The sequence below is a fragment of the Adiantum capillus-veneris genome, chromosome 19, assembly GCF_014529385.1.
Source record: "Adiantum capillus-veneris isolate H3 chromosome 19, ASM1452938v2, whole genome shotgun sequence".
Taxonomy (NCBI): Eukaryota; Viridiplantae; Streptophyta; class Polypodiopsida; order Polypodiales; family Pteridaceae; genus Adiantum; species Adiantum capillus-veneris.
Window position 1 is genome coordinate 55,208,120 of NC_140949.1, and position 144,179 is coordinate 55,352,298.

At 44.1% G+C, this 144,179-nt stretch overlaps 1 protein-coding gene across 3 annotated transcripts; it reads left to right on the forward strand.

Annotated features, from left to right (window-relative positions):
• The first annotated feature begins 15,868 nt into the window (after window positions 1-15,868).
• On the forward strand, window positions 15,869-113,843 carry LOC147434051 (protein ANTI-SILENCING 1-like). Of its 3 annotated transcripts, XM_086490665.1 has the most exons (12): window positions 15,870-16,099; window positions 16,397-16,779; window positions 26,457-26,628; window positions 26,725-26,870; window positions 26,954-27,394; window positions 28,036-28,128; window positions 83,979-84,057; window positions 84,193-84,286; window positions 84,541-84,655; window positions 84,814-84,930; window positions 113,040-113,115; window positions 113,245-113,843. In XM_086490665.1, exons 2-11 carry the CDS (start codon window positions 16,438-16,440, stop codon window positions 113,103-113,105), a joined length of 1,665 nt encoding a protein of 554 aa, XP_086346791.1. In that variant the 5' UTR covers window positions 15,870-16,099; window positions 16,397-16,437; the 3' UTR covers window positions 113,106-113,115; window positions 113,245-113,843. The 3 variants fall into 3 exon arrangements, with proteins under 3 accessions (XP_086346792.1, XP_086346793.1, XP_086346791.1); XM_086490666.1 differs by lacking the exons at window positions 113,040-113,115; window positions 113,245-113,843 and having other exon boundaries at window positions 15,869-16,099; window positions 84,814-84,978; XM_086490667.1 differs by lacking the exons at window positions 84,814-84,930; window positions 113,040-113,115; window positions 113,245-113,843 and having other exon boundaries at window positions 15,869-16,099; window positions 84,193-84,300; window positions 84,541-84,661.
• The last annotated feature ends 30,336 nt before the right edge of the window (window positions 113,844-144,179 follow it).

A 144,179-nucleotide genomic window follows, 5' to 3' on the forward strand; every position in this document is an offset into this window, starting at 1 on the left:
TGCTTCACCCATGTCTTTCATTTCAACGTTTGCATGTAACTTTGACTTCAAGGCTGAAATCTCATCTCTGTATTTCCCGGCAATTAACATATCATCCACATAAAGGACCAAAATTAGCAAACTACCATCGTTAGCTCGCTTAGATTAGAGGCAATGGTCCATATCGCTACCTTTGTAGCCTTAAGAGAGCATGAACGAGAAGAATTTACAATACCTTTCCCTTGATGACTGTTTTAGACCGTAAAGAGTCTTTTCTAATTGACACCCCAAGTCTTCATTGCCCTTCTCAACAAACCTTCTAGTTGCTGCATATAAACTTCTTCTTGAAGATCACCATGCAAGAATTCCGTCTTGACATCCATCTGGTCAAGTTCCATGTCGTCTTTAGCAACCAATGCAAGTACACACCGCAAAGTAGTCATCTTGAAAACCGGAGAAAAAAGATCACATCAAAGTCAATACCCTGATGCTGCTTAAATCCTTTAGCAACAAGTCGTGCCTTGTACTTGGGTTTATTATCGTGAGGTGTAATTTTCTACTTGTACACCCCTTTGCATAGTAATGCCTTTTTACCTTTAGGCAACCGAACCAACTTCCAAGTTGATTCTTATGCAACAAGTCCATTTCTGATTGCATAGCTTTCTCTCACTTTGCCTTGTCATCCATTGACATGACCTCCTTATAACAGGAAGGCTCTCCACAATCTGTCAACATAATGTAGTCCAATGAGGGAGCAAATCTATCAAGAGGCCTTGAAACTATTGTAGACCTTCATATAACTGCTTGAGCTGGTTGTCCCTCAGCAACATCTTGTACTACAGGAGGATTCTATCCTTTTTATCTGACATTAGGCACTTCAGCCCTATTGTGGATAACTCCATCTTCTTGGAAGATAACTCTCCTTACCTCCACTGTATGCACATGCTTCTTATGCATCTTTTCTTCATTGAAGTATACGTCATTGCTGCGAACTATCTTTTTAGCTTCAAGATCCCATATCCAAAATCCCATATCGCCAGGATTGCCATAGCCAACTTAGGAGCCAACTTGCTTCAAAACTCCTTTGGAACATGGCAATACGCTTCACAACCAAAGACAAGATGCTTGTAAGAAGGTGGCTCCCACACCACAGCTCTTCATGTACCTTCTCATCTAAAGCGTTGTTAGGAGATCTATTAATAAGATGGACAGCAGTTGCTAACGCTTCCGCCCAAAATCCATTAGGCAAATCTGCATTAGACAACATGCTACGTAAATTCTCTTGTATTGTACCGTTCATCCTCTCAGCAACACCATTTTGTGGAGGGTTATATGGAGCAGTCAACTCTCTTTGATGCCTTTGGAATCACAAAAATTTTGAAAGGCTTTAGTGACATACTCACCACCATTCTTTGACCTTAAGCACTTGACTTTCTTGCCAGACTGATTCTCCACTAATGCCACAAAATTCTAAAATTTTGAAAGAACTTCATCCTTCTTCCTGAGAGGATATACCCACACTGTCCTTGAAAAGTCATCAATGAATGTAACAAAGTACAATGAACCTCCCATGGATACATTAGGCATAGGTCCACACACATCACTATGCACTAACTCTATTGGCTCACTTTTCTGAGCGCTTTCCCTTTTGTGTGGTGATTGTGTTTGTTTACCATAAAGACAATGCTCACAAACTGAAAAGTCTGAAAAATTGAAGCCAGGAACATAGCCAATACGAGACAAGATTTTCATTCCCTTTTGAGATATATGTCCTAACCGGTGATGCCACAAAGAAACACTTGGCTGTTCGGTTACCATTGGATACATGTAGCATGTACAAAGTCCCAGACTTTGAACCATGTGCTACCACTAAAGAACCTTTGGTGATCTTCCACGAATCATCACCAAATGTGCAATAGAATCTTGCGTCATCCAATTGTCCTATACTAATCAAAATTTTGGTAAGCTTTGGCACATGTCTCACATTCTTGAGCATGAATGAAGAACCATTCTGAAAGTTCAGCTGTACATCACCAACACCAACTATGTTGTAAGCAAAACCATGCCAAGACGAACACGAACTTTACGGGCTGCATCATATGTACTGAACCACTCTCTGTGAGGAGTCACATGAAATGATACACCTGAGTCAATAACCCAATTCTGTAAAGCACAGTCATCACTGGAAAACCAAAAATGTTGAATCCACGACATATGTGAGATAAATGTCTCCATTAGAATCTTCAACAAAAACATTGTTGATCTCTTTAATCTTTATACTTCCTTCCTTAGTCTTGCCTTCTTCCTGCTTCTTGTCTGTACCTTTCTCTTGTTTCCACTTTCGACAGTCTTTCTTCATATGAACCTTTTTGTGACAATGATAGCACTCAATGTCTTTTCAACCACGTGATTTGCTACGAGATTTTCCTCTCTGATTCTGCTTGCCCTTTTCTTGTGATCGACCACGAACAATGAGAGCATTGCTCGTACCACAAGAAATATCGAGATTCTTTCTGCTAACCTCTTCAATAAGCAAACTGCCCTCAACATCAACACATGTTAAACCATTAGGAGGCGTTGAGTTACTTATGGTTGTGCAAAAAGTATTCCAACTTTCTGGCAACATAACTAACAAGAACACTGCTTTGATCGAACTGTCGAAATTGAGTCCCTGCACAAAAAGCTGACTGAAAATTGTGTTGAACTCGTTGAGATGGTTGCACATGGGTGTGCCCTCATCCATCTTCAAATCAACTAACTTTTTCAGCCAATAAACCTGTGATGATGCACTTTGCTTCTCATACAGGTCACATAACTTCTTCCACAGCTCATAGCTAGTATTTTCCAAGTTCACATTAAAGTACACATTCTTTGACAAAGTCAGCATGATGGTGGACCTGGCAAGCTCGTCCAACTCCTGCCAATCATACTCATCCATATCCTCAGGCTTTATCCCCTTCATCTTTATCGGCCGGATCTGCTTCTTCCGTACTAAGACATTGTAAATTTGTTCCTTCCAAAATGGGAAGTTAGTGCCATCTAACTTCTCAATGTTGAACAAAAAGTTCTTCAATGATGAAGCCATCACTCAACAAGGAACAAAAGTGATAGATCCGCTCCACTAAAGAAGATGATAGAAAACCTAAAAATTTTCGGCAGAGTCTCCCCTGCAATACTGACTTTTGAACCCAAAACAAATGTGTACAATGACTGAAATGCTCATCAAAGTGGCTAAATTGGCCAAATAGAATCTCAAAGAACTGTCACTTCAATGTCTCCAACTCTAGAAGAGTGTCTCTGACCAACTGAACACTCTCAAACGCATACGCATAAAGATGACAGCAATGCCAACAATGGCGGGCCAACAGATGCACACCAATACTGCACTAACCGCATAAACATACATCCTATGTCAATGCCAAAACTATGAGGATGTCTGGAGCTCGCTCCAAAACCTGTATCACCGAAAGGATCTCCACATTTGAGAATCCCTCAGCTCAATAAAACCTTACCACAACCCTCAACAATAGGCTTACATAAACCGCATAAGATTTTACATCAACCACAAAAACTCTTTTCTATAACCATTGTGGCGGTTGGTCTGATTTAACAGACCCTCAAGATCTTACATCAAATATGCATGTGACAGAGATTGCAGAAAGAGTTTGCAACGAAAACCTGTACGCAGAAGAACCGACAAAGGTAGACCACCCAGCCGTCTGAACTGAATATCTCTCAAACCGTGCAAAATCTACAGAAACTTCCTTCTGCAAAGTTGTAGACCACACAAAAACGGTAGGGTCGAGTGGGAATAGACATGAAATAAGCCGTTTTTATAGGTCAAAACAGATTTGTAAAAATCTGCAGCTTGTACTTCACGACCTACAAGCAGTCTGAGTGATGTATCTCAAACTTGGTGAAGATTTTGAGAAAAAATTATTCTACAAAGTTGAAGAGGACAAAAAAGCGGTCAAGAATCATGGAAATTGGTTTGAATGAAGACATTTTGATAGGCCAAAACAGATCTGTAAAAACATGTTGAAGTTTTTTTTGCTTCTCTGCCTGCCTCCCCGCTGAGCTCCAATGGTGCTCCCAATCCCTGAGCTCTGATACCAGTTGAAGTTCGCGTGCAAGAGTGCGTGCGTGTGTGTGTGCAGAAATGGAGAAGAAAAGAGGAGACACAGGTTTGGGTGGACTCCAAACACAGTAGTGTTAGGGTTATCAGTCCTTATTCTTTTATGTAGAATGAATTGTCAGCTTGTAACCACTTTCCTTTTTGGATTGTTGCTCAAGTTTTAAGGCTTGCTGAACTAGATCATTGAATTTCTTCATTGGGGCTAGAACCTCTCATTCCCTCAGGTTTTTACTTTTGAAGCCACTAAGGAACCAAGCCCTCATTCACTTTTCATATGGAGGTTCGTGCAAGTATCTGGTGAGTTCCTTAATTTTCGACCGACGGAGTTTCTCTGCTCTCTCTGAATGCCTCCTCCTAGACTGGTGAGAATGTTGAGATTCCTCCATCTCCTCAGCATTTTGTTGGTCCATATTGGTAGCCATTTTGTTGCCATCCTCGATGTCAATGTTAGAGCCTTGCTTCAACTTCTCTAGGATGCTGACACGATTTGAATCCTCCATAAATCTGGTTGTAGGCCTTCGACCACGTCCAACTCTCCCAGGCGGCATGAATGAAATGAGCTAACTCCAAAAACCCAACAAGGAGATAGATTCACTATCAAGAGCTATTCAGCTCACCACCGTGATCACCAAAATAGAATGAGCTGGTCACTTTAGATAGTTATTCTAGGTTGAGTTAGTAAAGTTAGTTAAACCAATTCAGGCAAGCAGACTTCAAATTACATATCAGATAAGATAGAGACTAAATTGGAATGGAAATGTGACACTGATACTGGAACTAAAACTGGAACATATATTCAGATTAGTACAAGTGATGATAAGTACAATAGCATGAGGCAAAGGACACTTTAAGCTTAATGAAAAAAAGAGTACAAGAGTATGACTAGTCTTAAGAGTAGCAATAGACAATAACAAATTGCATCAAATGAGTAATGGGCCCTATTTATAGCTGCCAGACTGGGCCTCTCACCATTGTGCAATTATGACAGTAAGGGCTCGGTATTTACTAGTTCCCGCTGCTAGTCTGACTTTTTGAATGGGGAGTGTTCCCACTTTCTACAACATTGAATGCCCATCAATGGAAGTAGTGGAGTCTACGATGGTCCGACAGTAGTTAAGGAGATAGAATTGGTAGATCCCAGTCGATGATGTTTAAACCATTTTTTATCGCTCAAGACCTTAGTGATATTGAAGAGGTCATACTTAAGGAGCTTCTCAAAGAATTCAAGGACATATTTGCTTGGACATGTCGTGAGATGAAGGGTGTTCCACCTTTTGTGGTGCCTTGAAAAGAGCATCTATCGTGTTTACAAAAGGTTTTTAAAAGGTGTAGATCATATCGCATCTCATTCAACCCTTTCAAATGCCAATTTTGGGTGAAACATGGAGTCATTTAGGGCAAATAGTGTCCAAGAATGGGATTTCTACAAAAGATGGCAAAATGAAAGCGGTCCTAGAATTGCCACCACCTAAAAGCTATAAGGGATTTCAAAGATTCATGGGCCACATTAATTATTATTGGCCGTTTATTTGACACTTTATTGTGTTAGCTCATCCATTGTACAAGATTCTTATCAAATTTAACTAGAATGAGGAATGTGACCATGCTTATGAGTTATTAAAGAAGGCCCCGAGATGTGCCCCAATTTTATGGGAGTAATGTAATTCTCCATGTGCATATTGATGCATGAGATTTTGCTATTGGGTGGGTTCTACCTCAGCCAAGAGAACATAAATGGACTATCCCATTAGCTTTGCTAGTCACCAATTAAATGACGTTGAGATAAACTACACCATACAGAGCGAGAAGGTTTAGCTATGATTTAGGCAATAAAGAAATTATGATATTATCTTCTTGCCATCAAGTTTGTGTTTTATCTTGATCATCAAGCGTTACTATATCTAGTAAATAAGCCATGCTCCACGAGAAGAATTACAAGATGGTTACTCATTCTCCTCAAATTTGATTTTACAATGGTTGTGAGGCTCAACAAAAAACATGTCATGGCTAATCATTTGTATCGCATACCCAATGGGGCTCTCCCCACATCTCTAGTAGCTACGGTTGCACATAGTTGCATATGCGGATATCACTCCTACTTACTTGCCAATGATTAGTCTCATGTCATGACTTATTCTTGGATTTATCATGGCACTAGCTCAGCATGCACTCTCGCACTCCAAGTTATCTAGTACCTTTCTCTTTTCCCTCATCTCTTCATAGCGTTTTTATTGCTATGGCGGCTATGTGGTCATTACTGTGCACGCCATGCATGTGACTTGCATCCTAGTCGCACATATGCTAGGTGGTGCCCCCCATTGTCATTGATAACTTCGTATATGCATCTGAGGTGATCGTAGACTCCAAACATGAAGGTGTAGATGCCACTATCCCTGCATGACTGTGATTTTCCCGCATCATTTCATTGGTGCCCCCTTGGAGGACAACTATAACAACCCTTCAATCTGCAATACTGATAATGTTTTCAATCCATAATGAGTGAGTGGTTATAGGAATTTTCCAACTAGAGCTAGGTCTCCACAATTAGGGAAAAAGAAATCAAATGCATAAGTGAAGGGTACATTTAGGAAATGAAAATCCTATAGGTCGCCACAATTTGGGGAAAAGATGGTGAAGGGTACATTCAGGAAATGAAAATCCTACTAGGGAAAGTGGAAAGTCAAAAGACTTTGCATGTCTATATATATAAAGAGTGTTCGATGCATTAGTCTTCCTTTTCTTCACCTCCCCCTTGAGCCTTTTCATCTCTTTAGAGTTCCTTGCACTATACTATGTATACTTAATTTATTATTTTTGAAGCCATTAGGAAGAAGAGGCACATGAAACGCTCAAGAATTTAATTGAAACCCTCTTACTTGGTTGCTATGTAGTAAGCATTCAAGAAGTAGTTAACCCTACATCCTCTTTCCATCCCATCTCAAGTCCTCATTGAGGCTCAAGGAATAAAAGTGCAAGAAGAACTATGAGCTACTTTGATGGCCATTGCCACCCACACTCCTCCCATGAGTGTACCCCAAAGTGACAAAGAGGGGCGTCCATATTTTCCTTTGCACAGGTACAATCATGTTAGTAGGTTTTTGCATTGCACTTGGTTTCTCCACACCTACACCACCACCTCTCACTCCAACGCCAAAGACCAACTTACGTAGTCTCAGGAGATTGCTACAAGCAGAGGGACCCACTCTCTCTCTTACTCCAGGGAGTGTGAGTGCATCCACACAAGAACCTTCATGATATGAAGGATGACATGAATGTGAGTAAAGAGGAGTCTTCTGATCCATCTGATCCATATGACTTTGTCAATGGTGTATGTATGTAGGGCCCAAAAAACACTTGGCCTCAGCTAATCCACCTCGCACATAAGGTCTGGAGACAATGGACTAAGATGGTTAACACTAAGCAACCCAAATCCAAGGTCATCGGATCTATTTTAGGGAGGAACTTAGAAGATATCTTATTGGTTATGGATATCCACATCAAGGGGCAACTCGTCTCCAATGCGTTATGAGTGAGAAAATGATGCATCTTCTTGGCCTAAGGATATATAGGCATGCTTCATGCAAAGTAAAGATGGCTAATAATCTTAAAAATGTGTGGGAATATTAAATGATGTTAGAGTGAAGGTCTTTGATATAGAGGTAGATTTGGATGTGTTTGTGATACCAACTAAGGGGGAGGGCTATTCAATCATCCTAGGGAGGCCAAGGTTTATGGCAATGAGGGCAAAGAAAGACTTGAACACAGGTTTTCTCAAGATACAGGAGACAAAAGGTAAGAAGATTCTCTACAATATGAAGACTGATAAGCAACAAGGCATGGATTTGGAGACCACGATGGATGAGTTTCCCACTGACTCTTCATCAGCCTCTGACTATGAGATATTAATCATCGAAGACAGTGACAACTCCATAGAGATCAGGGCATAACTCTCAGGGGCCCCAACAAAGTGGAGATATCATCATCAAAAGAAGGAAGATCCACCTAAAATACAACACCTAGTGGAAGAAAGTAAGTTGCAACAAATTTTGTCAATTGATTTGTCTCTAGATGAGTGCATACAACTCAAGATGCTGAAGGGATTCCCAATGCTCCTCATAGATGGCTATGGTAAGATTGTAGGTGTCTCCATGGTGGAACGCCATGGAGAAAAGGAAGGAAGCAAACCTTTAGCACAGATGGCTTCCCAATGCTCTTCATAGAAGGCTATGGTAAGATTGTGGGGGTCTCCATGGGAACACCATATTCGACTCAAAGAAGAAAGCAAGATTGTATCACAGAAACTACAAAAACTTGGGGTGATTCAACAAGAAGCTCTATTTAGTGAGGTAAGGAAACTACTTGAGGCAAGTTTCATTTATCTAGTAGAAGATTCAGAATAGGTATCTCCACTAGTAGTCACACACAAAAAAGTGGGAATTGCGTGAGTGTGTAGACTGCAAGCCTCTCAATGAGGAAACCAAGAGCTACCACTTCCTTCTATCCGTTTAGGAACAACTATTGAAATGAAGCTGTAAGGTATAAGTGCTACACTATTTTTGTGATGGCTACTTTGGCTACTTCCAAATTAGGATTTCAGTGGAAGACCAATGCAAGACCACCTTCATAACTCCTTAAGGATACTTTGCCTATCGAGGAATGACATTTAGCCTCAAAAATGCCCCAAAAACCTTTCAGGGATTTGTAACATTTGTCTTTCAACCTTTCTTTTGGAAAATCAATAAGGGTGTTCATTGATGATTCTTGCATTTATAGCTTGCACTTTTCATACTTAGAGAGGGTACAATAAGGTTTGGCAAGGCTAAAATCTCTAGGTGGACAACTAAATGTGGATAAGTGTCACATTACAAAAAGGAAAGTCACTCTTCTTGGCCATGTAGTTTCTATCAAGGGTATTGAAGTTGATCCCAACAAGCTTCAAGCTTTGGTATCTTTGCCCTCTCCTACCACAACAAAACAACTAGTCTCATTCATCCAGAAAGTGAGGTACTTGAGCAGGTTTATTTAATTGCTCTCACAAATGATTCTCCCTTTGCAACGACTTACACAGGAATGTTTTTGCTTGGAGTGGAGAATGAACAGCAATTTAATCAAGCGTAAAAAATTATATCGTCTCTCCCCACCATTGCTCCACCCAAGTGAGAGGAGATCTTTTATGTGAACCCTAGTGTAGGTAATGATACACTTGGCACATTTCAACAATCGTCTTTTATGCATCCCATCTACTTTGCAAGTAGAATGATGATTGGGCCTAAGAAAGCTATACTATTGAAAAAATGGTTTTAGCACTAATGTTTTCTGCAACAAAGTTCAAATTTGACCTGCTTCCTAGAAATTTTGTCATTTTGACTTTTGAATAAGTATTTTCGTTTGTATTACAATATATGGATGTCTCCCCAAATAGGTAAGTGGGTTCTTAGGCTACAAAAATTTGAGTATACAATGTAGGTAGAGAACTCCACTCGAGCTATCTTGGCAGGTATTCTTATCCATTTTCACTTTGAGAAGAAGGAAAAATAACCTCAACTAAGGATACTTCCCCTGTTGTTCGAGAGGAAATGAAGTTAGAGTCAACCCAAGAATTTGAGTACACAATGCAAGTAGAGAAATCCACTCAAGCTAGCTTGGTAGGAATTATTACCTAGAGAATGGAGGGAGAGTGTTTGGAGTAATTGAAGCCAGCCATGAATCAGCCAGAGAGAATTTTTGACATTGTGTGGGCAAACCCTGGTCGTCAGCAACTTCCGTGCACGTATGTGTGTGTATGTGAAGCTATGCATTTACCAGTGCTATTAATGTGGTGTATGCTTATGGCATAAAACAATGCAAGTGGGGCCAATTGATGGTGTATATGTGTGTGGGAGTGTTATTGACTGCCAAGCGCTAGTGGGTGTGGGGTCAGCAGCAACAGCAGGTAAGTCTATGTGCATGATGAGCAACACTGCCATAAGAAATGCGAGCATGGCAAAGTATTGTGGGCCTAGGAGTGCAAGTTTACAGAATCAAATTAGTGTGTGCATGATTGTATGGCTAGGAGGGATTAATTGGAGAGAGATTAGAGATCTAGAATTCACCTATACACCTCCATATGCACATAATCAATGCTAAGTGGATTAACAAGAAAGAAAGAGCATTTGATTAAGAAGAATCAAGAGTTCAAGGGCATGGAAAGCCCAAGAACCTCATGACCACCAACCCTAGAAAGAGAAAAGCTTACCCAAGAATGCTTTGTCTGTTAGCATAGGTTTCTTTTATAGGCATGGACTCCAAGCCTTTCTACAATAGAATTGAATTGAGCCCTTTAGCCTATAGATTTATACGAAGTGGAACTCAAACGAGCCTTAGACCTATACAAAATAAGTAGTAAATATTATGGTGCACATCCTTTGCTAGTGCATAATAGGTGACATGTTAGCCGATGCGCTAACATTCCCTCCCTCCTAATTTGGTGCACGTTCTCGTGTGTCGTCTTGTTGAAGCAGAGCACTAAAGCAAGTCATAAGTATCAAAGGTCAACAAATACGAATAGAACATGTAGTGTAATGATTGTTCATGCAAAGTGACATGGTGGAACGTATGTCCTTGGAGGAATGTTAAGGTGTGAAAAGGTAAAGCAAGTCATAAGTATCAAAGGCCAACAAATATGAATAGAACGCATAGTGCAATGATCGTTCATGCAAAGTGAATTCTGCTTCCAATCATAACAAAAAAAAACATGAGGTTCTTAGAATTAGATTGGACATGCAATCATGCTTGATCGAGACATTTTAGGCACTTAGCTTTGGACTTGGCATTCTTGTGCATTCTCTTAGTGCTTGATTTAAATGCAGTGATCCTTGCATATCACTAAAACATTGGGGTTTTTTTTTTGAATGACCATGAGAAAGCATTAAAATCTTGGGTCTGTGATTGATCATGGTTTCTTTTAACTCTTGTGAGGAATGAACGTATGATTACATAGCACTAATGGTTGAGTCACTTTTGGAAGTGTTGTGGGAAGATATGAGCTTCCATTGATCCAAAGGAGGTTGGCATTGCTTACCTCTTGTAATATTTGGCTATTTAGAGCCATCCCATTTCATTTGATTGAAGTTGTATAATCCCTAGCTCTTAGCTTGGTCTAAAATGCAAATTTTTCCATTTGAGTTAGTGTTAGCCAACTTTTTTGGAGCTTTACATTGCACTTTCAAGAGCCACTTCATTCAATTAAAAGTTGATGTACAATCCAGTCCATGGGTTGACTTAGATTTTAACTTTTCATTTGGGCTAGTAATTGATCAACTTTTAATCATGCCTGAGAGACTTTCAAATTGCAAAATTTGCTTATTTAGAAGCATTCTCACACTCTCTCTCTCTCTCTCTCTCTCTCTCTCTCTCTCTCTCTCTCTCTCTCTCATTTATTGATATCTATGCATACTTTTGTTATCCATAGAGCAAAATTTTCATGTGTGTAACCAAAGTCACTTTCGTTCCCCTAAGGTTGGATTTGATTAGGCTTTCTTTCTTTAGCCCATTTTCCATAAGCATCTCCCACTATGGAAGCCATACAAAATGCTAAAAAATAAACAAATGAATCAAAAAAGTATCCAAAAATAGTAGCACAAATGCTACTAGACACATAAAAAATGAGTTTTTTATGTTAAGTTGTGTCTATGCTAGGCCTAGCACCTTACTAGCACTTGACAAGCGAGGATAACCACCTTGGCTCGCTTGGTCAAGGCCCTAAACCGATGCCTTCGGTTGATAGGGATTAGCTGTCGCCATGGTAGGGTAGTGGACTTTTGGAACACCTCCCCGAGGGTTCAAGGAGCCAAGAGTCGTAGCTTGACCTACCCTGAGGTGGTCAACTTGTGATTTGCTTTTATTTTTTCTATGAAATGCTAAAAACAATCTTCCATGAGCTTTATTTAGAAGCTAAGTGACAATGTGCTAATGGATTTTTGAGCTTCTTTGTAACCCATAGACATGCATAGACTTGGATGTTGTATTGAGAATGATCATATGGTTTTTAAGCTAGTAGGTTTATGAACTTGTGCTAGTTTAGGGTCATACTCTATGGCTTATGTTACATTTATAAATCTAACATTTTTAGTGGTTTAATTTTCATAATGGTTTACATGTTTTTTTGCTTTATGTTGTTTAGTTTTTTGTTATGATTGGACCCATGTTTTGGAAGCAAAATTCAATTTCATGATTGATCATTGCACTTCATGTTCCATTTATATTTGTTGGCCTTTGATACTTATGACTTGCTTTACCTTTTCACAACTAAACATCCCTCCAAGGATGTAATTTTCACCATGTCACGGTGCTTTGCTTTAGTGGCACACGAGGACGTGAACCAAAACAAGGAGAGGGGGAATGTTAGCAGCGGCTAACACACCACTCATTATACACTAGCAAAGGATGTGCACCATAATATTTCCTACCTTTTTTGTATATTTCTTGGGGTCATTTTAGTTCCAATTTGTATTAATCTATAGGCTAAAGGGCTCAATTCAATTCTATTGTAAACAAGTTTGGAGTACATGCCTATAAAAGAAACCTATGTTAAAGGTCAAGGCATTCTTGGATGAGCTTTGCTTTTTGTAGGATTGATGGTTGCGAGGTTCTTGGGTTTTTCATACCCTAAAACTCTTTATTCTTCTCAATTAAATACTATTTCTTTCTTGTTAATCCACTTCACATTGATTATGTGCATGTGAAGTTGTATTAGTAAATTTCAGGTCTTTAGTTCCTCTCTAATTAGTCCCTCCTATCCAAGGTGCATGAGGGCTATGCCTTCCTTCTCTTTCTCTCTATATAAAGTGTGTATTTTGGGTTTGTGCGTGCAATTAGTGTTAAGGGATTGTACCCGAGTGTCCACACTAATGTGAAGTAGGCATGCTAATTACATTGCTTGTGTATATGTGTGATTAAGAGTTGTGAATATGATGATTAATGTAGAGGTTAATTTCAATGACATAATGTGTATAAAGTGATTAGTGAGTAGGTTTGCGTGTTTGATTAGAGGAAGCCTATTCATGGCTTCTCTCTATGAGAGTAGAGGGATCCCTTGAATCCTCTTATTTGATGCATCTGATGACGCTCATGCATCCAAGCCCAAGGCTGGTGATCACACCACGGATTGATGATTTTTTTGGTCTTGGGTTGCGATTAGGCATATGCTACGACTACCCCGAACATTTGGTGCCATCTTTGGGGATTGATAACCTAAGCTACTGAGTAGAGGATGTTAAAAATAAAATAATTTCATTACTAAATTCAATGGTTTTGAGCGTGTTGTAACTCAATTTTGGTTGAATTTGATTGTGTGTGTAAGTATTTGAAACTAGGTTTGAGTTATGATGCCCAAAATCCCCCTATTCCACCCCCAATTTCACGAATTTCACACTAACCATTACTAATTTCACTTTATTTCCATGCTAATTTTTAGTAATTTCATGCTAATTTCCACTAACCTTTGACTAATTTCACTAACCTAATCACTAATATTCTATGTGTAATGTATGCATGATAATCACTCTAATCAAGTTTTTTTGTGCTGATCCATGCATAATCTTATGATTTGAGTGATTGATTTTTGAATTACATTGGTGAATTTTGGAGTCGATTTGGTGCTTATACACACACTTGTGTGTGCGTCTTCACGTGGAGCAAGGAATGGCTTGGAATGCGCTACCAATGTAAGTGCACTAACTTGCTCATTTGATTTCTTGATTGGTTGATGTGGCTCCAATGTGTGCTAATCAATTGCTAAATTTAGGTGTGTAAATATCTACACTTTGTACCTAATTTGATTGAACCGGAGTGAAATTGATGGTCAATTTTGATTAATGAATCATGTGTATGAAGATCAATGTGTGTGTAGTGCAAGAAAAGGAAAAAAACTGTACCATAAATTCAAGTGTGTGTATACCTAAACTTGAGTGTGTGCATGCATAGAAATTGAGAGAATTGATGACATGTGAGTGTTCAATAATGTAATTGATGTGAATGATAGCAATCATTGGATATGCCTTATTGTCAAAGATTAGGGCAAAATTTGAGTGTGTGTGCCCATTCAAAACCACTTGATTTTCAATTATTGATGGTCAATTGGAACATCTAAATGCTTTTTTGACTGTTGTGCATCAAATGTGTGTGCAAGCATTAGGGATAGGCCTAATTGCACTACCAGTTGAGCCAAATTTGAATTTTTGTGCTTAATTTTGGAATGTGTACGTTGCTTGATTAAGTCGAATTAGGATAATTCTTTTGAGAAATTAATGCATGCATTCATATATGCTTGTTCAAGTATGCAATTGTAGTGATGCAATGTGAAATTGATTGATTGATTGCATAAAATTTTGGTCTAAATTTGGGTGTGTGTCTATTCAATGTCAATATCTATCCAATTAGAGGATGAATGGTTGGTGTCCATCACTAATGATAATGATTGCAAGACCTAAAGGATTGGTGAGTGTATGATTAATTGATTTGGAATGGCTCAATTGAGGATGATTTAATGCAATAACATTGTGTAGTAACCAAATTGATCGGATATGGTAAAAATGCATTGGATGTGTGCTTATGTGTTGTCATAATCGAGCATGTATGGCCATGCAAACCAAAATGGCAAACTTATAAGATTTGGATTTGTGAATGAGAGGATTTGTGCATTCATTAAGGATGTGCATCTTCCAACAACTGATTGTAAATTGATTTAATTTTTAATTCAAGGTTGGTAAAATTTTTGCATGAATAGATTGAGCTAATTTTTCATGTGTGCAATCTTGTTCCCTTTCAAAGGAAGATATGGTTTTATGATTAGTCAATCATGCTCAAAAAATGAGATCAATTTCACAGTGCATTGGAACCTAATTATTTGTACATGGAGCATGACATCGGGAAAATTTTGCACTCAACTTCTCATGTGTTAATTCATGCAAGCTCAATGCTTTTTATTGGCCTTAGGAATTGAAAATGAACAATCAGATGATCATGGTTGGAATTTCCAATAAAAAGATTGTGCATTGTGTATGCATACATGGAATAAATGCTTCGATTAATCAATGACAAATTATGATTTATGGGAGGAGCACGCCGCACTAGAGCCATTGTCGGGACTTATTCCCTCACACACCTTCATCGTGGGAATTAGCTCCACACACACACACACACACACACACAACACACACACACACACACACACACACACACTTCATTGTTGTGGAAACCTCCTCTTGATGTATTTTTTCTAGATCTAGGCCTTTCTTTGTATTAGCACACTCAAAAATAGAACTTCCTGTGTTGTATGCCCTTGAGCTTCTCCTTCATCTTCACCAATCTTTCGGGGCATTCATGCAACCTTATTTCCAATAGAGGAGACCACCATTGCCTGAGCCCATCACAAGTGGTCAACACTGTAGTGAACTTGCAACATGCTATGGGTGATTCCCTTCCCCTGCCTAGCTCCCACTCATCAACAACTCTGTCTTGAGGTCCGGTCACCATGTCCACATCAAATGTTATCTTCCTGGTTTGCTCTCTGTGATGTTCATCCACATGGTCTGGCAAGGCCTACAAACAATCAATTTTCTTTTTGAGATTTAGACGGTGCCCACCTGCTGCAATACCATTAAACTAGGGTAATAAGTATAATTAATTCCAGAATATTCTGGAATCATTTAACTAATACTAAGAGTGCCATTAGAACTAAATTTTTTGGAGTGACGTTGACTGGGGCAAAACATTTGAATACTCGCGCAGTGGCATTTGCTTCGTACTTGCGCTACGGAATGTTTAAGTGAGTCGAGCGAGAGGGAAGAAGAAGAAGAAGAAGAAGAAGAAGAGAAGGAGAAGGGGAGAGAGAGAGAGAGAGAGAGAGAGAGAGATTCTGGGTCAGCTGAGTGTCGTGTTAGAGAGAGAGAGAGAGAGAGAGAGAGAGAGAGAGAGTCATCGCATTGTTCTCCATCTCTTATGCCGGTAAGTTTTTCTTCCGTTTGCCTAATTTGTAGCATAACCTAAATCACGCAAATTTATATTAACAGAGGAAGCTATTAACGCACTGCTTCGTGCATTTGTTCCAAATGTTGTGAGATGATCTGAAATTAGTTCAACCACTAGCTTGAATTTAATACATAATTCTGGTTAGGTTTCTGCAGCTAGTTGTGCATTGTCTGTGCGCGCATGGGATAGGGTCGCTACTGTTTCCTAAGCTGTTCATGCATTCTAATATAATTGTGCACACTCTTATTCAACTAAAGCCATTTTCGTATGCAGGAATCCTTATGTGGCTATGATTAGTTGTTTTCCGATCTTCCATGGCCGATAATGATGCGTATGCTGAGTTCACATGGGGTAAGGCCAAAGCAAGCTCAAACAAGGAGAAAAAATTTTACACCTCCTTTTTCTACGACAATGAAGAGTACTCTCTCCATGACAACGTTATCGTTCACGATAAGCATCAACCGGGTGGTCATGTTGCAAAGATAATGAGACTATGGGAGGACATTGCTACTGGGACGATGATGGGCCTACTTAGGTGGTATCTAAGACCATTGGAACTTCCTCCTCATGTGCAAAGTCAAGTGGCGTGCAAAAATTCCAAAGAATTGTTTCTTGCTTTCGGGAAAGGCAAGGGAGTTAGCAATGAGAACAAACTGGTAAATGCTGTCCCTTATTGAGGCTATTTATGCTGAACTTTGTACTTACGAGTCTTTTACCGGTACCGGATTATTTAACACTAGTTGATGTACACTGGTTATGTGTTTCTTGAAAGGCTTGCACTACTATGAATTCATGCATATTAGATACATTTTAATTTTCTACATCGAGGCCTTATATCCTTTGCTTCTCCCTGATACAAAAAAGCCAAGCTAAAGTAGAAAAATGTGTCTTTTCTTGATTGTTAGATTTATGTATATATTCAATAAAAATGGTACTCATTAAGAGACTCGATGCATTTAAAAGTGCTTGTCCTTTGTTTAAGAAGCGCTTGTAGTTTTAAGCCCAAGTGGACTAGACAAAATGTGCTTTTCTTGGATTCGTGTAGCTAAATTGTTAGGAGCATTAAGTACATGGATTGATCTAATATCCCCTCGATTCATTGTATTGATCATTCCAATCAACAATTTATTACTAAATTTCAATTTTGGTCTACTTAAATGTTTCTCTCTCTAGAATTGGTCATTCCAGTGAAAGAATGGAAGGGCCGAGGTCATAAAGGTGGCAGAAGGTGATTCAAGGCTTATGATGGCTAGAAGGATGATGCAACTTTCAAAAGTCCTAAGGGAATCTGTTTAAGATCTTGACGAAATTTATGGGACCCAGATTGTCTTATACGGGTTCTGAATGCCTCCAAAAGTGTGCAAGAATGCCAGCCTAAAGAGAGATGTGAGCTAGCTTGAGTGTGGCTTGAGGACCCTTAATTATCCATGCACACACTTCTTAGAAAGGAGCAGAGGAGCCTCTGTTAAAGTTATAGTATCTCAAGCGAATAGCCTAATGTGATCCGGATATTTATTTTGGCTTTAGATATGTATTTTACTTATTTGTCAAAGTCTTGGGTAGGGCAATTTGTTGAGGGGAGTATATAAGCACACCTAGTCCCCCATTGTATAAATCATCTATTTCATTGTCTAGCCGGCTAGATCGGTACTCTCTCTCTCTCGTGTATTCTCCCCATTGCTCTATGCTTCCGCATCGTCGACTTTGACATGGTATCAGAGTACTCGGCTCATTGATCGTGTGGGAGAAAGCAACAACGTGGAGGAGAGGAAGATCCAAGGCAAAAAGACATTCTACAGATTGCGTTTTTGCTAGAGGGTTGGTGGCGTTTTTCAAAATTGGTGACTTTGTGGTGTTTTGATATGCTTCTGGAATATGCGTTTTGATATGTTGTCGGAATATGCCTTTTGAAATGCTGCCCTTAGAGCTGCTCCTTGAAGCTGCAATTTTTGGTTGCATCTTGAGATGTTGCAGAAATTGGAGACCATTTTTGGGCAGCCTATAGAGAGCTTTTTGAAACGCCCTTCATTTAAGTCTGTTTTAGGAGGTGTTTTTTGCAAGCATTTTGATATGCTGCAAGAATTGGAGAGCATTTTGGGGCACAAATTTTTGAGCGATTTGTAAGGTTGTACCGTACGTACGTACATATTGAATATGTACAGTATGGATCCGTACTGTACGGATTCATTCCATACACATTCCAAAAAAAAACCAGACTTTGCGTGGCTTTGTTCCTGGGTGGCAAGCCTAGCCTTGGGCTTTTTATTAGCTACATAGTCTATTGTGTGGCTCTGTAATAAACAATAGTAGAGAGTTCACTGTGCACAACGTTTTATAGAATAGGGTGAGACTTCACAGAGCCGCTTTAGGATGAATGTTAGGTGCAGCGGAATGAATGTTTGCGCTTTGCTCAAGATGAGTGCTCCGAATTGTGCTCAAGGTTCCTTTTGTTCTTATGGGAGGGAGAGCCTTCCGTCCCCACTCGTCGGCAAGAGTGGTCTACTTATGATTGCACAATTTGGTACAAACTGAATGCATGTGACTGATGCAAGTCTAGGCTATGTCGGCGATGACGACGGTGATGACGAGACCGACCTAAGGGCTGAAATTTGCAAGCTTTCTACTGCTGTCCAAAATACTATGGGCTGAAATCTGCTGCAGGTCCAAAAACGCTGATTTTGGGGGCTGTTTGTGTGGGTCTTTGTCGCTGAAAATCTGCAGGTTTAGGACTGAAAGCTGAGGTTTATTAAGGCTGGAAACTGAGGTTCTTACCGGGCTGAATCTGCTACCTCTTTTAGGGCTGAATCTGCAAGTTGTTCATTGTTGTGGCTGAAAAACGTTGCAAATCTGTATCTGCTGGGATCCAAAAACGCTAGGTCAAGGATCTGTCAAAAACGCTGGTTGCCTTCAAAAATGCTAGGTGTTGTTGATGCTCTGCTGGCGATGGTTTGTTGATGCAAGTGCTAGGGCAAGGATCTGATGAAAAACGCTAAGGCTGATGCACTCTTTGGCGAGGGTGCTTGATGGAGAAAACGCTAGGGGAGGTTCTTGCTTGGAGGAGAGACCACCAACTTCTTGTTGAGAAGTTGTCTGCTGAGCTTGGCTCCTGTTGCCTCTTTTGCCAAATAGTGCTAGCTCTAGTTTGCTTATATACAAACTTAGCAAAATTACCCTACCTACTTTCCAACAAAAGTCATTAAAAAATAATAAGTGAAAAATGTCAAAAATAGGTAAAATAGGCTAAATGCACTGGAAAATTCCCTTAACCGATTCTGATGGATTTTGATGGGAATGCTTATGATCATGCTGTGTGCAACCAGAGGATATGCATCTACGCTAAGTGTCTGGACATGCACGGTCTGCAAACAGACTCACATAAGTGCCAGATCACTTCTAAATCTAGACTGACTGGACTGATTGAACCCTGATCATGCTGTAGCTTGTCCACGGACACATAGGGTTGGATGTGTCACGTGACATCCCCTCCTTTCAAAGTGAGGTACTAGTACCGAACTGTATGGCGTCGAGGGAGATCGCCAATAGCATCAGGATCCTGGAGGGGACTCTTCGCCGGCCCACTCTGATGTGTGGGTCGTGCGGTACTTGAACTTCATAAAGGTCTGCAACGCTTGCTTCTTTGGGCCCCGCCGAAATCGACACAAAGTCTTCTGTGGCTCCTTCGATGCTTCAACTTCGTCGAGAGTCATGCTTCTTTCTTCTTCAAGAATCTCCATGGCTGAAAATTCTTGAAACCATTTCCAACACAAAACCATGAACATACCTATTCCATGTAAAGTGACTGGAAAAATTCTAGTCTTTCTAAAAGATTGTGCATGCAATGTAGATGAACAAAGAGACGGAGTGCCAAACCGTTCACCACAGACACGCAAACAATGAGATCGAATCTTTCTCTTATGATCTAAAGCAATCAACTGTGGCAATTCACAATGGAAATGCCCATGCTTCGTGCTCATACTTTCATGTGCTCTTTCTACAAATGCGTCGTACCAAGGAAGAGACATGGAATGTGACTTCCTTGAATGCCTACTTTTCAGCTTTTCATGAAAAATCTGCATAATTCGTGCTCATTCATGAGTGAAACGTGCTCACCGTACAATATGTCATGCCTAGGAAAAGGGATCACATAAAGACGCTGACTAAAATACAGGAAACGATTACGAATGAAACACTTGATCAATGCGTGCGTATTAATCATGTGAACACATATACTTCCTTTGAGTGTTCTTTGGACCTAGGCTCGAGAGCCAAGATTGCTTCTTCCTGAATGGTCGGATTGTCCTGCGGGGGTTCTTTGGACCTCGACTCGAAAGCCAAGATCGGTTCTTCGTGATTGATCGAATCTACAACGAGGTTAGCTTCGCTAGGAAAAACATCCACTAACACATCATCCTTGTGAACAATCACATCTTCTTCATGCAACTCATCATGCTTGTGAGAAATCACATCTTGATCATGCAAATCATCATGCTTGTCATTATCATCCAAATCATCATGCTTCTCATAATCATGCAAATCCTGTGTGTCATGCTTGGGATAAGAAGAGACTGAGAGAGTCTCCTTTTCCTGATTCTGTGCAAAGTGCGCCTGCACTTGAGAAAAGAGTCACAACATCTCTTTCATGTGTCGAGCGCTCTGTTCATCCGCCAAGCGCGCTTGCTCACGCTCACGCTCCAAGTCGGCCTTTCTTTCTGCTTCTCTTTCTACTTTTCTTACTTTGGCTTCCAAGTGGGCTTGCTCGCTTGCACGGGCTATGACTGCCATTCTTTCTTGGTACTTCCGCTCTATGGTTGCGATTCTTTCTTCGCTTTCTAACTTCTTGTCCATCATCCTCTTGTCGAAAGCCTCCATAGGAGTTAGTGCAATCCTTGTCGTAGATGGGGAAGGGGAAGGGGAAGGGTTGGAAAAACCTCCTGGCGGGGAAAATTCTTCTTCGTCTCTCTCATGCTCATCACCTCCAAGCGAAGTATCCATTCCGCTTCAGGTGACGACCATGCACTAAGGTCTTGGGTTCTTGGGTTCTTGAGGGTCTTGAGGTTCTTGAGGTTTTCTTTCGCTTGCAATCTATGTTTGAGAAGGATCTTCTCTTTACCCGGTTCTACTCCTTTCTATGGGCGCACCCCTTGGCGGCCTTGCGCTCACACCAAAGTTGCTTTTTCCCACCTCACGTCGATTTGCCGGCCGCTAAGTGCACGGTCTGCTCTCAATGAGTGAAAAGAGACACAAGGGGAGGTTGGGCAAGCCCTTCTTTCCTGGGATTCCTGTTACTCTTCAAAAACACGATTAGGAATCGACACGCCCAAGTGAACTTGGGTTCGTGCGAGCGCAACAAGCAAAAAAAAATAAATTCTTGTGATTCTTGTGGTTCTTTCCTTGAGTGATACATAACACTGCCAAAGCTCTGATACCAATGTTAGGTGCAACGGAATGAATGTTTGCGCTTTGCTCAAGATGAGTGCTCCGAACTGTGCTCAAGGTTCCTTTTGTTCTTATGGAAGGAGAGCCTTCCGTTCTTAATGAGAGAATGCTATGATCACAACAACACTGTGCGTGCAAGTGTATAAGACTGAGAGATAGAGAGAGAAGAGAATACGACACCAGAAACTGTTGTAAAACCCTCCTCCGAAGGCCCCACTCTCGCCGAAGAGTGATCTACTTATGATTGCACAATCTGGTACAAACTGAATGCATGTGACTGATGCAAGTCTAGGCTATGTCGGCGATGACGACGGTGATGACGAGACCGACCTAAGGGCTGAAATCTGCAATCTTTCTAATGCTGTCCAAAAATGCTATGGGTTGAAATCTGCTGCAGTCCCAAAAACGCTGATTTTGGGGGCTGTTTCTGTGGGTCTTTGTCACTGAAAATTTGCAGGTTTAGGGCTGAAAACTGAGGTTCATTAAGGCTGAAAACCGAGGTTCTTACCGGGCTGAATGTGCTACCTCTTTTAGGGCTGAATCTACAAGTTGTTTATTGCTGTGGTTGAAAAACGTTGCAAATCTGCATATGCTGGGATCCAAAAACGCTAGGTCAAGGATCTGTCAAAAACGCTGGCTACCTTCAAAAACGCTAGGTGTTGTTGATGCCCTGCTGGCGATGGTTTGTTGATGCAAGCGCTAGGGAAAGGATCTGATGAAAAACACTAAGGTTGATGCACTCTATGGCGAGGGTGCTTGATGGAGAAAACGCTAGGGGAGGTTCTTGCTTGGAGGAGAGACCACCAACTTCTTGTTGAGAAGTTGCCTGCTGAGCTTGGCTCCTGTTGCCTCTTCTGCCAAATAGTGCTAGCTCTAGTTTGCTTATATACAAACTTAGCAAAATTGCCCTACCTACTTTCCAACAAAAGTCACTTAAAAATAATAAGTGAAAAATGTCAAAAATAGGTAAAATAGGCTAAATGCACTGGAAAATTCCCTTAACTGATTCTGATGGGAATGCTTGTGATCATGCTGTGTGCAACCAGAGGATATGCATCTACACTAAGTGTCTGCACATGCACGGTCTGCAAACAGACTCACATAAGTGCCAGATCACTTCTAAATCTAGACTGACTGGATTGACTGAACCCTGATCATGCTGTAGCTTGTCCATGGACACATAGGGTTGGATGTGTCACGTGACAATGAAGATTCCACTATGTCTCGCGAGGCGAACCCCCTTTGGAACATTCACACCAATGTCCTCGAGAGTGTGACGATCTAGGGAAATTTGGAGCAGGTACACGACGTTGGCAATGCAAATACTGTGGGATGTACTAAGTCCATGTAGATGCTCCTGTGTAAGCAAGTGATCTGACGTGTCGAGGTCAAGTGGTGAGTGTATCCACCCAAGATGGTGGTGTCCTCTCTGGGAATGTCGGAATCCCATATGCCATGAGCATGGCCATATCTCGTGTGAACTCCTTTGATGAATGCATAGGTGTGTCCATAGCAAATCACAACTCAACACCCCCTCTGGAGTGTGCAACCGCCGAATGATGGCTGGAATGAATGGATCTCCTAAGGATCGTATGCCTGTAGATGATCAAGCCGATGTCGAAGATACCGTGTATTGCAGCAGTCACTGAGAAATCGCATGGATCACCATCGGATGGTGTCCTTGCAAAAGGTAACTTCATCCTCTGTGAAAAACACAAGCCATGTGGCTGCTGTCCACCCAAAAACGCAACCGTGAGGTGATGAAAACGCTGCTGTCCAGCGATTTTCAGCATGCTCTTACGCTCCTGGCATGGTCCGGAGCGGTGCAAAGGAGTATGGGAAGGGTGGTGAATCACTGTCACTGCCCCAAACGGGCTGAAAACAGAGAAAACATCAAGGGGTAATGGCTGAAATCTGATGAAGACGGAGAGGATACTTGCCGGCAATGCACCAGATGCAAAGCCGGGAAGGTGGTGGACCGTGGCGAGATCCGGTGTCCAGAAGCTGAGCGCTGCCCTCCTGCTACAAAAACGCAGGTCAATTTGCAGCCCACTTTTGCTGCACTTTTTGGCACCAAAAGCCTTTTGTTTGCTGAAAAAACAAAGGCTTGATGGGTACCCTAGGTGCCCAACCACTTGTGGAGGTGTCAACGACACAGAGTGACCAATAAAACCGCCAAAAATGGGTTGAAAATCCAAAAACGCAGATGAAGGTAAAAAATGCAAATGGATCTGGAGGGGTTTTCCGCGACAAAGATGTCCACAAATGGTAGCGCTAGCAGGGAAATTAGCAGATCTGATGTTTCTTGCAAAAACTCATGTGGCAAAGCATTCCTTTGCGATGGAAGCTGTCCAAATGTTGGCGCCACCCCCTCTTGCAGGCAGATTTGCAGAAATGCTGATGCTTTCCAAAAACGCTGGCTGTTGTAATCCCTTGGGAGGAGAACCTTTGTAGGTGATGGAGCGCTTGTCCCATGGAGAGCCTGAAGCTGCTGATACCATGTGAACTGGCGTCTGATACCATGTGAGAGTGCACGTGTGCAGAAGCATGAGAGAGAGAGAGAGAGAGAGAGAGAGAGAGAGAGAGAGAGAGAGAGAGAGAGAGAGAGAGAGAGAGAGAGACGCTGGATATGGTGAAGAGGGGGCGATCAGCCCCCCACTGACTACCAGAGCAGAAGACCCAATGCAATCAAATGTGTGATTTCTGTGAGATGTGAGATGTGGAAGTGGGTACCCCCTTGGCCCCATAATTAGGTGCCCAAGGGGAGGTAGGGCAAGGCTTGATGAAAATCCCCACGACCCAACAGAAAAATGATATATGGAAATATACGAGGGCGCCCGGACAAAGTGGGCGGTCGGCCCCAAACTCGGGCGACCCGACCAGGTACAACCTAGAGTATGGGTGGCCAGCCCGGAGACATACTAGCCGTACAAGTATGCCCTAGACCTGTGAAGTAGTAGAGTGGTGTAAATCTAACATTTGAAAGGTTCCATTGATTCTATGCACCAAGGACAAGATTTTTGAAGCAGATCATTACACATATGATCTGGAGACTGCTTTTGCTAAGGTCTCAAGCATAGCATAAGAAGCCAACAAACAAGCATTTACTAAGGTAATGGAGGCTTTGCAAAAGTCTCAAGCATAGCATACGAAGGCAACAGACAAGCATCGAGGCGACTTGCAGTTGAAGGAGAACGATTGGGTGCTACTCCGGTTTGAGAAAGCACGTCTGTTTCTTCTCTATCATCCTTGTCATCGACTGCCCTCTCTCTCTCTGTCTATCCCTAGTCCTATGGTTTTAGATGGTAGTAGGCACCATATAGCGGGCTTGGCCCGTCATTGAACAGCTGATTTCTCAGCCTGTTCCTTACCCTATATTACCTTTAGTGGGCTTCTGGTGGTCCTTGTCTTTGGCATGCAGTCGCGAAGCGAGTTTTTGGTGGGAGTGCCTATCTGCCAGAGGCAGCTGTCATCCACTCTCCTCTTTAGCTAGCCAGGGCACCTTTAACTCAATAAAGAAAAGGTTTTTCCCCTGGCTTTTCAGTTTTGCCCATGTGGCTAGTTGTATAGTCTCTCAGATGTAGCTTGCTCTGTACTTGCTCTTAGAATCGGCACCATTTGGGCGTTTTGAGGGGTTTTGAAGTAATAGAACAAAGCCACTTTTTCTGGGCTGGAATTTTTTTTTGTATGTTTTCCTGGACGACACATCCAGAATCTTCACTGCTCCTTACGGATCTAGTACTCCATTGTAACAGTTCTATATCCACATAGAAAACAGATAGATTCTCAGTAAGCTTAAACTATACAGAAATGTCTAATAAAGCGACAATATCCATGTGGCACATAGGGCAAGTGTTCACGTGACAGAATGTGAAGATGTCCTGCTTTAGTTACCAGGATGAAAAGTATTGTGGTGACTTGATACAGGATTTACAAAGTGTATGGTTGTGACTGAAGCAGAAATTACAGCTTGGTAATGTTCAAAATTTTGCACGATTTATAGAAGGAGAAGACTCTCATCGTCTTCATGAGATTTTGTCCTATGCTCTACTGTGACAAGTTGCTGTTTCTCAGTGACTGGGTTTCTATCTTTGAGCAGTCAATTTTCTCGTTCCTGATGTTTCTAAGTCCTCTTCGGTTACCAGAATCCCACGTAGTTTGTTCCCTGAAAACTTTTCTTCCTCCCTCTACTTTTGGTATTGAACAATATTTGGTTCCACCATTATGTATGGGAGGTGTATTTAAAAGAATATTTGTAAATCTGCTGTCAACCTGACCTGAATTCTTTAGAACTGATTGGAGGACCTTACCCAGATATGTATCCTAGAGCCTCTACCTATTCTTAAGTCTTTACTTGGTCATCATTACTGGTGACATACGCATTACTTACATACATATGTACCTATACACATACATATGCGCCTAATTGATTTTGCAGTTGTGCATTTAATGTTTACCCCGATTAAAAAATATTTCAGCTATCAGACTGGTTATTTATAAGGGTAGTGCTGAAGCAAACAAGAAGGGATGTGCATTGTTATCTCTGTGGTAGCATCTTCGACCATAAAATGCAGGCGCTTTTTCTTTCAGTAAGCAACTCCATAATCGGACGTTTTTTTCCCCCCTACCAAAGAGATGTAGCTTGGCAGCTTTTGGTTAAGATATTGTGAATGTTCAACTTGTTTGGGACTGGATGATGCGTCAATGTTTTCTTACGCGGGTGTCAAGAAGTGTGAGGGAGGTAATAAAATGGTCAAACAGGCCTGCTCTAAACTTGTTTCGTTTTGAAAGTGATGTCAAGCTGTAATACTCAGTCTGTTGGTTGAATGCTTATATGTGGATTCAATTTGCATTCTACATCGTCAATTGGCCTTCTGGTTGGGTTGTCGTTCAACAGGACTGCATCGAGAGGAAATGCAAAGTTTTGTGCACGTCAAAACATTCTCGAAACAAGCAACCATCTGAAGAGGATCTAAAAGTTGCTGATTATTTCTATAATCGAATGTATAATGTTGATCTTAAAAAGCTCTCAAATTTAGAGGTGATTGTGAAGATTCTTGGTCAAGATGGTAAGGTTCATTTAATTGTAATTATAGTTGTGATGCCATGAATGGCAGTGTAGGTCTCTGAAAGCTTATCCTGACCTTGAGGACACACTGTTGCAGTCCTCTTCAACAAACCAGATTGGATTTCAGATAAGCAGTTGGGTAACCAGGATACAGGTTCTTGTCCAGCCAGTACTTTCCCTTCAGCAACCACACATGCGACTCCAGCTGCTAGTCAACCGCCTGTGGAGGATGGTGAAGTAAATGTATGTGCATCTGATCCATAGCTGATGGTGCACTGTGCTTGATACATGCCTAATTTTTTTTAACTCTTGTTCCTTGCTTGCAGCCAGACACTGACTCAGTAATGCGAGAATCAAGAGAGAATCAGGGACAGTCCATACCCTTAAAGCGTGGCTCCAAACTTGATAGTTTCTCGATAAAAAGAGCCAATTTAGCTTCTGGAGATAAGACCGTAGGAAACCGAACCAGATTGCAGACAAGCATAACCAAAGAAACTATAAACTCATCTTTGGGTTTGTCCACGGCATCACCGGGTGCTTTGGAAAGGAGTCCTTCGACGGCACAGCAGCCCCTGACAAGATCAGCAAGTGCAAAGAAAAGCGAGCAGAGCTTACTCAAAGCAAAGATTGAAGCAAATAATGGAAGTGAGAAAACAAGCTCTGGAAGGGCTTTGTTTGCAGATTCTCTGCCACAATCAGGCTTTCTGATACCAACGCGTGCACGTAGTAAGCAAGTGCAACACCAAGATACTATCCTGCCCCGCAAGGTTTGCTTCTGGCTCCTGTTTTGTTGCAATAATTTTTTTTGCTCAACTGATCTTAAGATGTCAAGAAGATGTTTTCTGGTTACAAGTAAACTGGAAAGGGGAAGTAATTATTTAAATTTTTATGCTGCATTTGTTTCTTGTAATTTGGGCTTTTATCCCTAAGTTTCTTAATAGGTTCCTTTTCAAAGTCTGGTGTCTGTTGCAAATTTTTTTGGTGTTAGAAACTGGTCATTCATATTTAAGTCAATGGACATCTCAGAAAATAGCATAAAGCAGGTGTCTTTCTGTATGGAAGGTATGGACCTTAGAGAGATTTTGGCCTATCTATCAGTTACCCATTTTAAAGGGAACAAGTTAAACTTAGAATGAGTTATTCATGATAATCACGGAGAGCGCTTTGGTTTAGTACTGTAAAATTTCAAGTGTCTGTTTCTTTGTGAGCTAATTTAAGCATACAAGCTTTCGGCCAAAACTGGGGTAGGCTGGTTGTTTTTGGCCTTTTGAGCCGGAGCCGCAGGGGAGTAGGTTCAAACCCCTACTGCAACACCTAAAGACACACGTGAAAAGAAAACTACACAAGCTTCTTGCATATTCTAACCAATTCACTTTTTCTTGCTTTTTGTGCTTTTTTATATTTGTAGCCTCAGAATGCCAACCTTGGTGATAATTTGTGCCATGGACGGGTCTTGCTGATACAAAATGTAGATTCTTCTATCAGTCTCAAAGATATGAATGTATGTGCTTCTTTCTTCCTAAAAGTTGAGAGGATATGATTATTTTGACTTTTCTTGTAATTTGCACTTTCCTTTATTGGTGATTTAGGGATATGCATTTGATGTTTTGATTGAAGATAGGCAAGCAATTTAATTGAATACATCAAATTTCACTTTACCGTGCCATTTTTCTCATTGCCTAGCAAAACCATTGTTGTAGTTCTTTCTCTTGTTAGTTTCTGCCTTGAAACAGTGGTTGAAGGCAAAAGTTGGTATTAATTAGAAATCCAAGGCTTTGATCGTAGCCTCAAAAAGTGGTTGAAGGCAAAAGCCGTATTAATAAACACAAGGTCTTTACTTGTAGCCTCAGTGTAAGAATAAAAGTAGTGACATCCATCCATCATACCACCATACTCAGTGAACTAGATCGTCTCAGTCATGGGTGCCATAGTATTGGTGGAGGCCTTGGCCTGTGCTTTTACAATGTTCGTAGCAAGCTTACTAATCTGGTTCAAATGTGTCACATTTATCCTCTCTCTTGGCTTTGGCCTCTAAGCTAGCTTCTTCACAAGCTTCAAAACTTAGCATATTTTGTCTGCTAGCCTCTTTTTGCCACCTCATCATGTCCATCATCGTCGTCATCGTCTTCTTTGTGCCATTGAGAGGAGGAGTTTGATAAAGGCTGCTGGGGCTACAGTGGGTTCTTCTTCCCAATTGTCTCTATTTGATTAGGAGTAGTTTTTTCTTGTTGGAGCTCTCTACCTGATGAGATGAGTGTAAAGCTTGAGGTGGTAATAGCCTTCATTCCAAGGTTGTGTCTATCCCCCGTAACACCATTATTGCAATTCTGCAACCCTTCGTGTACAATGTTTGCTTGCTTCTTGGCTCAAGATGCACAATTCTACCCAATTTGGCAAGTCATGCACACATGCTCAAATGCGAGTTCTTTTTTTTTGGGTGGTTATGGTTAGTGCAATTAAAGAGAAGCTCTCATACCAATGTCAAGTGCAGTGGTTGATAAACGTGCCAAAGATTCATATATTATTATCCAATGTCCCCCTACCTAACTCTTTAGTTCTTTCTTGGTGAATGCTCCATGACCTTTAGAATGACAGAGACTAGAGAGAGGTGAAGGTTATCTTAGACAGAGATAGAAAGAAAAGAAATGGTTATGTACGATTGCAAAAGGTGTAAAAGACCTATGAGACCAGAAGATTATATCATCTTCATATGAAGATGACTTCATCGTCAAATGATCCTAGTGTCGAGTAGAAAATACAAAAGACTAAGGTAACAAATACTAAATGTGAACAATTAAGCGAACCAATAGAACAATCAAGTGAACCGATAGAGCCAGTTGGTAGCTTGTTTGTTATGTGCACATGGCTCTGTGTGCGTTGTGGATATGCTTCATCGACTTCGAAAGCCAATTTTCCCCTTCTTCCTAGATAGGGATGTCTAGAATCCTAGGAGGATTAATACCGGCAATTTTGTGAGGCTGTTTGCAAGACCTGCATGTCCAGACAAGTCCATTAGGTTAGGTTTTCCAGTTTTGGAACCCTCTTGCATAAATGGTTTATATACACGTTTTGACAGATGTTATTACACTAAGGTGGACATCTGACATGACGAGCATGTAGTTCTAGGTTAGAGGAATCCAATGAGCCATTCCCCGCGTTGATCGGATTCCCGGGTGGGAGATGTGGGATAGTTTCACACGAACTTACACACCCTGGTGGCTGGCCTAACTTTTTAATAAATCATTTATATGATTTATTTGTTGGGTGTGGTGGACAGTTTGCCCAGGCCTTAATAAGTTTATAACCTGAGTCCTATAATGCAACCCATCAGCTAGCGCTTCCATACATTGCAAGATCATCCAGATCAGCCTAGCGTTTTTCTAAGGGAGCGGAACCAGCCAGCGTTTTTTGCAATTTTAGCTAGCGCTTCCTGCAACCTACCCTCAGTCCTAGCGTTTTGCAATTTGCTGCCCTTTCCGTTGCGGGAAGTGCGAGATCTGCAAGCGTTTCAAATTGCAAAACGCGTTTCAATCTCGCTGCACCTGACATTATTTGCCAAAATGTGATCTCCTCAATTGGGTGCCATTTTGTAAGTACCATTACATGAACTCTCTTGTAAGCTTTTGCATCTCAGCACGAATCTCCTCTTCTGTAAAGAGTCTTGTAGGAGCTATTCTATGCCTTTCAACGACGACTTGGATGCGGTGATGACATGTCTTTGACATAATATGCGAGTGGTACGAGGATGTCGAGATCTGCTAATCTCTATAGCTCTATCTAGGAGAGTCAAGTGAGCTGAAAACTAACTTGTACTTGGGTCTTGTTGCAAGTTGCTGCTCTGGGAGGAACATATCACCTGCTTCTGAATGGGTACTATGCTAGAGCCTATAGAACTCCATAGTAAAGGATATCTATGCCTCTGTAGCTCCAACAAGAATAGCCCAAGGCATCTTTGATGAACATAATCCATCACCTTGAACAGAGGCCCCAATCTCCCTCTGGAGAGAACGAAATCGTCCCCGTATCTCATTACATATTGGGCGCAGCTATATGTAAAGCTCCTCTGTCTCTAGCTCCAAGTCACTTAGCTAACATACCTGCTTCTCTTGGCTACCGAAGTGTATCTACCCATCTCAATGCGTGGCTGATGGGAGGAGATCCGAAGCTATTCTACGATACATCAAAGCACGTGCAAGGAATGCAAATTATGTACCTTGGCCGTAAATAAATCCATCCTTAATAGTGCGAAGCAAATGCTTTTTGTAAAAAGCCATTTCTTTCGCTTGAGGAGTCATCCATCCTGTTTGAAAATTATGTTGATCTTTGAACGTGTGAATGCGTATGATGGTGAGTACTGGAAGAATGGCAACTTGCCCATAGTAAAGCTATGCAACTCAAAGAAGGTTGACATCTGCGCAGACGAGCATCTGGTCTTCCCCCTCATGGCTAGCTAATGAGATGGCTTGAGGGCCAATAACATAACGATGACCTGAAAACTCCCACAAGCCATGTTTCTAGTAAGTGCCTCAACCACAATTGATTGGCCCATAACCATGGACAATGATGAATATACATGTTTGTCATCTTGGCTGAATTTTTTGGAGGAGCTTGACGTGCTACATGGTGCCTAGAGGAGCTTGAGGTGCCTACCAGCCCAATATAGCAGTAGAAAGACACATTGGATGAAAGAGCCCCTCCATTGGGGTTCTACGCAAGAAATATACGATTTTTACACTTTTCATCAATGTATCAATTCATAGTACATTACAGTGCAGAAGCAAAAGCATAGGGAGGGAATGCTCATGCCCAATAGTTTAAGCCATGAGCCAGACTGCACCTAGAAGTATCTAGCGACTAATGCTACCTGTGACTGTGTATGAATGAAAGTGGGCTCAAAAATGATAAAGTAAAAGGTGAACATATGTGTACAGTGTTTTTGCGGGAAAGAAGAGAGAGAATAGTGGAGAGTGAAATAGATTGCACAGATGTCAGATGGACATAGGAGAATATCTGCGAGAACTTTCAATGCCCCAACTAGAATGAAACATGCATGGACTCTGAATTTATGCTATTAAATAATGAGTACATCATAACCTTGAACCAAAAATGATTTGTAAAAGTACCGAACTCTATGTGGGATCGATCGGTCGACCCATCCACCCGCTCCTACTACAGACAGAGAGAATCTCACTTTTATTTTTTTTGCGAGAAAAAGATACTTCTATTATATAAGACTGCCCAAAAGGCTACAACCAACCTCTGCTAGGGGGAGACTCTGAAACTGGCCCGTAGGGCGGTAGACTTTAGCTTTCACCCGATCATTACTTTAACTTTAAGCTTAAATACACAGGAAAACCTTGCGGAAGGAACCTGTAACGGGAATTAACACTTTAAAGCACAAACGGCTTGGAAGTTAGAATGCTCCGAACAAACGCCGACAACCTGTAGGTCCCAAAAACTGGCGCCCTTTCGGTATTTCTTTATTCCTTTAGAGGGTAAAGCTACAAAACGATTATAAAGAAAAAATTCATAGCGAGCGATACTTGTAAGAGAGATAGACAAAAAGGGAGGTGAAGGGTGGGGTAGTAAAAGGAGACACCAATTTCACACCAAACGCGTTTCGTTTATATTAGCTCCTCAGTGGTGTAAAAAAATTGAAGGGAGGGAGGGGATATATATAGGAGGGGATGATTCAAAAAACTGTACAGAGTACTGTACTCAAGGGAGGATAGGATTAGTTGTCAAGTTGAGTTACTCCACAAATTCCAAGGAGGTACAAAAAAGAGGGGGGGTTTTTAAGGCGTGTACAAAAATGGAGGCTAGTTGAAGGGTGTACAAAAATGGAGGCAAGTTTAGAGTTATTGAGTTTGTACAAGGAAGGAGGCTATGGAAAGAGGTAGTGTAAGGTACCATGGTTGGGAGAAAACACTAAGAGGAGAAGCGTATGAGGGGAAGGTTTTAGCAAAAAAAAGGGGAGGAGGGGGAGAGGGGGGGGGGGGGGGGGGAACAAACATTAGGTATGACAAGGGTTTTTTGAGAGAAGGGAGCCAAGGTTTGGTGCATTAAGCCAACACACAATAGATTTTGGAAGTTGAGCAAGCTCGGGATTAGCTTTAAAAATCTTGGAGAGAGGTTTGTTGATGGAGAGGGAGAGGTTGAGAGTGCGGGTGAGGGCCGTTTAGACTCGCAGATTTACCGGGGAACGCCTAAAGTCATGCTTGGAACTCCGGAATGGCGTTTCGGCCGGCTGGGTATGCTTGGAACGCCTTGGAACGGATTGCCGTTCCGACAGTCGGGCTCAAACCGGAACAGACGAGGGAGAACGCCACCTGAACGTCGGAACGGACTGAAACGGCAAGCTTCGGTAAACGGGCAGAATCGAAAATTGGAAAAACAGCCCCTCCCTATATATTGTGCCACCCCCTCACCCCTTTCCTTCACAAGCTACCAAGCTCTCTTGCTCTCTTGCTCTCAAGTTGAACCAACTTCTAAGTTCTCAAGACTCAAGGCTCTCTCTCTTGCTCTCGAGCTCTCAAGCCTCAAGCTCTCAAGGCTCAAGCGTCAATCTCTCAAGCTCTCAAGCTACCAAGCTCTCAAGCTCTCAACTTCTCACTTGCTCTCAAGCTCTAAAGCCTCAAGCTCTCAACTTCTCACTTGCTCTCAAGCTCTAAAGCCTCAAGCCTTCAAAGTTCAAGGCTCTCAACTTTCAAGCTCTCTCTTGCTCTCAAGGCTTCAAGCCTCAAGCTCTCTCATTCCATGGCCTCTTCCTCTCGTAAAACCCCCTCCGTTCATGCGGGCAACACTCAAAAGGCGAAGGAATGGTCGTGGTGGGATGAAGTGACATCGGAAGGCACCTTGTCGGCGGCGGGAGGTTCTTGTGCATGGGCATGCAAGTTATGCTCTTACACGCGGAAAGGGGGGCATGACAAAGTGAGGGCACACTTTCTTTGAGTGCCGGGACATGAGGTGAAATTTTGCACCAATATAACTATCTAGAAGAGGAAGGAGCTCGAGGAAAAGGATCGGCAATTCAACCATAAAGCCAAGCCCGCACGCAAAGGTATCGACCCAAAGACCCTCATTTTCCCTTCTTCCTCTCTACCCGGTTTAGGTGTCGGTGGATCTTCATCGGGTCCGATTTATCGCCAAAGGACCCTTGCCACCTCCTGGGACCCAAAGAAGAAGGAAGAGGTGGATGCGGCCGTGGCCCGATTCTTCTATCACGACCATATCCCATTTGTCGCGGCGAGGTATGTTTTATGATTTATCAATCTTCTCTCTCATTTCTCCCGTTATCGTCGTTTCCGCCTTTTTGATACTAACCTCTTCTATGTTTGATCGAAATAGGTTGGAGTATTGGAAAGTTATGGTGCAACGGATAGGAGAGTATGGCACCGGCTATGTGGCGCCATCTTCAGAGGCTCTCCGAACCACTTTGCTCGATCGAGAGAAGGCTATCGTAGAGCAAGCAACACTCAATATTCAGCGTGTTTGGGCAAAACATGGCGTTTCCCTTATTGCCGACGTGTGGAGCGATACAAGGAAGAGATCTATCCATGGTCTCGTCACATACTCGAGTGGAGAGATGTACTTTGTGCACTCTCATGATGCCACCGAGAGTGGCAAGTCCGCCGATGTCCTCTCTGCAGAGTGGACAGCGGCCATAGAATCGATCGGTGAGAAACACGTGGTGGCCTTTGTCACAGATGGGGAGGCATCTAACAGGGGAACAATAGCTATTATAGAGGGCCACTATCTGCATGTGATAGTGTGCTTTTGCATGGCACACTGCTTGAACAACCTTCTAAAAGACATTGGCAAGCTAAACTGGATCGCTCCAGTCATTGTTGATGCACTGAAGATTGTTACTTTCACCAACAATCACAACTTGGTTCGAAGTGAGTACCTCAAGAGGTCGGGCGGCAAAGTTCTTCTAAAGTATTCAGACACCCACTTGGCATTCAACTTTCTTCTTGTGCGCAGGCTGTTTGAATGTCAAAATGCGGTCCGACAGGTCTTCATCAGTGATGAGTTCACCACCTCCCCCTATGCAAAAACAGTTGCAGGGATTTTGTGCAAGGATAAGGCAGAGGATCTTGAGTTCTGGAAGGAGCTCAAGAGTCTAGACGCACAGGTAAAACCGGTGGTTCATTTGCTTCGAGTTCTGGATGGCATGGATGCTTGCATTGGCAAGATTTATGAGGCAATGAACCGCATGATCGAGCAGCTTGCACAGCTTGAGCCGAAAGTAGAGCGATATGAGGAGATCCATGCGCTTTGCACCTCGAGGTGGACTTCATATGCCTCTCCTTTACACGGGGCAGCGTACATGGTGGATCCAGAGTTCCAAGGTGCAGGGCAAGAGAAAGATAGAGAAGCCATGAACCAATTTACAGAGATCTTAAACAAGATGGTTCTAGAGAAAGATGGGCGACGCATTGTCAGAGATTAGTTGAGACAGTATAGAGAGATGCGGGGGTCAGTTGGCAGCCTGGATGCTCAGATTGATCGCAGGAAGAAAGGTTCAGTGCTATGGTGGGAGGACTATGGCTACGATGGCCCTGAGCTTCAAAGATCGGCGATCCGTATTCTTAGCCACTCAGTTAGTATCTCATGCTTGGAGCAATTGTGGAGTACCTTTAGCCACATTGCTTCCAAGAAGAGGAATCGGCTTGGAGTGGAGAACGCTAATGATCTTGTCTTTGTCAACGCAAATTTGAAAATGCTTTGTAAGAGTACAGACAAAAAGACAGATCCTTTTACACAGTGGGAGATGGAGCAAGAGGCTCCTCAGGCAGGTGGAGATGCACATCCACCAACACCAGGTATTTCATCCGTGGCTGAGATCGAGCCAGGACTAGAGATCGATGATGAGGAATGGGAGGATGTGCATGATTTACAGCCGGCTACTACGAATTGGGAGGCCTCTCAGGCTAGTGGCTCTTGAGTCTTGAGGCTCGAGAGTTGCGACTTTAGGACTTCCATTATCCTTACCTTTTTGTATGGCTGCTTGTCCTCTTTGACATTTGTAGCTACTAGCATCTTTATGGTATTTGTCACCTTCAGTCTTTTGGTGTTGTGGTCACTTGTTTGGCCCCCTTGTAGTCTCGACTCTCATAATGGTATGTTACCTTTGGTTTTTTCGTAGTGCCTTGGCGGGCCTTGTTAGCCATAATTAAGCGAAAAGTGTTATCTCTGACTTCTACTCTTGCAATTATTTGAGAGCTCTAATCTGTAATTACATATGTTATTAACAATTGTGTATGGGCATTGTGTTTGTTCAATGTTGTGTATGTGCTATGTACTCTCGGCACCGCACATTCCAATCAAGTCATAATAAGGTTGAATGATCTTCGAATGGTGTTTTTTTTTGGGTATTAGAGTCAAAGGACTCTAGTACTACTTGTATTCAAACACATAACGCTAAAAAAAAAACAATATTTGGGTGTTTTTTTAGCCTCCCGTCCCGCGCCGTTCCCATTCCCCCATTCCGCAAGGAGGCCCGTCGCCGTTCCCGTTCCACGTTCCGGGTAACTCTGGTGAGGGGTGAAAAGGGAATTTTTACAATGGTAGGTGGCGGTTTGTTTTTAGGGCTTCTTTGAAAGAGAGAAGATCTAGAGTTATAAGAAACGAAATGGAAGCATGCTTCCAACAGAGAGGGTGGGTAACCTTTTGCCCTAAGTCTAGCAAAGAAGAGGTTTTGGATAGAAATAAATCCCGAAAGGAAGCTTTCTCGAATGATGTATCTTTTAAGTTCTGAAAGGATGAAGGAAAATTTTTGATGTGTAGGATTCTAAGACTGCCAAGGAATATAATTGTAAGAGTTGAGACTCTTTTGATGACATCTAGTATCGAGAATACCATGGGTGGCAAACGGGGTTCCTTTGAAAAAATGGATGTCTAAAATAATCGCCTCTTGAAAGGAGACGAAGGAAGAGATCTTGATATGCTTTTGGAGAGGGTGTCCATAGCTTTGAAGAAGCTTGTTCAAACTCGAAGAGGGGCCATTCCAAATGCCAAAAGCGTCATCCACGAATCTTTTAAAATAGTGAGGGAGGGAGATGAGAGGAGATTCATGCCTTCTTCTAGGGAGCAAAGAAAGAGGCAAGTGTATACCACGGCAAAGTTGGAGCCCATGGCAGGTTTTTGATTTGGTACCAACACTCTCCATTAAAAGATAGGTAGGGATAAGAAAGGCTAGGGATAGGATAAAGTGGACCTTGGGAGAGAGGAAGAGGTCGTGGATGGTGTTTTTGAGGGCCAAAAGACCTTCTTGTATGGGAATGCTTGGATAGAGGGATTCCACGTCGAACGTAAACAAAATAATGTGGGGAGGAAAGGGGGTGGTGGTTAGGTCCAAGATAAGGGAGTGGAAGTCTTTGAGGTGGTGGGTTTTAGATAGAAGAACGGGGTAGAGTTGTGCATGGAGCCATTTAGAGGCATTTTCCAAAATGTATCCTTTGTAGGAGCAAATGGGCCGAGCTACAAGGGAAGGTTTATGGATTTTAGGAAGGAGAAAGAAAGGGCATGGTTTGGGTTTAGGTTTATTAAGAGAGGAGGAGAGGATAAAGATTCTTTCATTATAAGGAAGAAGAGGGTAATTGTCACAAAAATACGGAAGCGTAAACTGACGTTTAATTGCACTTCAAATACTCCAGAGAATTAGAGGGAGCGAGAAAACTTGACACTTCATTGGGGACCAGAAGATGGGCTGGTCCCCCCCCCATAAAGAGAATATCTTTATTACTAAGGGAGAATCTTTACAATTTAGGAACGGGGCATACGCCCGTCCTCTATTCTTTCTTCTGTTCTGTTCTGACTACTGACTGAGAAAGTGTTTCCACTTTCTTTCTGCTTAGGGGATTTCCCATCTTCTGCGAGACTGGTTGGAAGCTCTCGAAAAGAGAGTCTATCTTCCAAAACAGCTCATCGGAAGCTCTCACAGAGGAGAGTCCATCTTCCGTTATGTATTGCCTTCATGCTCATTCATTCATGCATCGAACACAAAAGAGAAAACAAGCAAAATGCACACGCACATGCTTGCTGTAATTTTCTGTACATAACCTGAAATTCTTACCTGTGCACACCCCTACGCCGAAACAGAGGTCTTCTTCGCGATGGAATCGCTCCAAACTTGATGTAGACTTAGGATAAGGAGAGAGAAGAGAATTTCTATGGCTGATCTGTTGAAAACAGCCCTAATCGAGGTGATTAGGGGCTGAAAACAGAGAATTTCAGCAGCCGCACTCTGCTAAGAGAGCGTCTACGGCAGCTTCTCGCGATGAAACTTCACCAGAAGGTGTCTATGACTGTGAGATCCCTTGTTCTTGACAATGGGAGCACAAGGCTACCACATATGTCGCAAGGGGCTGCTCTCAAGCTTCAATGGAGGGCTCCACCGCGTAGAGCACGCTCACATTAGGGGGGGTAGGTGCACTGCTAGCCCTGAAAATGGGGGAGGGGGGGCTCCTAAATAGCCATCAGGGAGAGGGGGCGCTAGGAAGAGAGAGAGGGTGAGAGTGAGAGAGAGTTAGTTTGCATTGGTAAGTGTGCCACTTGGCACACTTACTTTAAAAACTTAAAAACCATTCAACTTTTGACTTTAAAAACTTCTAGCTCATTAATTTAAAATGTGCAACTAACTAACAACTGCTATCAATGATTCTTTTATGAGAACACCAAAGGTCTGTCGGCGCAATGCCGCACCGGCACTGCACCGCCTTTACCTGTTCACACTTGTCCAGCCGCCCGCCCGGGCACGGACCGTTAAATTTAATTTAACGAAACTTACCCTAAGGCTTTATTAGCTTTATTAGCCTTAGGGTCACTGTTCTAAGGACCCCATCTCATTCATGTGCTTGTACTGACGCGCGTATTTTTCCTGAGCCTAAAATCTGAGGCTACTGCTTACCCCTTTCTGAAGACCCGATTTCCCAATCACTAGGGCTTCAGGGTAATTTCTGCTAAGGTCCCTCTGAGGTGTTCTAGCCCGCATTTAGGTTCACCTGAGGCCTTAGAACTGCTAGGTCTATTCTGGTGTGCACACAACTAATTAGATAACTCATTTCTCGTAAATAAATTAATTCTTTACAAAGTCTGACTTAGTTACATCCCTCTTGGTTCTAAACAGTTGACCTCAACTGTAGAGCGTCAACATAACTGTGCAAGATGTCAGGGTAGTCCTTGAGATCGGAGTCAGTCATCCACTTTGCATCTAAAGGAGTGTAATTCTTGAACTTGACTAAATACTTTCGATGTAGACTCCCCGACTTGAGTTGTCTCTCCGAGTGGTGTATTATCTGTTCAGGTTGAAGGATTTCCTCAGTCTCTTCGACTTCTGGAAGATCTTCTTGTACTGGCGCCACTGGAGGAGGTCCAACATATGGTCGGAGGAGACTGACATGAAAAGCATTGTGGATGCGCCAGTGAGAAGGCAAATCCAATCTGAAAGTCACATCATTGACTTTATCTGTAATTTTGAAAGGGCCGTAAAATCTATTGAAAGGGCCGTAAAATCTATGGGAAAGTTTGACAACTTTCCCTTTGCCGACCCGCTTTTTCAATCTAGCTTTCTCAAACCGAAGCAAGACATATTGTCCTTTTTCAAGATTGAGATTCCTTCTGTGCTTGTCTGCTTTTCTCTTCTGTTGCTCTTGAGTACGAAGAATTGCTTGCTTTACTTGTTGATGGGCGATATCAATATTGCGCACAAATTCATCTGCGGCGAAGATGTTTTCTTTGGTCACCATAATAGGAAGTAAGAGTGGCTTCCCGTAAATAATTTCGAAGGGGGCTTTACCAGTTGAGGAATGTATGGTATTATTATACGCAAACTCAACTATTGGTAAGTACTGTTCCCATTCGGATTGTCGTTCCGAAACATAGCACTTGAGGAGATCTAAAACAGTGGCATTAGCGATTTCGCTTTGACCATCTGTTTGAGGATGATAAGCTGATGAAAAATCAAGCTTAGTTCCCAAGTTTTCAAACAATGCCTGCCAAAATAGACTAGTCATGCGGGGATCTCTATCGCTGACAATAGTCTTTGGCAATCCATGGTGTTTAAAAATCTGAGCTAGAAATATTCTAGCCATGTGATCAGCTTTGATCGTCTTTTTTACTGGAAGAAAATGTGCTTGCTTACTGAACCTGTCTACTATAGTCCAGATTGCATCATTTCCATTCTTGGATCTAGGAAGATCCGTAATAAAATCCATGGCAATACTTTCCCATGGCGTGTTAGGCACAGGGAGCGGCTGAAGTTTGCCATAAACTTTATGTCTGTCATATTTCACTTTTTGGCATACTAAACACTCACGTACATGTTTTTCAATGTCCGCACGGAGTGTTGGCCAAAAGAAATACCTTTCGAGGGCACTAGTGGTGGAAGCAATTCCCCGATGCCCGGCATAAGGAGAATTATGTGCTTCATCCATCACCTTTTGTCGTAAAGGCTGAGCTATGCATATTGCTTGTTGACGATAGAGTGTATTATCCCTGATAGAATAAGGTGGCTTTGAGTGACCAGCTTGAAGATCTGCCCAAATTGTGGCGAAGTCTGGATCTTGAGGATACATCTCGCTGAGAGATTCTAGTTCCTCATGATAAATTGTTGTTAGTGCATTGATCTTTGGACGCCTGGAGAGAGCATCTGCAACTGCATTCTTTGTTCCAGAAGTGTGTAAAATCTGAAAATGAAACATTGAAAGAAAGTTGGCCCATCTCATCTGCTTTTCTGATAACTTTTTCTGTGTGAGAAAGTAGCGAAGACTTTGATGATCTGTCTTGATAATAAAATCAGCTCCTAATAGATAGTGTTTCCAAATGGAAAGAGCATGAATTACTGCCATTAGCTCTTTTTCGTATATGGAGGCATGCAACTCTGCATCTTTAAGGCACCGACTTTCATAGGCTATCGCGTTACCCTCTTGGTTCAAAACTGCTCCTACACAATCTCCATATGCATCGCAGTATACCTCGAAAGGTTTGCGAAGATCAGGGACGGTGAGAACAGGTCCGTGACTGAGTAGATACTTAAGCTTTTCGAAAGCTTGTTTTTGTCCAGACCCCCAATGGAATGGAATCCGCTTCTTTGTCAGGTCATGGAGGGGACCTGCTATCGCGGCAAAAGCTCGAATGAAACGGCGATAATAAGAACAGAGGCCAAGGAAACTTCGTACATCATGTACTGTAGTTGGCGTAGGCCATTCTACAACTGCTTGAATCTTTTCAGGGTCCATTCTCACCTGGTTGTGAGATACTATATGGCCCAAATAGTGGATTTCTTTTAGAAAGAACTCACTCTTCTTAGCATTCACAAATAATTTGTGTTTGCGTAATTCTTCAAACACTAAGGCGAGATGCTTATAGTGTTCGTCTTCTGTCTTTGAGAAGATTAAGACGTCATCAAAGAAAACGCCTGTAAAACTTCTATATGAGTGGAAGATTCTATCCATCATTCTGTTGAATGTAGCTGGTGCATTAGTGAGTCCAAAAGGCATCACTAAGAATTCATACAACCCGAAGGTTGTTCTAAATGAAGTCTTATGCACATCCTGAGGAGCTATGCGGATTTGATGATAACCGCTCTTCAAGTCTATACGACTAAAGACACTTGCTCCTTGTAACTTGTCAAGAATGTCGTCAATCCGAGGGATTGGAAATCGATTCTTGATTGTGATCTTGTTTAGAGATCTATAGTCTATGCACATGCGAAATGTGCCATCCTTTTTCTGTACTAGCAAGACAGGTGAACAATATGGAGAAGTACTAGGCCTTATTAAGCCCTTCTCCAAAAGTTCGTTAACCTTCTTGAGAATTTCCTCGTGCTGCATTAGACTAACTCGATAAGGGGGCTGATTTGGAGGAGAACTTCCTGGGATCAAATCAATGGTATGATCCTCAGGTCGCGAAGGTGGGAGTTCATTTGGAAGTTCATCTGCAAAATAATCTTTATATCTTTCTATTAACTTAAGTCTTTTTTGCTCTAAAGAGGAAGAAAGTTGTGAAACAGACACATCTCTCTCTCTTGCAAAAATCAAGTACGCTGAAACACACTTTTTCATTTCTTTCTTGATGGCAATGTGGTTGGCGATAGGAATACGCCAATCACCTGCATCTGCAAGTACAAGATACTCCTTTCCTTTATGAGCAAAAGATAAGGTTTTCTAAACATAGTCAGGAATGGGATGCATCTTGTAGTGCCAAGGCATTCCCAAGATAACATCGCATCCTTCAAGTGAAGCTAGTAAGAAAGACTCTTGATCCTTGTAGTCGTCGACCTTTAGATTCAACTTCCCTATGATTGGAGTAGAGTTTGAGTTCTGCCCTTTGAAAGCTGATTGCGCTTGAATAGAGACTCCAAAACGATTGGGTTGCAAGTTCAGGTCGTCAGCTAGCTGGGTAGAGATGAAGTTGTCTGTACTACCAGGGTCAAACAAAATAAGAGCCCGCTGGTTGTTGATACTACCCCATGCTTTGAGAAGAGCTCTTTCTTTTCCATCCTTGGTTGTATTTCCCTGTACATCTGGGACTACATTGGAAGAGGGTGGTTGTGGAGGTTTGGTTGGACAGTCACCCTTCATATGACCAACTTGTCCGCACTTGAAGCATCTTCCTTCACTAATGTATGTTCGCAACTCAGCAGGAGAGAGATATCTCCCTTTCTTGGGCTGATTTGGCTTGGCTTCTGCTTCGGAGGCGGTTCTTTTCTTCTTTTGAGAAGAAGTAGAAGAGGTAGGCTGCTCATGGAGAGCCTTCTGCTTAGCATGGTAAGTGCTTTGCTCCATCTTCCTGGGAGTACCCTTGTCATGTATTCCATCAGCTATGCGGGCTGATTCCATAAGTATCTGCAAGTTACCTCGAGGGTAAAGCTTCATAGCCTTTTGCAAGGCTTTATGCAAACCTGCTTCAAACTTGCGCATCTTCTCCGAATCGTCAATCTTCTTGAATGGAGTGACTTTCAAGAGAACGTCCCAAAACCTATCCACATAGCGTGGAACAGTTTCGTTCTCTGACTGTGAAAGTCGATCCCATTCTTTCTTTACCTCTTCCTCATAGTCTGGAGGAAGGAACTGTGCGTAGAACTCCTCCTTGAAAGCGGTCCAATCTTGGGGTTTGTGATCTTCCAGGATAAGGGTTAACCACCAATTGCTGGCGGTGCCTTTCAGGTACAAACTAACATGGCGAAGCTTGGATCTTTCTTTGAAATTCCCTTCAGCAAATGCAACTTCAAATTGGCGGATGAAAGCCAAAGCTTTGTCATTATCACGCCGTCCATTGTAGGTGTCGAATTTCACATCTTTATCTCCTTTCCCTTGAATGTACTTCTTGCTGCGACGGATCGTCGAGAAACATGTCTTCCGGAGAAACTATGTCTTCCAGATCCTTCATGAAAGAGAACTGAGGGGAATCAGGGGGATCCTGCTCTTGAACTTTTGGATTAAACCGCACATGACGTTCTGGAGATTTCTTCTGCCTCTCGTGCATGTGGGAAGTTCCAATCAAAGGATCTTTTCTTGGTTGTGGCGCCTTTGGGTTCTGCGGAATTTCTCCCGACCCCATCGGCATTTTCTCCTTCCCTTTTTCAAGAGTATGGAGAATCTTTTGGACTTCTGGATGGGAGAGAGCTTTCTGCAACTCTTCCACCTGCTGTTGAAGGAGAGAGAACTCTATCTCGCGTCCTTCCATTTCTGCAGTCTGCCAAGAGTCGTCAATCCCTTCAGGAAGAGAGAGAGGACCTTGCTCTGATACCACTGTCACAAAAATACGGAAGCGTAAACTGACGTTTAATTGCACTTCAAATACTCAAGAGAATTAGAGGGAGCGAGAAAACTTGACACTTCATTGGGGACCAGAAGATGGGCTGGTCCCCCCCCATAAAGAGAATATCTTTATTACTAAGGGAGAATCTTTACAAGCACAGGAACGGGGCATACGTCCGTCCTCTATTCTTTCTTCTGTTCTGTTCTGACTACTGACTGAGAAAGTGTTTCCACTTTCTTTCTGCTTAGGGGATTTCCCATCTTCTGCGAGACTGGTTGGAAGCTCTCGAAAAGAGAGTCTATCTTCCAAAACAGCTCATCGAAAGCTCTCACAGAGGAGAGTCCATCTTTCGTTATGTATTGCCTTCATGCTCATTCATTCATGCATCGAACACAAAAGAGAAAACAAGCAAAATGCACACGCACATGCTTGCTGTAATTTTCTGTACATAACCTGAAATTCTTACCTGTGCACACCCCTACGCCGAAACAGAGGTCTTCTTCGCGATGGAATCGCTCCAAACTTGATGTAGACTTAGGATAAGGAGAGAGAAGAGAATTTCTATGGCTGATCTGCTGAAAACAGCCCTAATCGAGGTGATTAGGGACTGAAAACAGAGAATTTCAGCAGCCGCACTCTGCTAAGAGAGCGTCTACGGCAGCTTCTCGCGATGAAACTTCACCAGAAGGTGTCTATGACTGTGAGATCCCTTGTTCTTGACAATGGGAGCACAAGGCTACCACATATGTCGCAAGGGGCTGCTCTCAAGCTTCAATGGAGGGCTCCACCGCGTAGAGCACGCTCACATTAGGGGGGTAGGTGCACTGCCAGCCCTGAAAATGGGGGAGGGGGGGCTCCTAAATAGCCATCAGGGAGAGGGGGCGCTAGGAAGAGAGAGAGGGTGAGAGTGAGAGAGAGTTAGTTTGCATTGGTAAGTGTGCCACTTGGCACACTTACTTTAAAAACTTAAAAACCATTCAACTTTTGACTTTAAAAACTTCTAGCTCATTAATTAAAAATGTGCAACTAACTAACAACTGCTACCAATGATTCTTTTATGAGAACACCAAAGGTCTGTCGGCGCAATGCTGCACCGGCACTGCACCGCCTTTACCTGTTCACACTTGTCCGGCCGCCCGCCCGGGCACGGACCGTTAAATTTAATTTAACGAAACTTACCCTAAGGCTTTATTAGCTTTATTAGCCTTAGGGTCACTGTTCTAAGGACCCCATCTCATTCATGTGCTTGTACTGACGCGCGTATTTTTCCTGAGCCTAAAATCTGAGGCTACTGCTTACCCCTTTCTGAAGACCCGATTTCCCAATCACTAGGGCTTCAGGGTAATTTCTGCTAAGGTCCCTCTGAGGTGTTCTAGCCCGCATTTAGGCTCACCTGAGGCCTTAGAACTGCTAGGTCTATTCTGGTGTGCACACAACTAATTAGATAATTCATTTCTCGTAAATAAATTAATTATTTACAAAGTCTGACTTAGTTACAGTAATTTGAGACAATGGAGGCGAGGAGGGAAGAAACAAGATACAAAAGGTATGGGAGGAGAAAATACTATAAGGTAGGTAAGGGGGTCCGACAAGTGGCGAAGTGATTCATTATTATACCAAGCCTTTGAGAGGATTACTGGTCCAAGATTCTTATTGGCCGGCTTGATAATAATACCGAGGTCATTTTTTAAAGAGAATATGGTCTCCAATAGGAAAGGTTTTGAATGGGACGGGGGGGGGGGGGGGGGGGGGGGGGGGGGGGGGGGAAAAGTATACTCGAAGGCGAGGTTAAGAGTAGAGGAAGGAGGGGGGGGGGGGGTGTGGGGGATTCCAAGAGGGATTAGGTATAGAGAGAGGAGATGTGGGAGAGGAATTTTTAAAGAAAAGTTTAAGTTGAAGTGATCTTTGTAGGTTAGAATAAGCATCTAGGATTAATGGTGGAGAAGGTGGAGGAGAGGGAGGAATATAGTTGAGGCCAAGACCAAGAAGTTTACGTTCGGCGGAGGAGAGGACGCGAATCGAGAGATTTTGAGAAGAGAGGTTGGTGACTTTGTGTTCAAGAGAAAAAGTAGGTAGATTTTTTAAGCCCATAATTTTAGAGAGGTGAGTGTCACGTGACACATCCAACCCTATGTGTCCTTGGACAAGCTACAACATGACGGGGGTTTAGTTCAATCAAGTCAGTTTAGAATAGGAAGTGATCTGGCACTTTTGTGAGTCTCTTCGCAAACCGTGCATGTCCAGAAACTTAGATTAGATGCATATCCTCTGGTTGCACACAGCATGACCATCAAATTCCAGTAAGATCCCATCAGTAGCATTTTTATAGTGCATAGACCTATTTCCCTATTTTTGACATTTTTCACTCATTATTTTTAAGTGACTTTGAACCCCACAGAGGCCTAGCGTTTTGTAAGAGACTGCAACACCTGGCGTTTTTGGACCAGATCAGCCAACGTTTTTGTTCTTGTAGATTCCTGGCGATAGCAGACAGCAGATTAGCGCTGGCGTTTGCAGATTCCCCCACAACAGCAGATCAGCCCTAGCGTTAGTAGATTTCCACCGCAAAAACCCAAATCAGCCTAGCGTTTTTGGATCAGCCAGAGACCTAGTGTTTTTGCAGATCTTCGCGACAGAAGCAACAATAGCATTAGCGTTTTCAGTTTTCAGCAGTTAGACTTTGCAGTAGAATCCCTGAACCTCACAAATCTCACCTTCCCGCAGCAGCATATCCTCGCCGCACGGTCAGATCCCACGAAGTTTGCAGATTCAGCCCGGAAAACGAAGATTTCAGCATCTGCGTTTTCAGCACGTCGTCGTCGTACCGTCGTCATCGACATAGAGTCAGAATTCAGCCATTAGCGTTTTCAGATTTCAGCCCGTCTCGTCGTCGTCGACATCGTCGGGCAAGCCCAAGCATTGTAGAGATTTGTGCTATCAATAGTAGACCGCTCTCGCCATAGAGAGTGGGGCCCTTGGAGGAGGGTTTTACAACGTCTCTGGTGTTGTATTCTTTTCTCTCTATCTCTCATTCTCAACACCTTCATTCACAGTGTTCATCCACTTTGTTTGTGTCCATTGTACTCTCTCACTAAAGGAACGGAAGGCTCTCCCTTCTGTAAGTAAAAGGAACCCTTGAGCACAGTTCGGAGCACTCATCTGGAGCAAAGTTCAACATTCACTTCCGTTGCATCTCACAGTGAGGGTTGGTGAGAGGAAGCCAATACTTGCAACGTTTTTTATGAGAAGGGGAGGGGTGGAAGAGGAGAGGGAAAGTACATGGAGGAGGGGTCCAAATGTGAGAAAAAAGAGGAGGTTGAGAAAAGAGCAAGTGGACCCTAGTTGTAGAGTGCTCCTTCCCTAGTTCAACCTCCTCCATTGCAAGTTTTTTGAGCTTTTGGGCAAGCTATATTTAGGGTGAAGTGGCTTAGATTGAGGTGCGCGGGGGGTGCTAGGAGAAGGAGAAATTAGAGGATAGTTGGGGGTTTGAAGAAGAGAGGGTAGACGGGATGGGTTAGACGAGGAAGGAGAGGGGGAGGGGTTGTTTGGAGTGGTTAGGATGGGGGAAATACAAGAGGGAGAGGTTGAGCGAGGGTATTCTAAAGCGGGAGAGGTTTTAGGTTTTTTGAAAGGTTGCCGAGTGAATTTTTCATGGGAGGTTTTGGACAAGGGAGAGGAATTTTTGAAGATTGGCTTAGTGCTAACCAAAGACGTGGGAGGGAGCTTTTTGTGGGTATAATGGTGGGGAGGATTGTACAAAAGATTCTTTGGGGGTGGTGGTGAGAGAAGTTTTTTCATTTGGGTAGTGACTTCGTGGTAAAACAACTCTCCTACTGTTTCTTCCTTAGGAAGAGATTCCACCTCCTCTAAGAGAGAAACTTGGGATCTTTTCCTAGCATTGTGAGTTGCCATGTTCAAGGAAGAGGCTAGATGGGTTTGTAAAATCTCATTTTGTAGGAGAGCATCAAACTCATTAAGAAAAACTTGCTTCCACAAGAGAAGTTGGCTCGCCCAAGCCGAAGGTAGCACTTTAGGAAAGAAGATGGGTGCAAGATTTTTTGTGAGCTCCAAAAGCCTCTCTTCCACAATGTCGTGGTAATCTTCAAAGCTCTTTTGGAAGTTCTTTATAAGTAAGGTTTGGGCTTGGATGTACACTTTGGTGCAATCTAGTTGAAATTGAATATTGAGGGTTTCTAGCTTAGCGCTCAAGAGTGCTTGTGCATGAGAATCTTCTAAGGTAAGACGTGGATGCTTCATGCAAAGGCTATGCAGAGCTCTTTGGTTAGCATGAAGGTTTTGTAGGTGGGCAAGATGAGACTTGGCTTTTTTGAGCTTAAGATTGAGGGCTTTAAACTCCTTCGAAGAGAGGGATACAATTTTATAGAGTTCGAAAGGTTTGTCTATGGCGGGCAAAATGGGAAGAGACATTGGAGATGAAGAAGGGGTCAAGTTTGAAGAGCTCACGGATAGAGAGCCAAAGGAAAAAGGGAAAGTAAGGGAGGGATTGGTGAGGATGCCACTTTGAAGGGTATTGGAGAAGATGCCCCCAAGTTTAGAGGAGGAAGAGTTAGCCATGCCGGGTTGGGAGAGATAGAGGGGATGCCCTTGCCAAGGTTAATGGTAGAGGGAATAGAGAGTTGGTCAAGATCCTCGATTGGTAGGTACGCGGTAAGACCCAAGATTTCTTCCGGGCTAAAAAAGGTCTTCTTTAAGGGCGTAGTGGAGGGGGTAGATGCTTGCATTGGGGTGGTTAAGGTTGACAAGGGTGGGTTGACGAGGCTAGCCGTTGAAACAAAGCTTGGAAAGGTATAGGTGCCATCGGGAGGTGTGTTTAGGGTTAGGGTATCCATAGGGGTAGGGGAGACAGAAGAGGGCAAAGGGTTTGGAGGGTTTGTAGAGTTAACCCCCAACAAGGGGGAGGAGGAAAGCATGTGTGAAGTACCGGAAACTCCTTCTATTCCCAAGGTAGTGGAATTAGGGGCTGAGATGGTGGGAGAGGATGGGGGAGGGGGAGAGGTTTCCATATCGGCTATTGGAGGTAAAAAAGGAAACGCTTCTGAGGTGAAAAAAAGAAAGAAACGCTTCCGGGTGGGAACGGGAAAGTAAGAAGCCTATGTGGCGGATTTTGAAATAGCAAGAAGCACCGGGATTATGGTAGTTGAAGTAGCCACGGTGAAGGTTATTGCAGTAGGCGCCGGTGATGAGTAGCGTCGGGATGCTGCCGGCCGCCAATGCCGAAGGAGTTTATTTGTTTGAGATAACCGCCGAAAAGCCCTCTTGTTTGAGACAACCGCCGTTGATTGTTGTTTTTGTCTAGATGCGGTGGAGAGGACAACCACCAATGCCCACTAGGAGTGCAAGCTTTGGTGGGTTGCCGACTAGGAGCCAAGCTTAGGGGTGTTGTCGACCAAGAGCGCAAGTTGTGGGGTGTTGTCGACCAAGCGTGCAAGCTATGGGGTGCTGTCGACTAAGAGCGCGAGGAGGTAGGCGACCAAGCCGTAGACCGAGGGCGCGCTAGGAAGGCCGACTGTGAACTCTGTACAGGTGCCGAGGAGGTTGTCGACGGAGAGCACACCGAGGAGATAGCCGACCGAGAGCGCGTCAGGAAGGTAGGCTGCAAGTTGTAGTTGCTCGTCGTAGAAAAGGAGGAGAGAGCCGCAGCAAGCTGTAGCTGCACTGTAGCCGTAAGGTTGAAGGAGGCTACTGCCGTCGTGAGTGACAGTAGCTAGCCGCCTGCACCGGGGCACAATCTGTCAGTAGAGTATCTTGGCAGAAAGCCAGCTCGGGGAGGTTTTTTAGACTTCGAAAAATACTGTGGATGCAGTAAGAAAGGGGGGGGGGGGGTTTGCCGACTAGGAGTGCGGGCTTGGGAGGGTGGTGAGCCCGAGCAGGAACACTGGGGGAGATGACGATGAGCGACGGAGATGATGGGGGGGGGGGGGGGGGGAAAGGCTGGCAGAGATGACAATGGGGCAGTTGGCGAGCGTGACAAAGGGGGAGATGGCGAGCGATGGGGGAGAAGCTGAAGTGGAGAGCAGTGCGTACGCAGGTGGTGAACGCTGTACGTTGCTGTGGCGAGCAGTATGGCAAGCAGGTGGTGTGCGGGTGATGAACGTAGGGCACTAGCTGGCCAAGACGGAGGCGAGCGCCGTGGAGCCAGGTTATATGGCATGCATGTGGTGAAAGGAGGGTGCTGCTGCGGCGAGCAGAATGGCACGTTATAGCAGTTCAGCAACGCTGGAGATGAGTGGCGCAATGGGAAAAAAACGAGATGGTGAGCACAGTGGTTAAGGGCAGAGCTTGTGCGAAAAGTAAAAAAGGGGCTGTTTGCTAAAGGCAGAGAATAAAGGGGTCAGAGCTGTAAAACCCATTTAAGGCCTACGGAAAGGGAGAATTAGAGAAGAATAAGCAAAGGCAAAGATGCGGGTTCCCGCCGGTGAGGGAGAAAAGAAACGAAAGGGAAAGCCAAGTTAATTTTTTTTTTTTTCAAAGCTAAGTAACAAGTGCATAAGGTGAGGCCATTAACAAGTGCTTCGCTGTACATCATAGAGGGAACAAATGCGGTTCCTCTTAAACAAGATGATTATAAAGAAAAAATTCATAGCGAGCAATACTTGTAAGAGGGATAGAGAAAAAGGGAGGTGGGGGTTGGGATAGTAAAAGGAGACACCAATTTCACACCAAATGCGTTTCGCTTATATTAGCTCCTCAGTGGTGTAAAAAAATTGGTGGAGGGAGGGGACATATATAGGAGGAGATGGTTCAAAAAACTGTACAGAGTACTGTTCTCAAGGGAGGATAGGATTAGTTGTCAAGTTGAGTTACTCCACAAATTCCAAGGAGGTACAAAAAACAGGGGGGGGTTTTTAAGGGGTGTACAAAAATGGAGGCAAGTTTAGAGTTATTGAGTTTGTACAAGGAAGGAGGCTATTTTAAAGAGGTAGTGTAAGGTACCATGGTTGGGAGAAAACACTAAGAGAGAAGCATATGAGGGAAAGGTTTTAGCAAAAAAAGGGGGAGGAGGGGGAGAGAGAGAGAGGGGGGGGGGGAGACGGGGAAGAAACATTGGGTATGCCAAGGGTTTTTCTGAGAGAAGGGAGCCAAGGTTTGGTGCATTAAGCCAACACACAATAGGTTTTGGAAGGTGAGCAAGCTCGGGATTAACTTTAAAAATCTTGGAGAGAGGTTTGTTGATGGAGAGGGAGAGGTTGAGAGTGCGGGTGAGGGGTGAAAAGGGAATTTTTACAATGGTAGGTGGCGGTTTGTTTTTAGGGCTTCTTTGAAAGAGAGAAGATCTAGAGTTGTAAGAAACGAAATGGAAGCATGCTTCCAACAGAGAGGGTGGGTAACCTTTTGTCCTAAGTCTAGCAAAGAAGAGGTTTCGGATATAAATAAATCTTGAAAGAAAGCTTTCTCGAATGATGTATCTTTTAAGTTATGAAAGGATGAAGGAAATCTTTCGATGTGTAGGATGCCAAGATTGCCAAGGGATATAATTGTAAGAGTTGAGACTCTTTTGATGACATCTAGTATCGAGAATACCATGGGTGGTAAACGAGGTTCCTTGTAAAAATTGGATGTCTAAAATAACCGCCTCTTGCAAGGAGATGAAGGAAGAGATTTTGATATGCTTTTGGAGAGGGTGTCCATAGCTTTGAAGAAGCTTGCTCAAACTAGAAGAGGGACCATCCCAAATCCCAAAAGCGTCATCCACGAATCTTTTAAAATAGAGGAGGGAGATGAGAGGAGATTCATGCCTTCTTCTAGGGAGCAAAGAAAGAGGCAAGCGTATACCACGGCAAAGTTGGAGCCCATGACAGTCCCTTGATTTGGTGCCAACACTCTCCATTAAAAGATAGGTAGTGATGGTTAAGGATAAGAGAGGCTAGGGATAGGATAAAGTGGACCTTGAGAGAGGGGAAGAGGTCATGGATGTTTTTGAGGGCCAAAAGACCTTCTTGTATGGGAATGCTTGGAATCCACCTTCTTGTATGTGAATGCTTGGATAGAGGGATTCCACGTTGAACGTAAACAAAATAATGTGGGGAGGAAAGGGGGTGGTGGTTAGGTCCAAGATAAGGGAGTGGACCCCTCCCTTACTTTACCCTTTTCCTCGCCAATGACTCTTCCCATCTTGCCCGCCATTGACAAACCTTTGGAATTCTATAAAATTGTATCCCTCTCTTTGAAAGAGTTTTAAAACTCTCAATCTTAAGCTCAACAAAGCCAAATCACATATTACCCATCTACAAAACCTCCATGCCAACCAAAGAGCTCCGCATAGTTTTTGCATGAAGCCTCCACGTCTTACCATAGAAGACTCCCAAGCACAAGCACTCTTAAGCGCTAAGCTAGAAACTCTCAATATCCAATATCAACTACATTGCACCACAGTCTATATTCAAGCCCAAACCTTACTTGTAAAAAACCTCCAAAAAAGCTTTGATGATTACCATGACATTATGGAAGAAAGGCTTTTAGAGCTCACTAAAAAGCTTGCACCCGTTTCCTTTCCTAGAGTTCTACCATCGGCATGGGCTAACCAACTACTCCTATGGAATCAAGCCTCTCTTGTTGAGTTTGAGACTCTCTTACAAAATGAGATTCTCCAAACCCATTTGGCCTCTTCTTTGAACATGGCAGCTCACAATGCTAGGAGGAGATCCCAAATCTCTCTCCTAGAAGAGGTAGAATCTCTACCTAAGGAAGAAATGGTGGGCGAGTTGGTTCACCACGAAGTCACCACCCAAATGAAAAGGTTTCTTTCACCTCCATCTCCAAAAAAGCATTTCAACCTCAAGCCTCCCCACCATAGTACCCACCAAAAGCTCCCTCCCTCGTCTTGGGTTGGCACTAAGCAACCCTTCAAAAATTCCCTTCCATTATCTAAAACCTCCCATGAAGAGTTCACCTAACAACCTATTAAAAAACCCAAAACCTCTCTCCCATTAACCCATCCCTGGTCAACCTCCCCCTCTTGTACTTCTCCCATTTTAACGACTCCAGAAAACCGCTCCCCTTCTTCCTCCTCTACCAACCCTTCCTGTCTACCCTCTCTTCTCCAAACTCCCAACTATCCTCTTAATTCTCCTTCTCCTAACACCTCCCGCCTACCTCAATCAAAACCAATTCATCCTAAATATAGCTTGCCCAAAACCTCAAAAAACTTGCAATGGAGGAGGTTGAATTAGGGAGGGAGCACCCTACAACTCGGGTCCACTTGCTCTTTTCTCAACCTCCTGTTTTTTCCCATATTTGGACCCCTCCTACTTGTACTTTCCCTCTCCTCTTCCACCCCTCCTTATCGGGTAAAAAGCGATATAAGTGTTGGCTTCCTCTCACAAACCCTCACCTTTCTAAAATTTTGGTCTTAAAAAATCTCTCTACCTTCACCTTAGAGCACAAAGTCACCAACCTCTCTTCTCACGATCTCTTTAATCGTTTCCTCTCCTCCGCCGAGCAAAATCTTCTTGGTCTTGGACTCAACTATTGTTATGTCCCGCTCACAAGAGAGGGGATCTAGCCTAGATGCCGTCGGGATGGGTGTCCAGTGTCCGGGCGAACGTAGTGTGAACATGGCCAGTGTGGCCGGCCATTATTATAAAAGGGAGGCCAAGGCCTCATTTACAGTTATTGACCCCCACTGGCAGAGTACCAGTGGTTAGCCCGCGAGGCTAGGAGTGCGCGAGGTCACCTCGAGGAGGTGAGGCCGGGTGGTATGGGACGCTCGGTCTTACAGGTGCACTCCTACGTCCTCGAACGCTGGCCCCAGCACGAGGGAGCTGCCGGATGGTGGCTTTGGTCGGGTGGTTCGTCCGACGCGTATCTGTAGGCGGTCTGTGTAGCCGGGAGATCCTATCTCCTCGTCGTTTGATGGTATCAGAGCCGGCTTGGCTGGACGAGGGACTGTGTGCACAACTACGGATAGGTTCGAGTCGGATAGTCTTTGTTTCATGCAATTTTTGATGAAATAGTCATTTAATTAATCATTTTTCTTCTCTTGAGCATGTTTGCAGGTGAAATTTAACAAACTGTTCGCTGATTTTTGATAAAATTTACCGACTTAAAAGGGGGAAGTGTTGAAAATCAGAAGATTTTTTTATTGAATTTACTGGTTTTCGATGAAAATCAGTGTGTTTATCCTTAATCTGCTGATTTTATATTAAAATTCAGCATATTGTAACTCTTTCAATCTCTCTGTAAGTCTCTCTGTGCGAAGCAGAGAGAGAGAGAGAGAGAGAGAGAGAGAGAGAGAGAGAGAGAGAGAGTACCTCTCTCTTGCAAGCAAGGGCCTGCTTGTTCTTCTACTGTGAAGGGGAGACTCAGAGAAGTAGCGTGCCTTTGTTGCAACGCTACAGGAGAGAGAGAGGCCAGCCTTTTCCAGCGTGGAAGCTGCTCCCAACGTGGACTTTCCCTTCGCGTGTTAGCCACAAGCGGGCACAAGCCCCAACGCCTCCTCTTTTCTCCACGCGTCATCTGCTCTTGTCGCTGGGGCTCGATTTTTTTTTCCAGACCTGCATTGAGGTTTTTTTAATGCCATGTGTTTGGTGCTTTATTTAAGTGGCCCCTTTTATTTTAAAAGCGCCTAGACATTTTGAGTTTTTTAAACTATGGTCTGAAACCTGCGATTTATTAAAAACCCACTTACACAAACCTGCAGAGCTTACAGAAACCTCAAATTTGGTTTTCTTGCTCCTCTCGAAAGCCTACTCTCTCTCACCTGCTCGCGCTCCCGTGTTCCCGCCATCACCTGCTCGCCTTCAGACGCTCACGCCGACGTGTGGAGCTCCTCGAACTTCACTTTTTCGTGATCGAAAAGTGCAGAAAAGGCCCGGTTTCGTGTGAAAATTCCAGTTTTTCATGCACTTCGCCATGGATTCCTCCAGCTCAGATGTGCAGCGTGACGACGCGCCAGGTAACATCCAAATTCCATTCACGCATGCTCTCTACACATGGATTACAAGCACTTTCCAGAGTTTCGACCAACGTGTTACCGCTCTGGAAAACGCGAATGTTCAGACGAACCTTCGCTTGGCCTCTCTCGAAGGGGTCGTACAGGGGCTCAATTCCCGACTTTCTCCTCTCGAAAATATGGCTCAGTCGACGATTGCGCGTATTTCTGAGGGGGAAACCCATCTCCAACAATTGCGGATGCAGACTGCTGCTTTTGGGCGTTCACGGGGTGGTCCGACTGCCACAATTCCGTACAAAACTACAAATTTCTCAGGTGAAGAGGAAGAGTGTACGGAACTGGCTGCACCAGTGGACCACATACTTTGATCTCCATGGAGAGCATGATGAACGGAGGATTCAGACGATTCCTCTCTATCTGCGCAGTAAGGCGCTTACCTGGTGGCGTGACATGACAGAGAAGCCTACGACGTGGGCTGATTTTTGTGTGAAATTCAAGAGAGATTTCGCCAAAATGGACCCTTTGAAAGCTTATGCCAAACTGCAGAGTCTTTCGATGAAAACTCTGTCTTTTGATAAATATACGACTAGCTTTCAAAGAGGCGCTCACCTTCTGCAAGGTGGATTCTACGCATGCTGTGCACATGTATTTGCTGGGATTGCATGAGGATTACCATTGGGCCTTAATTAAGGATAAAGCCCCGATTGATGTCGAGGATGCAGTGGCAAAGGCCAGGACGTTCCATTTGATAAATGAAGCGAATTATGAGAAGAAAAGAACTGCAGACCATCAATCTGGTGAGGGTGCTTCGAGGAAGCGACCCCGATTCCAGCATAAGTCCAAATCACCGCCGAGATCTTCTCAGGAGAAGAAGAAAGCCAGAAATGCTTCAGTTGCTGATACAGTGAAGAAGGGGGCTTGCTTTGGATGTGGTCAGACGGGTCACCAAATCAAGGATTGCCCCAAGAAGAAGAAGACGCAGAAACCGCAAGGTCGTCCTTCGGTTCAGATTCACGAGATCTCAGGTAACTCTGATGTCGTTCAAGTTAAAATCCATCATTTAGCGCACAGTTCATGCACTAATTGTACTTTTAGCACCAAAGTGTTTGATAAGCACGATCTTCTCCGTTTCCCCGGGAAGATCAATGGTCACGATGTGACCGTACTCCTTAGCTCACAGAATTTTGTGGATGCAAAATTGGTGCAGAAACTGAGCTTGCGGACGCGGGACAGTGACCATGAGTATCGCGTGAAGATGGCTCGTGGCGTGGATACGGATGTATGGAATCGGATGGTTCCAGACTTGTCGCTCGAGCTGGCTGATTACAAAGAGAATCTCGATTTCCACATCATGCGCCTGGATAGAGCAGATGTTATTTTAGGAATTCCATGGTTTTACGATAAACAAGACTCATTGCATATAGACTATGTACACCACTCTCTTGTTTTTGTTAAGCAGAACATGCCTCATGTATCTGTGTCGCTTTGTAATCAGAAGTCTATAAATAATGGTTTTGCAATACTAGTTGTTACTGCTTTGGAAATGTATAAAGAAATAAAGTCTTCTGATGTTGACTTTTATCAATGTGTACCATTTGCTTGGTTTGATTCATTAGTGCTTGGTACTTCTGTCACTGAATTTCGTAAAAATGTTTCATGTTCTTTTGTAGAACTTGGGGATTCCGACGAATCCAACCTTATCCGAGAAATCATGATGGATTTTGAGGATGTTTTTCCCGATGATCTACCTCCTGGCTTGCCGCTTCGAGAGGAGTAGATCATGGCATTGAGTTGGGGGCTGGTAGTCAACCCTTCTCAAAGCAACCTTATCGGTTTAGTAAAACCGAGGAGGATGAGATTCAGCGGCAGCTGAGGGATTATCTCGACAAGGGTTTTGTTCGGCCTAGCAAATCCCCGTGGGGAGCACCAATGCTACTTTCTAGAAAGAAGGATAACACTATGCGTTTTTGCGTGGATTACAAGGGGTTGAATAAGCTCACTGTCAAGAACAAGTATCCGCTCCCGCATATGCACGATCTGATAGATCGGCTCCATGGAGCGTTGTATTTTACGAAGATAGACCTACGAGCAGGCTATCATTAGATACGGATCAAACTGGAAGATATTCCTAAGACAGGCTTCCATACGCGTTATGGTCACTACGAGTTTTTGGTCTTGCCTTTTGGTTTGACCAATGCTCCAGCTACGTTCCAGCAGATGATGAATGATCTGCTGAGACCATTTTTAGGCAACTTCGTTGTTGTATTTCTCGATGATATCTTGATCTACAGCCGAAGTTTGTCTGAGCACCTAGTGCATATACGCACTGTTTTCGAAGTACTGAAAACCGAGAAGCTTTACGCTAAGGCTTCTAAGTGTGAATTCTTTAAGAAAGAGCTTATGTACTTGGGTCACATCATTACTCGCGATGGCATTCGCGTTGACCCTGAAAAATTGGATAAAGTGCGAAACTGGCACATTCTGAAGAATGTACTCCAAGTAAAGTCCTTTTTAGGCTTTACTAGATTCTTTTTCAAGTTTATCAAGGATTACTCTAATGTTGCTGCTCCGCTTACGCAACTTTTAAAAGGAGGGGTGAAAGGGCAGAAGACTTCGGGTCCTCATCGTAAAAAGGTAATCCCCCTGTTGTCTGGAATGAGCGTCTCGACGAGAGCTTTCGGACACTAAAGCACTTGGTGACTACTACGCCAATATTACACATTGTGGATCCTAGCGAACCGTTTGTGGTTGAAACGGATGCTAGTGATTATGCTATTGGTGCGGCATTATATCAGGATGGACATCCTGTTGCGTTTGAAAGTAAGAAGCTTTCTGACGCTGAGATGCGTTATCCAACGTATGAAAAGGAGCTTTACGCCGTAGTCCACGCCCTGAGAAAATGGCGGCACTACTTGTATGGCTGTACGTTTGTTGCATGGACAGATCATCACTCCGTGCGCTATATCTGTGATCAGGGTGATCTCAGAGGCCGGAAGGCCAGATGGGTTGAGCTTATGCAAGAGTTAGACTTTGAGATCCGTTATAGAAAAGGATCTAGCAATCGAGTTACCGATGCACTCAGCAGGATTCCTGAGGTTAATACCTTGTCTATGGCTGAAATCTCGACGGATTTCTATCTCTCTCTCCAAGGGCTATGTCGTTCCGATGGCCATTTTGGCAAGATATGGAACGAGGTCGAAGCGGAGCATGACTCGTATACAGGCTTGGGTGGTCCAGAGACCCAAGTGAGTTGTGCTGGAGAGACGAGACAACGACAATATTCCATTAGAGGTGGACTATTGTTCAGAAATGGTAAAGTCTGCGTGCCGAAAATCGATGAGATTTGACAAAGGATTTTGTGCGAATGCCACGATGTTCCTAGCGCTGGGCAACCAGGCATCCAGAGAACTTTGGCTTTGGTCAAGCGATATTTCTATTGGCCAAGAATGCGCTCTTACATAGTGAGCTATGTGAAGAGATGCGCTCAGTGTCAGGTCAATAAGGCAAAGCGCCTTAGGAAAGCTGGCCTGCTACACCCATTGGAAATCCCGGATGCCAAGTGGCAGAGTATTTCCATGGATTTCATCGTTGGTTTGCCAAATACTAGTCGGGGCAATGACGCTATTTGGGTTGTGGTCGATAGACACATAAAAATGGCGAAGTTTATACCAAAGAAGTCGACAGTAAAAAGCCATGAGTTAGCGGTTTTATTTGTCGATTAGCTTTATAAGCTGTATGGTCTCCCAGAAGATATCGTCAGTGATCGAGATACTAAGTTCACTGGCCGATTTTGGCGAGATGTCTTTGGTCACCTTCAAACGAAGTTGAGTGTGTCGTCTTCTGACCATCCTGAGTCCGATGGACAAATTGAGAGGATGAATCAGACGTTAGAGGACATGTTGAGAGCCTATGTCTCTCACAGGCAGTCTGACTGGGAAAGGTATCTTCCACAGTTAGAGTTTGCCTATAATAGTAGCAAGCATTCTGCTATTGGATTTAGCCCATTCATGCTGATGTATGGATTCGAGCCTAAATCCCCGATTGCTGTTGGCTTAGAGAAAGTCAAGGAACGCCAAGCTCGTGATTTCCTGTATGACATGCAGGAAACGCTCGAATTGGCTAGGGATAGTAAAAGAACGGCTTGTGACCGAGTTACTACTTATGCTAATCAAAAGAGGTCTCCAAGGACTCTAGATGTGGGACAATGGGTCTATCTGAAGATACCCAAGGATTCCAAGACTATGCGAACAGGAAAGCATTATAAGCTTTCAGCTAGATATTGTGGTCCGTTCTTGATCACAAAGAAAATTGGCCAAGTTGTCTATAAGCTGGCTCTTCCTTCGGATGTTAGTGTTTATCTGGTGTTTCATGTCAACCGCCTTAAAGTGAAATTGGGCGAAGCCGACGTTGTTGTGCCTATTGAGAAAAATGTATGGCAAGATATGCAAACTGAGTATGTTCCTAGAGAACCAGAAGCAGTTTTAGATCATCGTACTCGTCATTCGCGCCAAAAGGCTTATGACGAGTACTTAATTAAATGGAAGGGTCAATCTAAAAGGTTCGCTACTTGGGAACCTGTTCGAGCTTTGAAGGCTCAGTATCCACACTTCATTGATGAGGACATCAATGGTTCTTAAGGGGGAAGTATGTTATGTTCCGCTCACAGGAGAGGGGATCTAGCCCATATGCCGTCGGGATGGGTGTCCAGTGTCCGAGCAGACGTAGTGTGAACACGGTCCATTTACAGTTATCGACCCCCACTGGATGAGTGCCAGTGGTTAGTCCGCGAGGCTAGGAGTGCGCGAGGTCACCTCGAGGAGGTGAGGCCGAGTGGTATGGGACGCTCGGTCTTACAGGTGCACGCCTACGTTTTCGGACGCTGGCCCCAGCACGGAGGAGCTGCCGGATGGTGGCTTTGGTCGGGTGGTTCGTCCGACGTGTATCTGTAAGCGGTCTGTGTAGCCGGAAGATCCTATCTCCTCATTCGTTTCAACTATATTCCTCCCTCTCCTCCATCACCATCGGTCTCAATCCTAGAAGCTTACTCTAACCTAAAAAGATCACTTCAACTCAAAATTTTCTCTTCTCCCCTCTCTTTATCTATCCCTAATCCCTTTTGGAATCCTCCTCCTCCTTCCTCTGCTCTTAACCTCGCCTTCAATCATATCTTCACCTTCCTTAAACCCCTTCTCTCTCTTTCCCCCCCCCTTTCACTCAAAACCATTCTTGATTGAAACCATATCCTCTTTAAAAAATGACCTCAATATTATTATAAAACCGGCCGATAAGAATTTAGGACCAGTAGTCCTCTCCAGGACATGGTATAATAATGAGGCACTTCGTCACCTATCGGATCCCCTTACCTACTCCTTGTTTTCTTCTCCTCCCCTATCTTTTGTTTCTTCCCTCCTCGCTTCCATCGTCTCAAATCACCCCCTTCTCCCCTACAATGAATTGGTCTTTATCCTCTCCTCCTCTCTTGGTAAAACCCAACCCAAACCTTGCCCTTTCTTTCTTCTACCTAAAATCCACAAATCCTCCCTTGTGGGCTGTCCCATTTGCTCGTACAAAGGATATATTTTGGAGAATGCCTCTAAATGGCTCCATGCTCAACTCTACCCCGTTCTCCTTTCTAAAACCCAACACCTCAAAGACTCCCACTCCCTTATCTTGGACCTTTTCACCACCTCCTTTCCTCCTCATATTATTATGTTCCCATATTATTATATTTACCTTTGATGTAGAATCCCTCTATCCAAGCATTCCCATACAAAAAGGTCTTTTGTCTCTCAATAACACCATCCGTGACATCTTTCCCTCTCCCAAAGTCCATTTCATCCTATCCTTAGCCTCTCTTATCCTAAACCATCACTACGTTTCTTTTAATGGGAATTGTTGGCGCCAAATCAAGGGTACGGCAATGGGGTCCAACTTTGCGTTGTCTACGCTTGCCTTTTTCTTTGTTCCCTAGAAGAAGGAATGAACCTCCTCTCCTCTCCCTCTCTCTTTTATTTCAAAAGGTTTGTGGATGACGTTTTTACATTTGGGATGGCCCTTCTTGTAGTTTGAGTAAGCTTCTTCATAGCTATGGGCAACCTCTCCAAAAGCATATCAAGATCTCTTCCTTCATCTCCTTTCAAGAGGCGATTATCTTGGACATTCATTTTTTCAAAGGTGTCTCTTTTGCCGCCCATGGAATTCTCGATTCACATTGCCACCAAAAAAGCCTCGGCTCTTACAACTATATCCCTTGGCAATCCTGGCATCCCACACACCAAAAGATTTCCTTCATTCTTTCAGAGCTTAAAAGGTACATCATTCGAGAAAGTTCTCTTGCAGGTTTTATCACTATTCGAAACCTTTTCTTTACCAGACTAAGAGCTAAAGGGTACCCACCCTCTCTTTTGGAAGCTTGCTTCTGTTTTGTCTCTTATAGCTCTAGATCGTCTATGATCCAAAGAATACAAAAACCCAAACCATCACCTATCATTGTAAAAATTCCCTTCACCCCTTACCCGCACACTCAACCTCTCCCTCTCCATTAACAAAACTCTCTCTAGGCTTTTAAGAGCTAATCCCGAACTTGCACACCTTCCCAAACCGATGGTGTGTTGGCTCAATGCGCCTAACCTTGGCTCCCTTCTCTCGGAAAAACCCAGTGATATCTAATGTTTTTTGTGCTCCCCCCTACCTCGTTTATTTCCCCACATATACTTCTCCTCTTATATATCTTCCAAACCTTTGTACCTAACCAAAACCTCATTAACTTGGACTAGCCTCCAAATTTTGTACACTCCGAAATTTTTGGTACATCCCTTAAAAACTCCCTCTTCTCCCTTTCCTCACCTTTTCTTTGGTACCTCCCAAAGAACTTGGGGAATAACTCACTTTTAAAACTAGCCCTATCCTCTCTTGATTACAGTACTTTGTACAGGTTTTTGGACCATGCCCCCCTATTTATACCCCCTCCCTCCTCCAATTTTTTTCATGCACGACTGAAGAGCTAATCTAGCGAAACGCGTTTGGTGAAGAAATTGGTATTGCTACCCCCTCACCCTCTTCAGAATTTTTTTTTCCTCTCCCTCCCTCCCTTTTGCAAGTATCGCTCGCTATGAATTTCTTTTAAAATAAGCCTATAGAACTCCATAGTAAAGGATATCTATGCCTCTGTAGCTCCAACAAGAATAGCCCAAGGCATCTTTGATGAACATAATCCATCACCTTGAACAGAGGCCCCAATCTCCCTCTGGACAGAACGAAATTGTCCCCGTATCTCATTACATATTGGGCGCAACTATATGTAAACCTCCTTTGTCTCTAGCTCCAAGTCACTTAGCTAACATATCTGCTGCTCTCGGCTACCGAAGTGTATCTACCCATCTCAATGCGTGGCTGATGGGAGGAGGTCCGAAGCTATTCTACGATACATTAAAGCACGTGGAAGGAATGCAAATTATGTATCTTGGCCGTAAATAAATCCATCCTTAATAGTGCGAAGCAAATGCTTTTTGTAAAAAGCCATTTCTTTCGCTTGAGGAGTCATCCATCCTGTGTGAAAATTATGTTGATCTTTGAACGTGTGAATGCGTATGATGGCGAGTACTGAAAGAATGGCAACTTGCCCATAGTAAAGCTATGCAACTCAAACAAGGTTGACATCTATGCATACGAACATCTGGTCTTCCCCCTCATGGCTAGCTAATGAGATGGCTTGAGGGCCAATAACATAATGATGACCTAAAAACTCCCACAAGACATGTTTCTAGTAAGTGCCTCAACCACAATTGATTGGCCCATAGCCATGGACAATGATGAATATACATGTTTGTTATCTTGGCTGGATTTTTTGCATGAGCTTGGCGTCTAGAGGAGCTTGAGGTGCCTACCAGCCCAATATAGCAGTAGAAAGACACATTGGATGAGAGAGCCCTTCCACTGGGGTTCTATGCATGAAATATACGATTTTTGCACCTTTCTTCAATGTAACAATTCATAGTACATTAGAGTGCGGAAGCAAAAGCATAGGGGAGGGAATGCTCATGCCCAATAGTTTAAGCCATGAGCCAGACTGCACCTAGAAGTATCTAGCGACTAATGCTACCTGTGACTATGTATGAATGAAAGCGGGCTCAAAAATGATAAAGTAAAAGGTGAATATATGTGTCCAGTGTTTTTGCGGGAAAGAAGAGAGAGAATAGTGGAGAGTGAAATAGATTGCACAAATGTAAGATGGACATAGGAGAATATCTGCGAGAACTTTCAATGCCCCAACTAGAATGAAACATGCATGGACTCTGAGTTTATGCTATTAAAAAATGAGTACATCATAACCTTGAACCAAAAATGATTTGTGAAAGTAACGAACTCTGTGTGGGATCGACCGGTCGACCCATCCACCCGCTCCTACTACACACAGAGAGAATCTCACTTTTATTATTTGCGAGAAAAAGATCATTCCATTATATAATAAGACTGCCCAAAAGGCTACAACCAACCTCTACTAGGGGGAGACTTTGAAACCGGCCCGTAGGGCGGTAGACTTTAGCTTTCACCCAATCATTACTATAACTTTAAGCTTTAACACACAGAGAAACCTTCCAGAGGGAACCAGTAACGGGAATTAACACTCTAAAGCACACATGGCTCGGAAGCTAGAATGCTCTGAACAGACGCTGAGAACTTGTAGGCCCCAAAAACCGGTGCCCCTTTCGGTATTTCTTTATTCCTTTAGAGGGTAAAGTTAGATAACTAGTGTCGTGGGGATCTTCACCTGTATCCAACTAGATCACACCTGTTCTGGCAAAATTTCGGAAGCATAACTGTCCCAAAACTCGCCCTGAACAAATCTCCATGTTGGAACTCGCTTCCAAAGACGTAAACCCTCTGTTTTCAGGCCAAAAACAGCAGTTACAGCTCGCTGTAATTACTGGTTTTTACCCTGTTTTCAGCCCTAAACAGTCTTGGAACTGTCCTCTAACAGTGGGGCACTGTTCCCGATGCTTCTATCATCCATACGACTGCAAAACTATCCAAATACAGCGCATAACCAGCGTTGAAAATGCACCTGTAAGGTGAGGTTATCACCGTCACCGGTGCCTGCTTTTGGAGTAGCAGTTAGCTACACCTGTTCCTGCTCAAAGAGGTCTTGCCTCGACACAGAAGCATAAGACCACACAACTGTACATAGGTCAAATGAAGAGCCCTCTTGTGGGCATCACATTACTGTACGTAGGGGAGAGAGAGAGCAGTGAAGGTTGTGCAAGTGTAGCCCACGTTTTATTTTAAGGCTGCTCTCTCTCTTAAGTTGGGAAATAGCAAAAAATGTGACAAGTTTCACTCATGCATTAATTCCCCGCTTTGGACCTTCTGGTCTAAAATTATCTTAACTCGTTGCTCAGTTGACTTAGCGGCAGAGTAATGAAATGTTTCCCTTGTCATTCTGAAGCTAATGACGCGAACAGATTTTGTGGCCCAAAATAGCAGTTCGATGCTTCCATTGGACTCTCACTGGTCATCTCACTATCTTTCACCATTGGGGCCACATCTAAAAATGCAATGTAGCCTAGTTCTCGGGTGATTTTCTTGGTGACCCCACCTTGGCATTGTGCCTCCATTGAGTTAGTTTCCTAGTATCCACCAACTTATTAAGTGTGGCGAGGGGACCTAAATGACTTTGAATTGAGCCTAGACACCCTTTTACTACTCGAATTCCAGCGCCGACCAACTTCCTGTCTGCGGGTGAAACTATTGTTTCACACTGTCCATACAATGTCCGGCCATTTGCAACTTCAAAAAGAGGGTCTCAAAAATTAAACGAAAATCATCGGAAAGAAATCAACAACTAAGGCTAGCATTTTCCACGTCCTCGTGACCGACTCTCTCAGTGACGAGACAAAGTATGTACAATGAGGGTGAAATCATGAGATGGGAGGAGGGAACAACCACACTGGTGGCCGGTAGTGCCATCTAGGCACACCTTGAACCATGGTGAAGAAAGACCCTGGGCGCCAAAGTCACAAGAAAGCCTCGTGCGCTGCCACATGCGGTCGTAGCTGCCCTGAAGTCTCTCAAATTGACCCTTGAGTGTATGGGATCAACTCCAGCCAAATGTCATGAACAGTCTTTGCCGGTGGGACAAAGCGATCCTCGAAGATGCGAAAGCAACGGGCTTGCTAGATGAACCAGAGCGTTGCCAGATGAACGAGAGCGTCAGGCCGCAAATGAGCTCCCAACTTCACTCTCTATCACTACACCACTCTTGGGGGATGAGCTCTGTGGCAAGCTGAATTGTAGGTCGACCCCCTGATTCACTATTATCATGTTGGTGGAAGCCATCTCAAAACAGAGCGCAGACCAGAGTGTGGGCCAAGCTGCAACACCCCAAGTGTATTGTCGACCTGTGGAAAGTGTTGGCATCAACCGAAGAATCCAAAGACAAACCTGCTGTGCCTTGGGACAGTCCCACAGATAGTGACGCTGACTCTCCAAAGGGTGGCCACAGGCTACACAAGTTGCCAAGAAGCGGTTGTGTTCCAACCAACTCCCAGCTGTATGGTAACTCATCTTGGCTGCCTATTGTCCCGCAATTGCTCTCAGAATCCTGTCAAGAACTTGGCTATGAGACCCTCCTCCTGCCAGTGAAGTGCTGCAGCAAGGGGAGCCTCGCTCTGTGCTGCTAGTACGTGGCGCTCCAAACAAGTTGCGTTCTGGAAGAAAGGAGTCCCTGGGTGATCAGTTGAAGAGAAAGGATCTCGCCAAGACTACTATCCCAGGTCCCACTACACTTGTACCAAAGGGAGACTCTCCCAAGCCCAAAGCTGCCAGTGTCCTGACTCAAGATCTGTCGAGTCAGGATCTATGACACAAGTCCTCCCACAGATGCCCACAGCTCTGATCCTCTGAAAACGGCACTTTGTAACTTGTGGTGCCTCGCTGCCTTCTCTTGCATGAGGAAAGTGCACAAAAATGTGCCACTTGGCGCATTTACAAGCCATTTCCCGTTTCGGGGTTGCCGCCTAAAAATCTCCCGACCGGTTGCCCAGTTGACTTCGCAGCAGAGTAATAAAATGTTCCCCTTGTCATACCGGAGGTAATGATGCGAACACATTTTCAGGTCCAAAATAGCAGTTCCCGAAATTTTAGGAGATGCTTCCATGGCACTCGCACTGGTCATCTGACCATCAATCACCACTGGAACCACATGGAAAAGTGCAATGTCGGCCAGCTATCAGGTGATTTACACTCGTAGCCTCACCGTGGCTAACCTTAGTCCATTTGCCGAACTTCAGTGCTCATTGGCCGTCCGGCCTAGACTCTCACTGTCCGCCTCACACCATGCAACTCGGGCATTGGCATATCCAGAGGGGTGCTTTAAAACAAGTCAAATAAAATTTCCCACAAAAAGAAATGAACAAGTAAAGTTGCCACAGACTCATGACAGACACACTCGATACTTACTGTCAAAGATTTTGGGACACTTTTCTATCGGCCTCTTCTTTCAAGAAAATCATGTTCAAGCAGCAAATTGAGAGATTTTGCTTTGGTCTACCTAAAGAGATACGGGATTATTGTTTGCTGCAGAAGTCCAAGTCCATGCAACGACTGATCGGACATGCAAATCAAGGGTTTGCAATGCACGGGTGTCACGAGGACGTGGCAGTTATTAACCATGTCACAGAGATGTGGCAACTGCTAACCTTGGTTGTTGGTTTCTTTCCAATGGGGTTTATTTTATTTGTTTTGAGACCCTCTTTTTGAAGTAGCAAACGGTCGGACATTGTATGGCCAATGTGAACGGTAGATTCACCCGCAGACGGGAAGTGGTCGGCACTGGAATTCGTATGGTAAGAGGATGTCTAGGCTCAGAGCAAGATCATACAAGTCCCCCCGTTGCACTTAGCAAGTTGGTGGATACTAGGAAGTGAACTCAATTAAGGCGTAAAGTCAAGGTGGGACTACCAACAAAAAGTATCCGACAGTTGGGCCATATTGCACTTTTGGATGCGGCTCCAATGAGGATAGATGGTCGGAAGACCAGTGGGAGCCCAACGGAAGCATCTCCTAAAATTTAGGGAACTGCTATTTTGGGCCGTGAAATGTGTTCGCGTCATTACCTCTGGTATGACTAGGGGAACACTTTATAACTCTGCCGCGAAGTCAACTGACGCGTCGGTTGGGATATTTTTAAGCGGCGAACCCGAAACGGGAAAATGCTTGAAAATGCGCCAAGTGTCACATTTTGGTGAACTTTCCTCTTGCAGAAAAATGGGCGCTGATTTTTATGCTGGGAGAGGCCTCATTTCAGCTTTTGTCATAGGTTAAGAGCTATGGAGTGCTTTCTTTCCCTCTCATGTACAGTGTGGTGCTAGGAGTGATGCCCTGCACACTACACACTGCTCTCTCTCTCCCTTACGTGCAGTTATGTGATGCCCCACAAGAGGGCTACTCATTTGACTGATGTATAGTTGTGTGGGTTCATGCTTTTGTGCTGAGGCAAGAGCCTCCTTGAGCAGGAACAGGGGTAGCTAACTGCTGCTCCAAAGCAGGCACTGGTGAGGGTCATAACCTCACCATACAAGTGCAAAATCAGCGCTGTGTATGCGCTGTAATTTCACTGTTTTTCAGCCATACGGACGCCAGGATCATTGGGAATCGTGCCCCACTGGCAGAGGACAGCTAGGGGACTGTTTGGGGCTGAAAATAGGGCAAAAACCAGTAAATACAGCGTGCTGAATTTACTATTTTTGGACAGGAATCAGAGGGTATACGACAGTGCAAGGGAGTTCCAGCAGGGGAATTGGTTTCGCGCAAGTTTTGGGGCTGTTATGCTGCCGAAATTTGGCCAAATCAAATGGTATCTAGGTGGATACACGTGAAGGATTCCCAGGACCTTACCTTGTAATTTACCCTCCTAAAGAATAAAAAAATACCGAAAGGGGCGCCAATTTTGGGGCCTACAGGTTGTCGGCGTCTGCTCGGAGCATTCTAGCTTCCGAGCCGTGTGTGTGATGAAGTGTTAATTCTCGTTACAGGTCTCCTTTGCAAAGTGCTCTGTGTGTGTGTTTAAGTAAAGAATTTCAGGTGAAAGCCAACGCCTACCGCCCTACGGGCCGGTTTCAACGGGGGTACTCTTACGTAGCCTACAGATAGATTGGTCACAATTTGGACCGGACAAGACACGAACAACTGTAACAAGAGGAAGGGAAAACAACAGAAAAAGAAGCCTTCAGGCCCTCCATTGTCAGCATAGCAACGTGCCGAATACTTCAAAGAGGGTAAATGTTATGGCTTTGGGGAACATGGGCATGTATTTACCAGGTGCCCCGACAAGGCACCTAAGGAACAATCAGAGGACAAGTGAGAGAGTTCCAAAGCAAGGGAGGAGCGAGCAAAGAAATGAGAGACAGAGGAGTCAAGGCCAACTTCATCTTGACTGATTGGCGGCTCGACTTGGAATTACGCCAGATGAAATGGGACCACCGACTGAGGCAATTCTAGCGGTACCAGGATGGGATGTTACCATTACAACTGTCATAGGCAAACTTTGGTACAAGGACTTTTACATCATGCCTTTGGAGGGGTGTGACAACCTTTTGGGAATCCCTTGCTTCCATAATAACAATGTGGTGGTCGACTACAAGGCGAGAAAAGCAACTTTGAAGAATGAAAAGGGGAGAGATATAGTTCTTGATGTAAAACTGAAGGGCGAGTGAGTCCTACTTGTATCGTCTTCGGTCATTTCCAGATTAATGAAATCGAGTCTGTTTGTTTACCGGATCTTCTTACATGGATAGATGACAAGAGAATATCGAGTTTGTCCGACATTGAGAAGGAACGATAAGAATTTTTGCAAGCTTAGGCTGATTGTTTCTTTAGGCTTACCAAGAGAGTTACCTCCTCAGCGTCCTGAAGGTCACACCATTGATTTGATTCCGGGCAGTATGCCACCGAACTTCCACCTAACAGAGTAAGCAGAGCCTAAAACGAAGAAATTATGAACCAAGTGAAAGAATTTTTAGAGAAAGGTCTCATTCCACCCAGTACATCACCTTACTGTTTGGCAGTGTTGTTGGTTTTAAAGAAAGATGGATCTTGGAGAATGTGCATTGACTACATGGCTCTCAACAAAATCACCATCAAGAACAGGTTTCTAACACCGAGGATCGATGATATACTGGACAGGCTACAGGGTTCTACATGTTTCAGTAGAATCGATGTGAAATGCAGCTATCATCAGATTAGGTCCTGTCACGGGGACAGAATTAATGACGTGGCAAAAAACTGTACGGACAGGCAGCAATACATATTTCCTAGATCTGTGCTGATGGCTGACGTGGACAGACAGTACGGACTACCGTGATTTGCGCTAAGTGCTGACATAGTAGCATGTACGATTTTCGTAAATTGCACTGATGCTTTTAGGGCCAGATTTTGGAGCCTGCTGTCCATGTAACCAGCCTGTTAACTTCAAAAAGGGCGGTAGACTTTACTTCAAACCTTGATTTAGCTTTCACCCATTATTAGTCGTCTATTCTACCTATGCTATAATGACACAAGAGAGGGGAATGGGATACAGATGCTAGAATGCATCTGTATGCGAGTCAGACACCAGATTGGCCCCTAAATAGGCGCCCCTTTCGGTATTTCTTTATTCTTTAAAAGAGGGGATAAAAGCTGTGGTTCCCTACAAGCTGCCCCGCACAATCTGGGCTGAATTTCTTCTGTTCTGGCCCGATTTCAGCAGCATAACTGTACTAGGACCCTTCACAGTCAGTATCCCCACGCATTAGATGACTTTCCCGACGCATACGGACACTTTGCAAAACCTGGCGAGAATCTGCAGCACGCTGAATTTTTTTTCCAAGAAAAAGATCCTTCTATTAGTTACTGAAAACTGCCCATAGGGCTACATCCACCTCTGCAAGAGAGGGCTACAACAAGCATGATGGGGAGACTCTCCCAATGAAAAAACAGCATATATACAATGAGGCTAAATCAAGAGATGGGAGGAGGGAAGAGCCACACAGGTGGACAGTAGTGCCATCTGAGCACCCCTTGGACAATGGTGTAAAACGGCCCAGGGCGCCAGAGTCGAAGGAAAGCCTCGCGGCGCTCCCGCATGCGGTCGGAGCTGCCTTGTAGTCCCTCAAGCTGTCCTCTGAGAGTATGGATCAGCTCTAGCCAAAAGTCACGAACAGTCTCAGCTGGTGGCACAGGGCGAGCCTCAAAGATGCGAAAACAGCGGGCCCGCCAGATGAACCAGAGAGCTAGGCCACTGATGAGCTCCCAACACTCCTCTCTCTCACTGCACCACTCCTGCGGAGTAAGCTCTGTAGCAGGCTGGAGTGTAGGTCGCCCCCCCTGCATCACTATCATCCTGCTGGTGGAAGATAGCTCAAACGGAAGTGCCAGGCCCGTGAGGGTGGACCAAGCCGCTGCCCCCCAAGTGTACTGTGGAGCCGTGGAGAGGGCAGGCATTAGCCGAAGAACTCGTAGCCACACCTGCTGGGCCGAAGGACAGTCCCAAAGACAGTGACACTGACTCTCCACCAACTGGTCACAGGCTGCACATGCGGCCGAGAGACCACTATGCACAAGCCAGCTCCCTACTGCTGTGGCTCTGTGTGCAACCAGCCACTGGAACAAAGTAACGCGCCTCGGCTGTCTGGAGTCCCACAGCCTCTGCCAAAAAGCTGCCAAGAACTCGACTGTGAGGCCCTCCTCCTGGCAATGACGTGCTGTAGCGGGGCGGGCCTCTCTCTGTGCTGCAAGTATGTGACGTCCAAGCGGAACAGTGTACTGAAAGAAGGGGACTCCTGGGCGGTCTGCAGAAGAGAAAGGGTCCCTCCAAAGCCACTCACCAGGATCCCACTGTACTCGTGCCAGTGGACAACACTCCCAAGCCCATAGCCTCCAGTGTCCAGTCTCAAGAGCTGCTGGGTCAGGGTCTATGACGCAAGTCCTCCCACAGATGCCCATAACTCGGATCCTCTGGAAACAGCACTCTGCTACCTACGGGGCCTCTACTGCAGCTCGTTGTAATCGTCCCCCACCCTGAAGCTCGAAGAACAGGGCTGGGACAGTCTCTGAGCAGGCCCTGACTGAAATGAGAACCTCCAGTCGTGTGAAGGCTCCCATCCACCTGGGTGCTACTGGCTCGAGAGGCGTGAGCCACTCAACTGGAACTGACTCTGAGATGTCCTGACACATGCTTTGCACCCCTCTCATGCCCTGTAGCTGGACACCCTGCACCTCCTCTGACAAACCTGTGAACTCAAGCCAGTCACCTAGAGAGCGCGCTGGACCTGCTGCCATGGGACCCCAAGAAACATTGGGCCGACTCCCAACCAAGTGGCCTCTCTGATTGCTAACCATGGGGTTCCAGATGAGGGGCTGCCGTAGGTGCTCCTCCGTGCACGTCGGCTGTCTCTGCTCTAGGCCACGCCGTAGGAGCTCCCAAGATCGAAGCAGACTCACAGCGAAACGGTCCTCCAGTCTCCTGGTCAAACCAACTCGGCACAACTCTGTAAAGATCCATCTGGTCGAAGGTTGCCAAGGGCCTCCTGATTGAGGCACCCTGGCACGAAGCCTCTGCAGCAAGAACTCCTTCCAGGGCTCATCACCTGGAAGAAGTCCTCTGACGACGAACTTCCCAAGAACGGCTCTGCTCTGCTGTGCTGGATCAATGATCCCAAGCCCTCCGTGAGAACAAGGAAGTGTGATGACCGACCAAGCCACCTTGGCTCGGGCAATCAGAGTGTCACGGCCTGACCAAAGGTAGTTCCTGATCAGCCTCTCTACCTGGCTGATACAAGAACTCGAGAAAATCCAGCAAGAAGTGATGTACCACATAGTTGCCAACAACACCTGGTTGGCAACTACTACTCTACCAGCCAGCGAGAGTCGTGCTGAGCTCCAATGTAATAGCTTTCTCCTGATGGACAGGAGAAGAGGAGCAATCTGCTGCTCGGGGGACAAATCCAAACCAACCTGACAACCCAAGTACCGAACTGCAGTCCCTGGAGGAATCCACCTGAAACCCTCTCCTGGCATCCAATCTGGCACAGGAGCACTGCCAACCGAGAAAGCCAGTGTCTTTCTCCAGTTGATCAGTGCGCCCGATGCACAGCAGAAGGTCGTCAAAGCCTGCTCACATCTGTGTAGATTGGCCTCCTGGCCCTCTGAGTACAAGACTGAGTCGTCGGCAAACTCAGCGTCCAGAAGCTCATCTCCCCGTATAGGGAGTGCGAGGCCCCTCAGACCAACCTATTGTGACACCAAAAATCTACTCATCGTCTCCGCATAGAACAAAAAGAGAAAGGGGGCAAGAGGACAACCCTGTCGGACCGAACGTGTGAGCATGAAGCGCTCTCCTCTACCTCCTGCCAAAAGCACTTGACTGTGAGCCTGTCTGTACAAAGCTGACACTCCTCTGATCCAAGCATCTGAGAAGCCCATCCTGCGTAGAGTGCCCTCTAGAAAGTCCCAGTCAACTCTGTCGTATGCCTTCTCAAAATCGAGAAGGAGAATCACAAGGTCCTCCCCACGGAGCCGTGCCAGGGCAGAAGCCTCCCAGAAAGTGAAGATGTTGTCAAGGATACTGCGTTCCTTGACAAAACGTGTCTGAGTCCCATGTATAAGGCTCTCCAAAAGTGGTTGAATCTTCAAACTCAGAGCCTTGGCAAGAATTTTGTAAGTTGAGTTGAGGATGGTGATGGGGCGTCACTGTCGAATCTCATCCAAGGAGCCACCCTCCTTTGGAATGAGGTAAATCAGGCCCTCACTCATGCTATCCGGCATCACTCTTGTGTGCAGAATGTACTGAAACTCACTACAAAGATCTGGGCCAAGCAGGTCCTAGTACTCGAAGAAGAAACTGGGAGTCAGCCCATTCTCACCTGGACAGCTACCACGAGGTAGGGCCCTAAGAGCCGTGTGTAGCTCCTCAAGCTGAAGAGGCATCTCTAGCCTCTGGCGCATCTCCTCAGTCACAAGACAAGGCATTTGTGCCCAAACCTGCTCTCTGCATGCATCCTGCCGCTCTGACTGGGGCTCAGCCGACAGTACCTCACGGTAAATGTCAGTAGCAACTGCACGCATATCCTCGGGCTCACAAACAACTAACCCATCGGGTCTCCTCAACTGATTGACCTTGGCATGCGAGTGCCGAGGTCCCACTGTCTCAAAAAAAGCACCCGTCAGTCTGTCACCCACCTGAGTCCACTGAGATGCCTGTCGGTGAAAGGCAAACTCATGACGCCTCTCCTCTGTGCAAGCAAGCTCCTGTCGAGCTTGCTGTAACTGCTCCTCTAACCATGGACTGTCTGGATGCTGCTCCTGCATCCTCTGTAGTGAAGCAATGCCTCGTCTGAGACGTTGCTCCTCCTCTCTCGCTGCAGCCCGTTGAGCCAGAGACTCCTGGAGGAAAAAGTGGCTAAGTTGAGAGGCCTAAGGCCACTCTGTCTGCTGGTAGAGCCTGGCTGTCCATGCCCTCTGTCCAAAGAGCCTCTACCCTCTCTCTGAGTGCTGAGTCCAACAAGACCCGCTCTAAGATGCGAAGCATCGTGCTCCCACTCCGCTGCCTGTCTGCCACTGTGAGGATCACTGGTGCATGGTCCGAAAAGGATGTCCCTGCCAGAATGCCCACTGACCCCCCCAAGTCACTGAAGTGGTCACTAGTGTAGAAGCGATCTATCCGCGATAGATTCACTCCACCCACTCTGCGGTCCGACCTAGAGAAGGCAAGACTCTGTGGAGGCCTCACAAAGCCAGAGTGATGCCATGTATCCGAGACCCTCAAAGTCATACACAACCTCTCCCAAGCTGCTAACTCGACTCCATGCACAGTAGCATGGCTGCCTCCAATCGTGTCAGAAGGGTCCTCCAACATGTTGAAGTCCCCCCCTACACACCAATGGTCAGCCTGTGGCAAGGACTCAACAATCTGTGACCAAAACTCTGCACGAGCACTCGCCACATTGGGCGCATAGATGTTCAGGAAGCCCACAAGGCCACCCTGAACCTGCAAAGTAATCCATTGAGCCCTGCCTGGCACAATAATCCCTCTACCCACAATGGCTTGCTGCAATGAGTCCGCAATAGTCATACATACCCCACCCTGGATGCCTCCATGTCCAAAAGCAGCTGACCAAAAGGTATCATATCGTCCACGCAAAATATGACATCGCCGAATGCTTCTCTCAGACAGATGGTGCTGCTGTAGCATAAGGAGATCAATCTCTCCTCCCACAAGGCAACGTTGAAGCTCTTGTCGCAACCGGCCCCGCTGTCGCTGAAACTGGGGCCCACCTAGTCCCTGCACGTTCCACGAGACTATCCTCATGGGGAGCGAGAGAGAACAGATGGTGCCGCAGCAGCAAGACGGGCTATCTTCGAGGCTGGCTTGGATGGGGAGTAATCCGCATCCGAGCGTCCTCTAGATAGGCGAGACTGTAGTGAGTGCCTAGTCCAATCCCAAGCAGAGCGAGCCGTACGTGAAGCAACCCTCTCTGTCCAGGAGTCCTCATGAATGTACACATAGCAAGGCAAACACTGCGTATCAGCAAAAAAGTACACCACAATGTGTCTACATCCTGTTGAGTCTGGGGGTGTCACCGCAAACTTGGCCAGTGGCCACAACGTCTGCAGTAGATCTGTAACTCCAAGTTCTCCCATGTGGTGAGAGAACTCGAGAACCTGTGTATGCAACCATCCCACCACTGAGTCAAGGGACCACTCTGTCTCGGTCCTACCACAAGGGGGGAAGGAGAAACCAACTGCTGAGTCCAAGGCCTCTGTCCCCCTAGCGGCGAGGAACAAAGCATGGACCCTGAAGCAGGCTGCCTCGTGGTCTGCTGCGGAGTCGCCGAGAAAGCGAGTGAACCCGTAGTCGAAGAAATCCCAGTGGCGTCGGAGGTCAATGCTCGTCAGACCACGAGGGATGGCCTGCAGCACGCTGAATTCTCTGTTTTCTGGCCTGAAAATGCGCTAGATCACCTGTACAGCCGTCTCCTTGCATCCTCGAACCTCCTGGGGGTATTAGGGTCCGTTTAGGGCCGAAACCCTAAACCTGCAAAAATACACAGCAGGCTGTAATTCCCTGTTTTGGGCTCCGTTTCGCGTGCCGGTCGCATCTGTAGCAAGACCTCGAGCTCCGGCACTTGTAGGGCTACTTGCCCTATGAATCGGACAAGATTTCGGGCGTGAAACCTCTCCGAATTCACCTGTACCTGTGGGGGATTAGCCACTAGCTAATCCAGTACCTGTGCAAGAGGCTCTTGCCTCGGCAATCGCGCATGAACCCACACGACTGTACATTGGTCTGATGAGCCCACTAGAGGGACATAACCATAAAGAATAGGGGAGAGAGCGAGCAGTGAGAGGTGTGCAGGTCATGACATCCTGCACCTCACTGTACATAGAGGGTAAGCCAGCACTCCATTGCTGCTCTCCCACCTGTGACAGCACTCAAAAACGAGCTCACAGATGAAAATCACGTTTTTGCCTTCTCTTTAAGTACTAAACTGGCCTCAGAGTGCCAAGTGTCACTCATTTGTACATTTTCCGGCTTTAGACCCTCGGGTCTAAAAATATCTCACCTGCAGCCTCTGTTGACTTGGCCACAGAGTAACAAAATGATCCCCATGTCAAACTGCACGCAATGACGCGAAGACATTTTGTCGTCCAAAAATAGCAGTCCCTAAAATTTAGGAGTTTCTGCCATTACATTCTTCTAGGTCATCCGACCCTCTTTGTACACTGCAGCCACACCCAGAACTGAAATGTAGCCTATGTAGCAAAGGATTCCGCTTTGGCTGGCCAATGACCCCACTTTGGCTAACCATAGTCCTTATCCAACCTTAGTGCTCTTTAGCCCTCATGCCTGGACTCTCTCTGAACAGTTCCACACTGGCTATGCAATGCAGGGCAGTTAGATTTCCAGAGGGGTGTTTCCAAAAGGTAAAACAAACGAAATTCCCCAAAGAAAGAGAAAATAAACAAAAATGGAATTGCCACTGGCTGGTGACAACTGCTCTTGGGACTTTTTGCTTTAAAGTTTGGAAGCTTTTGGGGCCTCCCTTGTAAGAATATATAAGCCCAAGGGGCCTCACTCTTCAAGGTATCTGGATGTAGAGTCTGAGAGCAGAGGACCCCTCGGGAGTTGTACTTTGCTCAAGCATTAATATAATAAAGAAATACCGAAAGGGGCGCCAGGTTTTGGGGCCAACACCTCTGGGCATGGAACTATGTCGGGCCGTGTCGACTTAAAATTATAAAGTTATGAAGTATTTTAAGTGATTCTTTCATGTGTTCTACCGGATTCCCGACTTGGGGTGTCCAAGCCTGTGACAGTGGTATCAGAGCATCAAGCGTGTGCTTTTCTCAAAGCATACCGGTCCTATCAAGGAGCAGAGAGGGCACTTGGGCACTTTGGAAATCGTTATTGAAGAATCTTCGTGTCCCTACCTCGGACTTATTAGTCACTCCACCCTTACTTCATCGCGCATCGGGCGCGCTCTCGTCTTCATCGCTCTGTCTTACAGGGCATAAGCCATAAAAATTCTCAGATAACACATGGGTTCTTGCGAAGAATCTGATAGAGATAACAGCTCTCGGTGGCAGGCTAAGAAAAGTGAAATGTGGTACGAGAACTGAAGAAAAGAATGAAGAATACGATAAATTTTTTGACCAAAAATTTTGCCAGAAGACCTTTAAAAATCTCTTCAACGGTTGAGAATTTGGATATGCAAGTTGATGCTCTCAACAAGCTCTACGCATTGACACAAATAGATCTTATATCCAACAACTTTGGAAAATTAGGGTTTTTTTGTAACAAACTTGGACACTCCAATTCAAGGTTCTACTTCGACACAACAAAGATTCACTTCAAAACAGTTCACAGTTCACGATTGATTTGACACTGCCCGACGGAGTTCCGTGCCTAGAGATATTGGCCCCAAAGACTGGCGCCCCTTTCGGTATTTATTAATATGTGTTCAAAGTAGAAGAGAGTGGGAGGGTTCTCATTCTCAGACTTTGCGTCTAGATGCTCTGAGTTGTGAGAGCCCTCCCCACTCATTTATAAGTTACAAGGGATCCCCAAAAGCAGAGCCCCAAAAGCAGTAAGCTTAAAAGCCTTTTAAAATAAAGCATCAAGTTCCAAAAGCTTCAAAAGCTGCCAATTTCAGCCCCCAGCGCTAAAGCAAAATTCTGTACACTTTGCCACGTCAATAGGTAGCGCAAAAAGCGGGACTGCCGTACAACTTTGCCACATCAGCAATGCAGCAGAATTTGCGCCGCAAATCACAGAATCTGCCACGTGTCACTCTGCGGGTTTTCCGGGCAGACTGCCAGTTGGGGGGTGTGTGCGTTCTGCTGCCCCATGTCCAGGGCCATGCAACGTCACCCATTTGTGACATACCCCCCTCTTGAAAGCATTGTAATTGCCCTCGATTACACCTGCAAAACAAACAAAAGCCATTAACTGTCTTAGCAGACGCTGACTGTTAGTACCGACGCACTAGGAACAACACATCTAGCACATCACAGGACATCACTTGACATCACAAGGCATCACATGACAAATCAAATTCAACAATCATTCCAATCTCAGACGATGATTAATCGGCAATGTATTAAATATTTAGCAATCGCATCTAGATCCAATTGGGACCTCACAGATGCCTGATTAACTAATCCTTATTGCGATCATGTCTATAGAGATTTTATAAGACCGAAATGCTGCAGTCATTTCGTTTATCTGTTTCTGCACCCAAACAAGTCAAGTGCAAATCAATTAGTATCATTTTTATTTTCGGGAATTCCAGTTCATAAAGTCATTCAACAGAATACTGTCAGCTCAGCAGTATCCCTGAAACCCAAAGGGCTATCAGTGACTATATCAAAAATCGGGGCAATCTGTTGACAAAGGAGCGGAGTGACTCCCCTCTTGTGCAAACCCGCAGCGGCACTAGATTCGCCCATGCTGAAATCGGGGTTCTAAAGTTCCACAATTTGAGGAGTGTCTGCTAGGTCCTCCTCCTCCATCCACTTCGCATCCAATGCAGGATAGTTCTTGAATTTAACCAAGAACCGCCTAATCGCTTTACCTTTAATCTTTCTATCTTTTATGTGCCAATTATCTGTTCTAGAACGAGTATCTCCTCGCTTTCCTCCACTTCGGGTTGCTCATCTGGCTCCCCATCATCGGGCGCATCGCCTTTAAAATGTAAGGTGCAGCGGAATGAATGTTGTATTTTCTCAAGATTAGTGATCTTTATTGCTCAAGGTTCCTTTTAGTTCTTTAGGGAAAGAGAGAGCTTTCCGTCTTGTAGAGTGTTGTGGTCGTGAACAAAGTGAGTGGATATTGTGCGTGCAAGTGAATGAGACTGAGAGAAGGAGAGAGAAGAGATACGACACCCGAGAGGTTGTAAAACCCTCCTCTAAAGGCCCCACTCTCGTTGGCGAGAGTGGTCTACTTTGATTGCACAGAGGTGTACAATGCGTATGCAAAGGACTGATGCAATGGGACTATGCCGATGACGACGACGACGACGACGACTTGATGGCTGAAATCTGAGATCTTCTAATCGTTGGATTTCGGGACTGTTTCGGTGGCTGAAAATGACTGTTTTGGCTGCGTTTTTATGGCTGAAAATGGGGGAACATCTGCATCCAATCTGGGGCTGATCTGCTACTGTGTCTAGGGCTGAAAACTGTGTGTATTTGGTGCGGCAAGTGGCTGAAAGTCAAAACGCTGGCTGAATCTGCATCTTGCCAAAAACGCTACAACTGGTTTGGTGTTGCAAGCAAAAATGCTGAAGTCTTTGATGCATGGGATGATAATCTGCTAACGCTAGCTGCCTTGGAAGAACTTGGGTTCGTGCGATTGCAACAAGCAAAAAAAGTTCTTGTGGTTCTTTCCTTGAGTAATGCAGAACACTTCCAAAGCTCTGACACCAATGTTAGGTGCAACGGAATGAATGTTGTATTTTCTCAAGATTAGTGATCTTTATTGCTCAAGGTTCCTTTTAGTGCTTAGGGAAAAAGAGAGAGCTTTCCGTCTTATGGAGAGTGCTATGATCACGAACAAAGTGAGTGGACATTGTGCGTGCAAGTGAATGAGACTGAGAGAAGGAGAGAGAAGAGATACGACACCCGAGAGGTTGTAAAACCCTCCTCCGAAGGCCCCACTCTCGTCGGCGAGAGTGGTCTACTTTGATTGCACAAAGGTGTACAATGCGTATGCAAAGGACTGATGCAATGGGACTATGCCGACGACGACGACGACAACTTGATGGCTGAAATCTGAGATCTTCTAATCGCTGAATTTCGGGACTGTTTTGGTGGCTGAAAATGACTGTTTTGGCTGCATTTTTATGGCTGAAAATGGGGGAACATCTGCAACCGATCTGGGGCTGATCTGCTATTGTGTCTAGGGCTGAAAACTGTGTGTATCTGTTGCGGCAAGGGGCTGAAAGTCAAAATGAAGGGGATCGGGGAGCACCACAGACAGAGAGTGAGAGAGAGAGAAGGAGACACACACAATGTGGGTGGGGAGACTGTGAAGTGGCAGCTCCCCCTATACAGTATACTCACTATAAGTATAGGGTAATAGTGGGCGGGCGCCCATGACTTGGGCGACCGGTGAAGGCACATAGGCCTTAACCCCAACAACCTCCCACTTAAAGGCCAATGTGCCTTTAAGCAAGATCTACTAGTGTACAACTAATAGCAGGTGAGATATTCTCTCGACCTATGCCCACTGACTCTCGATGAGCTAGTGCATCCGGCTCTACTAATAGACAAACATCCCGCTGCGGAAGCCACACAGAGCTAGCTCCAAGCTCTGCAAATAGTCTACAAGAGCTCATGCACTCCTGCAAGTATCGGTCCAATACCTGCAAATCTCCCCTATGCTCTATGCCGAGATCAATCATCGAACAACTAATCAACCCTGCTGCAAATGCTCCCACTGCAGCTGCTATGTCGGGCCTCGAGATCAGCATCTCGTACATGAGGACACCGAACGTTGATGCAACCCTGGCAACCTCTGCCACCTCCAACTCAGAACTCAACTCATGGCAATCCTGTCCCCTATCATAGAGACCATGGCACTCTGACTCCGAGCTCTGGAGTGACTCCTCGTGCCCACCACGTGTCACATGTGTACCAAGAGTATCCATCTGTCCTGAATCTGCATCAAGCTCTGGCATAAGAATATCAAGAAATGACTCCACAATAGCCGACATCTCAGCATCCATGTGAGTCATCACTGTCATCACCTCTGATGACTCATCCTGCTGTGACTCACTAGAGCTGTCTCGCTCTACCTGTGCATCCGTAGACGCAACCTGCACAACAAGGTCACTGCTCTGCACTCCATGCAAAGCATCTTGCAACCTACAAGCAAAAGAGACTCGCCTGCTCTCTCGCTGTCTACCTGGCTGCATGATCAGAGAGACAGCACCGTCTCTCGCGTGATCCACATGAAATGGGTAACCTGTACCACTCCTGGCACCTCTCGCAATCACTAGCGAACCCAAATGCATCACAAAATCTCGCTCTCGTAGCGAAATCTGACATCCACAATCTCTAAGCTGACCAATCGAGATCAAACTCATTGTCAAATCTGGTACATAACGCACATGACGCAGGGTAAATCTCATACCACTGGGCAAGGACAAACATACGTCTCCTGCACCCTCAATATCATACACAGCACCATCATCCATGTGCACACAACCAAGTCTCCCACTAGAAAACGTGCTAAACCACTTACGATGCGACGTGACATGGAAAGTAGCATCTGAATCTAGTAACCAATATGAAGACAATGTGCAATCCGTAGACATAAGATCGTCTGAAGACAAGCTAGATGTAAATTTGACATCGCCGTCACAATCATACTCAGTAACCACCGTACTGATCTCACTAGCATCTGTCATGCCCAAATCTGCATCACGCATCTGTCGCCTCCGTTGTCTCAAACGCCTGAAACATCGACGCCTAATGTGCCCTCTATGTCCACAATGCCAACATGTCAAGTCTCTATGCCGTCGAGACTTGCGTGTGGGACCAATCTCTCCCATGGACATAGAAGTGGGACTAGACTCCCCTGTAGACATGGATGCCGCGTACATAGCATGTAAACTCTGCCATAAAGCATGAGTTGTAGTCTCCCTCGAGACCTGCCAGTCAACAGACTCAACCAGATGCAAACGAATCGTAGACATTGCTAACTCATCAAGATCCTGCCAATCATCATCACGCATAGACTTGGGCTTCGCCGATAAACCACACAAGGGTTTATCCTGCCCCAAATCTGCCAATGCAACAAGCATATGCTCCTTCCAAGCAACAAAATCTGCACCATCAAACTGTGTCAGACCATAACGCTGGAAGTCAAATGAAAAATCAGCCATAATGCTCACAAAAGAGCAACCAAAAATGAGTAGCAAATGTCAACCAAATCAGCCCTAAACTGGCTTGAATCGCATCAACAAAAGTCTGCAAATATGGCTGTAAAATCTGATGCAAAGTTGCACCAATAACCTTGCAAAGCCTTGCACAAAATCACAAGTCAATATGACTCAATCGCGCATAAATATCTGACAAAATTTTGGCAGAGTCTCCTTTGTAACTGGAGCAAAATCTCAACAGTAAACCTCAAAGAGACAATAATATATGCCACAATGGCCAATCCGGGAATAAACTTGACCGGAATCACCTCACAAAGTCATACATATGAGCATACCCGCTCTTGCCGGAGTACCACTCAACGGCACCTCAAATGACATACATGTGAGTGATGATTGCTGCCAAAATACCTTTCAATCGATGACCAAATGTCTGCCAGATAACTATAGCAACATTTCGCAAAACCTTGCAAGATCTGTCGCTATGCGCAATACGAAATACGGCACACAAGGGCATACACAAGTGACTCCAAACTCCAACCAAATGATGACTGAAAATCACCTGTCAAAGTGGGAGTAAACTCAACCACTAAACTGTCAAAGAGCAACCTACGGATACATAGAAGCTATGGCGAGAACCTGGATAAAATCCAACAGAGTTTCTTCTATAAATTGAGCCAAATCTCAAATAATCTCAGCCATGAACAAATACACAAATCCATATATGGCATACATAAACCGCCAAGACCATGGCAACATAGCTCACTCTCGCATGAGTGGCTCTCTGGACAAATGCATATCCAAAAACCTGTGTACACCTATGAATTTGCTGGTTGTTGTAGAAAATACTCCATGTGTGTGAGATATACCAAAAACAATGTTTTTGGGACCCAAAAGTGCACAAATAAACCTGCTGCTGTACCTGCTGTAATTCAAAGCAGAATTTCAGCAAATAGACATCACCATCGCGTCCGGAGCGTGCCAAAACCCTGACCTAGACTCCCGGAACATGTAGATCTGACTCTGTACGACGGAGCTACGCAAAAAACTGCGTTTTAGAGCCCGAAAATGGCAAAAACGAGCTGCACACAGTCTTGAACCTGCTCTTGCTCCACTCTGCGTGATGCAATGTCCTCTCAATGCAAGCTCCAACGCAAGAGCTCTGCCACAACAGCATCCAAGCACTCGAATGTCAAGCTCTCCTCCGCCGAGCACTTCTCTAACGAGCTCCACTGAGCTCAAAAGCTCCTCTCACCAAGGAAGCCGCAACCGCCTCCTCGACCAAGCTTGACCACACCAAGCTCCTAAGCTCCAAAGACAATGCTCCTCAAGCTAAAATCGCTCTCCGTGAAACTCCGCGATCGAACTCCACCGTCGAGAGCGAGCGAGCTATCGCCTCGAAGCTCTCAAAGCCGTCGTGCTCTCCGTGGTCACCATAGCTCTGATACCAATTGAAGGGGATCGGGGAGCACCACAGACGGAGAGTGAGAGAGAGAGAAGGAGACACACAATGTGGGTGGGGAGACTGTGAAGTGGCAGCTCCCCCTATACAGTATACTAACTATAAGTTTAGGGTAACAGTGGGCGGGCGCCCATGACCTGGGCGACCGGTCAAGGTACATAGGCCTTAACCCCAACACAAAACGCTGGCTGAATGTGCATCTTGCCAAAAACGCTACAGCTGGTTTGGTGTTGCAAGCAAAAACGCTGAAGTCTTTGATGCATGGGATGATAATCTGCTAACGCTAGCTGCCTTGGAAGATGAGGACGACCAAGCAGAGGATTAAATCGCCATGGACTCTGGTACATGAAGATGAAATGCAAAAACGCTCCAAGCTGGTGTGAGGGCGATGATGCAAGGGGAAAACGCTAGGGGATGCTGAGGGGGGGTTCTGCTGAGAAGTTGCCTGTTGAGCGGGAAGCTCCTGTTGCCTCTTCTGCGAGAAAGTGTGAACTTTGGTTTGCTTATATATTAACTTAGCAAAATTGCCCTACCTACTTTTGTAGGAAAGTCACTTAAAAATAATAAGTGAAAATAACCAATAAACAGGAAAATAGGCTAAATGCACTGGAAAATTCCCCTAACTGATGCTAATGGATTCTGATGGGAATTCCGATGATCATGCTATGTGCAACCGGAGGATATGCATCTATGCTAAGTGACTGAGCATGCACGGTCTACGAATAGATTCACAAAAGTGCCAGATCACTGCTAATGTAACTTGATCGGATTGACTGAACCCTGCTGTGGTGTAGCTTGTCCACGGACACATAGGGTTGGGATGTGTCACGTGACATAAAAGGTTTCAGGAGACTCACATGAAAAGCATTGTGAATTCTCCAAGTATCGGGCAGCTTCAGTCTTAAGGAGCCATTACATTTATCGTTTATGGTATGTCTACATCTTTTTTCTCTCAGTTTCTCTCTTTTTCCACCACGGCTTGTCGGCTTTGGGTGGTCTCTATGCATTTCATGGATCTATCTTTGCCTGCGAGCTCACAACACCATTGAGAAGGTTCGAGACCTCTCATTGATCAAATGGCAATTGAAGGAGTTTGGTTCCCAAGTAACCAATCTGGTTCACAAGGTCCTTGGTAAGGCTCCTTTATCGTTTGAAGAATTCCTACGACACCATTATTCTCTGGGTTCCCTTTCCTCTTATGGACAATTCACCTGTCTTTTAAATTAAAAATGCATGAAGAAAAGAAGACAAGTAAAAAAATGTTCTTGTTATTGAAAAGAAAGAGAACACTAAGGGCAAGAGTCAATTTTCTAAGGAATCTAAAACCAACAAAGCTGCGACACCCACCAAAGATTTCAAAGAACCTGATGAGTCATCAATGCACATTTTGTGGAAAGAAGGGGTGGTCTTGAAAAGAAATGTTTTGTAAAATGAGATCTCTCCAAGAAATTGATGGCTGAAATGAAGCCGAATTCAAAGAATCTAACAACAATAAAGGCAAAAGAAAATTTCAAAGAAAGAGGAACTACAAAGGTAACACTAAGGGCAAGAGTCAATTCTCCAAGGAATCTAGAACCAAAGAAGCTTCCACACCTGCCAAAGATTTGAAAGAACCTCGTCAAGGAAAAGGCGTCGAATTTAAAATGCTTTGCTTAACTATTTTCTTCCTTTTGCTTGAGCTCATTGTTTTTTCTTCCTCTCCTCAAATTAAGGCCAGTTTTCAAATTGTAGCATCTCTCTTAGCAGGTGTAGTCATATGTCTTTTCCATGTTTTAGTTATAATGCTGTATCTGCAGGATTTAATGAAGTCTGCATTGGAGGGCTGTTGTGATGTTCAGATGCTACAACGAAGTGGTTCTTTAAGTCCACCATCTGGTAAGTTTCCTACAGCAAAGTTTGGGTGCTAGTTCTTTTGCAGATAACACGTATTGTTAACTCACAGCTGAAAGTTATTCCTCTTTTCAATTTCTTGCACTTTCAGTTTAACTTTCTTGAGTTTGACATTAATAGGAGAAGTTCTTCTGGTGTTTGAAACTGAGGACCTGGCAGACGCTGCGCTTCAACAATTTGAAGAGAATTGCCTTGTAATATCAGGCTCCACAAGGTCCTATATATGAGGTCTTTCTCATGTCAGATGGTGTGGTTTCTGTTGATTGTCTTGAACAAAATTCTCAATGATATTGCCAACGGCTATGGTGTTTTTCTCCTTGCCAAGGGAAAATAAGACAGCCGTAAAATCAGTTTTAGTCTCTCATTAATAAGTATCTTGCAGTAATGGACCCATCTGGAAAGTTTGACAGGAAAAGTAATAAATGGTTATGTGTATGCTAATGACATTTTAGCTGTGGTCATGTGCAGGCCATTAATAGCACGCAAGGTTGGCGTTTCTGATCCAGGAAAAATTGCGAGGTTTCCAGGTCATTTCCCGCTTGATAATTTTAAGCTATGGAAGCAACGCCAAGAGGAAGTTATGGTAAAGCCTTAACTTGAATGTGTGGGGATATCAGATTCACATGGTCATTTGTTTTATTGGTTTTACAAGTGACACTAATAAATTAAGTAGCTCATAATCAGCATGTCTGAAGTCCTTTGTTACGCTGCTTATGGAGACAATCCTTTTTTTTACAACAGAGAAAGTCCTTTGAGACTTTTCATTTTGCGGACCCAAAGACTGTGGAGTTTGAAATGGCATCAGAGTGGGAGAACCTCCACGAGTGGTTGGCTAGATGCTGGGAACAACTCTGCAAGGTAGCTAAATTTCTCTCTCAAGCTTCCGTTTTAAGTGAAGTCCTCTAAGTGGCTGCATATTCGGTAATCAAATTTTCTCTCTTTCTTTTTTATACGCCATTCATGGCATCCCCTAAGGGGATGTGCTGACAATGATGTCCGATTTGTCCTATGGAGCTGACTTCAGCCTCAAACTTTGTTTTTCCTTTCTTTCTTTCTATACCTTAGTACTTTTATGCAAGAATCATTATTCTTGAACTGTGAACACATCATGACCAAGATTTTACAACATAATGAACTTTGGAACACAGTTTGTCCATAATCCCGCCAACAACAATGAGTTGTTTGCAACACATCCATAGTGTTTTGTATATATCATGTTGGTACCTTGCGAGATACAATGTGCTTTCAACTCCGACACACGGGTTCGAACTCGGACGAGTTGAACCTAGCACACGGGTCCAAATCAAGTATTGAGAGCTCCAATTGCCCCTCTCCACCGCTAACATGCCCCTCTCTGGCTAAAGCATGTTGCGGAAACCATCCTTGAGCTAGAGAGATGGAGATTCGAGGCCATTGCGGCCGCCTCCATGTGAGCCACATTGATGTCTGGTTTGGGATCATTGTCACTATTGTCCTTGTCAAGCTTGCCTTCACATTTGTCCTTTTACGAGATCTTGCATTTGCCTTTGGTATTAGAACCCTCGGCTCCTTGATTTTGAGAGCGGTGGCATGACGAAGCGGAAAATAAGTTTTTTTGGTAGGAAGCCTAAGACTTTTTGTGGCAGTGGATGCATTTTTGGCTAGTGAAGCAACGACATTTTGAGATGCTCGCTAAAGTGGCAGCTTTGGAGACCATGCAATGGATCCTTGGATGCGGTAGCATTTTGAACGCTCTTTGAATTGGAGGCTTTTCCTGAAAGCGCGAAGCAGAGGGTACCGGTAGGTGCGCGTCACGATGTAGTGCAGGATTGGGGCGCAGGAGGCACAATGCAACAGAGAAGAAGTGCTAGAAATTGAAAACAGAGAGAGAGAGAGCTCTTACGTTTTTGGGGAAAACTCACTAAGTGAGTTTTTGGTTTTCCCACTTTTATTATAAGTGACTTAAAAAAAATGTGTCCAAGTTCAATATGAACGTGGACAAAGTATAAAAATGTACAAAAAGGGGTTATTTAGGCCTTTAACCCAACAACCTCCCACTTAAAGGCATAAATGACGCCTTTAAGTTAACCAACTCCCACCAGGTGTATACAATGCTCATGTTGAGCCTTAGCAAGACTCTTGGTGAGAACATCTGTAGGGTTATCCTGTGTATGGATCTTAGTCAAGGTGACTAGACCATCCTCCAATAACTGCCGTATGAAGTGGTACCGCACATCTATGTGTTTGGTACGCGCATGAAACATGAGATTTTTGGCTAAATAGACAGCACTCTGGCTATCACAACCCAACACGGGTGTATGAGCAAGCATGCCAAGTTCTTTTGCAATTCTGTCCAACCAAATGGCCTCCTTTGAAGCCTCTATGGTTGAAATGTATTCAGCCTCAGTAGTACTCAATGCCACAACTTTCTGCAACCATGAACACCAAGAGACTGCACCACCAGCAATAGCAAATACATATCCACTGGTAGATTTCTTGGTATCCATGTCACTTGCCATGTCTGCATCGCAATATCCCTGCAATTTCAAGTCACTTTTGCCATAGCAAATACATTTTGATTGTGTACCTTTCAAATATCTCAGAATGCATTTGACAGCTTCCCAATGGGCTTTGCCAGGATTCGACATGTATCGACTAACAACTCCCACTGCATAAGCAATGTTGGGATGAGTGGCAACCATAGCATACATAAGAGAACCACAAGCCGATGCATAAGGGGTTCCCTTCATTGCTTTCAATGCCACCTCATCCTTTGGGCAATCTGCCTTGCTAAGCTTAGTGTATGGAGATAAGGGTACTCCAAGAGGCTTAGCATCAGCCATATTAAACCTGTCAAGTACTTTTGCAATGTACCTTTCTTGAGATAAAAACAACAATTTCAGCTTTCTATCTCTTTTAATACACATGCCCAAAATATGCTCTGCATCACCCAAATCCTTCATAGCAATATTGAATTTAGCTTACGTTTCAGAGCATCAAGACTAGTCTTATGTTTCCCGGCAAGCAGCATATCATCAACATAGAGAACAAGTATGTTGGGAATACCATCTTCATTCCTTTTCGTATACCAACAATGATCTGCATGGCTGCGTGTAAAGCCTTGAGACAACATAAAAGTATCAAACTTCTTATACCACTGTCGTGATGATTGTCTCAAACCATACAGAGCTCTTTTTAGTTTGCATACAAGTTCCTCACGTGTAGGAACTACAAAACCTTCAGGTTGTTTCATGTATATGTCCTCTTCAGTGTCACCGTGCAAAAACGCTGTCTTTACATCCATTTGATTCAATTCCAAATCAAGCACCGCAACGAGAGCAAAAAGGACACGTAAAGTTGTAAGCTTTACGACAGGGGAAAATATTTCTTGAGAATCAATTCCTTCTTTCTGTGCATATCCTTTTGCAATCAATCTTGCCTTGTACTCAGGTTTTTCATCCATGATCTTAATCTTGTACACCCATTTGTTAGGAAGAGCCTTTCTCTCTTTAGGCAATGGCACAAGATCCCAAGTATCATTTGCATACAAGGATTTCATTTCCTCTTGCATTGCAAGCTCCCACTTACTGCTTGACTCACATGACTTAGCACCTTTATAAGTAAGAGGTTCACCCTCATCTGTCAACATTACACGATGCAAAGAGGGATTAAATCTCTGCGGTTGCCTTCTCAAACGAGTTGACTTGCGTACCCAATGATCTACATTCTCACATAACGGTTCTACATCATAAGGCAACTCATTTTCAACTCTATCATGTTGTTGAAAATCATTTTCAGCCAATTCAGGTGGTTGTCTATGCTCATTAGGAGCATCAATATCATGTCCTACCTCTTTTGGCTCAAGGTTAACCGGTTGATTATCAATTTCAGCTTGCGGTAATGCATCATGAAGCTCTTTTCAACATCAATGGGGGGCACGGAAGGCTGAAATCTGACCGTTTTCTTGTCAGTATCAGATTTTGTAGCATTCTTAAAAAATTTTGCCTCATTGAACGCTACATCTCGGTTGTGAACTACCTTTCTAAATTGTGGTAACCACACTCTATAGCCCATTTCACCTTCTTCCCCATAATCTAGGAAGGCTTCCTTAATGGACTTCATATCAAGCTTTGTTCTCAAGTCATTGCGTACATGAACGAAAGCTTTGCAGCCAAATACTCTCAAATGATCATAAGAGGCAGGTTTGCCAAACCAAACCTCCTCTGGAATGTCATTTTTCAGCGGACTATTAGGAGAGCGATTGCAAATATGAACTGTAGTTGTCAATGTCTCCCCCGAAAACTCTTGGAAAAGATTAGCGGTGGACAACGTGTAGCGCACTCTCTCGCATAAAGTACGATTATATCTCTCAGCCACACCATTAGAAGACGGATTATAAGGGGCTGTCAACTCCCTTTTAATCCCATTTTCATCACAAAAACACTGAAATTCAGCAGATACATACTCTCCTCCATTATCAGATCTGAGACATTTAAGCTTAGTACTCTTTTGCGTAGTGACAAAAGCACTTAAAAGCATTGCACCCATTCTTTACAAGTACAATCATCAATGAATGTAACAAAATACAATGCACCACCAAAAGACTTAACAGGCATAGTGCATACATCGGAGTGAATAAGAGAAAGAGGATTAGCTTTGCAAGAGACACCAGAGTAATAAGAAGATTTTTTTTGCTTTTCATAAAGACAATCGTTACAAAAATCGAATTTTTTGCCTTTACATCAACCCTCTTTAGAGAGGAAAGCACATTAATACCCTTGTGGCTCATATGACCAAGTCTCTTATGCCACAATTCCGTGTGTGAAGCAACTTCAGCAACAACAAGAAACTTGCCAGGCAAAGCTTTGCATCGAAGATAGTACAAAGTACTTCTTTTAGACCCTTTTGCAATAAGCATAGAGCCCTTAAGCAACTTCCATGAATCCCCATAAAAAATGGTTGTATAACTATGTGTATCTAACTGGCCAACAGATAGCAAACTTTTCTTAATGCCTAGTACAAACCTGGCATCATTCAACACAAGCTCTTGACCATTGTTAGCACTAGTTCTGTAATTGGACACTTAAGTGTCCCGAGACACTAAAGTGTCCTGTTTTTTTGCCAAGTTTTGGCAATTTATTTGCCAAGCTAGAAAGAAGTTTTTAACACCTTACTTCTACCATAGATTTGTTACGAGGGAAAGAAAACACTTGATTTTTCTCCATATCAAAATACAATCTGTATGGAGAGAATTCTGGTAAGTTCTAAGACATAAATTTTAGTGAAATTTGAAGCTGTTTTGCCAAAAAAATCATAAAATGATTATATCTTTTTGTAGAGATGGCCTTTTTTATGTTAATAAAAGCTAAGTGTTAGCACTTAGTGTTATAAAACAGTGGAATGCACTCTAAAGATAAGTTTTCAAGTCACATGCAAGCTATAGACATAATTTCTTACTTGAGCACGTGCTGAATAAGAGCATAATTTTGGTCTTCCAAAGGTCCCCTCATGAAATTGGTACTATTCTAGTGCAATTTGACAACTACAAATGACTTTATATGCTTTAACCAAGAAACTATGTATTTTTTGGGCTCCTTAACCGAATTAAATCTCGTTGCTTGAACTCTATCTTGAATTCTTTATCGTACAAAAACTCTTGAAAATCTTAAGTTCTCCATAATAACATTAAAACCAAGGTTTTAGGCATCCCAATTGTGTATGTACCACGTACTTTGATACATTTAGTTGATCTACACGGAAAGTTTGATAGTATTTGAGGTTTTGAATGCTTATGTCTCAAGAATGAAAATATGAAAGTTTTCTCTTATGCAGTTTTAATATTTAAAATGATCCAATAATTGTTGCATACCAAAGCCCTTCTACTTACCACCTTGAGTGCTCAATGGAAAGGGCAAGCAATGTATCACTTTCTAAAACTCACAAATACATCAAAAACACATTTTTCTTTGTATACAACGATATGCATGAAATGACCATATCAAATACATTGAACTTTCCATATTTTATATACTCCAAAGTCAATCTTTTTGCACATGAAACTTTCAATTATCTATAGGAAAATTGTGGGAGAGTCATCTAAAATTTTCTACAAGGTCGCTTCATTTTTTCTTGAGCTTATAAAGACGATTTCTTCAAAGCGTCAATCGTAGTCTTACGAGGGTCAACTTGATGAGTATAGTTCTTGATCATGATAGATTCTAAAATGCAAGGTTATATTTTTAAAAGACCCTTCAGCTAACATATTTAAGCATACCAAGAGGGTTCTCTTAAATAAATTGTCTAATGCAAGTAGCATTTAATTTAAATTTGTTAAAAAAGGACACTTAAAGTGTCCTGTTTTGGTACCAAACTAGTGTTAAGAGCCAAACGCATAGTATCCATTCTTTTAATATTGCAAGAAAAATTATCACCAAGGTACACCTTGCCACAATTGCCTGCAGCATATGTAGCAAAACACTCCAAAGATGGAGTCACATGGAATGAAGCGCCAGAGTTTACTATCCAAGATTGGGATAGGCCATCATTAGCACTAAGCAATGCATCAATGACATCTTTCTTCGAGATAAGCATGTCTTCTGCATCAACTATGACGAAATCTGAGGGGCATGAAGCTGCAACCAAAATTTCTTCAACGTCTGACAACTCCTCAATGACCACACTAGAAGATACATTTGCATTTTCAGCATCCCTGGAGGAATCACCTGCTGATTTTTCCCCTTTCTTCTCATCTTTCTTCTTCTTATCTTGCTTCCCTTCTTCCTTTCCTGCTCTTTCTTGAAATACCTCCAATCGGGTTTCTTGTGACCCTTTCTGCCACATCTTATCCTTTGTCTTGCTCTTACTTCTGTTTTGAGTCCTGTTGCCAGCATCACGCTTTTGATTTCTACCTCTTGCATTGTAGGCAGAACTGCCACCATCCCCACTAGACTTGTGTCTAATCTCTTCATTGAGAATAGACCCTCTCACACCGTCATACGTGAGGGTGGGACTATTGCTCAAGGAGACAACCAATGTTTCCCATGTATCTGGCAATGACATAAGCAAGAAAACAGCTTTCAGCTTATCATCGATTTGCTGAAGCCCACTGTCTTGCAACTGACTCAATACATGTGTAAAAGCACTCAAATGCTCAGAAGTTGACTTCCGAGTCATCAAGCTGCATATTTATCAATTTTCGCATCAAATGCACCTGGTTCAAAGTTTTCACATGCTTGGTAGCTAGTGAGGTGAAGATTGCTCGCTGCTGCTGTCCCGCCCCCACCCCTGCGTTGCCTCGCGCGCCCCCCCCCCCCCCCCCCCCCCCCCCCCCCGTCCTCGCGCTTCATCTCCCTCGCTCCAGCCCCGCCCCTGCGCTGCTCCCTCGCCCTCATCCCTTTGCACTGCCCCTCCCGCTGGCTGGTTGCCCGCCCGCCCGCCCGCCCGCCTGCTTCCTTCTGCTGACGCCTGTCCCCCCTTGCGTTGCCCCTGTCCGCCCGCCCTCAGTCCCGGTTGCCCCTCACTGCGTTGCCTGCTCACCCTCGCCTCGCTGTGCTGCCTATCCCGCCGTCCCCCACCTCTCTTCATTCACTGAAACACCCCCCTCCCCCCTCCACCCCGCTCGCAGCTCATTTCGTTTTTCCTTTTCTCACGACAGAATTTCTTCTGGCGATTGGATCTGGCAGTGCTAGTTCTTTGATAGTGCCTGCCGGGGTCCCTTTGTAGAAGATTTGCTTTACCCACTCTTTCTCCGCCACAGCAGTAGACACAGATAGAGGCTCAAGTGAAACTGGCTCGTGGAGCGGTAGGTGTTGGCTTTCACCCGAAATTCTTTACTTTAAACACACATAGAGTACTTTGCAAAGGTAACCTATAACAGGGATTAACACCTAAGTACACACACGGCTCGGAAGCTAGAATGCTCCGAGTAGACGCCGACAACCTGTAGGCCCCAAAATTGGCGCCCTTTCCGATATTTCTTTATTCTTTAACAGAGGGAATAAAACCTGTGATCTCCTACAAGCTGCCCTGCACACTCTAGGCTAAGAAACACCTGTTCTGGCCCGATTTCGACAACATAATTGTACTAGGACGCTTCACAGTCAGTATCCCCATGCAATAGGTGACTTTCCCGACGCATACGGACACTTTGCAAAACCTGGCGAGAAACTGCAGCACGCTGATATCTCTGTTTTCTGCCCCGAAAATGCACCAGTTCACTTGTACAGCGGTCCCCTCGCGTCTCCGAACCCCCTGGGGGTATTAGGGTCTGTTTAGGGCCGAAACCCTAAACTTGCAAAAATACACAGCAGACTGTAATTCCCTGTTTTGGGCTCTGTTTCGCGAGCCGGTCGCATGTGTAGCAAGACCTCGAGCTCCGCACCTCTAGGGATACTTGCCCTTTGAATCGGACGAGATTTCTAACGTGAAACCTCTCCGAATTCACCTATACCTGCGGGGGATTAGCCGCTAGCTAATCCAGTACCTGTGTAAGAGGCTCTTGCCTCGGCAATCGCGCATGAACCCACATAACTGTACATTGGTCAAATGAAAAGCCCACTAGTGGGGCATAACATACTACACGTAGGGGAGAGAGATAGCAGTGCGTAGCGTGCAGGGCATCACTCCTGGCACCGCACTTTACATAAGGGGAAAAGGAAGCACTCCATAGCTCTTAACCTGTGACAAATGCAAAATGAGGCTCCTCCCAGCTTAAAAATTCAGCGCCCATTTTTCTGGAAGAGGCAAGTTCATGAATTTTTGCCACTTGGCGCATTTACAAGCATTTTCCTGTTTCGGGTTGGCCGCTTAAAAATCTCCCGACTGGTCGCCCAATTGACTTCGTGGCAGAGTTGTAAAATGTTCCCCTAGTCATACCAGAGGTAATGACGCGAACACATTTCACGGCTCAAAATAGCAGTTCCCTAAATTTTAGGAGATGCTTCTGTTGGGCTCCCACTGGTCATCTGACCATCTATCCTCATTGGGATCGCATCCAAAAGTGCAATGTGGCCTAACTGTCGGATACTTTCTGTGGGTGATCACACCTTGACTCTAGGCCTTTTTTGAGTTCACTTCCTAGTATCCAACAACTTGCTAAGTGCGACAGCGGGACCTACATGACCTTGCACTGAGCCTAGACATCCTCTTACCATACGAATTCCAGTGCCGACCACTACCCATCTGCGGGTGAAACTACCGTTCACATTGGCCATACAATGTCCGACCGTTTGCTACTTCAAGAAGAGGGTCTCAAAAATAAAACAAAACCCATTGGAAAGAAACCAACAACTAAGGTTAGCAGTTGCCATGTCCTCATGACATAGTTAACAGTTGCCACGTCCCCGTGACATACCCCCCTCTTGAAGTCGCAAACGTCCTCGATTGCATACCATAAATACACGCCACTGATGATCTTGTGCTATCAACACTCTTTTATCATCGCATGTATCCGCAAGAAAGGTCATAACACATAGATACAAATGACTTAATGAGGCCTGCATACTGTTGTCATTTCCATCTATTACACTGAATTCATAGGTACATTCGATGTACTAGCTCTATCATTACCCCTCCTTTGCACACGTTGGGTTGGGGCATAAGTAGGTTGTAACCCAAAGGCTTCAAGGTAAAGCTGCAATACATTTGGTGGCTCTGACAGTTCATGCTCTTCCATCCACTTTGCATCCATAGGCGGATAGTTCTTGAACTTCACCAAATAGCGTCTTGCAACTTGTCCTTTAACTTTTCGGTCCTTATGTGCCAAAACTTGCTCAGGTACCAGGATCTCATCAAGTTCCTCAACTTCTGGCTGATCCTCGTCTGGCATATCACCCACAAAGGGTCTTAGAAGACTCACGTGAAACGCATTATGAATCTTCCACGCATGAGGCAATTTCAGCCTGTAAGCCACATCGCTGATCTTGTCAAGCACTTGAAAAGGCCCATAGTAACGCATGCTGAGCTTAGGAAACAGCCGTTCCTTGCCTTTCATCTTCTCTAACCTGGCCTTTTCGAACCTTAACAGAACCCAATCACCAGGCGATAAGAGCAATTCATGACGGTGACGATCAGCATCCTTTTTCTGCTTTCCCTGAGTCTTCTCCAAGGCAACTTTAATCTTTTTATACATCTCATGCATGTTCTCAACATATCGATCTGCCTCAAAGATCTTGTTCTTTGTATGCAAAATGGGAGGAACCGTTTTGCCGCCTTCAACAATTTCAAAAGGTGATTTGCCAGTAGACGAATGCACCGTATTATTGTACGCATACTCAAGCATAGGCAAATACTGTTCCCACTTGCCCTTATTATCTGACACATAGCATTTCAGCAGATCTAAGACAATAGAATTAGCCTCTTCTGACTATCCATCAGTTTGTGGATGAAACGAAGACGAGAACTTGAGTGTAGTGCCCATGTTCTCAAACAATCCTCTCCATAACAAACTGGTCATGCGAGGATTACGATCACTGATAATCGATTGTGGCATACCATGGTACTTAAAACACATTGTACATGAACAAGCGTGCCATCTGGTCAGATTTTATCTTCTTCCTGACAGGGATAAAATGGGCCTGGTTGCTGAACCTGCAGATAATGGTCCATATACTATCATTCCCTGTTGGCGTTCTTGGAAGATCAAAGATAAAGTCCATAGCAATGCTTTCCCATGGCTTATCCGGAATCGGCAGTGGTTGTAACAACCCTGATGCCTTTTGCCTGTCAAACTTGACCTTTTGGCAAACTATGCATGCTCGCACAAAGGCATCCACATCTCTCCTAAAGGTAGGCCTATAGAAGAATGTCTCTACCGCTTTGACTGTTGCATCAATGCCACGATGCCCTGCGTACGGTGGCACACGACTCTCTTCCATGACCTTATGTCGCAGTGGCCTAGTGACACAAAGTCTGCCATGCATCATCATAAAACAATCTCTGAGGAGGTAGTGCTTGTGATGTTGCCCCTCTTGTAACTGTTCAAAGATCCTTGCAAAATCTTCATCAGCAGTATACTATTCCTTCATGTCATCTAACTCATGATGATAAGGAATTGACACAACTGAAATTTGTGGCTTTCTTGATAATATGCATCAGCCACAACATTCTTCTTGCCTTCCACATGCATAATCTGGAAGTGGAACATGGAAAGAATGTTTGCCCATCGCATATGCTTTTCGGATAACTTTGACTGTGTCAAGAAGTATCGCAAGGTCTGATGATCTGTTTGGACAACAAAATCAACACCTAAGAGGTAGTTCTTCCAGCTAGAAAGTGCATAAATCACGGCCAAGATCTCTTTCTCATAGACTTGCATAGTTGCAAAGTTCGTCTTTCATAAGCTACTACCCGTCCATCTTGCATTAGCACTCCTCCGATGCTACCGCCACACGCGTCACACTGGACACAAATGACTTCCTGAGATCTGGCAAAACGATAACTGGATTTGAAGTCAACTTTTCCTTTTAAGAGACTAAAAGCTGAAATCTCTTTGTGGGTCCATCTGAAAGTGACCTCTTTCTTTTGCAAACCGTGAAGAGGCGATGCTATCTCTGTAAAGTTTCTGATAAACCTTCTATAGTAGGAACACAATCCCAAGAAGCTTTTGACATCGTGCACATTCTTCAAGTCTAGCCATGTCTTGATAGCTTCGACCTTTGCGGGATCCATTCTAACACCATCTTTTGAGACTATGTGGCCAAGAAAGTGGATCTCTTCGAGGAAGAATTCACTTTTCTTAGGATTGACAAGTAACCTGTGATTGTGCTGCTCTTTGAACACAATGGTCAAGTGACGCCTATGCTCCTCTTCATTCTCCGAATACACTATCATGTCATCGAAGAACGTTCCAACAAACTGTTGATGCAAGCGGAAAATCCGGTCCATCATTCTGTTGAACGTGGCAAGAGCATTTGTTAGCCCAAACGGCATCACTAGAAACTCATAAAGACCAAATGTCGTTCTAAACGCAGTCTTGTGCACATCCTTTGGCCTTATACGAATCTGATGGTACCCACTCTTAAGGTCTATCCTGCTGAAAATTGCAGCACCCTCTAAACGATCGAGAATATCATCAATTCTAGGATTAGGGAACCTATTCTTGATGGTATTCTTATTCAACCACGGTAATCAATACACATGCGCCATGAGCCATCCTTCTTCTACACTAGGAGCACTGGGGAGCAAAAGGGTGAAGAACTAGGTTGAATCAGCCCCTTCTCTAATAACTCCTCAACCTGGCCCATAATTTCTTTCTGCTGTGCCGCACTAACCCTGTAGGGAGGTCTCTTTGGTGGGCTACACCCTGGTACCAAATCTATCCGATGGTCCTCAGGTCTCTTTGGCGGCAATTGCGACGGTAATGAATCAGAAAAACAGTCACTAAACTTTTGCAAAAATGCTGACTTTCTTTATCTGACACAGATAAATTTGATTGATCACTATTTGAGACATCACGTGCAAAAATCAAGTACACAAAAAGATGATTCTTTATTACAGAAGTGATAGCAGAAGCAGATACAATAGGGACTGACTCTCCTTTAAGCTTTACATCAAGGTGTGAGTTTTGTCCCTATGCTGTACATTGATCTTTTTGTTGTAGGCATCCAAGACTCCATGCACTCGGAACATCCACGGGATCCCCAACAAGGCGTCACAACCTTCCAGCGGCACGATATAGAACTCTTCTGTGTCCACATACGATTGAATATGTAGACGCAGCTTTCCAATGATGGAAGTAACACACTCTGAGTGGCCAGGACATGCCAACCCTGCCTCTGCAGTGTATCCCATCTCTTCAGCTCTGATGCCCAGCTTCATAGCTAACTCTGGTGAGATAAAGTTGGCTTTGGCACCTGGATCAAAGAAGATGAGTGTCGTCTGATCCCTAACTTTACCCATGCCCTGCATAACTCACTGGCATCTGTGCTGGGCCTGTCACCCACCATGTCTGGCACTAAACCTGCCGTGGGTTTAGGCTTCTTGCCTTTCTGGTCTTCTTTATCCTCTGAGTCAGCTGGTCTTTTCCTTTGTGAACAATTGATAGAAAAGTGACAAGGCTTCTCGCATATAAAGCATTTGTTCTCAGTCATTAGGACCTTCTTTTCCTCGAGCGACTTGCGCACAAAAGGCTTCCTTTTCTATTTCTTTGCTTGAAGTAAACCCAAGTGGCGGGTGCCTGTCCTTGCATTAACAATGTTGTCCACCATGTAAGCGCATTGTCCTTTAAGAAAGTGGCAGCTTTCCTGACCTTCGAGGCCTCTGTAAAATTCCCTCCCGCATAAGCTGTATCAAATTGCTGGAGGAAGGTAAGAGCCTTCGTCTTATCCTCGAAACCACTGAAGGTAGTAAACTTTACAGCTACACCACCTTCTTTGTAAGCCTTCGGCTTCTCTAGTGCCCCCAAGTTGTCATAAGGGATGGTCTGGAACATGGCACTATTATAGTAGGCATGATCGGCACATCTTGGCCATTCACATTTTGCGTCAGAGGTGCGATATCTGGCTGCTGTCCAAAAAAACAAGCCATGCCAAAATGACCCTGTGGCACCCCAAATTGGGCCTGGTTGCAGTGAAAACCTTGCTGCATGCCGATACTACCATACATGGGGTTTGGCATGATGCCTTGCATACCTCCGAACACTGTTCCTGGCATGGACAGCTGACTTCCAGGCGCATAACCAGCCATACTTTGGAACAGTGATCCACCCCCGAAATACCCAGGATGTACCGTGGGCGGTGGAAAAACTTAGTGCATAGCCTGGTATCCAGTTCCCTGTCCATTGAAGACATCAGGCTGGCTCTGAAAGGTGGCGGGCTGAACTGGCATAGCCTGTGGAATAGGCGTTCTAGGCACCTGTTCAAGCACAGGAGGAACCTGTTTTGGAGCCCTTGACTCCGCAACATGCGAGTGTTCCCTTTCCTCCTGAGCCGCATGAAGTACCTGGGCTTGAGCATCAACAAGCTCCGTACGCGGCGTAGGTTGCCTATTTTGCTGTTGCACTAGTGGCGCTTGCAAGAACTCCATAAACCTTGGATTGTGCACCAGCTGCGAAAAGACATTCACCGCGGCAACTAATTGAGAACGCATCATCCTCAAGTTGCTCAGTCATAAAGCCCTGTACTACTGGAGGGACATTCATGTTGACAGGAGGTACAGATTCACGTGGCTGTGAGCTCTCGCCAATCTCAAAAACCATAGGGATCTCCTGCCTGTCCTTTGAAGAGGAACCCTCTTCCATAATGCCCTTCCCCTTGTCGGCCATAGTGTAATCCCGCGTTCCTGCACTCTGTGTCTTTACCCAAAACAATCCAGGCTCACTCTTCAAGGAAAAAGTGATTGATATCCCGGCAACGGAACCATGAAACTGGCCCACCGCCCGTGGGGCGGTAGGCGTTGGCTTTTACCCGAAATTCTTTACTTTAAAAACACACAGAGTACTTTGCAAAGGTAACCTGTAACGGGGATTAACACCTAAGTACACACACGGCTCGGAAGCTAGAATGCTCCGAGCAGACACCGACAACTTGTAGGCCCCAAAATTGGCGCCCCTTTCGGTATTGCTTTATTCTTTAACAGAGGGAATAAAACCTGTGATCTCCTACAAGCTGCCCGGCACAATCTAGGCTAAGAAACACCTGTTTTGGCCCGATTTCGGCAGCATAACTGTACTAGGACGCTTCACAGTCAGTATCCCCATGTAATAGGTGACTTTCCTGACGCATACAGACACTTTGCAAAACCTGGTGAGAATCTGCAGCACGCTGAATTCTCTGTTTTCTGCCCCGAAAATGCGCCAGTTCACCTGTACAGCGGTCCCCTCGCGTCCCCGAACCTCCGGGGGGTATTAGGGTCCGTTTAGGGCCGAAACCCTAAACCTGCAAAAATACACAGCAGGCTGTAATTCCCTGTTTTGGGCTCCGTTTCGTGTGCGGGTCGCATCTGTAGCAAGACCTCGAGCTCCCGCACCTGCAGGGCTACTTGCCCTTTGAATCGAAGGAGATTTCTGACGTGAAACCTCTCCGAATTCACCTGTACCTACGGGGGATTAGCCGCTAGCTAGTCCAGTACTTGTGCAAGAGGCTCTTGCCTCGGCAATCGCGCATGAACCCACATAACTGTACATTGGTCAAATGAAAAGCCCACTAGTGGGGCATAACATACTACACGTAGGGGAGAGAGAGAGCAGTGCGTAGCGTGCAGGGCATCACTGCTGGCACCGCACTGTACATAAGGGGGAAAGGAAGCACTCCATAGCTCTTAACCTGTGACAGATGCAAAATGAGGCTCCTCTCAGCTTAAAAATTCAGCGCCCATTTTTCTAGAAGAGGCAAGTTCATGAATTTTTGCCACTTGGCGCATTTACAAGCATTTTCCCGTTTCGGGTTCGCCGCTTAAAAATCTCCCGACTGGTCGCCCAATTGACTTCGCGGTAGAGTTGTAAAATGTTCCCTTAGTCATACCGGAGGTAATGACGCGAACACATTTCACGGCCCAAAATAGCAGTTTCCTAAATTTTAGGAGATGCTTCCGTTGGGCTCCCACTGGTCATCTGACCATCTATCCTCATTGGGATCGCATCCAAAAGTGCAATGTGGCCCAACTGTCGGATACTTTCTGTTGGTGATCACACCTTGACTCTAGGCCTTTATTGAGTTCACTTCCTAGTATCCACCAACTTGCTAAGTGCTACGGGGAGACCTATATGATCTTGCTCTGAGCCTAGACATCCTCTTACCATACGAATTCCAGTGCCGACCACTACCCATCTGCGGGTGAAACTACCGTTCACATTGGCCATACAATGTCCGACCGTTTGCTACTTCAAGAAGAGGGTCTCAAAAATAAAACAAAACCCATTGGAAAGAAACCAACAACTAAGGTTAGCAGTTGCCACGTCCTCGTGACATAGTTAATAGTTGCCACGTCCCCGTGACATCAAGCTCCGGCACAGAAGGACTCCACTGAAGCCCCTTCGTCCGACCCCGTTGAGCCTACCATTCGACTTGCTTTATCACTGACAGAGCCCTTGGGTGAGTGGGGGTTGGTTTAGACAGAGCGTGGAGTATTCGGGCCTCCCGAACCAGTGCTTCATTTGTCGACAGATGGGCCATCTTGAGAAGGTCTGTTCACGGAGGAGGCCTCGACCTACACCACAGACTCGGCCCCAGCCTGCAAGGGCTGGCCAACAGCCACATGCAGAGACACAGAGCACACATGCAGGGCCACCCTCCGAGCTTGGGGCTCCAGCGGAAGAGGGATGGCAGCAGGTTCTAGGTAGACGACGGCAGGGACCTCATCCAGCTAAGCAGGCCTCTTGGTGAGGGGTCCTCTTGAGTTGGATGAGATCCCTGCTCCAGCCCCCACCTCAGCTTCACCCTCGACAGCCCCTCCTCCCCTAGAGTTCACCTCCTCCTCATCAAACCCCCCCCCCCGGCCTCTTGCTCTCGCCGCCTCTTCTCCTCGCCCCTCTACCTCTGCCGATCTCCCCCTCTGCCCTCTGCTCCTACAACCCCCCCTCCCGCTCCAGTTTCACAGTCGACCCAGGGGGCATGGCCATCTCCGGCTGCTAGGAGATCTCTTGGCAGCGCCCTTGCCACGAGTCGCTTGACGAGAGAGGAACAACCTTTCTTGCGACCCCGTCTACAGGTACAGACGTCTCCCTTTCCAGCAGTCCCTCGTTGTGTGACGAGCTTCGACATTCGGCGCCGATGGGACTTCTTTGACTACGACTTTACTCGTTTTCTTGGCGACCCCTCAGCAGACCATGAGGCAACCTGCTTCAGGATTCATGTTCTGTTCCTTGCAGCTAGGGGGATAGAGGCCCTGGACTCAGCGGTTGGCTTCTCTTTTTCCTTTGCGGCAGGGACGAGACTGAGTGGACTCTCGACTCAGTGTTGGAGTGGTTGCCTCAGCAGACCGTGAGGCAGCCTGCTTCAGGATTCATGTTCTGTTCCTTGCAGCTAGGGGGATAGAGGCCCTGGACTCAGCGGTTGGCTTCTCTTTTCCCTTTGCGGCAGGGACCAGACTGAGTGGACTCTCGACTGAGTGTTGGAGTGGTTGCACACACAGGCCCTAGAGTTCTCTCACCACATGGGAGACCTGGGAGTCACAGACATGCTTCAGACTTTGTGGCCATTGGCCAAGTTTACGGTGACCCCTCCAGATAGAGCAGGATGTAGACACATTGTGGTTCACTTCTTTGCTGCTACGTAGTGCTTGCCATGCTATGTACACATTCATGAGGAGTCCTGGACAGAGGAGGTTGCTTTACGTACGGCTCGCTCTACTTTGGCTTGGGCGAGACACTCGTTGCAGTCACGCCTATCTACAGGACGTTCGGATGCGGATTACTCCCCATCCAAGCCAACCTCGAAGATAGCAGGTTTAGCTATTGCGGCAGCATCTCATCTTTCTCGCTCCCCATGAGAATCGTCTCATGGAACGTGGAGGGACTTGGTGGGCCCCAGTTTTAGCGTTAGCGGGATTGACTACGTCAGGAGCTTCAGCGCTGCCTTGTGGGAGGAGAGATCGATCTCCTTATGCTACATGAGCATCATCTGTGTGAGAGCCGCACTAGACGTTGTGGTCAACTCTTGCGTGGACGATATGATACTTTTTGGTCAGCTGCTTTTGGACCTAGAGGCATCCAGGGTGGTCTGACAAGCTTCGACATTCGGCGCCGATGGGACTTCTTTGACTACCACTTTACTCGTTTTCTCGGCAACCCCTCAGCAAACCATGAGGCAGCCTTCTTCAGGGTTTATGTTCTGTTCCTTGTAGCTAGGGAGATAGAGGCCCTGGGCTCAGCGGTTGGCTTCTCTTTTCCCCTTTGCGGCAGGGACCAGACTGAGTGGACTCTCGACTCAGTGTTGGAGTTGTTGCACACACAGGTCCTAGAGTTCTCTCACCACATGGGAGACCTAGGAGTCACAAACATGCTTCAGACTTTGTGGCCATGGCCAAGTTTGCGGTGACGCCTCGAGATACAACAAGATGTAGACACATTGTGGTCCACTTCTTTGCTGATACGCAGTGCTTGCCATGCTATGTACACATTTATGAGGACTCCTGGACAGAGGAGGTTGCTTTACGTACAACTCGCTCTACTTGGGCTTGGGCCAAATACTCGTTGCAGTCACGCCTATCTAGAGGACGTTACGATGCGGATTACTCCCCATCAAAGCCAACCTCGAAGATAGCACGTTTAGCTGCTCCGGCAGCATCTGTTCTCTCTCGCTCCCCATGAGGATCGTCTCATGGAACGTGCAGGGACATGGTGGGCCCTAGTTTCAGCGTCAGCGAGGCCGACTGTGTCAGGAGCTTCAACGTTGCCTTGTGGAAGGAGAGATCGATCTCCTTATGCTACATGAGCATCATCTGTGTGAGAGCCGCATTAGACGTTGTGGTCAGCTCTTACGTGGACAATATGATACTTTTTGGTCAGCTGCTTTTGGACCTGGAGGCATCCAAGGTGGTCTGACGAGTTTCGACATTCGGCGCCGATGGGACTTCTTTGACTACCACTTTACTCGTTTTCTCGGCGACCCCTCAGCAGACCATGAGGCAGCCTGCTTCAGGGTTCATGTTCTATTCCTTGCAGCTAGAGGGATAGAGGCCCTGGACTCAGTGGTTCACTTCTCTTTTCCCCTTTGCGACAGGGACCAGATTGAGTGGACTCTCGACTCAGAGTTGGAGTGGTTGCACACACAGGTCCTAGAGTTCTCTCACCACATGGGAGACCCGGGAACAAATATGCTTCAGATTTTGTGGCCATTGGCCAAGTTTGCGGTGACCCCTCCAGATACAGCAGGATGTAGACACATTGTGGTCCACTTCTTTGCTGATACGCAGTGCTTGCCATGCTATGTACACATTCATCAGGACTCCTGGACAGAGGAGGTTGCTTTACGTACGGCTCGCTCTACTTTGGCTTGGGCGAGACACTCGTTGCAGTCACGCCTATCTACAGGACGTTCGGATGCGGATTACTCCCCATCCAAGCCAACCTCGAAGATAGCAGGTTTAGCTATTGTGGCAGCATCTCTTCTTTCTCGCTCCCCATGAGAATCGTCTCATGGAACGTGCAGGGACTTGGTGGGCCCCAGTTTTAGCGTTAGCGGGACCGACTGCGTCAGGAGCTTCAGCGCTGCCTTGTGGGAGGAGAGATCGATCTCCTTATGCTACAAGAGCATCATCTGTGTGAGAGCCGCATTAGACGTTGTGGTCAGCTCTTGCGTGGACGATATGATACTTTTTGGTCAGCTGCTTTTGGACCTGGAGGCAACTAGGGTGGTTTGACGAGCTTCAATATTGGGCACCGATGGGACTTCTTTGACTAGCACTTTACTCGTTTTCTGAGCGACCCCTCAGCAGACCGTGAGGCAGCCTGCTTCAGGATTCATGTTCTGTTCCTTGCAGCTAGGGGGATAGAGGCCCTTGACTCGGCGGTTGGCTTCTCTTTTCCCCTTTGCGGCAGGGACCAGACTGAGTGGACTCTCGACTCAGTGTTGGAGTGGTTGCACACACAGGTCCTAGAGTTCTCTCACCACATGGGAGACTTGGGAGTCAAAGACATGCTTTAGACTTTGTGGCCATTGGCCAAGTTTGCGGTGACCCCTCCAGATACAGATCATGAGCACTACCTCCTCAGAGATGGTTTTATGATGATGCATGGTAGACTTTGTGTCACTAGGCCATTGCGACATAAGGTCATGGAAGAGAGTCATGTCCCACCGAATGTAGGGCATCGTGGTATTGATGCGACAGTTAAAGCGGTAGAGACATTCTTCTATTGGCCTACCTTGAGGAGAGATGTGGATGCCTTTGTGCGAGGATGTGTGATTGCCAAAAGGTCAAGTTTGACAGGCAAAAGGCACGAGGGTTGTTACAACCACTGCCGATTCCTGATAAGCCATGGGAAAGCATTGCTATGGACTTTATCTTTGATCTTCCAAGAACGCCAACAGGGAATGATGGTATATGGACCATTATCTGCACGTTCAGCAAGTATGCCCATTCTATCCCTGTCAGGAAGAAGATAAAATCTGAGCAGATGGCACGCTTGTTCATGTACAATGTGTTTAAGTATCATGGTATGCCACAATCGATTGTCAGTGGTTGTGATCCTTGCATGACCAGTTTGTTGTGGAGAGGATTGTTTGAGAACATGGGCACTACGCTCAAGTTCTCGTCTTCATTTCATCCACAAACTGATGGACAGTCAGAAGAGGCTAATTCTACTATCTTAGATATGCTAAAATCTTATGTGTCAGATAATAAGGGCAAGTGGGAACAGTATTTGCCTATGCTTGAGTATGCGTACAATAATACGGTGCATTCGTCAACTGGCAAAGCACCTTTCGAGATTGTTGAAGGCGGCAAAAAGGTTCCTCCCATTTTGCATACAAAGGACAAGATTTTTGAGGCAGATCGATATGTTGAGAACATGGATGAAATGTACAAGAAAATAAAATTGCCTTGGAGAAGACTCAGGCAAAGCAGAAAAAGGCTGCTGATCGTCACTGTCGTGAATTGTTGTTATCACCTGGTGATTGGGTTTTGTTAAGGTTCGAAAAGGCAAGGTTAAAGAAGATGAAGGGCAATGAACGGTTGTTTCCTAAGCTCAGTATGCGTTATTATGGGCCTTTTCAAGTGCTTGACAAGATCAGCGATGTGGCTTACATGCTGAAATTGCCTAATGCGTGGAAGATTCATAGTGCGTTTCACGTGAGTCTTCTAAGACCCTTAGTGGGTGATGTGCCAGAAGATATGCCAGATGAGGATCAGCTAGAAGTTGAGGAACTTGATGAGATTATGGTACCTGAGCAAATTTTGGCACATAAGGACAGAAAAGTGAAGGACATGTTACAAGACGCTATTTGGTGAAGTTCAAGAACTATCCGCCTATGGATGCAAAGTGGATGGAAGAGCATGAACTGTTAGAGTCACCGAATGTATTGAAGCTTTACCTTGAAGCCTTTGGGTTACAACCTACTTATGCCCCAACCCAACGTGTGCAAAGGAGGGGTAATGATAGAGCTAGTACATCAAATGTACATATGAATTCAATGTAATAGATGGAAATGACAAAAGTATGAAGGTCTCATTAAGTCATTTGTATCTATGTGTTACGACGTTTCTTGCGGATACATGCGATGATAAAAGAGTGCTAACAACACAAGATCATCAGTGGCGTGTATTTATGGTATGCAATCGAGGACGTTTGCGATTTCAAGAGGGGGGTATGTCACGAGGACTTGGCAACTGTTAACTATGTCACGAGGACGTGGCAATTGCTAACCTTAATTGTTGGTTTCTTTCCAATGATTTTTGTTTTATTCTTGAGACCCTCTTTTTGAAGTTGCAAATGGTCGGACATTGTATGGCCAATGTGAACGGTAGTTTCACCCGCGGACGGGAAGTTGGTCGGCACTGGAATTCCTATAGTAAGAGGATGTCTAGGCTCATGTAGGTCCCGCTATCGCACTTAGCAAGTTGGTGGATATTAGGAAGAGAACTCAATAAAGGCATAAAGTGAAGGCGGGATCACCAACAGAAAGTATCCGACAGTTGGGCCACATTGCACTATTGGATGTGGTCCCAATGAGGATAGATGGTCAGATGACCAGTGGGAGCCCAATGGAAGCATCTCCTAAAAATTAGGGAACGGCGATTTTGGGCCATGAAATGTGTTCGCGTCATTACCTCCGGTATGACAAGGGGAACATTTACAACTCTGCCGAGAAGTCAACTGGGCAACCAGTCCGGAGATTTTTAGGCGGCAAACGCGGAACGGGAAAATGTCTATAAACGCGCCAAGTGGCACATTTCTGTGCACTTTCCTCTTGCATCAAGAAGTGGCGCTGAATTTGTAGCTGGAAGACTCATTTTTCAGCTTTTGTCACAGGTTAAGAGCTATGGAGTGCTTCCTTTCCCTCTCATGTACAGTGTGGTGCTAGGAGTGATGCCCTATACACTACACACTGCTCTCTCCCCCCCCTACGTGCAGTTATGTGATGCCCCACAAGAGAGCTCTTCATTTGACTGATGTATAGCTGTGTGGTTTCATGCTTTTGTGCTGAGGCAAGAGCCTCCTTGAGCAGGAACAGGGGTAGCTAATTGCTACTCCAAAGCAGGCACCGGTGAGGGTCATAACCTCACCGTACAGGTGCGTTTTCAGCGCTATGTATGCGCTGTAAATTGACTGTTTTTCAGCCATACGGACGCCAGAAACATTGGGAATCGTGCCCCACTAGTAGAGGACAGTTAGGCGACTGTTTAGGGCTGAAAACAGGGCAAAAACCAGTAAATACAGCGTGCTGAATTTACTGTTTTTGGGCAGAAATCAGAGGATTTATGCCAGTGAAAGTGAGTTCCAGCAGGGGGATTGGTTTTGCGCAAGTTTTGGGGCTGTTATGTTGCCGAAATTTGGCCAAAACAAGTGGTATCTAGCTGGATACAGGTGAAGGATTCCGAGGACTCTACTTTGTGAATTTACCCTCTCAAATGTAAAGAAATACTGAAAGGGGCGCCAATTGTGGGGCCTACAGGCTGTCGGCGTCTGCTTGGAGCATTCTAGCTTCCGAGTCGTGTGTGTGCTTAAGTGCTAATTCCCGTCGCAGGTTTCCTTTGCATGCTCTCTCTATGTGTGTCTAAAGTAAAGAATTTCGAGTGAAAGCCAAAGCCTACCGCCCCATGGGCCGGTTTCAGGGTCCATAGGGGTGTGCCACTCTGCATGTATAGCCTCTACAATATCCTGAAACATTCTTTGGATTGCCCTCATGTCTCACAGCTGAATGGCCTGGATCTCCTTATAAAGTAATGTAAATTGCAGCCAGTCCCCAAAAGAGCGGGTTGGACCCTCTGCCATGGGCCCCCAAGAGACATGAGGTGTGCATCAACCATGTGGCCTCGCTGCGCTGACCATAGGTTTCCAAACAAGTGGCTGCTTCAAATGCTCTGGATCTCCTCATCAAGTAATGTAAACTGCAGTTAGTCCCCAAAAGAGCGGGCTGGACCCTCTGCCATGGGCCCCCAATGGACATGAGGTGTGCATCAACCATGTGGCGTCGCTACGCTAACCATAGGGTTCCATACAAGTGGCTTCCTCAAATGCTCCTCAATGCATGTGGTTTGGTGCTGCTCAAGGCCACCCCGCAGTTGCTCCCAAGACTGAAGTAGGCTCACATCAAAGTGGTCCTTCCATCTCTTGCTTAGTCCAAACTACGCGTCTCTGCGAAAATCCAACGGGTGGAAGGGCTCCATGGACCGCCCATCTGTGGGACCGGGGTGTGAATCTAGTGTAGCAACAGCTCCTTACAGGGCTCCTTTAATGGAAGAAATCCTTTGACCAAAAGCTTCCCTAGGAGGGCTCTACTATGCGGTGCTGGGTAAAGTGATGACCTACAAGGAGACCTTGGCCCGAGTCGACTATGTCTTGCTTTGACCACAAAAAGCTCCCGTTGATGCAAGAGCTCGCCTGCAAGACGTAATGTACCACATAGTAGCCAATAATACCTGGTTGATCACCACAACCTTGCCAGTAAGAGAAAGCCGTGGTGAGCTCCAATGGAGCAGTTTTCTCCTGATGGAAAGGAGGGGAGTAGCATCTTTGTTGCTTTGGTGACAAATGTGGAAAGCACTGTCAAGTGGGCTTACAGATGTATGCCAGAATGTCATAGCATGTGTAAAGACCCAGTGCAGACAATAGAGTTGGTGATATGTATGACTTATGCTGCGGCTATGTGGACCAAGGTAGGATTCGATGCTTTAAAGAAGGTTCTTCATGTGAAATGCCTCTTACGCCACGCAAGGCAAGTTGGGAAGTGAAGGCCATGTGGTTAGTGGTAGAAAGGAAAGTGGGTGAGTGACTTGACTCGACTGCATGAGGAGGGCTGAAAAATCCCAATTTATATATATTTTTTGTAAAACTCGTTTTCTATAAAAACAGGTAGCGCGGCTGAAGGAAAAGGCTGTTTCCGACATTTTTGCATCTCACACATGTAGGCTAATTTGGCACCACTAAGTAGATATTTCAGTTTTTTTTTAACATGCTGTTTTTCAGGCTGCAGGCAGGACAGAGAAGGAGAGAGAGCTCTCAGAGAGCCTTTGTGTGGATGCTCCACCATAGCCAATCACTTGGGAAAAGAAGCAAGCTTTGATTGAATTGTTTTTGGTGTTGTCTCCTCCATCCCTCCTTTTCTTCTCTTCTCTTGTGCAAAGGCGTCGGCGTGTGTAGGCTGTGTGAGCCCTTGGAGCCAATTGGTGTCTGTGCAAAGAGAGAGGAAGAGAGAGGTGTTATTTGTGTTGTTGAGAATCGAGAAGCGATTACGATGATTGGAATGCAATGAGTTGTGCTTTTGTGTGTGATTGTGTGCTTTGGGTGTGTGCAAACGAATGATTGCAGTGAATTTTGGGTTTTCGTTGTGGCTTTTCGAGAGGTTCAGGGTGTTGTGATTCCACTTAAGCTATAAAGAGGCATGTGTGTGTGTTGTTGGGTGTGTTTTCCCTTTCCCCCTTTCCAGTATCCAAAGCTCCTCTCGTTGAATAGGTAGTTGCAGTCCACACAAACCAACCTTCTTTGAGATTAAAAACTTGCACATCGCCTCCGCATAGAAGAGGAACAGGAAGGGGGTAAGAGGGGATCCCCATCGAACCGATCATGTGAGTATGAAGCGTTCCCCTCTCCCCCCCCTAGCAATACCTGACTGTGCGCACACTTGTAGAGAGCCGATACTCCCCTAATCCATGCATCTGAAAACCCCATGTGTCGCATAGTGCCCTCAAGGAAGCCTCTGTCATACGCCTTCTCAAAATCAAGGAGTACCATAAGATCCTCTCCTCAGAGATGTGCGAGGGCAATGGCCTCCCAGAAGGTAAAAATGTTATCAAGGATGTTGAAGGCATTATACATGAGACACAGGCAGGCTTTGTCTAGGAGTGCAAGTAGCGGCTAAATTCTCAAACTCGGAGCCTTTGCTAAGATTTTGTAGGCTGAGTTGAGAATGGTGATGGGTCGCCACTGTCGAATTTCGTTCAAGGAGCCTCCCTCCTTGGGGATAAGATAGATCAATCCCTCACTCATGCTGTCTGGCATCTCCCTACTGTGCAGAATGTGTTGGTAAGCACTACAAGAGGTCTCGACTAAGCACCTTCCAGTCCTCCAAGAAGAAATTGGGAGTCAAACCATCCTCCCCTGGGTAGCTACCTCTGGGAAGTGCCCTGAGGGCCTCCTGTAGCTCCTCTGGTTGGAGAGGGCTCTCAAGCCTCTGGCACATCTCCTCAGTGACCAAACAAGGCATGCGTGCCCACACCTGCTCACTGCATGCATCTTGACGCTATGATTGTGGCTCGGCTGAAAGCAACTCACGGTAAAATTTAGTAGCAACTGCGTACATATCATCGGGCTCTATGGCAACAGACCCATCGGGCCTTCTCAGCTGGTCAACACTGGTGTGCGCATGTCGAACTCATGGCTCCGCTCCTCGATGGTGATCAGCTCCTGCTAGGAGCCTACTGCATCTGCTCCTCCATCCAAGGGCTACGTGGGTGACGCTCTTGCATGTGCTTTAAGGAGGCAATGCCCCGTCGGAGTTGCTGCTCCTCCTTGATCACAGCCAAGTGAGCTCTAGACTCTTAGAGGAAGAAACGATTGAGCTCCACGAGGCCCGTGGCCGCTCTAGCAGCAGGGTCCCCCTGCGCATCCAAACTCTTTGTCCAAAGCGCCACAATCTTCTCTCTAAGCTCTGTATCTAGCAAAATCCTCTCTGGATGTGGAGCATGACACTGCCCCTCCTTTGTCTATCTGACACAGTAAGAATCATTGTCGAATGATCGGAAAAAGTAGTCGCTGCCAAAATGCAAACTAATCCTCCCATGTCATAGATGTGGTCACTAGTGTATAAGAGATCTATCCTAGATAGATTCACGTCCCCTACTCTGCAGTCAAACCAAGAGAAAGAGAGTCTATCTGAGGGCTGTACAAAGCGTGCATGTTGCCATACTTCCACAATCATCGTAGTCATACATAAGCGCTCCCAAGCAGCGAGCTCAGTCCCGTGAGCTGTAGCATGACTGCCCTCCATCCTTTTCGAGGGATCCTCCGGCATGTTGGAGTCCCCCCAAATGCACCACTGCTCTGCGTGAGGCAAGGACTCAACAATATGTGACCAAAACTCATCCCATGCACTCGCATGATTGGGCGCATAAATGTTGAGGAAGCTCACATGGATACCTTGAACCTGCATGGTGACCCATTGGGCCCTACCTCGCACAATAATACCTCTTCCCACAATGGCCTATTGCCATGAGTCCGTAATAGTCATACATACACCTCTTTGAATGCCACTAAGTCCAAAAGCAACTGACCAAAATGTATCATATCTACCTTGTGGAACGTGTCCACAACGCTGAATGCGGCTATTACACAGATGATGCTCCTGTAGCATGAGAAAATCAATAGGTCCACCCACAAGGCATCTCTGGAGCTCCCATCTCACCCGACCCCGATGGCCCACTAAGTGTAGCTTTTCAAGGCCCTGGATATTCCATGAGACAATCCTCGTGGGTTCAGTGAGAGAAAATCGATGCTATTGCCGCAGCCAAGCGAGCAATCTTTGAGGTATGTGTCTCAAAAGACGGAAGCGTAAACTAACATCTAAATGAAATTCATATACTCAAGAGAACTAAAAATTGAGAGAAAAGTTTGACGCATCAATGGGGACCCGAAGTTGGGCTGGCCCCCCTTCCATAAAGAGAATATCTTTATTAGTCAGGGAGAATCTTTACAAGCACAGGAATGGGGGCAAACGTCCGTCCTCAATTCTTTCTTGTTTCTTTTTTCTTCTCACTGAAAGAGAGAAAACTACTCTCTAACTGCTAAGAGGATTTTCCCCTCTTGTGTGAGATTTTGGAAGCTCTCTTAAACGAAAGTCTATCTTCCACAAACCTTCTTGAAAGCTCTCATAGAAGAGAGTATGTTTTCTGCTAAAACTGGTTCCTTTCATACTTAATCATTCCTGCAATGAACACAAGAGAGACACGCAAAATGCACATACATACGCTTGCTGTAATTTTCTGCACATAACCTGAAATTCTTACTTGTGCATGTTTTGATGCCGAAACGGAGGTCTTTTTCGCAATGGGTTTGCACCAAACTTTGTGTATACGTAGGATAAGTAGAGAAGACTGAATTTTATGAGTGCTGTGCTGAAAATTTCCCTAATTGAGATGATTAGGGGTTGAAACCAGAGAAATTACATCCACTACGTTGAGCGTCTGCTGCAACGTCTCATGACAAAACTTCTCAAAAAGGTGGCTATGGCTATGAGAGTCCTTGCTCTAGAAAATGGGAGCTCAGAGCTACCACATATGTCACAAGGGGCTGCTCTCAAGCTCTAATGGAGGGCTCCACCGCGTAGAGCATGCTCACATTAGGGGGGGTAGGAGCACTTCCACTCTCCCAAGAGGGAGGGGTGCTGCTCTTAAATAGATAGGAGGGGAAGAAGGGGCCGCTAGGCATAGTAACATGGAAGGCGGAACGGGGGGTAATCATACCAAAATGACGTTCCGGCTGGTTCTGGGCGCCGAAACGTGTCGAGAACGGAAAAACGTTCTGGATCTGGAACGTAACAGCGGAACGGGCATCTGGAACGGCTTGGCAAAACGGGCAGCAAAATTGAAAAAAAAAATAGAGAGAGAGAGAGAGACAGAGAGAGAGTGAGAGGGGTGGCAGTTTGGGGGAGATTTTAAACCTCTCAAGACTCACACAAGGGAGGGGCGGGGGGGAGGGGTGGTCCCTTTTTCTTTAAAAGCTATCAATATGGCTGAAGCGAAACGGGTAACCATCAATATCTCAAGGCTCAAGCGCCATCAATATGGCACAACTTACAAGCTTCATTGGGGGGGGGGGGGAGGTGGGTATCCTTCCCATGCTCTCCTAGATAATCCAAACCCTCAAGCTCTCAAGAGTCAAAAACAGGTCTCCCCATGGGATATTTTAGGTTCATCGTTCCGGCCCCCGTTCCCGTGCCGTTGTTCCGGGGCCCCCCCGTTTCGAGAACGTTCCGAAGGCCCCCGTTCCCCGTTCTCGTTCCGTGCAACTATGCCGCTAGGAGATGAGAGAGAGAGAGAGAGAGAGAGAGAGAGAGAGAGAGAGAGAGAGCTTGCATGGGTAAGTATGCCACTTGGCACACTTACTTTCAAATTTTAAGTTTTTAATATTTAAGAAGTCACTCAAGTAATGTGACTCACAAATGTTAACACTATTCTACCATGAGAACATTAAAGAGTCCCTACACAATGCCGCACCCGCACCCGCACTGCATTATGTGTTCACACTTGTCCGACCACTTGCCCGGTCACATATAGTTGAAGTTAATTTAACTTGCTTATCCTATGGCCTTAGGATCACATTTCTAAGGACCCCATCTCATTCTTGTGCTCGTATTGACGCGTGTAATTTTTCTGAGCCTAAAATGTGAGGCTATTGTCTACCCCCTTCTGAAGGCCCGATGTCCCAATCACTAAGGCTTCAGGGTATTTTATGCTAGGGTCTCCCTGAGGTGTTCTAGCTCGCATTTAGGCACACCTGAGGCCCTAGAACTACTAATTCTCATGATGTGCACACAAATAATTAAATAATTATTTTCTAGTAAACAAGTTAATTATTTACAAAAACTGACATTGTTATAGTCTGAGGCGATCTGCTTCTTCAAAGGTCCAAACCGTTTTCCTGTAGGAAACCCGCTCCTGTCAAGGCACAGTAGAACAGCCACCAGGGGGAGGTGCCCGGCCCTATCGATGGCGGCCTTAAGAGGTTTAGGTATAGGGTTGTATCTTGTTATGGGTTTCCGCGTGCGCGCGCACACACACACACACACACACACACACACACACACACACACACACAGAGAGAGAGAGAGAGAGAGAGAGAGAGAGAGAGAGAGAGAGAGAGAGAGAGAGAGAGAGAGAGAGAGAGATTGATTTTGCAGGTACAGGGGGAAGAAACACAATCATTATTTGAGAAATACAAGAAGCCTGAGCTTAGAGTTCCGTGACCGTTTGAAGGTGAGCATTAAAGCTCTTTATTAGAAAAGTTGTTACAATCAGGCAAATTCTTATGAAAGGAGTGCATGCCATGAAATGCTGTGATGAGGGGCTATGTCTTACAATGCACACGTGTGTGTTTTCCTTCAGGCGCTTGCTGACTTAGAGCAAGCTAAGGTCAAGTTAAAAGTCGCATGATGAGAGACGGTCAGATGCTTCACATCCATGTTGTAACATAGAAGAGCAGGGGGCATTGGATGTGTGGGAAGGTCGACACTTGGTACACAAATGTCAACCTAGATCCTTGGCTGCCATAGCTTTTACAATCGTCACTGATACCCGCAAAATGAGAACAGTTCTGTTGGCCCTTCAAGGATTTGCATTGGCTTAATCATTGCTGTTCAGGGTTGGTTTGAAAGCCGTTTTCAAGATCATCCAAGCTTGGATATGAATTGGACAGTGCGGGCTCATACCTAACGAAAATCACAACGTAAGTCATTTTGGAGACGCGTCTGCAACAATCAGGCACTCCACAGAGTCGTGCGACGATAGTCTACCTCCAAAGCTGTACAATAGCCTTTTTCACTTGTCTCAATTCAAAAATTTCTGAATCTCTTCTAAGGAAAATGTTGAATAGTCTTTTCGTTCACAATGCTTTTCTTAAACAGTATTATGTTGTGAGTCTCCATAACCATGCATATTTTTTATGTGGGCCTGTAAATCGCAGCTTATTTCTGTTATGATGTAAAGTGGGTCTGATTTGGCAAGGAAGAAAATTGTCCATTAAACCTGGTGCCTGCTACAAAACCACTGGCTAGCATCAGCATTGATTCAAACCCCACACAATCACAAGGTTAAGAACTTGAGAGCAACTCACAAGGGCCTGCTTGCATGTGATGTGCGTGCATGTGTGTGTGTGTGTGTGTGTGTGGTTCTCCCAAGCGCCTTGGCGGGTTGAATATTTTGGATTTGCACACTCATGTTCTGGCTCGGAAAGCTATGTTGCTACCAATCTTGGTGCAATAGCAGCAGCCCGGACACTTATGGTGTGATATATGTGTGAGCATATTGTTACGCCATCATTTGGTCATTGGAAGACGACATATTGGGAGGTTGTTTTTGGGTGGCTTCAAGGATACATTCCAAGATGCCCCTTTACTTCTTCTCTCATTGTGGATTGGAAGGTTGTCACCTCGCATATGCAATGGCGTGGTCGCGAACACCTTCTTGGCTATTCCCTTCGATTGGAGAGTTTGCATTGGAGCAAGGCTTTCTCCTCGATTTGGTTCAGTGGTCTCCTCAGAAGGCCTATTTTCTTTCGCAAAAAGGTATGTGCTAGGTGGATCAGGTGGTGGATGATATTGGACATGTTCTTTCATTTCCAGATGCGGCTTCCCGCTTTTGCTTGGGGCACCATTACTCTTCTCTCTGGCGGGAGATTTAGAGGATGCTTGCTGACTTTTCCCCTATTCCTCCTTTGAATGTGGGGCTCACATTTTTTTGATTTGAAAGCTTGCTGACTTGAGGCTGGACTGCATTTCTACTGCCAATGTTTATGCTTTGTTACAATCTGATGTATGGATTGTGCGGCATGGTAATCAATTGTGGTCTCTCTCCAAATCAGCCTTGCGGTGGAAGCGAACCTTGGCTGGTATCTGGTACATTGTTGTGTTGCTTGGTGGGAGTTTTACCTGTTGGCAGCTTGTTACGTGCTCGGCATATTGCGCCTTCTCATTGTCTCAGATGTCATGATGCTGAGGAGACTGTGCTGTCACTTATTGTTACAATCTGATGTATGGATTCTGCGGCATGGTAATCAATTGTGGTCTCTCTCCAAATCAGCCTTGTGGTGGAAGCGAACCTTGGCTGGTATCTGGCACATTGTTGCGTTGCTTGGTGGGAGTTTTACCTGTTGGTAGCTTGTTACGTGCTTGGCATATTGCACCTTCTCATTGTCTCAGATGTCATGATGCTGAGGAGACTGTGCCGCACTTATTATGGGGCTGTTTCTACTCCCGATCTTTCATTCGACAGGTGTTCAGTTACATTTTCCCTCCGCCACTTTTCATAGATGGTTTTGGTTGTTTGGGGACCTTCAGTCTCTACAGTCACAATTCACAGTTTTCTTTGGCTAGGTCAGATTTTGGGTTTTGTAGACCATTTGGCACCATCGCAACTCCTTGATGTTTCAAGGCGTTGTTGTTGACCCGTTTCTCGACTTCAAATTTTCACTTGGTCAGGCGCTGCATTTTGCTTATGATGTGGGCGGCATTTCTCTTGATGCCTACAGTATCTATTTTGAATGTTTCTAGCCCTTGGAGTTTTATGCTGCTCCACTTTTGGTGTTTTTCTGCTTGGTGGGTTTATCTTGCTTTGAGATTTCCCACTTGTAATTTGAATCAACAAGATTTACAAAATGTGTGTGTGTGTGTGTGTGTGAGAGAGAGAGAGAGAGAGAGAGAGAGAGAGAGAGAGAGAGAGAGAGGTGACCTGCTTTTAAGATATATTGCATGGGCCTCGGCTATGGCTAGCCAAAAACCTTGCATAACAAAAGCACAACTACTGAAATGAGGTAAACCAAGTGGTTAGGGTGTGGTAGTGTAAATTGTGAGGTGTTGGGTTCAACCCCTCAGCCCAATGTCTAGGGCATTATAAACTCAGTACAAAAAGAAAGTTCTCACACTCGTCAACCCACAACTTACCAACATAAGAGACCATTTGACAAGGTGAAGGTTCCCTTTGGCATTCTAAACTTGTAACAAGGTGAAGGTTCACTTTGGCATTCTAAAACAATAAAATATGTAAGGTTGTGAAATGAAGGGACCTTTTGACAAACTAAAAACAATATAAGATTTCAATGCTTCAGATGAAAAGGTAAGTCCAATAATGTATATGAAATAATAAAATATTATATGCAGTTTGTAAGAATATTTATCTAGAATACAATGCGCGACAATGCCGAGTAAAAGTGAGTAATTATGTCTAAGATACAAAATATATGACCAATTGGACGTCTACAACATTAGTTTCTCGTCAATTGTGTTCTGTACATGAGCTTCACTCATGTTGACTCTTTGAAAGATGTCAACTTCCTTTTTGTGTCATGCTTGGTTGGGTAAGGAGTAGGTTGTTTAAGAAAAAAGAAGGTATTTATGTCCAAAACTTGCAGAATATCAAAACAATGTGTGTCATAATGGTTCTACACAGTTTTGTAAACATTTTGCTACCTTTTGTTATGTCAACTTTGCCTTGTTGATAATGTGTCTCCCACTTAGACATTGTATTTTTTTTATTTGTGCTTTTGAATGGGTGCGCTTATTAATTGTCATTGGTCCATCTTCTACAACACTGAAGGCCATCCATGCATCCGACATAGTATTGTGGTTGATATGATTAACATGTTCATCACTTTTAATACATGAAAGCGATGATCTTTTCACCGTTTAGCAGGCACAAAAGTGGTTAGTCTAGCCAAATATGTTTCGATGCTCCATAATTTAAAAGGGTGAATGCTGATTTAGTGAAAACTTCTACATTGAGATTTCTCTCTTTTTATGAAGATACATGGCTTGCCAAAGAAACGAATCTTGGATGTAGGAATATTAGTGCAAGGTCAATAAACTCCCACTTAGAAAATACCCTTGTAAATATCCATGCAGAAGCAAATAGGTACAATCTTTCATTGCTTCTTTGGAAGATTAAGAATGCCCTTTTGAAAGAAGTGGAGTCTCTACCCAAAGAACTGACGGTGAGAGAGTTAGTCCATCATGAAGTTACCTCTCAAGTGGAAAATCTTCTTTCACCCTCTCCTAAGGTACCTCCCAACCATAAGCATCCCCACTGCCTAGTCCACAATAACACCCCCAAACACCCCCCACCCCCCCCCGCTCCCAGCATCCGGCAAAGGCCTCTTGTGAGGAATTCATGTGACAACTCTTCAAGAAATCCAAATCCTCTTTTCCGGTGGTCCACCTTTCCTCTTGTAATCCTCCCATTTTAAATTCTTCTAATAACCATCCCACCTCCTCTTCCATCATTCCCACAACCCTCCTTTGCTAAAAATCCCCAATTACCCACTTGGTGCCCCTTCCCATCTCCCAACAAACACCCACATACCGCACATGCAACCTCACCATCCAAAGAACACCCTATCTAAAATTCCTAGAGCTTCAAAAAACATGCAATATAGGAGGATGGTGTAGGGATAGAGCACCCGTCTTTATGGGTCTACTTGCTCTTCTCTTGAACCCCTCTCTTCCCTCACCTTTGGACCCCTCCTTGATGTACTTCTCTTTTTCTACCCCTCCCTTCCTTCTCGGGTAAAAAATAGTCATTGTATTGGCTTCCACGTACAAATTCTCACCTCTATGAAATTATCACCATGGGCAAGCAAACCACTCTTACCCTTAAGCCTAAGGTTACCAATCTTTCATTCCATAATTTTTCCAAACACTCTCTTTCTCTTTCCGAACTAAAGCTTTTGGGCATGGGTCTTAATTAAATTTCCTCCATGCCCCCCACCATCATCAATCCTAAGAGCCTACTCTAGCTTTCAACTCAAACTATTCTTTAGGAACTCACCCCCCTACCACCTCCACTTTCTCTCTCCCAATTCCCTCTTAGATTCCTCCTAGTCCTACTACCTTTAGCCAAATCTTTGGCATCTTTTTATTCTCAAGAAACCCCTCTTCAATGCCTACCCTTCTTTCCATCAAAAACATAAAGCCATTTCTTCTCTCAAGAGAAGACCGTAACTTAAGCCCTCTTAAATTGGACACTTAAGCCTCCCATCTCCCTCTTTCTAATTTTGAGTAGTACACGATTGATTAGGATAATAATCTCTCTTGAACGGGCTTCCTCCCATTCCATTGTTTTGTACCATGTGTATGGGAAACTTTACCACCTTACCCCCCTCCTCTTGTATGAGCTAGACGCGTTTGGTGTATATGTTTTTCTCTTTTCTCTCAAGACACCCCAAAAAAAAGTTAAAAAAACACACACGCACACACACACCACGTGTTTCTCTCTAAACTTCTATATGGCAAAATTTGATCGTCAAGATTAATTTTCTCAAAGTATTTAATACCTGACTTCAACACACACAACCCCCCCCCTCCCCCCCCCCCAACGCCCGTGATGTGCAACATTGCGAGCGCACACGAGAGAGAGAGAGAGAGAGAGAGAGAGAGAGGATGCACAGGGTAGAGCCAATTGGAGCAGATATCACAAGAGAATGAGGCGTTCGTGAGCACGAGTCGATCGGTAGATCTCAGCATTGCAAGCGCATGCAACAGAGGGAAGCAATCAAAAAATTCCCTCCGCCCTCACAAAGGGGACCTCTCTCTCTCTCGGCCTTAGCCCTCACTCCATGGCTACCACCTGCGCCCTTTTTCAAAACCAGTTTTGTCAAGGAATACCTTTTCTCTCCCCGTATCTCTCCCCTCCAACGTGCGGTGCCCACCTTTTCTCCCAAAGCCATGGAAGGCATCTCCCTTGATTCACCTCAAACTAATCAATCAAAAATCGTAGATACATGTCTCCAGCACTACACGAGAGAGAGAGAGAGAGAGAGAGAGAGAGAGAGAGAGAGAGAGAGCCATGGCATGCCAACGACGTGAAAAAAACAGACAAAAAAAAATCCACGTGTCAAAGGGACGTGTCGAAAGAGAAGGATCTCGGGAAGATTCATCAATTTTTGATTTATTCAAATCGAGCAGACATACTACTATAGCTGCAATGCAATGAGGGGACGCACATCATTTTCAACTTGCCATATACATGTTGATAGAAGCAGAAGATTCCACCATCAATCATTTGAGTTCGCAGAAATTACTCAAAGAAATAACAACTTTGGTTGTGGGTGGTTAATAACAACTTTGGTTGTGGCAAAAGTGACGTGAGAAAGCATAAGACCCACATGCACTTACAACTTGCTAACAATAATCTAGAGTAACTCTAGGAGTGCTGGAAAAAATCACAATGGTTACCAATTGCATATTTGTTTTCTTTGCACGACTCTATTATCATGCTTTATGCATGTGATCCAAAATTTGAGAGATTTTATGTGCCCTATTCGTACATCAACTTGTAAGCTTGGTCAGGGGAGTTGGCCTACTGGTTAAGGCAAGGAGCTCTAAGCATGCCCACTATGGTTCAATCCCTACGACATATGGGTGTGGGTGTGTCGATGCAATCTCGTTACACTAGTTGAAAAAAGAGAAAGTGCAAGATTGGGGTTATATTTACATCTGTATTTGCCACCATGATGTCACCATAAGGGTCACCCTAGTAACCAATAACTATTGAGATGTAGTAAAATTTCCCAATTTTTAGATTTTGAATCAAGTATATCTTCGGCAAATGAGAATCCAAAAGAATCCTATGATGGGATTTTTTACATTTTTTTTTCCATTTGAGCTTTAGACCCCATCATATATGTATGTGCAAAACCAAAATACTCCACTCGACTGTGTGATGTAGAGAGCAAAGACAATGTACATGTGCCCATAATTCAAGCTTTGGAGTGCCGAAGACTACCACAAAAGGACTTTTATGGTGTCTCACCTCTTGCTTGAGATGAACGGAGTGCAATCCAATGGAGAGATAACTCAACTTGCCTAACAATTGGTGACTACTCTTCTATAAACTGCATCAACAAGCAATCTTGATGACCATAAAGGCTAAAATAAAGCTTCAATATGGTTATAATTGACAACTCAAAAATGTGAAATTGGTATGAACCTAAATAGTATGTTAGGAGTGATTTTTAATAGTTTTTTGAGGGAATGGATATGAAAGGCTTTGACTCTAGAGTTTGCAAATACTAAACGAACATGAAGCGATATGCCGCCAGAGAATTGAGCTGACATAGATTGAATTGTAACTCTTCCCAACAAGTCGAAAAGTAAATTGAGACGCTCGAAAGTTGGATACATCTTCCCTATACATTATCATGTAGTTTTCATCTATGGTGGTAGTCCCCAAGGAATGAAAAAATCAGGGGGTGTGTAGATTAAAAGAAGCTTAATGCAGCTATAGTAATCTCATTGTCTTTATGTGATAAGACTTTTGAATGTTTATAGTAGGGTATTAAATGCACAGTCTCAACGATGGGGGCACTGGACATGACCAAATCCAATTCCACTCTAAAGACGAGCATAAAATAGCGTTCATATTAAAACAATAATCCATTGCCCATAATGTGGTAACCTTGAGAGCTAAAATGTTCCCCCATATTTGAAAATGGGGCACAACCAAATTTTCATCCTGTCCTTTTTTTTTTTTTTTGGCAAAACTCACAATTGTGAGTGGATTATATTAACAACCCAAAAAAATTACAATTGCTAGTCATGCTTGTGTCGAACCATGATATCTTCCAACAACCATTAGTACATCGGCTATCAGGGGGGCCACCCCACAGCAACTGTAAAACACTTACCCATGTGGTTCCGTTATTACTCCAGTCAAAACCTTGTTCCACTCTTTAGAGTTCCTTCGTTTCCCAATGGTTATACTCGCTTCGTTGCTTTCTTGGATGATCTCTGTGAATCTGGCTGTTTCAGTGACGTTCTAAATAGCCGACAGTTCCTGGACTTCCAAACGCGTTTGAAGAACAAAACTTGACAATTTGTGTATTGATTAGCAGTGGTTGGCTTATGAACACCTTCCCACCCGAAAAGATATCGTTCTTGCAGAACCCAATCTTCCAAGTCTTTTGAACCCACTTGCATGTCTTTCTTGCCAGGCCATAGATCCCCGGGCAATCCTTGAAAAGGTGGGGGAGGTTCTCACTTGCTAATCTGCATCTGCATTGTGGGCATCTATCTGGACCAATCCCTCTAGCAAAGACCTTCACCCCAGTCGGCAGGGCCCCCCATAGTACCTTCAAAACAAAGACCTTCATCTTAAGCAGCCATTGTGGAAACCAGATGTTTTTAGCAATAGTGACCCATGTTGCCTCCGGCCTATCCTCTTTCATCACACCATTCCTAGATGGTTATAGTTGCAAACAATAACAAGACTAATCTTTAGGCTAGAATGTAAGGCATTTGATTTCCATCACGAGGGTGAGGGTATGATATCATTAGAAGAGTAAAAAAGATGACTTCTCAATGTTTAATATTATGAACAAAATCATGGAAGAGTCTCAAGCTTCTTGATTAGTTTACTAATTTTAGGATACAAAGTAGATTTTTTTTTTCTAAAAGTATGTTAAATATCTTCTAATAGAAATTTTATCTTTAACAAATTACAGTATGCATTGAATAATAAAAGTTCGATTTCATATCCTCCAATTTCAAAAAAAATTTCTTAAGCTTAAAAATAAAACTAATTGAGTTTTAAAATGTCTTATTTGGTACAAAGGATTGGGAAATGGACTTAAATAAGTCTCCAAATTTTATTGATCTTCTATGTTATGAACATGTGACTAGGCAATTGGACACGAGTTGCAAACAATTTCTACTTGGAAAAAAAAAAATACATCCTAAGGAAGAAATTTTCCACTTTTATTGAGTTGTACGTGGAAAAAAAGATAAACTTATCCATCCCCATGCAGACACTCCTCCTTTGTACATATGTTTTCTTCTATTACTTGAAACTCAAAAAGGTATTTCAAAAGAAGAGGTACGTTCTAGTATTATTGCATTTAAATTAGGGTTTGCATGGTTTAAGACAAGTTTCCTAAGAGCAAATTAATGGTGGTTTTTCTCTTTATTGTAGAATTAGGGCCACCTAAAGGAAATGAGTCCTTGTAATCCGTACCTACTCATCATTTGCATACATCAATCGCACCTTAGATCATATGTTCAAATAACGAGATATGGAATGTAACCTAAACATAGGAATTATGATTTAATTCTTATTTTCACAATATGCCCCAACTTTAAAAGTAATTCTCCTCATTTGTGATATCTTAACTGGCTATTTATACAAGCTAACGATGTGGCATCAATTCAGTGATCTACAATATACCTCCTTTTAGGGATCTGTATAAAAGTTTTGTCTTGCTTAAATAAGTGATCTACTCAAGAATAGGTCTTGCCTCAATCAGTGCTCTACACTATATAATGACAAAGGTGGAGAACTTAAAATTACACAATCGTATTGCGTTGATTGATATTGTACATAAGAATGAATCATGCAATACCAAACTCATCAATCTATGTGTTATCTAATGCGTGTGATTGTGATGAGTAGATATGAGGGATGGATATTGATGAGTAAGACGTGATGCTTGCATCCATTGAGCTTAGTCGATTAGAATTTTTTTTTCATTATTCATTGCTCAACATTTCTATTTAAAAAGTAGGAGCATGCCATTACAAAGCAAAAGCTACCCCTCAAATGACAATTGTGTTGATTAGTGAGAAGTTAGGCAGGGTGCAACAAAACTTGTACATAGTAAGAAGAGAAAAGACTCATGAGGGAGTTGGTGGTCCTCACATGCCACATATGACAGCCAACATGATATTAGTGTGTCTTGCTCTTTGCTAGGTTAAGCTCACCTCATTCTCCAAGCACGCCATCAGTCTTTGTACTTTGGTTTTCGCTCTATCAATTTGTATATTTGTATACTTATTACTTTGAAGATTTAACAAGTCATAAAGTGTCCCCATTGGAGAGGGGGAAAGTCAAATTGGTTTCTAGAAAGGTCTCGCGAGAAAATATAAGGATTAGCTCTATGAGTAGACTTGTAACAAGTGCTTTCCTCAGGTGCGTAGGGTGATGGAGGATGAGAAGGAGGTCTCTCTCTCTCTCTCTCTCTCTCTCTCTCTCTCTCTCTCTCTCTCTCTCTCTCTCTCTCTCTCTCTCTCTCTCTCTCTCATGTTGTACAGATGCAGACAGTGAACTGAACCGTTCTACAAAAAGGAGCCGGCCACCTCAACTTGGCCTGCCACACCCCTATACATAGACATCGGATGCAGCTTTGGTCATATTGCAATGGCACACCCCCTTCGTTATGTTCACTACGACGGGGCAACGTTTGCAAGGTGGGAAGACCATTGAGCTTACAAATGCTCTATAAAAGCTGCTAACTACATGTGTAAAGGTGGCTAGGGCTCTTCCCTCCCTATGCCAAACTCGTCAGTAGTACGTCAATGCTAGCTTGGCGTGAACGATCCTAGGACCAACGTCTAGCATGTGCACAATCTTGGAGGATGTTTCTTCTCTCATCAGATGTCACTCTGATCGCCTCATGTGTTCTCTCTCTCTCTCTCTCTCTCTCTCTCTCAGGGTAAAGGGTTTGCTGTGCTTCTCTCAAGGAAGTTGAAGGCTGTGGCCAAGAGGCTTCCCAATTGTGCAAGAAAGTGCAAGGCTTAGTTGCACCAACCAGCTTATATGTGATAGAGTGTAGGTTTATGAATAACGTTTGCACAAACAATGAAGTGTAGTTCTCCTCGAGCATTTCATAAAGTGTAGATTGTTGAATTAGATGAAAAGTTGAGATTCATTAGCCAATAGGCTCCCCAATTATGCAAGAGAGTGTGAGGCTCAAATCTGCCAGCCAGCTTATATGTGATAGAGTGTAGGTTGATGAATAATTTTTGCAAACGATGAAGTGTGTTTCTCCTCGGGCATGTCATAAAATGTAGCTTCTTGAATTAGATGACAAGTTGAGATTCATTATCATGGATGGTAGTGGTGCTTTGTTTTGGTATTTTTGAATGGTAATAACACATGTAGGTAGAGGAGGCATAAGTCTAGGGTATAAGTTTGCCATAATTGATCTTTCCTCATCTACCACCAAGTTCATTATTGCTCTGTCCAAAAAGCATGGCAAAGGAGGGTGGTCTTCCCATATTTGTGGATGGGAAAGCAATACGATTATGTTAGGAAGAGTACATAATTTGCTACATTTTTTCATTTTTTTTGGTGTGAATACAACCACTAGCCAACCAAACGTCAAGTATGATGAAATCGGTGAGGATACTAGAAAGTATTTGTTTGGGGAGGTGGACAACACCTTCAAAGCTTTGGAGATTGGGGCTATTTGAAGCTAACCCCTTGATTGTGTAGAAGAATTGTGATGTGAACCGCTTACCTGTGCTAAATAATGTTGTTATAAGGGAGGCTTCAATCTAGCACTCAGGGGGGGGGTCACTATAATAAAAAGAAAATGCATATCACGTGGGTTTAATAGTAGAGACTATTTTATTTTAAGGTTTCTCACATTTTCACGTATAAAAGGGTGTTGAAAAATTCTTAAAAACTTTTACAGACTTAAAAGGAAAAGGGTCTGTTTTATTGGTGGAAAATTCACAGCAAAGGGATTTTATGAATAGTCCTTGTACACACATGATATTAGGTATTACATATAGCGCCCCCCCCCCCCCCCCCCGCCCCCAGATTTAGCACTTCACTATCAAGGAGAAAAAGACCTTTCTTTCAAACTTAAAGCACCCTTCCCCAATGGCTACATGTGCTACTTTATGTTTTTGGCCTCTTCTTTATGCATAGCTGTTGCTTTTGGTCTGCGGGCTACATGATGCTATTTTTCATGCTTGCAATTACAATACTTTTGTCTTTCATTTTGAAATGCAAGTTCTACCACTACCTAGCTTGTGATTTACAGGATGCTCAATATATAGGTGAATAAACTACTCTTAAAGTTGGGGATCCAAATCCAAATCCAAATCCAAATCCAAATCTCTTCCATTATACACTTGAGTAACAAAATCACACTAAGCACTCTGGTGGCCAACCACTACAACATGGTTTTGTAAACGGTGTTGCGTAAATCGGTGAATCAATACCAATGAAACATGCTACCTAAATTGGTCAATCTGCCCTTGTGCTGCCTAAAGTGGTGAATCTGCATTGATATTGTTTAAACTAGTAAATCCATTGTTTGTTGGTGTGAGTGCCTAAATCGGCAGATTTGCACTCATGTTGCCTAAATCGGTAGCAATAATTGGTGTTTCCTAAATTGGTGAATCTAGACCAGAATGAGAATTTAGACACTGCCTAAATTGTTGAATCTATATGCTTGTGACCAATGGACTAGACAAGGCATTGAAAAAACAAAACATTTACTACTTGCTTGACACAAGCTTGGTGTAGGTTGGAATAGTTAAAGTACATACAAAGTGTTGTTGATCATCCCAATCATCTGATCTCATGTGAGTAGCTTTATAGCCTAATGATGAATCTGAAGGGGATCGGGGAGCACCACAGACGGAGAGTGAGAGAGAGAGAGAAGGAGACACACACTCGATGTGGGTGGGGAGACTCAAAGAGTGAGCAGCCCCCTATATACTTATGCTATGTATAAGATATACAAGTCAGTGGGCGCCCAGACTCTGGGCGGCCGGGCAAGGCACAGACGCCTATACCCCAACAACCTCCCACTTAAAGGCGACTGTGCCTTTAAGCAAGAGAACCTAGTCTAAAGACTACAAAAGGCGAGAGAAAACCGCTCTCAACCGATGCCCACTGGCTGGCTGTGATCGTGTGCATCCGGCTGTCCTGCTCCCGTGTAAGTCCATACACCACCAGACGTATCGCACACGTACTGCAAGTATGTATGCAATACCTGCATATCTCCCTCGTGCACTATAACATCATCATTCAACAAACGACTGACAACCCCAACTGCAAATGCTCCCACTGCAGCCGCGATATCCGGTCTCAAGATGATGTGACTCACTAGAGCTCTCATGCTGTGACTCCGTATGCATAGACTCTTGCACAACGTCCTCCTGTCGTGACTCACTAGAGCAAGACCGCTCTACCTGTCTATCCTGCATAGAAGTATCTCGCACAACTGACTCTCTGCTTTGCTCAGTCACTAGCAAAGCATGCATGTCTTACTCTAACACCTCTCTGTGTGACTGCTCAAGTCGTGCCCCAACTGTGTGCACAACGAGCTCACTACTCTGCACTCCATGCAAAGCATCCTGCAACCCACAAGCAAAAGAGACTCGCCTGCTCTCTCGCTGTCTACCTGGCTGCATGATCACAGAGACAACACCGTCTCTCGCGTGATCCACATGCAATGGGTAACCTATACCACTCCTGGCACCTCTCGCAATCACTAGCGAACCCAAATGCATCACAAAAATCTCACTCTCGTAGCGAAATCTGACATCCACTATCCCGTAACTGTCTAATTGAGATCAAATCCCGTCTCAGATCTGGCACATAATGCACATGACGTAGGGTAAATCTCATACCACTGGGCAAGGACAAACATACGTCTCCAGAACCCTCAATGTCATACAAAAAACCATCAGCCATGTGCACACAACCAAGTCTCCCACTAGAAAACGTACTAAACCACTCACGATGCGACGTGACATGGAAAGTAGCATCTGAATCTAGTAACCAATGTGAAGACAATGTGCAATCCGATATGCAATCCGTAGACATAAGATTGTCTGAAGACAAGCTAGATGTAAATGTGACATCACCGTCACAAGCATACTCAGTAACCACCGTACTGATCTCACTAGCATCTGTCATGCCCAAATTTGCATCACGCATCTGTCGCCTCCGTTGTCTCAAACGCTTGAAACATCGACGCCTAATGTGCCCTCTATGTCCACAATGCCAACATGTCAAGTCTCTATGCCGTCGAGACTTGCGTGTGGGACCAATCTCTCCCATGGACATAGAAGTGGGACTAGACTCCCCTGTAGACATGGATGTCGCGTACATAGCATGTAAACTCTGCCATAAAGCATGAGTTGTAGTCTCCCTCGAGACCTGCCAGTCAACAGACTCAACCAGATGCAAACGAATCGTAGACATGGCTAACTCATCAAGATCCTGCCAATCATCATCACTCATAGACTTGGGCTTTGCCGATAAACCACGCAAGGGTTTATCCTGCCCGAAATCCGCCAATGCAACAAGCATATGCTCCTTCCAAGCAACAAAATCTGCACCATCAAACTGTGTCAGACCATAACGCTGGAAGTCAAATGAAAAATCAGCCATAATGCTCGCAAAAGAGCAACCAACAATGAGTAGCAAATGTCAACCAAATCAGCCCTAAACTGGCTCGAATCACATCAACAAAAGTCTGCAAATATGGCTGTAAATCAGCCCCAAAATTCAGCTCTTAAACAGCTGCATAAACAAGTCACAAACGTGTCCCAGATCAGCCTACAACTGAGCCATACATGGACACCTGCAAAGAGGAAACAATGGCTGAAAATTCAGCGCCCAAATAAGCCCTCAAACCTGCCTGTAAACTTGTAAACCTGTAGCTGAATCCTGCTGAAAAACCTCAAGCCATTAGTGCTCGAATCCGGCTACCTAGCTCGTAGCCACACAAGCATACATCACAATACTCACTCCTGTGAGTGTGCCAAGATAACTGTACGCCTGTCAAACCCGTGAGCTAATCACCAAGCCCACACTGTGCGGTATCGATGCATACACACGCACAAATCTACCACCTGCAGAGAACACCGCACGCAAATGCTGAGTGCAACCCGCAATCTCTACCTAGATCGCATAAATGATACGCATAAAACTCCTGGGAAAATTTCGCCAGAGTTTCGTCAGTAAAACGGCCACAAAACCAGTAACCAAACTGACTGCACGCTCAAAACCATGAGCAACCAAAGCGCATCAAACCGCACTCCAAATGCATGCACCAATCTCCACACTTTGCATACATCATTGCAAACACCTGCAAATCTAGTACACAAATATCTGCTCTACCTGTGACTGCCAAAAAACATGCTCGAGGCATACATTGCTGAGCTCAAAATGCAATCACATTAGTCTCCCTGAGCATCAAACCACATGAGGCATACATCGTATCCTCCCACGTGTGAGGAAACTTGCAGCAAATATCACTCTCACATCTGAGAGCAAACCATGTGTGGAATCCTCGACACACAATAAACAACTGCTGCTGCAGAAAATTCAGCGTTTAGAATTTTAAAATTCTGATATGACGAGCGCGTCCGGAGCGTGCCAAAACCCCAAGGTAGACTCCTGGATCACATGTATCTCAGTCCGGGTGTGAAAGCTATGCCAAAAAACCTCCGTTTCGACCCAAAAACGCAGCATAAACTGCCAAAAGAGGGCTGAAAAATGCAGCTCCTCAACCGTAGCTCGAATGAGGTTTCTGATGGCTCGAATGGCTTCGAAAAGGGGGTAAAACGTCAGGACACCTGACGGAAACGCTCTCGGAAAGCTGAATTTGTCGATGCCGAAGTTGAAACCCTGTTTGCACTCTTGAAAGTGCGCGCGCGCACGGACGCGATTTCGGGAATGAAACTGGCTCTCTGCTGTCGTCGTGACTGTGCACACACGTGCTCCCTCCGCACCTACGCTCTGATACCAATTGAAGGGGATCGGGGAGCACCACAGACGGAGAGTGAGAGAGAGAGAAGGAGACACACACTCGATGTGGGTGGGGAGACTCAAAGAGTGAGCAGCCCCCTATACACTTATGCTATGTATAAGGTATACAAGTCAGTGGGCGCCCAGACTCTGGGCGACCGGGCAAGGCACAGACGCCTATACCCCAACAGAATCATCTCAAGAGTAATTTCAGTCAGTGCAAGTACAAGTCACGATGTTAGAGATGGTTGATTTCATATCTCATAAAGAGAATTTAGGTAAGCAAAAGATGTCTTTCTTTTCAAGTTGTCCAATGGTATTATCTTTGTTGCAAAATATTTGAGTTTGTCCCCATAAGTATATTCAACTTACAAGGAATTTGAGAAGGTGAGTATTATCATAGTAGTATATTAAGCTAGTCCATTATATTATAAGTAGATGTCATGAGAGATGGTCTATAAGGACATTATATTAAGGTATACAATAAAATAAATAAATAGCAATATATACATTTAGGAACATACTCATCAAAGAAAATTGAAATGCTTTAGAAGACATTGCAAAAGTATGTATCTCAAGGTACTTCTAAGAAATGGCTAGTAGTCAAATTGATAAGCAAGCCATGGAATTGGAATTTTTGTATATTTGCTAGTCACTTTGAATGGGATCTACTAGAGAGTTAGTATGACAATTATAGATCTCATGTTAGTCAACATATTTGATTCGGAAACAAGTAAAAACCAAAGAAAACATTTGTTGGAAACAAAGCAGAAGTAAAAAATGGTAAGGAATTTTGGTAGTATTCTATTTAGTTTGAAGGAAATTCAATGTTTTGGTAGAGAGTGGCAACATGCCTCTTAAGATGACATAAAAAAGTTAGGCACGTTTTTATAAATTAATACTAGAAAAAGTAGGAAGAACATGCAGCGATGCAAGGTTCATTGGATGCATGGAAGTTTGTGGATTACATCTATAATATCTTTCAATGTCAAATTCTAATTGCACATCCACATAGATTTAGTAATGCAGAATCAAATGGCATCTCGTTCTTATAATAAGGTAGACCTTGAATTTGATAGTAATGTGTCTCTGTATGTTAAAGCTAACACAACTTTTGATGTAAAAACTCAGGGTAAATGGTTGATGAGGCCATGCACCAATACAAGGGACCAGCGATCTTGCATAGATAAATCAAGTCTAACTCCAAGGCTTAGCTTAAAAACCGTGATAGATGTGTGGGGTTAACAAGGACATGGATGTGAATCTTTTTCTTTTTTTGTGCACAAAAAAGTGAATATTGTGCTGGCTACTTAAAATTAACGTATTGAGAGATATGGATTCAAAATAATGACTATCCCACCATTAGTAAGCTGGAAGGGACTACTGACTTATGGTGAGGATGATAATCATGATCTCATATTAAAATTTAGATTATGATTTAGAGATGGGGCCTTAAAATGAAAGGTTGAATTTCAAATGCTTATCAACAATTGTTTTATCTTTAGCAAGTCTAAGAGAAAATAGTGCTAAACATGAAGTATGCAAGAGAATTTATAAAGAAAGTGCCACCTCACTTAGAGAAAAGGTGATTCATTTATTCATCATGACCCACTAGACTACTACATAAGCTTAGCACTCTATTAATAAGTAAAAAGAATCAAACACAAGTTGTTGTCACCAAGCGTGCAATCTGGGAAAAGAATTTAAATAAATAAATAAAATAATCTATGCTTGTAAAAAACATAAATTTTAGAAAATCTAGCAGGAATAACTTTTTTTCAAATAAGACTTAGCACTTTAAAGAAATTAGAACTACAATAAAATTTAAAGAACAAGAATCAAGCTCCTATTGTTTAGTGATTTAATTAATTAAAAGAAAGAAGAACCACATGCAGATAAAAGCATTACATCGGTGGTATAAAGTTGAAAAGGTAAAATTGCACTACTATGATGTAAGAAATGACCCAGATGATCATCCATGATCTAGACACCAAGCATGGTGAGATGATTTTGCACCTCCAGATAGGCCTCTTCTTCCTTGGCATGAAGCAGAAGATCCTAAAAACATCCTTGCTACGCCGATCTTCTCTTGAATATAAGGGCGTCTAACATTTGAAGGGTGTGTGTTCAGTGAATGATTATAGCTTAGGTTTGCAGCTATGGACTGCTTTGATGGTCTCCAGTTTGGTGATGTGATCCCCAATACTGAGTGTTTTGATGGAACTTCTTCCCAAAGTGCCTTTCTTGGTGTCTTTTTCCTTGCTACCACTAATCTTGCTAGCAGGTATGTCCTTGGTAGAAGTGGACGTTTTAATAATACCAGGATCCTTCTTGAACTGTGAATCCTATGGAAAAGCCATTATAGCATGGCCTCCTACTTCAACCCTTTTTTTTGCCACATCCCATTTGCCTTTTTGTTCAAGAAGGGTAGCAACCGCATCATCTTTTGGGATTGCACATGGGTCACAAAGGCGTGCTCTTTAGCATATACTTCTGCGTCAAGATTTGCTTGGATTGACTTCATTTGATCTTCAAAGGCTTTCTATTTTTCCTTGTAGGCTTCATGGGTCTTCTCTAAGCAAGCACCAATCTCTTTGAAGTGATCCTTTGTATTGCTCCATGTAGAAGTAATGCAATCGAGTGTGACTTCTTAGCTTCAAATTCGATAGAGACCTTCCGCAGCTTCTCAGGTTTCACTACAAGACTAATTCATAAGCCTTCTTGGGAGTATGCATGGCTTACATAGCATGAATCAACCTAGGTATGGCTACGTCTAACAGAGAATTCATAAAAATGTAGTGCGTAGAGAGAGAGAGAGAGAGAGAGAGAGAGAGAGAGAGAGAGAGAGAGAGAGAGAGAGAGAGAGAGAGAGAGAGAGAGAGAGAGAGAGAGAGAGAGAGAGAGAGAGAGAGAGAGAGAGAGAGAGAGAGAGAGAGAGAGAGAGAGAGAGAGAGAGAGAGAGAGAGCGAGAGAGAGAGAGAGAGAGAGATTCTCTTGTTTCATGCGGCCAATTTGTCATATCTAGACATTTGTTGGATGGATGTATTGTTAATGGTGAATCTGGGATGTTTGTTGGATGGGTGTATGATTGATGTGGTGAATGCATAAGTTTAGGCTCTACATGCCTGCTTGGTTGTAGTTGTTTCTGGTGGGTCATCTGCACACATGTGGTCTAGCATGACAAGGAAGTGGTGGGCATGAGGGGGTAGCCTGTAATAACTTGAGTAAAAAAGAAATGGGTAGTTGCATGGCCAATTGATAAATTTCTGGCCGCTCAAAGAGTGGGTTGGTGGGTAAGGAGGTACTAGAGGATGGAGGATGGGTGGTGTGAGGGCTAGAAATCTAGAAGACTCTAGTTTGGGCTAGTTTTTGTGGCATGTGTAAGAGGCAGTAGATAGGGGAAAAAGTGGGGAGTGGACTGCATGGAGGTGCCTTCCACTAAGGGCATGATGGCCCCAGCTCTCTTGGAATTGCTAGTGTTTGTCATTGTTGTCACTCGTGTGCTACCAATCATCCAAGATGTTCTACTGTTAATAAATGGTCAAAGGTGCTAGGCACATGGTGTCGTCATTTTTGGCTGTTGTCTAGCAGTTGTGGATGAGGAAGTTGTCGACCTATGCAGTAGATGACCAGCATGCCAGTGTCGAGCCATAGCAGGTGCCGTTGGTGCAGTGTGTTGCTGGGCAAAGGTGACACAACAGGGGGTGAGAGAGGTATTGGCAAAAAAGGTATGCCAATATCTATGCCAGGGTTGGTTTTGCTGATGATTTGTACACTTGGTTGCCATTGGGAGGGGTTTGCCATCCACTATGATGTGGTTGTTTCTGCCTATGGTGATGATGACCATTACCCAGTATACAACTAGTTTCCTTAGAAGTGTTTTTAAAAAAAGAACTAATGATTCAATATGTAACGATTTGTATGTATTGGGATACTTTCCCAAGATCAGTGAAAATTTCACTACTACTCCTTTCAGGGACCTGATTCTTCTTTCCCCATTGCTTGTAGGAAGAGTTCTACCTTCTTCCTATCCAAGATAGCTTGTTCAATTTGTGATAGTTGAGCATAGAGTCGCTCAAACTCTCTGAGAAGCTTTGTAGAAGATAACCCTTCTTTAGGCTTTGCAACCCAGTCTAAGAAAGTTATTTTGGTCACCCTCTCAGAGTCCTCCATAAATCTTGAATTCCTCCCAATTTCTTCCATGAGCATTTTGGATTGCCCTGATATGGTCTTTGATGTCTCAGACACAAACTAACTCAAAACTTCAAACCATGTCTTCCTTGGACACTCGATTCAACTCCATTTCCTTTGTATAATCTTGTAGATACTTTTTGATGTCCTTGCCATCAAACTAGTCAATTGTCTTCATAATAAATTGCAATGCTTTGGTGGTTGAAATTTGGCTTCTTTACGCTGCTTGCTGTTGTTGCATATACATGGCAAATGCTTGAAACATCTGTATGGCTGCAAGATCAAAGTGCATCCCATGTGTCTCTATTTTTCATCAATGGCTAAGAAAGTGTGTAGATTAATTCACAAACTCCCACCCCAGCAGCTTCGCATCGGGTTCACCAAAAATGTCAAGAACTGTGTGGTCTAGCTGGGAAGGTGCGTAACCTTTGGCTGTGAGAGTTCATGATGAGAATCAAAAACACTTTGTGAAAAATTTTTAATGCAAAATCACAAACCCTATTTCTAAAGATGGTTTAAAGTCTAAGAGCGTTCATGACAAAGCAATCACAAACCCTCTTTCCTATTGTGCATGGAATTTATTTGTTTTCGAAAGTGAGTTCATGATGGAAGGATCACCAGTTTGCATCCAATTTTACTTAAAAAGAGAAATTAAAAACACTGAACTTTCAGCCATAAAACATCAACTCTCATACAAGCACAAATCCCAAACCTCTTTCATGGAATCATATAGCCTCGCCCCCAATTACATAGTCATAACTTCAAACAGTTGAAAGGAATACACAAGCTTCCATCTTCACGCCGACCAACTTTTGATTTTACAAATAGTCAAGAGCTTCCTTATTTAATCCCACACACCATTTTCCTTAAGTGAAACCCTAATTCACTCCCTTGCAAGCTCATATACAATATTGCAAAGAGGCACTAGTGCATTACACATAAATTGAGCAACCATGAAGTGAATTGCACAAAAGGGCAAACTTGCAGGTTTTCACACTAAAAAGCAGCCCTTTCTCTCTTCACCATGGAAATATCAGCTGATGTGTCAAGTTTTTGGTCATTTTGCCTCTTTGGAGCTCAACTAGGTCATTTTTGACCCAAAACAGAGCATTTTTAATGTGAAACCCAAACGGAGTTACAAATTTCCCTAAGTTTGTGGGATAAGCTTATTCCACAATGAGTCCATCATCAAGTGTCACCTTTGTGAACCGCATGAGACAAAATGGGACAAGAGATCTACATTGTGCTTGGGCGCAATTTAATCACGCCAGATAGGTCACATATTGAGTAGCAATGATGTACCATGTATACGATTCAAGATATTATTTTCTAGTAATAGAGATCATTATTTTGTAAGAAACTTATTTTCATTCTCAGGTTGGATAGCATGAAAGACCTGCTCACTATAGCCACATGCAAAATAAAGAAAGAGGACATTAGAATCATAATGCCTTTTTGGGAATACCTCAATGATAAGTTGGTCAAACATGGATGTGAGTCGATAGATTTTTTGGGATTCATGGTAAATGAGGCATAGGCAAATTGGATTGTATTGCACCATGGGTTCAATGGCTATAAGGGCAATGTGATGGAGGTCCAAGAGCATTTCTACCTTTTTCATTAAAAGAGAATCATGAATCAACAGATGGTCTAATATATATTTGCACCCTTGCAAGTAATCTTCGGCACGTCTTACATTACCATATTTTGGGTAGCAATATTGACACATAGCTTGGGATAGTATTCACCATTTGTCTAGTGAAAATTGGCTTAAACCTTTCTCTTAGAGGAAGTGATTTTTTTATTATGAAGATGGACATTGAGTGGAATTAATTACAGGGGAGTGTGCTCCTACTATTGTGATGACTTTACCTGCCAATGATAGAGCGGTTGTCCAACACTTGAGATGGCTACGAACAAAGTACCACACAATAATTTTAGTGGAGGAAACTAACAAAATTTCTTTGGCTTTAGCTTTGAAGACAAGGGTGACATAGGAGATTTTTCAGGTTGAAGGGGTGAATGAACTTTTCAAGGTGGAAACATGTGGAGGAGAAAATTGTAGCAGCATGTATGAGGACTCAGGAGCCAATTTGTACGTGCCCATATTTTCAAGGAGACAACTTGTACGTGCCCGAATTTTCAAGATCATGTTATATGCAGGTGACTGTATCGTGCATATAAACACATTTACTTTGTTTTCTTTCATGTTCTAGGCTCAAGCCAGAACGAGAATGTATTTATCTACTAGCCAATTATTGGTGAGGTTTAAGTCTTCAATGCACTCAATAGATTTAGCATTTATCCTAACATAGATGTGCAACTTGATTTTAATTTGCTTTCCTCTACAATGAAACATGTTCTCTCCTCTCCGAATATTCTCATTTTTGGAATCCCAATGATGAAGAATTATGAATAGTACTAGTTTTTGATATGATTGTGCATGTATATTTGTCTTGCTCACAATATAGTGCATTGTTTTCTAATTATTTTTTACATTGTGCCATAGGATATGAGGTTGTTGAGTTGTCGCATTAGTCATCTATTCATGCTAATATTAAAGTAATAGCCTCTAAAATGCTATAAAATGGAATTGCCTTCACATTTTTTTAGTCACCACTCAATGGTAAACGTAGAGCACCACTCTTTCCCCACAATGTTTGATGATCTTGAGACGTCCATTAACTCTGCTTGAGATGGGGTGGAGGCCATCTCCAACGGTCAAGCAACATATGAAGCCCAATGGTTCAAGCATGCTCTTAAGGAAACACTAGAAATGTATAGTGTTAATCTCTTTGTGCTAAGCTTGAGTGAAAATGGGCAAGTTGCCATCTCTTGCTAGAAGACAACTCGGATCATCAAGTAGGTGGATGAGAAGATACTAAAGGAGCAATTGGGTAGTGAATAACCTCTTGCCCATGGAGGAAAGTACTCCTACAAACCAAGGGCTTCAAAAAATTGATTACACATAACATATAAAGTGCTCCTTTATGTATTATAAGTAATGTGAAATGTAATGCTTTTGATGAATAATGAATGTTCATCTTTTTGAAGCTTTATTCTTGTCGTGAAAGATCTAAGCAATGAAGTATATTGATAGAAATCATGTGTATGTCTATGTTTCTCATGATCTCTCTCTCTCTCTCTCTCACTCACTCTTACACACACACACACACACACACACACACACACACACACACACACACACACACACACACAAATAAGATATCATTCTCTCTACAATTATCTGCATATTATCTATTTTTTTTAAGACTCTTGGGGAGAGAGGGAAAGAATACTCCTTATGGTATTCTCTCTCTCTCTCTCTCTCTCTCTCAATGGAGCTGGAGAGAGAGAGGGAGGTAGAGGAAGAAAAATAGGTTGGGTATATCTTTTTGGTAAGGCCACAATGACTTTTCACCTTGTTGGAATTTGTGATTTCTCCTATCTTCATGCATGTGCTTTCTTTTGCAGTTTATGACCAATCCAAGGATTCCTCCCTATATCTTCTTGGTGTTCTTAAGCATTGACAATCTCACACTTTGCAAACTCAATTTCTAATAATTAAGATGCCACTCCCTTCCTCCAGCAAGAGGCTGCAAATCAAGCACAATTTTATAGGTACTTGAAAATCAAGAAAAGTTGGGGCTCTGTCCACTTGCTCACAGATCATAATGGAAATGCTAAACAAGACCAAAACAAAATGTCTAGGATGATGCTTGATTATCTAAGCCGAATCTTTGCCCAGTGAGAGACCTGCTCTTAAGAGGTGGATGAAGTCAAAGCAACCTTGCTCGAGAGTGTCAATAGAAAACTTCCTCTACCTAATGCCAACCGCCTTGAGAGGGCCTTTTCTAAAGATGAATGCTCACTTGTGTTGCAAGCTCTTGGCAAGGAGAAGTCCCTGGTTGGTACGGTCTAAATTCTTCAGGGAGTTCTCGGATGACCTCAAGGTCCCGATCACGTACATGGCTAACCAAGATTTTGTTAGAGTGAAAAGAGGGCTTATCAATCCTATCCCTAAACATATTTGTTGCTCGCGTCTTAAGCATTGGCGTTCCATAACTATGATCTCTGTGGTAAACAAAACCATTGCCAAGGCAGTCGCTCTTAGAATTGCCCTCCTCCTGGACAGAGTCATGTCCCCTCATCTGCATAGGTTTATCAAAGGAAGGTCAATATACGACAAATCTTGCAGCAATGGTGGGCATTGAGTACGTAACCTTCACAAAGTAGGAGTACATTTTGCTACACCTTGACCTAGACATGGCATATGATAGGATTATGTGGTCCTTCATTGAAGATGTCATGAAATCATTGGGCTTTGGGCCTTGCCTTTTCCGACTTATACACACTCTGGGTGCAGGCAGTCAATCTGAGCTCTTATTCAATGATAGAATTGTGGGCTCCTTTGAAGCCAAAAGAACTATCAAGCAAGGATGCCCTTGGACCCTCTTCTCTTTGACATTGGGTTGCATCCTCTTATAATGATGCTCGAGGCTGCTGCTACGTGGGGGGGAATTCAAGGTTTAACTGTACCCAATGATGATCAACTCTTGACCAAGATGTTTGTAGACGATTCCCTCCTCTTTTTAAAAGCCTACCCTTAGGTGCTCAGGAAGGCCCTAGAGATTGTTCAAATATTTTTTATGGCTTCGGGGTCAAAGTGTAATATTGAGAAGTCTCAACCGATCTCTTGATAGAAAATGATTCATTTGACCCATCGTCTAGTCAACGGATATTGTGTCTGAAGGATGGATTTTTTGACATCTGGGTGCTCCCTTGGGGGTGGACGTTACACACAAACAAAGGTTTTGGAGCTAGAGAAAAATGAAAAGGTGGGAATATGTGCTGCCTCCCTTCCAGAGTCGGTTCAGAGTGCTCAATTTGTTTATGTTCCCCTATATTGCTTTCAACAGCTTCCCTATATTGCTTTCACCAGTCCGCTTCTTAAAATAGCCAAATGTAATTGAAAGGAGTTTTGAAACCTGTTAAAAGATTCTTTTGGAGGAACGACACTAAAGCCTCATTGTCGTGGCAATGGGCAAAGTGGGAAGGTATCGTTCGACCGTTGGTCCAAGGTCGCCTAGGAATTCTCAACGCTATTCATGTTGAGACCATGTGTGCCAAGTTTGTGGTCTCAATTGCAAAACAAGACCAGTCTTGGGCCCCAGGGGATTCACCATGGAAAAATTATCGCACCACATAAGTGCATGGGAGGGGGGGTTTTTTACAAGTTACATAAGTGTATAAGCTAGGGGCAGGTCCCCAATAATTTATCTCCCAAGATTAAAAATAATGGAGGGGGTAATCATATTTATTGGGGGGGGAGGACTAACCCAGATCGATTACTTGTAACGATTGGTCACCATTGTGCACTAGAACTCAAATGAATTTTGGGAATTTTTTTTATCAGGTCACACATCAAATTTTGCATCAAGCCGATCATAGATAAGGGCTGATTTGGAGCAGGTCAAGGGTTGATTTACACCAGCTTTGGATGGGTCATAGTTGGACAGGATGATCGTGCACACAGTTTGAAAATCAAACTAAGACACATTGAGGGTACATCTAGTTATCAATAGAAGAGGTTCTTTAGTACGTTTCCAGTCACTATTCTACACACTCTTTGACTAGTTTTACTCAGTTAGTTCATGTGACCTAAATTTTATATGTAACATAGGGGTATGATAGTTTTCTTCATTGGTTTTCATAAAAGCATAGAAAAGGGTGTCATATTTCCTAATATGAGTCGTATATAGGGGTTTTATCAAAGTTGTCTGCTCACAGGTGGTGTACCTTATTGTATATAGAGTGAATCCCTCGGGTCTTGGGTTATCATGACCAAGGATATGATAGACAAGGCAAAACTTTACTTTGAAGGTGGTCAGTGGAAAGGGATCGAGGTACACGACAAACTATTAGCCTCGAGGTGGTCTAGCCTGAGATTGGGGGGCATCACGTCTGAGGGGTACTGGAATGGGGTGAACTAATTAGATACTTCAAAATTCCATGTTGCATTGGTCCCGTTGGATATCTAAAGCTGTTGGTGTTATCCTGAACCCTTATTAAAGAGAATCTGCAAGAAGGATGAATAATAAAGGACTCCAGCGAGACTGATCCACTTTTGGGATGAAAATAGCAAGTGCTGGAAATCTTTTGATCGGGTGGCTGCCTAGTTTCAATTTAATGGCATCGAGAAGCTTCTTGCCAACAGATTTGTAGAAGGCCTGAACAATATTCTGATGCCGATTTGTGAATCTCCTTTTGAGTGGAAATCTTGGAAATGGCCCATGAGTAGCCAATTTGGTAAACCTCATACCAAGGGCATTTATCAAGTGTTAATACACAAGGATGATTGGTTAGCCCCCTTTGAACAAGCAGTGGAACAAACAATGGACGAAAGCTCGATGGTTTGAGGTTACGAAGAATATTTAGAATCCATTGTGGCCTCAGTTTATGAAGATATTTTGTGGAAGGTCGTGTGGGGGCTCTGCCCACAAGTATCAAGATTTACTTACATGGTACAGGGTCTGATAGGTTTTCAGGGTGCAAATTGATGAGCCGCAGAACTCGCCCACATTTTCTTGGAATGCCCGACGATTAGAGGCGTGGAAAGAAAGGTGTGCAAATGGATGCAAAGAATGTGGAAGTTAGGGTTTTTCAAGAAGGATCATTGCCTTGCTGGGAAATAATTTTGAAGTTCTGCACTTATAATCTGCACTCAACTTGTCAGATACTGTTTCTTTAGGAATGTCTAGAAGTCCAGGAACTGCCGTGTATTTGATAATGAACTCTTGTGGCTAGCTTCTCAGAGATTGTGCAAGAAAGTAAGGAGATCATATATGTAGTGGGTAAAAGGCATAACACGGAGGATTGGCTTTGGGTGACCCTCACCATCCAATCAAGCCTTGATGTGTAGAGGATTGGGCTATTGGTAATAGTGTATTGCTAGGTACATGTAACCTTCGGTCCCTCAAGGCTCGACATGAGCTTAAGGCGGATTTGTATATTTCTTGGTGACTTATTAAAACAATCACTCACAATTGTGAGTTTTGCACCAAAAAAGAAAAGATGGGACTCCCTGTCTCTTTGCCTATAATTGGTCACCATTGAAGTGGGCGACGATACAATGAACATATTGATTGATAGGCTTGACCACTACTAGATATATTGGTATAGATGCATGGTGTGACAAGTTTTGAAGGCTAGATTCACATGAGACAATGGAAAAGCAAGGAAAAAGTGCATTCTCATGTGACATGGATCATCAATGAATCCAGTATGGGAACAATATGCTACAAGGAACCCTCAACATTAATGGATGTCAAGGATTAATATTGAGGATGAGTCAACTCATTGATTGGACTACACTCTAGTCACCAAGGATCGGCAGCTAGGTGCACGACCAAGGAAGACAAAATTTGTAGGTGAAGGACCTACAAACACACAAATTAGGAGGAATGAAGGGTGAATGCCTATGATAAAGGAGAGCAAGATCAATAAAGCAATATGGGCTATTCGGTTTACTCACAAAGATAGCAAAGTGACTTGTAGTGGAGCACCTAATGGGGAACGAAGATGTGGTAGGTTCATTATAGGGTTCAGTGTGGGAGTCTAACCTCCCTCTTTTGAATGATATTGCAAACATCTCAAGGAAATGGTATGTCAATGGTTTTGATTATGTCTTGGGCACGTCTTACATTACCATATTTTGGGTAGCAATATTGACACATAGCTTGGGATAGTATTGACCACTTGGCTAGTGCAAATTGGCTTTAACCTTTCTTCAGATGAAGTGAAATTTTTTTATGAAGATGGACATTGAGTGGAATTAATTACAGGGGACTGTGCTGCTACTATTGTGATGTCTTTACCTACCAATGATAGACGGTTGTCCACCACTTGAGATGGCTACAAACAAAGTACCACACAATAATTTCAGTGGAGGAAACTAACAAAATTGCTTTGGCTTTAGCTTTGAAGACAAGGGTGACATTGGAGATTTGTCAGGTTGAAGGGGTGAATGAACTTTTCAAGGTGGAAACATGTGGAGAAAAAAATTGTAGCAGCATGTATGAGGACTCAGGAGCCAATTTGTACGTGCCCATATTTTCAAGAAGACAACTTGTACGTGCCCGAATTTTCAAGATCATGTTATATGAAGGTGACTGTATCGTGCATATAAACACATTTACTTTGTTTTCTTTCATGTTCTAGGCTCAAGCCAGAATGAGAATGTATTTATCTACTAGCCAAATATTGGTGAGGTTTAAGTCTTCAATGCACTCAATAGATTCTGCATTTATCCTAACACAGATGTGCAACTTGATTTTAATTTGTTTTCATCTACAATGAAACATGTTCTCTCCTCTCTGAGTATTCTCATTTTTGGAATCCCAATGATGAAGAATTATGAATAGTACTAGTTTTTAATATGATTGTGCATGTATATTTTTCTTGCTCCCAATATAGTGCATTGTTTTCTAATTATTTTTTACATTGTGCCATAGGGTATGAGGTTGTTGAGGTGTCACATTAGTCATCTATTCATGCTAATATTAAAGTAATAGCCTCTAAAATGTCATAAAATGGCATTGTCTTCACATTTTTTTAGTCACCACTCAATGGTAAACGTAGAGCACCACTCTTTCCCACAATGTCTGATGATCTTGAGACGCCCATTAAGTCTGATTGAGATGGGTGGAGGCCATCTCCAATGGTCAAGCAATATATGAAGCCCAATGGTTCAAGAAGGCTCTCAAGGCAACACTAGAAATGTATAGTGTTAATCTCTTTGTGCTAAGCTTGAGTGAAAATGGGCAAGTTGCCATCTCTTGCTAGAAGAAACTCGGGTAGGTGGATGAGAAGATACTAAAGGATCAATTGGTAGGTGGTGAATAATTTACAAAAGCGTATCGAAAAGCACTTTTTATCCACAGAAACCATTGATCACGATTGGTAGAGATGATCGATCTAGCATTGATCTTACAAAGAAAAATCTTGAAGAAAAGGATGAAAATCTTAACCTGGTAGATTGTCTATTGTTCCGTACTACAAGTGTTAAAGTAATGTAAAATGCTTTGCAGATGGCATACCATGTTTATAAGTTGGCAATGTGTACTGGAGGTTTATGCAACGCGCCCATGGCCCGCCCATGGGTAGCCGCCCATGGGTAGGGATAGCTCGCTTTGGCACTACCGGAGCCACCTGGGGGCATGGATTCTTAGAGTTTCCCACATAGAGTTCTCCAAGAATGGTTATGCGAAGCTGCTCAAGTGCAAAGTATAAGTGCCATACTCGCTGAAGATTCCCTCATCCTAAATTCTCACAAATGTATATTGGTGGACTGAGAGGCAGCATTGTACGCCTTTACAGGCAAGCACCCAGGCTCAATTTTTTCCCACTGTGCCTTGAGCCTAGGTCAAGGGTTAACAAACCCAGAGAAAATTGTAAAATCCCTTGGTTTCAAGTCAGTCGTTGGCCCCATACCCACATATGTAATTCATAGTAAAACTAATCGACCATGATGTAATATCCAAATCAATACAAAATAATAGCTTTTGTCAACGATTTTTGTCAACATTCGATACTTGTTTTTTTAAATTTTTATTTATGCAACACATGCATAGAACCTCCAACATGCAACCACTCGTTGGCCGGGGGCACATCTTGGTGATTTTTTTGCAAAACCAGGCGACGAGGGAGCATATGGGGTCAACCGGACCACTAATGAGCACGGCGACGCGCGGCGGGGTCGGACGGGGCAAAAAAGGGCCACACGGATGGGGCAAAAAAGCCCATGTGTGCCATGATGCACAGGGAGTAGACAAATCATTGGTGATCCGGTTGACCCCGTACCCCCCCCCCCTTGGGTTTCACAAAAAATCATTGAGATGTGTCCCCCGGTCGATAGGTGGCTACATGTTTGAGGTTCTGTGCATGTCGACACCGTTGGACGAGCCATGGGCCATGGTGGTCAGCTTCAATTTAACATACCCAATAATTCAAATACGTAAGAAAAACAAGGTACAAAATCAAGTTAAACAATTGCTCGGAATGGTAGAAATTTGACATTTGATATTTTATGAAAAGATTACAAATCTCATCAAGAGAGAGTACATGGGATAAAATATTTTTTATGAAGGCATCCTTCATTTCGTAAATTGATTGCTAAAGCTAAATCCGTATTTTTCAATGTTACGCACTTAGCATTCACCATACAGGAAATGCCATCGTGAAATAGCTACACCAAAATGTCTTCGATGGCATCCTGTAGGGACAGTAAAGTTGCTTGTTGTATATGTGTATTAGAATCGCTATATTCATCCATTATCTCTCTCACCACCCGAGAGAAGGCCGCTTTGGGTATGACTGGCTTAGTGCTCTTTTGATATTTTCTAATCTCTCACAAAGCAACTGTGCCCGGTATCTCCGCTTTTTCTGTGATGTTGGTGGTGGTGGAGGAGCCGCCTGCCTGGCCCATTGAGGAGGATCATCTTTATACTTTTTCCTCCTCTCCTCTTGGGCCTGTTGTTCTTCAGACGTCACCTTGTCCTTTTTTCTCTTTGCACATTGCTTGGCTCTTGGAGGTATTTTTGAATGCATAGAGCTCCCAGCCTTTGCTTGTTGGGTGGCTTGAGCTCTATCCTCTACCACATTTCTCTTTGCCTCTGCTTGTGCTTGTAAGTCTGCCAAATGAACTCTCTTGGCCTTGGCTCTCTGTCATTACTCTTTCTCTCTCTGTCTTCTTTGTTCTTCTTGCACTCTTTGTGCTTCCTTCTCAGTTGTTTCTTTCTTTTCCATATCCCTCATTCTTTTCCTCCTCTTGGTCTCTCGTGCTTTAGAAACCGGGTCGCATGGTATTACCTTGATTACTCTTTGTTGAGATTTTTTGGTGGCCTGAGAACCAGTTGCTGTGATAGGCTCCGGATTTGGAAGCGGACCTCGATATTCTTCTTCTGTTGCTCTTGTCTCTTATGTGGCTCTCTGTAGAGATGAAATTGGTGGGGGATCTAGCAGAGTGTGTGTTGGCATGGTTTAACGGTATGACATCACCAAAAATATATCGCATGGTGGTTAAATCATCTGGATTCGATGGTTGGGGAGGCTGTTGGGTGTCTGGAGCGAATTGGGATGATGGGTTATCCACTTGTGGTTGGGAATGTGGATTTGAAGCCGTAGAGTCTCCATGGGGTTGTATCTACGGATTTTTTGTGGTGTTAGTGGTTGTGGTGGTATTGATGTGCGTAGTGCCAGTCTGCTCGTGTGAATCGTCCATGTTGTGCAAGATATGAGTGTGTGCACGTTTGTGCTCAAGAGGATCTTCTAGAATGTGCAAACAAGAAATGAATTTCAAGTTGTGAGTTTGAATTATATAGTACTAAAAATTAAAAACAAACTTAAAAACTCAATAATACTAATAAAATTTTTAAAAAAAACTTCAAAATAGACAAAATTTGACCCACAAAACCACTGATTGGGGCGTCAACAAATCATATGGCATTACAATGCATGTTTAAAATAGAAGTGGTTAGATTAAAAAATTATTGGTTTTTCACCCAACGCCTGCCATTTCGTCGCCTTGTCTC

What these genes read in the sequence shown, in the direction of transcription:
- LOC147434051 (XM_086490665.1), top strand. Translation starts at nt 16,438, where the DNA reads ATGGCCGATAATGATGCGTATGCTGAGTTCACATGGGGTAAGGCCAAA. An exon ending in GAAGATTCTTGGTCAAGATG is followed by an intron (nt 26,629 to 26,724) that starts GTAAGGTTCATT and finishes ACACTGTTGCAG; the next exon opens with TCCTCTTCAACAAACCAGAT. An exon ending in GCTGGGAACAACTCTGCAAG is followed by an intron (nt 84,931 to 113,039) that starts GTAGCTAAATTT and finishes TTGATTTTGCAG; the next exon opens with GTACAGGGGGAAGAAACACA.